This window comes from Hylobates moloch, unplaced genomic scaffold (genome assembly GCF_009828535.3).
Source record: "Hylobates moloch isolate HMO894 unplaced genomic scaffold, HMol_V3 SCAFFOLD_13, whole genome shotgun sequence".
NCBI lineage: Eukaryota > Metazoa > Chordata > Mammalia > Primates > Hylobatidae > Hylobates > Hylobates moloch.
The window spans coordinates 17,891,236-18,035,414 of NW_026652288.1; the positions used below are offsets into that span (position 1 = coordinate 17,891,236).

At 38.3% G+C, this 144,179-nt stretch overlaps 1 long non-coding RNA gene across 1 annotated transcript; it reads left to right on the forward strand.

Moving 5' to 3' along the window:
- Window positions 1-2,670: 2,670 nt before the first annotated feature.
- On the forward strand, window positions 2,671-63,862 carry LOC131381078 (uncharacterized). The gene is made up of 3 exons (XR_009209523.1): window positions 2,671-2,780; window positions 46,486-46,676; window positions 63,712-63,862. It is a non-coding gene; the product is annotated as an uncharacterized LOC131381078 (long non-coding RNA).
- Window positions 63,863-144,179: the final 80,317 nt, after the last annotated feature.

Here is a 144,179-nt window from a genome sequence, read left to right on the forward strand (position 1 = left end):
ATCTCAGCTCACTGCAACCTCTGCCTCCCAGGTTCAAGCGATTCTCCTGCCTCAGCCTCCCGAGTAGCTAGGATTACCGGCATGCACCACCACGCCTGGCTAATTTTTGTGTTCTTAGTAGAGATGGGGTTTCACCATGTTGGCCAGGCTGGTCTCGAACTCTTGACTTCGTGATCCACCTGCCTCAGCCTCCCAAAGTGCTGGGATTACAGACGTGAGCTACCACGCCCAGCCCTGGTGTCACTATTTTTGACCATATGCATAGTCTATATCTTTTATTTATCAATATCCATGGGAAGATTAGAAATATAGCATTAAGAAAAGAGATCTCAGAAGCATAGTGCAGTGGAAATATTCAGACTTTGGAATTAGACATGCATTCATTCCAGTCATTATCTATTCAACCATGAGCATGTTGCTTGATCCACCTAAGTCTCAAGTTCTTCATATATAAAATGGGAGAAGTGGTAAATGTCTTACATGACTATTATAAGAATTAGACAAGATAATAAACATAACATCACAGAATCTGACACATTGAGACATGCTTTAAGTAACAGACCTTATATTAGGACCATTACCTTCTTGTTATCAACATGGTAGCTTTAAATATATGTATAATGTGTACAGATAAATAGTATTCAAATACAATTCAAATTGTTCCTATTTCATACTAGGCTGTAAGCACCTGGACACAGAGTCAAAGCTGTGTTGTCTGCCACTGTATTCTCAGCCTTTAGCAAGTACCCAGCATATAATAGGTCCTGAGTAAATATTGGATGAATTGTGGATGAACAGTAATTTATGACACCTAGGTTCATGACTTAGGAATTTATTGGGCACTCATCAATTTCACAATGTATAAAATATAAACCTGGGGCTAGAAAATCTACAAGGTTCTTAACATATAAGATGGAACATTTGAAAGTTGTTCAAATGAAACTCATGAGGTATTGTGAGCATCAACTAAGTACATTAAAGCCAAACAAGAGACAGAACATCACATAAAACCAACTCACTTTCCTTTGATTATCCATTCAATGGCAAGAGAAAACATAATGACTTTTCAAGAGTGAATTTGAGGTCAACTGTATTAATTGAAAAAAAAAACCCGTCCATCTGATGGATGTGAAATGAAATGTAGATAATGTATGCTTCTGAAAGAAATGATCCAAGATGCTGAGAAGGGTATTCTGATTTATTAGCCACCTTTAATGAGATGTGGATAGGAAGAATGAGTTGGTCAGCATTACTGAACAGAGTGCAGACACACGTTTGCCCGATAGGTCTGAGCTGGAGTTTTGCTGACTCAAGAGCAAACAAAGATCTACAAAATATTCATAGTTATTGTCCTACTATTATGTTTATGGTCCAGAATTTTCTTATTGATTGTACTTTTTAGATATCCTATGTACACGTATCATCTTTACCTTATTATATATTATATTCTTTGAGATCGGGGATGACGTGAGCAGTTTTATGTATTCCTTACAGTTTTAGTGTAGTCACAATGACACTGAAAACTTTAAAGCAGGTATAATTACTTCCACCTTGTAGAATATTTCAGAGGTATGAATGACCCTGAAACGTAAACACTTACCTTGGTGCTCGGCAGTTCAGTGAATAAATTTACTGTTATTATTCTTGTTAGTATAATTATTGGTATGCCAACAACATATTGAAGGTTTGCCCCCTTCATTTAGTCATCCTTCTTAAAGATCTTTTAATAGAATAGCAGAAATTAGGGAGGCATAAGTGGAGGAGAACCATAAAACAAATATTTCCACTGATGATGTTCTCATATTTTCTGCACTCCCTAGTACTTTATGCCCTGGTGTATTATGTCAGCGTCAAATAAATTGGCTAATTAAAAGCCCTTAATTTGCTTCCTCCTAAAGAAGGATTGTTCCCCTCTCTGATTTGAGTCACTGACATATTTGGGCCTTGCTACTTCACTTCTTGATGAAGACGATGTTTTCTAGTGTATGAAGCTTCCCTTAAGCAGAAGTTTAAGTACTGCTCTCCCATCTTACCCTCAGCCCTCACTGGGAATGAGACTTTGCAATGTTCTATTTCTGACCAGGATATGTTCTCTGGAATCTATTACTGGATTTCTTTTCCTCTGTGTATTTGAAACTTAGGTGTATATCAAAATAACTTTGCCATGAAAAGCAGCATATTTAGTACTTGTAACTCACTTTAATTCAACTTTACCTCAACTCTTTTGGAGAATATGATAATGCAATTTCATGGATCTTATTGCTTTATTTTAGAGTGTACATATTTAAGTACTTAGAACTATTTAAAAGAGATGCACATAAAAAAGTGATAGATAAAAACATACCACACAATGACATTTTGTTGAAAAAATTATAAAAAATTAATTATGGGAAGAGAATCCTTTTTGATTTATTATTTTTTCTCCTCTTATTATAACTTGATGCTCAAATTGCACAAATAATTTTGACATATTTGTTTGACATGCAGGTGTTGTATCCATCACAAAATACTTATTCCTTTCTTTCACTAGTATTTTTGAAACCATGGCAACAGAGTATATTATTGCCTAGTCTAGACTGTCACAGGAGAATGCATTGCTCTTTTCATATAGTGAAATTCTGTTTAGGGAATGATCCAGTCTCAAGAAAACCAACCTATGTTTCACCCAGACAGCCTTTGTGTTACAGCAGAGCACTCAGCTGTTGAATACTGCCCACCCTACATATTTTCCCTGCATATGCCTGGGGAGCAAGGACATTTCCAACTAACTCTTCCCTGGGGTGAGTGTCTGTAAATGGGAAGGCAAAAGAGGTAAAGGACATGTTGAGTACTAAGGTTTCCCCTTACAGAACTTAGAGTAAGAAACGTGGTATATAAATGATTCAGCTGAAGTTAATAACCTAAGGCATTGGTGCCTTTTGGAGTTAGAGTCCGTTTGGAATAAGTCTGCTCCTGCCCTTCCACAATGTCACCCTCTGAATGATTTCAGTTTGTTCTTTTGGCACAGGCCCACGCTTAACGTGCATCCGGGAAAACTCCACTGAAAAGTGGAATTCGAAGTTCTATGGACATTCAGGATGTTTGGTGGTTTTGAATTACTCATGGGATAATATCCTCCAGACCCTGATTATTGAATTTTTTAAATGTCCATTTTCTGCTTTATAGAGAGTCTGGTATACATTTCCCAGGTTACGATCTGGTAGAATTTTTTATGAACATCAAGGACATCTCATTACATAGGAAAACTGAAGGCAGTATTTGGAAGGTTGTGGAAGCTCAAAAGTCACTTGCTTGGTTCTCTTTCCTGGCTGCTTTAAGACCCCCTACTTCATACCTGCACACTTAGCCCACAGAAGGCTCTGCTACTAATACTATTCCCTGTGATAGCTACTGGTGGATGGGGGCGGGCAGAGTTCCAGCTAACATTGAGGTGAAATCTTTATTAATGTCACTATGATTTGCTTTTCCTGTGCCCAGTGTTCCATCTCATCGCTGGGAATTCTAACCAAGTTTGTTTAGTTGTAAGAAAGAGTGATCTCCTTCAAACACCTCAAATTGTAAAAATAAAAGTGAATTATTCAAAACCAACAGTCATCAGAAACCACAGCAACTTCAGCAGCCAGCTATTCTTCTGTGCTCCCTCAGGGCCTTCTGCTTTCTGTTTATAATGGCATCTCTGCTGTCTGTGAACCTATTTCATTCTGTACTCACTGCTGACTAGTGAGTGTCCTCTAGTTATTCATATTTTTTGCTTCCTTATAATTCCTCCCTGCAAGGGAGGCTTGCCTTGGTCTTCGCTTTACTTCTGGGCATCCTTTCTGCTTCTGACGCTACCAATAGCTAAATACTTTTCAGCTATTTACTTCTTTACATTTCTCATAAAGGCCCTGTTACGTATTTGTGCAAGGCTGCAAGTTTCTATGTAGTTGCTAACTTTTCATCCTTGAATCAGGTGTCTATCCTTGATTCAATCATGGTTGGACGATGGAACAAAGGTCTTGTGGTACTAGCCATGGTGATTCCATCCATCTCTGTCACTTGGCAGGGATGTGGGTGGCCAGTTCCCTTAGAAAGACCAATATGTTGTCAGCAACAAGAAGCACACTGAGCCATGCCACACAGGTTCGAAATACCATTGTGAATTTGGCCTATTGAGTGCAATTTTCCTCATCTGTAAGTAGGCTAGTGACAGTATCTCAGGGCTTTTGTAAGGATTGCAAATGTAAGTGAGTAGCAGAACGTTTCCCATTTGCAATCAAGAACTCTATGATTAGTTGAAGTAGAAGTGTTATTAGTAATAATAGTTCTATAATTTTAGTACTAATATTTGTAGTGATAACAATAGTATTTCAGTAGTAATAGTTATAGCATTTGTAATAGAAAGTAGTAGGAATAGTGGGAATAGCTAAAAAGAATGAGTTTAGTGGAGCTCTGGCCAGGAGGAAAAGCTGTGTCTTTTTGCTCTTGCTATGTTTCTACCTCAAAGACCCGGCCAGAACTCCAGTTTTTCAGACCAGGTCAGCAAGTGACGAAAATAGAGCTCAAGCAAAATTAATAAGGGAGAGAGAACTGATGTCTTTACTTTTATAACTGAAGAGTCAAGGCATAGTCTGGCTTCAGGTGGTGGGTCTAGAGGATGAACGAATGTCGTAAGTATTCTGTGGAGACCTTTTATCTTTTGGCTAAACTTTCCTGTGGGTTGATTTTACTCTTAGGTAGACTTTCCAGACATAGCAGTAAAGATGGCCAGTGACATATATAATTTTATCTTTTTAGCTATTCATCCTAGAGGAATAGTGCATACCTTCTACTCACCAGGCAAGCACAACACCTATAGAAGACTTCATTCTGGCCGGATGCTCTGACCATTCATGAATCTGTTACTATGGCCATGATCAGTGGGAATTGGGTACTCTTGCCTGATATGGGTTTCTAGGTCTGAAAGTGGGTTGTGGGAAGACTTAGTCCCACTTAAATCACATGGAGTTAAAAATGGAATTAAAATGGCTAGAAGATCCTCAATAGCAAGTGAAAAATAAGAGCAGAAAAAGAGCAGGTATCTACCTCACATGACTTACAAGTTGCTGTAAGGTTTCCAGGAGATGATGCATACAAATTGCTGTATCAAGTAGCTGCCTTATAAGTAGATATGCGATTAACAGTTATCCTTACATTTTTCTTCCATCACATTTCTTATTGTTATGTCGCATTTGGCCTCAGCCCCACTTTTTAAAAAAAATCATATTCCTTGGTATAAATTAGATGACTACTTGGCATTGATTTTAAATATCAGATAACAGTGGGTTGAAGCCTTAAACGTTTCTTTTTTTCAACCCAAAAACTCTGACCTGAGGCCTTGTTAAAGGCTGAGACATTGATTCATGTTCTGAGTTACATAGCTCCAAGCCCCAAAGTCAACTCTAGCGTCTCTGTCTTGCCTGCTTCTGCTCCTCTGTCAAACAACTTCTTGAACATTTTCTTGTTTCTACCCCTACCCTATATATTTTATGCATTTCCTCCACCTGTTTCTATGGCTAATACCCAAATTCAAGCCTTCATTGCTGCTGCTGCTTCTTTTTTTTCATTGTTGTTGGTTTCTTTTTGAAAAAGGAGGTAAAATTTATATAACTTAATCTACTTAAAAGTATGCAATTCAGTGGCATTCAGTACATTCACAATGTTGTATAGTTATTGTCTCTATCTACTTAAAAACATGGTCATCATCCCAAAAGGAAGCTCCATACCTATTAAGCAGCCACTCCCCTTACCTTCTTTCCCGCAGCCTCAGGGACCAACTAACCCACCTTCTATCTCTGTGGGTTTATTTATTCCAGATATTTCATATAAATTGAATAATACAATCTGTGATTTGTGTGTTTGACTTCTTTCACTTAGCATGCTGTTTTCAAGGTTCATCCATATAGTAGCTTGCATCAGTACTTCTTTCCTTTTTATGGATGAATTGTATGGATATGGCACATTTATAAAAATTCATTCATCCATTGATTTTCCATTTTTTTAACCCTTACCTTGGCTATTGGTAGAGCCTCCTGTCAGGGCGTCTCTATTGCTTAACCACAAGGAACAATGTTCACTTTGTATTCTGTATGAATAGCATTTCCTGGGGAGATCCAACACAGGGACTCTATTCCTAACCAGAAGCTTTGTCACGTCTTATCTCAAATGCATGGCAACTATGCTGTCTTTCTACCTTCCTAAATCTCATTTTTGATCATATCACCCCTTACTCTAAATCTGTTGATGATTTTCTATTACTTGTTTGTCAGTTACAATAATAATAATAGCTATAATCTATTCAATGTTTGCACCAAACATTTTCCATACTGTTTACATGAATACACATTTCATTATCATATATATGTATATATATTTTTCTCATTCTGTAAGTGAGGAAACTGAATCACAGCATAATTAAGAACTTTTTCAAGGTCACACAGAAGGAAAGTGTTGGAGCCAAGATAGGAACTCTACCAGTAGCAAACAGATCCTAAAATGACTCCCAGTAATCTCTACCTCCTAGTGTTCATGCCTTTCCATAATCCTCTGTTCTTGAGTGCTGAATGTACCTATGATTTGTTTCTAACCAGTAGAAAATGACAGAGGAAATATTAGGATGGGATGGGATGTCACTCTTGTGATTGCGTTATGTTGTATGAGTCTGTATTTAGCAGGCTAGAGCTAGAGACTCCCCTTCCAATCTTGATGAAGTAATCGGTCATGTTGGAGAGGCACACATGGCAAAGAACTGTAGACAGCCTCTAGGACTTAAGGGTGGCCTCTACCCTCCAGTCAGCAAAAAGCCAGGACCCTTAGTCAGGGAGTTACAAGGAACTGAATTCTGCCAAACCCTTAAATGATTTGGGAAGCAGATACTTGCTCAGTCAAGCCTCTAGATGAGAATGCAGCCTGATGAATGTCTTGATTACAACTTTGTGCTGGGACCCAGTTAAGTCATGCCCAGAGTCCAGATGCATGGAACGTGTGTGATAATTAATGTATGTTTTAACCTATTCAGTTTATGGCAATATATTACACAGCAATAGCAAATGAATGTAGATTCTGGTAGCTGAAAGTGGAATACTGCTGTAACAAATACAAAAAAATAAGACATATTGAGGAATATGAAAAAGATTAAAGCGTTTTGAACAGACTGTTAGTAGAAATCTAGATTTGGAGGACACTGCTGATGAGGACTCAGAAAGAAATGAGGAACAAGTTATTGGAAACTGGAGAAAGAAGTATACTTGTTATGTACTGACAGAAGCATAGCAAAATTGACTCCTGCATTTAGACAGAAGCAGAGTTTGTAAATGATGAGTCTGGATCTATAGCTATGGGGGATTTCTCATTTATTTATTAGAGACAAGGTCTTTCTCTGTCACCCAGGCTGGAGTGCAGTGATGTAAACATGGCTCACTGTAACCTCAAACTGTTGTACTCAAGCAATCCTCCCACCTCAGCCTCCTGAGTAGTAGGGACTACAGGAGCATGCCACCACACCTGGCTAATTTTCAAATGTTTTGTAGAGACAAGGGTCTTGCTATGTTGCCTAGTCTGGTCTCGAACTTCTGACCTCAAGTGACCCTCCCACCTCAGGGTGCCAAAGTGCTAAGATTACAGGCGTGAGCCACCATGCCCAGCTGCTAGGGCCACAGCTCTTCTCCCCTCCTCTTTGCCTGCAATGTGGTGAGCAGGGGGCATGTTTCAGCCCTATTTGTGTTACAGTAGCTTTTTTAGTCTAGATTAACCTAGTGTGGCAATAAAGCTCCTCTTCATCTTGCCCACTCTTCACTTATTTGCATACCTTATTCTTCCTGGTCACAGGACAAGGACTCAGATGAAGAGAAGCTTTATTGAGCAATAGAACAGCTCAGAGAAGACCAGCAGTGGGCAGCTCCTCTCCATAGCCAGGGTGTCCCGATGAGTGTTCAGCTCCTAGCAGAGAGGGTAGTTCCTCTCTGCAGGCAGGTTCTCCCAACAAGTGTTCAGTTCTCAGCAGAAAGAGCTCCTCTCTCCAGCTAGTTGTCCTGTCATCTACAGCTCTCAGCAGAGAGGAGGCCCTAGAATGGTTGGCTCCTCTCTGCAGGCAGGTCATTCCATCATCTCTGCAGCTCTCAGCAGAGAGGAGGCCCTAGAGTGTTTGGCTCCTCTCTACAGCTGGTCATCCCATCATCTCTCCATCCTCTGCTCTGCTCTGGCAGAGCCCAGAACTTCTGTGGGCCTGAGAGGGGAGGAAGTGCATGCCAATTGGTCCATGGGTGGCCATGGGCAGGCCGGAAAAGGCACCACAAGTCCCCAATCTGGTCCATGGGGCAGGCAGCCCAGCTTCCATCCTTCAGGCCCTCCCTGGCTTGAACTGGGGCCTCAGAGGGGACCTGTCCCCTTCCACCTAGGAGCCTGTCTGCCTTCTGCCATCATTCATAGTGCCCAGGCTGCTCGCACCGAGGGACACCTTCAGGCCAGGGCCAAGCTGCCCTCACCCCCCCTCCTTGGCTTCCCTCACCCTCGCATTTGTTGGTGCCCAAAGTCTGGAGGGGGCTGTAGCGGCAGGACCCAAGCATGCACACACCCAGGCAGGCTGTGACAGCACCTGAGCTTGGCCCCAGCCCCACTCGGAGATGGGAGCAGATGCTGCAAGTTGGGAGAGGCCAGTCAGTGGGAGCAGGCACATCCTAGCCTGGGGGGGATCAGGGCTCCTGCCCATGCTACTGGCTGGTTTCCTGAAGTGGGTACAGCTCCTCGGAGCATGGCCCCAGCTCCAAGCCCTGGGTCTGGGCCCTGTGTTCTGTGTGCAAGTGCAGACCCACCTGGGGCCCAGCTCCACCTCAGGGCCCCTCTCTGCCCAACCACATTGCTGTCCTGCCGGGCTGCTCCCCTACCAGCAGGTGACCTGGCCTGTCCCCATTGCGGTGGCCCCAGGGGACTGTGTGCCTCCTCCTCAAGCCCTCCCTGCAGCAGCCAGTGCGATGGCAGCAGCCTCTTGAGGCAGTGCACAGCTGCTATCAGTACTGGTACAAAAACAGACACATAAATCAATGCAACAGAACAGAGAACCCAGAAACAGAGCCACACACCTACAATCATATGATCTTTGACAAAACTAACAAAAGCCAGCAATGGGGAAGGGATTCTCTTCAATAATTGGTGCTGGGATAACTGGCTAGCCATATGCAGAAGAATGAAACTGAGTCCCTTCCTTTCAACATACAAAAATTAACTCAAGATGGCTTAAAGACTTAAATGTAAGACCTCAAACTGTAAAAATCCTAGAAGAAAAGCTAGACAATACCCTTCTTGACATTGACCTTGGCAAAGAATTTTTCGCTAAATCTCCAAAAGCAATTGCAAGAAAAACAAAAATTGTTAAGTGGGACCTAATTAAACTCAAGAGCTTCTGTGTAGCAAAATAAACTATCAACAGAGTGAACAGACAGCCTACAGAATGGGGGAAAATCTTCACAAACTGTGCATCTGACAATGGTGAAATATTCAGAATCTATAAGGAATGTTTGTGCATTTTTAAAACTGGGTAAACTGTTTGCTTTATTATTAGTGAATTTTCAAAGTTCTTTTTTGAATAGAAGTCTTTCATCAGCTACACTCTTTGCAAATATTTTCTCCCAACCTGCGGCTTGTCTATAATATTCTTAACAGCCTCCTTTCAAGAGCAGAAGTTTTTCATTTTGATGAAGCCAAAAAAAATGCAGATTTCTGGATTTGTCTCTTTGTGAAGCTCTATTTGTCAGGTCCTGTGTCCTGCAATTCTAGTTGACTTGGTCTCCCCTGGATCTCAGCTTTTTTTTTTTTTTTTGAGACGGAGTCTTGCTCTGTCGCCCAGGCTGGAGTGCAGTGGCGCGATCTCGGCTCACTGCAACCTCCGCCTCCCGGGTTCACGCCATTCTCCTGCCTCAGCCTCTCCGAGTAGCTGGGACTACAGGCGCCCGCCACCACGCCCGGCTAATTTTTTGTATTTTTGGTAGAGACGGGGTTTCACCGTGGTCTCGATCTCCTGACCTCGTGATCCGCCCGCCTCGGCCTCCCAAAGTGCTGGGATTACAAGCGTGAGCCACCGCGCCCGGCCCTCAGCTTTATTCTCTCTACTCAAGGAGTCTAATGGACTCTGCTTTGTTCCTCACTCCCTGCAGTGTGGCCTGGAAACTATCCCAACACAGTGTTCTGAGGAAGTGCTAGGGATTACTTCCCCTATTTCCCAAAAAATCAGTGTCCTGCATTAGTTTATGACCAGTGTTCAGAAATCCATTGGTTCACATATGATTTTGGTCTTCAGATTGTTTCAAGCAAGAATGTGAATCCAGCCCATGTGGCTCCATCTTAATCAGAAGTAGTAGTTCTCAATCATAAAGTTCCTGAATGTAGGGAACAGGTCTTTCATTATCTATGTCCTCCACCACATGTAGTAAAATACCTTGCGTATGCTAAATATTTGTAGAGTAATTGAAATTTGCTTAAAAAGTGTAAACTAAAATAGTGTCACAGCTTCTTTGTGTATCCATAGCATCTTTCTCTTAAAAGTAGAGTACAATGAAATGAAAATTCAGGTTAGTTCAAATCCTAGACTACCAGGAATTTAGTTACTGATGCTTTGGCCATTCACCCTCAAGGCAGATCTTTATAGCTACAGAACATTTTACATTCTTTGTAATTAATGAATAAACATTATTATTTTACTGTACTAAAATCAATAACAAACTTAATAGCTTTTATACAAAATTGTTTTAATGATAAGCAAATGGCTCCTAGATAAGTTATTCTTTTCAACTTTCTTCTGTCAGTTTTCTTTATCTGATTTATTAACTCTTCAGCATGAGAAATACAAGAGTTTCAATGTTTTTTCCTTTTTAAAATTCATAAAGATTCAACCATACTGACCTATTTAATAAATTGAATGACACATAGTTAACATCCTAAAAGGCATATTCTTAACCAATGTTTTATTATTGGGATAAAAGGCAGAAAGTATAACCTGGGTTTTTCTTTTTGTCATTTTATTTGAAGGATGGGATGGGTATAAGGCAATATACTTAAACTACATGTTGTTTTTCAGGTAAGTTTGTTCAATAAATGGCATGTATTTCCATTACCTAACATAAGGTCTAGCATATAGTAGGTATACAAAATTGATAGTACTATTTATTATTACCAACATGATCATCATTATCAGTATTAGTGTTATTGGCTATACTGACGAGTTGTAGTGATTCTATTTAATTTTTAATACACATTTTGCATTCATTTTGTGCTGTGGCAGGGCTGGCTACCAGGGCTTTAACTCCTAGGACTGTTCACCTTGTCTCTCACCACACAGCTCTCACACAAGCTGTTTTCTCTGTCTGAAAAACCTGTCTCCCTCTTCTCCTGGTTACTCCTATTCCTCCTTCAGCTCTCAGACTAAGTGTTACTTCTAGAGGGTAACTTTTCAGAGCACCTAGTCTAAGTCATATTTCTTTACTTATACACTCAAGGAATTGTTTTGTTTAATCTTAATTTGGAACAATAGATTGATTCACGGGACTATCTGGTTAATAGCTGTCTTCTCGACTTAACTGCAGGCTCCATGAGAGTACAAGTCTGGGTTTTGTGCACCACAGTGCTTATCACATAGTAGGTCATCATTAAAGTATTTGCTGATATGCAAGAAATAAAGATGAAGGATAAAAAGATTTTTGATGTAATTCCACACCTCCCAAAAGCTACTCATGCACAAGAAGGCTTGTATTTGTCAGTTTTCTGTAGCTTCTGTAGAAGGACTTGCTGGGTAGGGCTTACTTTTCAGAGCAGCTTTGCAGTCAACCAGGGGGTGCATGTGCTGCCTCTCTTACATCTGGGTTCTTCTGTAAATCCTCCTTATTTGGGTTCTATGATATCTTTCATTTGTTTCCTTATACCTTCGCTGCCAGTAGTATCTCTTCTCTCTTTGATGCTTACTGGGTTTGGATATTTGTTTGGATCAATGGGATGTTGGATGTCCAGCAAAACTGGTTTGCCTCATTTGGGACAAGGAAGCTACAGAAAATAACAAATACAAACCTTCTTGTATTGCTCCCTGGCTGACACTGAGTGCGTCTTAGTCTCCCTGTTCACTGCCTCTCAGTTGCACTGCGCTGAGCACTAAAACAAACTCCCAGGCTCCCTTGCCTTTCATCTCTTCTAATTGAAGACCTTGGGTTTGTAATTAAAATTCCCTTCATGTGCTCATGTTTTGATTACATAGCATAGACTGATATCTTTTAAAATAATATTGTGCATAATAAAATAACATGCACATTTTGAAATCTGTTTTAACTCCATAGTATCGTCATGATGGCAGTATTTTGTCACAATAGCACTTAGACAGTAAGATTTTGCTCTTTTAAATCTGAGAAAATGTAGGTACTTTGAAATAGTTGCCCAATTTTTTACTAATCTCTTCCTTCTATTAGTTTATTTGTCATGTGGCTTATGTTGAAAACCCTGGAGAGCACATTCTAAACTCAATTCTTGCTTTTTATAAAAGGATTAGGGTAGGAGATCTTTACTCTGATTACATTTCATTTTTTATTATTTATTTTGGAGGAAATAGAGTGGAGCACGGGGTGAGACTGGAACAGCATTGGGTAAATACCAGAAGTTCACACAATGTTCCTCAAATTGAAACGTGTCAGGCAATAGAAGCTAGTGAATTACTTGTACTTTATTTTGCTTGTGCACTAACATTTGTTTGAAGGATATTACTTTAACTTACTCTGAGTCAAACATGGTAGTAGATGATTAGAGTTTAAAAAGTTAATTCTACCTTTTCTTTTTAAAGCTCACAGCCTAGTTTGGGTGTGGTTAACATGAATGTAAGGAGGTGTTTCAGAGTTATCAGTGAACTTTGTAAAGTGCTTTTGTATGCTTTTTAGGGGATGGGCTCTGAAGGGAAGAGAGAACAAGAGGAATTTGGCTTCTTTTATTACATATAAAAGAAATCTTCAACTCCTTCCTACCCTCCCTGCCAAGGATTAAGAACTGTTGGTCTAAGATAATACAGAAAATGCAAATAAAAAAACGAAGGCATCCTGTGATAAGTTCTTAAAAGGTGGTATGTACAAGATGTCCTTTGTGCAGAGAGGAAAGGGACCTCGAAACTTTCTGGGTGAGTCAGGGAAGACATCAGAAAGGAAGGGGAGCAAATCTATCTGTGCCATTTCATGGAGGGAGCAGTCACCTCTCCCATCCCTGTCCTCTCTTCAGTCTATGGAGAGGAGAACTTCACAGAGATGACAGTTCCATCAGGGAAGATCTGGGGACTAATACTTCACTCCTTTCCCGACTTACTGATGCTTCCTCATGGTAGAAGCCTCTTATTCTTACTGGTTACATGGTAAATGCCTGACACATACTGAAACATGCTTGCTTACAGGCAGGACAGCTTTGCTTCAAATGCAAAGGAAACAAGCTGAAACGTGCCTCTTGATGATTCATGGGTGATTGCAATAGGGCAGTGGGCTATCTTCTGTCTCCTGCCCCCATGCAGTGAGCACCCCTGGGCCAGAGCTCAGAGCCTGGAGTCAAAAGCAGAACAGAAGCCTGCTGTTCTCCTGTAGGTTCTGTTCTGGTGGCAACTGGGGTCAAGAAGCAGGCTTTCCATGTCCCAGGGAGATGACTGGGTAAGTGTTCTTAACAGTGGAGGACTGAGCAGTGCACATCCCATATTTCAGGTCCCACATGTGGGGATAGAGGGAGGAGGCCCAAAGCCTTCCCTTATTTAGTCATTACCATAGCTCCCTGGGTAAACCTGATAATTTACTTTAGTCCTCATTTAGTTGTGTCTGTTCAACTGGTTTTTGCCCAATGGGTAGAAGGTAGGGAGAGATGAGTGATTAGAATCCTAAGCATTGAATAGTTTTACTTTCTTACATAAAATTTATCACTTATTTTTCATTGTCCACAGTAAAAATTTATGACTTAAACTTAGTCCCTTGAGATCTGGGCCATGCTTTCCCCCTCATCAACTGCTCACATCCTCTATTGAGATTCTTTCATGCACCTAATGTTTGTGCTTTTATAATTTTGCTGACTTAGACCTCTCTGCTTGGAATATTTTCCATCCCTTATCCTTGCCCTACAAAATCCTTTCTAAGATATGTCTGTGGAAATCTTTACAAAAGAAATATTATGTTTATGATAATAACTATTGCTATCCAAAAGGCCTCTCTCCCATGAAGACTTTTTCTGGCTTTCTGTCCACCCCACCAAGTCCAATGACCACTCCAACTTTGGTGAATCCATTACTCCAAGAACAGACTTCCAATGCATCACTTGTACACTTTACTGTACTCACCAATTTACACATCTACCTTCTCCTCCTCCACTTTACATCTCTACTGTCCCACATAGTAATAGAACAAATAAATTATTGAGAGAAAACCGCAAGGCTGAGTATGAATTTGCCATAAGAAAAAGAGGACAGTTTGGGTAAAGTAGGAGTATGTATATGAGGGAGAATGATTTGTGTCCAGGAAATGGCAGTGATATGTAGAAAATGAAGCTAGAGGTACACAGTGGAAATGTGTTATTAAGGACAAGATAGGTCAGGCTAAGAGGCATGAAGCCTAATTTATCTTGTAGATGGTGAAGAGCAAATTATAGGGTGATCAGAATGAGAATCTTACATATTAAAAAAATATGATGATGATGATGACAACAATGATGATGGTGATGATAGCTAAGATTTAGTATTCACTTACTAGGTGCTAAACTCTGTACTAGAAGATTTACTTGCATATCTTCTGTAATCTATCACTATCCCTATGTCCATATAAAACTAGTTTTTATAATCATCCACATTTTGAAATGAAGAAAACAAGATTTCAGAATATTAAGTAATTTTTTTAAACCACATAGCCAGTTAATAGCAGAACCATGGCTTGAATGCAATGTTTCACAGGCCAATAACTGATTACTTTAACCACTTCACTTTAAAAAACAATGTGAGAAAAGATAACACATTTCATTTGCATTCGGATAATCTCAATAACTTGGAACTTCCAGACTGGCCATGTACATTAAATGTCTTGATTTTATTTTTATATTTTGTAAGAGAGTACAGACGAAAACGTCCATGAGATATGTGAAAAACTTCCACAAAATCAAGGAAAACAATTATGTAATAAATGTTTATGCAAAGTTAATAAAAAAATTTTTGATCATTCAGTGATTGCTTGAGATATCAGAACTGGTTATAAACAAATAAACAATACCAGATATTAGACTTTGTGTTTCCTTGCCTACTTGTGCAGCACAATTAGCTGTAATTTGTAAAAATTAAAATATGGGGTCAGCATTCATTGTAGTAATAAAATATCTGGAAACTATCCAAATGTTCACCTAAGTTATTTAAATAAGTTACAATATTACTGTTAAGCGGAATAATTTAAACCCATTAAAAGATTGCTATAAACCTATAAATGCTGACTTTTAAAAGTTGAGCATGTATTATTAAGTGAAAAAAGCAAGTCACGCAATGCATGAAAACATGTTTATACTTTGTTATTTTATACAAAGTGTGAGGACAGTGGCTGCCTCTAGTGACACTAGAGTTAGAGGCAGGAAATTACTTGGTTTATTTTATACCATCCTGTACCACTTGATTTTTAAAAATAACAAAGTGTATTCTTTTTGTAATAACAGTTTAAAACTTCAGTTTTCCTCTAAGAGAAAAACAAATTCCTTTGGCATTTTCTGCATTTTAAGACAAAGTATAGAAAGAGGCTGAGAGGTCTCTTTAACATCCTGTCCAAGTGTTTCCAGATATTACTGGAGACAAAAGTAATATAAATATTTACAAGCAAAACTCTTATCTTCATGGAGAAAAAGACTATTTTTTGTATGACTCATTTTGAATTACCCAAAGCATAAGATAAATGTGCAGGCCTTCCATATAACTCACAAAGACATTTTTAAAAGCCATGGGAATGTGTCTTTATTATGATTTTGGAAAAGTGGTATTATTGTGGGAAATCAGAATATTCTACAGTAGAAGTTTAATTTAGTTTTTTTGAAGTAGTAATAAAGTTCTCTGAGAAACTTGGTAGATGGTTTCAAGTTTAAATTTCATATTGAATTTACTGATATATTGAGGTAGACATAAGATTCATACAAAATGAGAGAAACACTTTTCTTACATTTTTATGGCAATTCATTCTTCTTGCAATTACTGAAGCAGAGTTTGTGAATATCCACTTTCTTCAATTAAAAAGAATTATCCTAAATTTGAACTTGGCTAATTAACTAAAACATTGGAAGCTGTTTAGGAGGAAAATTTGACTCAGTGCTTTCAATTTCTGACATAGCACCTCCCCTGATTCTCAATTTATGACAATGCTGAAGGGATTCAGTTTTCTCAGACTTCAAATGGAATGTATGGTGGTTCCTTTCAAGGATCAAATTAAAATTTCGTGGTCAACGATGACCCCAGAAAATGATGATGTTTAATTTTTGAATCACTTAATTTATTTTAAGAATATGAAAAAACATCACATTGCTTCTTGGCCACAATTGTTTAGCTTATTTCTTGAGATTCATCTGACTTTCTGATATGGAGGAAGCATAAATTGATTCTGCAGTTTACCCATAATCTCCTAATATTGTCAGATGGCAGATATTTCTGGAAGCTCAGAGAACAATGAAACAGTGAACATTTATTTAGTCTTCTTAAAAAACAATGCTAAGATTTTTTTATTTTCTCATTAAACTCGTGCAACAAATCTACCAAATGCTGTTATCCTCAATGCACATTGTTGTAGACTCTATTTCCTTCTCCAAAGTGTGGCCAATAATTGGAACTTAAGGCATATTTGTTGAATGAATGAGTGTATGAATCAATGAATGAATTTTTATTATAGCCTTTTGAGTAAAATAAAAGTATCATAACTTCTCTTATCTGATAGCAAGAAAAGAGCAAAAGTTAAACAATCTGCCCAGAGGGATGCAGTGGTGATGGAGATGGAACTTGAGATCAGATCTCTACATTCTAAGGTTGGGCTCTTTCTGTTGTAGCAATCATTCATTATTTATTCATTCTATCAATCACTTACTTATTTATATGCATTAATTGGGGGCCTTCTACCTGTCAAGAATTATTCTAGAAGGTAAAGATATACAAAGGTTATAATGACAAAAACATCCCCCCGTGATCTCAGCCACTCATGCTGTATTTATGACGGAGACACTTAGGCCTTGCAAATATTCCATATGCTCCCTACATTCTCAACTTCCTTCATAATTTGGTGAGTGGCTCATGACTAGTTATGGCCAGTAGGCTGAGAGTGGAGATGATGTGTGTCCAAGCCAAGGCAATTAAAAGCTTGTGCATGTTCTTCAACTGAGTTGTCTCCAACTCAGTCTTCACCTATGTAACAATGTCCATATTCAGGTATCGAGATAGCATGTCACAGGAATGGAAAAGCCTTTATCACTATCTTTGATGAAGGAGAGTCCTCACTGATGCACAGTGGACTTGCATGAGCAAGTTCTAAGTCAGTAATATTTAAGAATTCATTTGTTAGTATAGTATAACCTAGATTATCTAATTAAACACATATATTTAAAAGTTTTCTATGTTTTCTTCAAAAAGTTATTTTTCTTATTGTTGTACTTCTAAATAATGCTAGCAAAGGAATAACTCAGTAGACTTTTTGTTCTGTTCATTGGTTATTTTTAAAAGTATTGCTTTATTTATAGGTGTATGCCTAACTAGGAGGTACTAAAAGACAATTTAAGAAAATTAAAGAAATGGGGAAGTGAAGGGAAAACAGAGTAAATTGTACAGAATAAGATGGAATATATGTTACCACAATAAAGATAAATGGACTATACTTAACCAGTTAAAAGACAGTGATTGCCAATTAGTAATAAAAGAATTACCTATATGTTGTTTAAAAGAGACACATATAAAATATAAAAACAGAGAATGTAAAAAGAATGTTGTAAGAATGAATAAGCTAATAAAAATATATACTAGGACAATACTAACCCAACCAAACCCTACCCATACAATTTCACTATTAATGGCATATAATAGATGGAACAGGTAAAAGTTTTAATTAGGACTATACAGTCATGAAACCTATAATGACATTTCAGTCAGTGATAAACCACATATATAATGGTAGTTCATAAAATTAAAATGGAGCTGATGTGGAGGTAGAATACACTGAAATTGATTATTCTGACCCTGTGGAGGCTTAGGCCAATGTGTATGTTGATGTTCTAAATTTTCACAAAAAAGTTTATAAAAAATAAAAAATTTAAAGTATCAAAAAGCTTATATGATAAGAATATAAACAAAAGTATTTTTGCAGCTTTACAATGTGTGTTTTAAGCTAAGTGTTATTACAAGAGTCAAAAAGCTAAAAAAATTAAAAATTTATAAAGTAAAAATGTCACCATTAGCTAAAGTTAATTTATTAATGAAGAATTGTTTCTAAACAAATTTAGTGTAGCTTAAATAAGTGTGCAGTGTTTACAAAGTCTACAGTAGTGTACGGTAATGTCCTAGGTCTTCACGTTTACTCACTACTGACTCACTGACTTTACCCAGAGCTACTTCCAACCACCAGCCCTGCCCACTCCATTCATGGTAAGTGCCCTACAGATGTAGCAGTTTTATCTTTTATACCATATGTGTACTGTATCTTTTCTATGGTTAGATATATTTAGGCACACAAATATCATCATGTTACAATTGCCTACAGTATTCAGTACAGTAATATGCTGTATAAGTTTGTAACCTAGGAGCAATAGGCTATAGCATATAGTTTGGGTGTGTAGTGGGCTATACCACCTTGGCTTGTGTAAATGCACTCTATGATGTTCACACAATAAAATCTCCTAAGGACACACTTCTCAGAATGTATCCTCATTGTTAAGTAACACATGACTCTAGATGATCCCAGCTTAATGTTAAAAGGAACAATTCACAAAAAATTTAAAATTTAAACTTGCAAAGCACATCACTATATCTAAAGAAATTTGACAAATTAACTACCATCATGGGAGATTTTTAACACTTCTATCTAATAAAGCAGACAGAAAAATAGGAAGGATACAAACAAAATTTAAACCACAAGATTAATAAGCCATATTCAACAGAGAGTTATCAAAATCTGTATTCTACAATTTGTAGAACATACATTCTTCTCAAATCCACATGAGAATTAACAAAAATTGACCAGATTTTCATTCTCTAAGAAAAACGCAGCAAATTAATACAAATGAAGATCTATTACCATATTCTCTGAATGCGTCAGAGGCATGTGAACCAGAGCAACTCCATCTTAAATAGGAGCTAAATGAGAGGCTGAGACCTGCTGGGCTTCATTCTCAGACAGTGAAGGCATTCCAAGTCACAGGATGAGATAGGAGGTCAGCGTGAGATACAGGTCGCAAAGGCCTGGCTGATAAAACAGGTTGCAGTAAAGAAGCTGGTTAAAACCCGCCAAAACCAAGATGGCAATGAGAGTGACCTCTGGCTGTCCTCACTGCTATACTCCCATCAGCACCATGACAGTTTACAAATGCCATGACAATGTCAAGAACTTACCCTATATGGTCTAAAAAGGGGAGGCATGAAAAATCCACCCCTTGTTTACCACGTCGTCAAGAAATAACCATAAAAAAGGGCAACCAGCAGCCCTCGGCGCTGGTCTATGGAGTGGCCATTCTCTTATTCCTTTACTTTCTTAATAAACTTGCTTTCACTTTACTCTAGGGACTTGCCCTGAATTCTTTCTTACATAAGATCCAAGAATCCTCTCTTGGGGTCTGGGTTGGACTCCTTACTTGTAACAAATGCAATCACATTAAATTTTAAATATTCAACAATTATTAGTATTAAAAATTACATAAACATCAAAACAGACTCTGAAATTATATGTAGGTCAAATAAGAAATCATAATGGCAATTAGAAAATGCTTAAGACAATGAAAATGAAAATACTAAATAGCTTGTAGGATACAACTAAAGCAGTATTTAGATGAAAACTTATAGCTATAAATGCTGATGTAAGAAAAGAATAGCTGAAAAGTAATAAATATTCAATTTAAAATTTTGAATAATAAAAATAGAGAAAACCTAAAAACAAAAAAATAGAACATAGAGGTACAAAAATTAATAGAAAACAAAAAATGATGGGACAAACAAAAAAAACAAAAAATATGTTTTAAAAAGACAAATAATAGGCAAAATGCTGGCAAGATTGGTTATGAAACAGAAAGCACAAATGAACAGAATTAGAATTAAAAAGGAGAATATAACCTTGGATAGAACAAAGATTTACTTTTGAAAAATTAGAGATTATTATTAACAACTTAATGCCATTAAATTTCTTTTATAATTTCCAATTTTTTTATATTATTATTATACTTAAATTCTAGGGTACATGTGCTAAACATGCAGGTTTGTTACATATGTATACATGCACCATGTTGGTGTGCTGCACCCATTAACTCGTCATTTACATTAGGTATATCTCCTAATGCTATCCCTTTCCGCTCCCTCCACCCCATGACAGGCCCCGGTGTGTGATGTTCCCCTTCCTGTGTCCAAGTGTTCTCATTGTTCAATTCCCACCTATGAGTGAGAACATGTGGTGTTTGGTTTTTTGTCCTTGCAATAGTTTGCTGAGAATGATGGTTTCCAGCTTCATCCATGTCCCTAAAAAGGACATGAACTCATCTTTTTTCATGACTGCATAGTATTCCATGGTATATATGTGCCACATTTTCTTAATTTAATTTCCAACTTTTATTTTAAGTTCGAGGGCATATATGCAGGATGGGCAGATTTGTTACATAGGTAAACATGTAGTGCTATTAAAATTTCAAATCATAGGTGAAACAATTTTTTCAGAAAACTGTAACTTGAATTCAAAGCAAAATTGAAAATATGAATAAGCCTGTGTATATTAAGGTAAATCGAACTCACTATTAAAAATACACAAACATTTCTATATCCAGATAAGAGAATTATATCAAACATTCGAGGGACATAAAATACTTACCTTGCCTTGTACAATTGTAGAAAATAGGGATAGATGGAATAGCTTCTGTCTTACTTAAAATGACAGATATGATCTTGATTTTAAAACTAGAGAATGTATAAGGAAAGAAAATAATAGGCAATGTTGCTTAAAGAGTAGCAACATAAAAATTTGAAAAAGAAATTAACCAACATTCAACAGCACATTGAAATATATCTTATGATTTATTCATATTTATCCTATGAGTACTAGAAAACTTTACCATTAGACTCACTATTAATATAAATATAATTGACCAGTTTAATGAATTGAGAGATAAAACATAAATTATTTAAGAGATGTAAAAGTCTATTGCAATACAATATCTTCTTAGGACTAAGTACAGGGTACTATGGAAGCACAGAGAGAACATGATATATCTAGTCTCCTAAGATTTAGAAAATATTTTCTAGAACAAGTAGTATTAATTCTGAGACTTAAAGGATTTTAATAAGATTTAGCTGGGCTTTAGGTTCTCGGGTTGCACTAGAGGCAAAAAGATGGCTTAAGGAATAGAGATGGAGGGAGATGTGGGAAGCAAAGGGCACCAAGTTTAAGGACAAAGTCTGAAAGGCAGAAGAAATTTTGATACATTAAACAAGTAGGTAAATACCAGAAACGGTTCAGCATGGTCAGAGATAGGAACAAAATGAAGTAAGTAATGAAAGATGAGATTGGTAAATAATAGAGACCAGAACAGAAAGGATCTTCCAAGCTATGATAAGAAGTTTAGACTTCACTCTTCCAGAAAAGAATTAAGGAATTAAGTAGTGTGTGTATGATCAAATCATTACTCTGACAGTGTAGACAGTGGATTACAAGCAGAGAAAATTACAGATGAGAAGATAAAGGTAGCAGCTATCATCCAGGTGAGGGATTAGGATGACTTAAATATGGAAGTAATAGCAAGGATGGAGAGAATGAATATATTCCACTGATACTTGGAGGATGGTTGATGGCATAGACCATGAGTGTGCAGACTGTCATTTGAAAGTGCTCTTGGGATCAATATCTGAGGGGAAAGAGAAGGAAGCAGAACTATGGAGAGGGAGAAATGGGGCTGTAATGAAGGCATAAGGCATTCACTGGGAGCTCTGCAACTAGGACGGTCCCATTGGGCCTTTAAATTCTCCAAGAACTAGTCACTGGGCATGCTCTGCACTCTTGGATGAGGGAGTGCTCTAGGGTTGGGGAAATCCCGGAGAGGGCAGATGGCTGCAAGCTCTCAGCCGGCAGCATTCTTAACATTTGGAGAAATATGCACTGAAGTCCTAAAGGGCAATCTGGGCAGTACAGACAGCAGAGTGTTTGCTGTTATTCAATATTGAGAGGAAGGGAGTCAGAGCGGTGAAATGTAGCTTTAAGTTTCTTGCTGAGGCATTTGGTGGATGTTAATTCTATCCAGAGAGATAGGGGACATGGACGAAACTGTTAAGTTGGGTGGAGAGGGAACTGGCTCAGTTTAGGTCATGTGGAGTTTTATTCATACAGATGGAGATTCACACTGGCAGTTAAAATTGTAAAGCTTGTTATAAAGGTTTGCACTGTGCATATGTGTATGTGTGTGTGTGCATGCATGAATTTGTGTCATTTAGAAAAGGGCAGTTGCTCACATATGGAATAATTTTGTATAAATTAGAAAAAGCCATCCTCCAGGTAAATACTGGCCCTGGAGTACACATCCTGGCAAGCAAAACACAGACTGAATCTCTGCCAGCGCCCACTCTCTCGTGGTCTAGAACTTTCGGGCAGTGTACAGACTGCACATCCTTACTCAGAGGCCATGACTTAAATGACAAGTGAAGTCATAGGAATGAAACACATTGTCTAAAAAGAGTAGTGAGGTGAGAAGGGATGTCTTCTGAAAGATGCCTAAGGAAAATGAATATTTAAGAAGTAAAAAAAAAGCAGGTGTTGCCCACAAAAATATTTGGAAAGACCAGTTAGGGAGGTTGGGGAAAATGTGCTATTCATACTAAAATTGTAAAACCCTAATAGTCAAGAAAGAGTCTGAACACTGTCGAAAGCTGCAGAGAAGGCCAGTAAAATAAGACAGTGAGATGTTCCCATTGAATTTATCAATGTGATGCTAATAAAAACTGATTAAATACATTAGCACTAAAACTCTTTTGATCACCATTTATTACTTGTGGATTAAGAATCCCTTAGGGTCTTAACAGGCTAGCCTGTTAAGTCATCAATATGAATATCACTTGTCAGGCACTGGCCATGTTGAAATGCCAGTCAAATAAAGATATATTAACATAGACTATGCAATTATTGGATGACTGGGTCTGAATAGTGGCTATCATTTATCTGGCTTTCTTTGTATGTTAGACGCTCTACATAGCACCTTAATTAAACCTCAAAACCACCCTATGAGGTAGATATCATTATACTGATTTTACAGATGAGAAATTTGAGATTTCAGAGTTGTGAGTTACTTGTCAAAGATGCATAGTGATAAGTGGATGAATTAAGATTCTGCTCCACATCTGATTATTCCATGGCCCATGTCTCTTCCTCTGTCACTGTGCCTGCAGAATCGTAAGATTGTGTTTAAAGCACTCCTTACCCTATAATATTCAATTCCTGAATTCCTGAGTATCAAGAAGTACTAGCTAATAACTGCAGGGGCTTTTTAATTTAATTAAATTTTTAAATTTTTTAAATTATATGGCCTCCTGCCATGGAAGCCTGAAGTGACCCCTGGCAGATGAATGCCACATTCCCCATCAATCCAAATGCAATATAAACACAACTCAGGCTTGTTTTACAATGCAGACCCTGCCAGGCAGTCTAAGTAGTGGTGTTTATTTTCATAACTGCAGTGATTATTGTCCTTAAATCAAGAATGTGTTATTGGTCCATATATCTAAGGTTGAATTTTAAATTACTGATCTACCAAGTTAGAAATCAAGAAGAACAAACAGCACCTTAAAATTTTGTAAATTTTTCACTACAACCAAATTCTTCATGAACACTCGACCTTAACTTTTCTCTCCAACATTATCTGTACTAGGGACAGGTCCTAAATTTATTAATATGATGTATGGGGAGACTAAGTCCCCAGCTCCTGTTATCCTGGAGAAAGGTTCTAGCATTGACCTATCAGACAATTACATGAGTAGATAAGGGCCCTTTTATTCCTTAAACTAGTTCAAAACAGATACTTTTTTCGTTTTAAATGGGCATTCTTTTAAAAAATCAGTTATTCTTATGCCACTGACTATTGTATATTTCAATAGTATTTCATAATTTAGAATTATGCTTCCATATGCAATTATTTCTTTGAATATTTACCATAACCTTAACTATGTACTTTTCTTATATTTAAATTAAACATGGTTAATCGCAAAAAACAGAGAGTTCAATGAAGTAATATACCACAGTCACAGATTTCTTAAAGTTATTTAAATAAATCTTTTCCTAGGAAGACTGAATATTAAAAACTATCTTCTTGTATAGAAAAGGGTATACAAGATGCTATATTTTATATAAGAAATGATAAAATGTAAGTATAGTTATATATATTTGATTATTTTGCAAAAGAAACACTGGAAAAAATAAGCCAGAAACCAATAAAAACCATTACTTTTATGAGCAAAGTGGTGATGGTAGTGGTGGTATGGGGAAAAAAATGGATGGAGAGGTTAGGTTTGAATAAAGGACATCTCAATGTATGCACCTTTTTGTATAATTTTTAGTTTTGAGTCATGTAAATGTTTTAAAATAAACATTTAATGATATAAATATCCCTCTAAGAACTGCTTTAGCTGCATGCCACAAATTTTGATATGTTTTTAAATTTCATTCAAAATATTTTAAAATTTCCCTGTGAACTTCTTTTTAAACCTATGAATTATTTAGAATTGTCTTATTTAATTTCTAAATATTTTGGAATTTCCCAGCTATGTTTCTGTTTTTATTTCCAGTTTAATTGCATTGTGACTCAAGAAAATATATTGCCTCTACTCTTTTACGCTTGTTAAATTGTTTTATGATTCAGATTAAGTCTTTCTTGGAGAAGTTTCCATGCACATTTGAGAAGAATGTATATTCTACTATTGTTGGATTGGAGTATTCTATAAATATCAGTTAGGTCAAATTGATTGACAGTTTGTCTATAACCTTACTTTATTTCTACTTGTTCTATAAATTATTGAGAGAGCAAGTTTGAACTCTAATTTTAGAGATCTGTACTTCTTTTTAAAATCAGTTTTTGAAGTTCAGCTGTTAGAAGTATACACATTTAGGATTATGTCTTCTTGGAGAATTGACGCATTTGTGGTTATGTAATAAGTTTTTTTTTTGTTTGTTTTTTGTTTTTTTTTGAGACGGAGTCTCGCTCTGTCACCCAGGCTGGAGTGCGGTGGCGCGATCTCGGCTCACTGCAAGCTCCGCCTCCCGGGTTCACGCCATTCTCCTGCCTCAGCCTCTCCAAGTAGCTGGGACTACAGGCGCCCGCCACCACGCCCGGCTAATTTTTTGTATTTTTAGTAGAGACAGGGTTTCACCATGGTCTCGATCTCCTGACCTCGTGATCCGCCCGCCTCGGCCTCCCAAAGTGCTGGGATTACAAGCGTGAGCCACCACGCCCGGCCTAAGTTTTTTATCTCTAATATTTCTTATTCTGGATTGTATGTTTTCTGAAATTAATAGAATTATACCAGCTTTCTTTTGATTAATATTTTCATGGCATATCTTTCTTCATTTGCAAAAGTTGTAGAGATAGGTGATTTAAAAATTAACAAGTTAGGCTATTAAAATATAAATCACTCTTGTAACTCTGCAATCATTTGAAGTTTTCAGAATTAAACTGATTAGGAATGTTTTTAAGTATGTGAGCTTTTAAGAAGACTGCCATCTTCCTGGGTTTATATAATGTAAATGAACATGGGATGACAGATAACACTGATAAAATTGCCAGATTTGTTGGGACAGAGAAAGAGTGTCACAGAGAATGTGCAGATATCTCATAAGCCTTCATTCAGAGAATCACTGTTCAGTCAGTGATATTTGAAATCTACTTTATGCCAGGCACCATTCTAAATGATGCGGATACAGTAGTGAATAACACAAACACAAATTCCTTTCCTCACGGAACTAGCAGTACATTCAAACAGGCTAGCCTCAGAGTCATCAGTATAAATACCACTTGTCAGGCACTGACCATGTTGAAATGCAAAGTCTAATAAAGATGTATTAACAGAGACTATGCAATTATTGGATGATTGGGTCTGAATAGTAGCTATCATTTATCTGGTTTTCTCTGTATGTTAGACACTCTACATAGCACCATAATTAAATCTCAAAACCACCTGTGAGGTAGCTATCATTATGCTGATTTTACAGATGAAGAATTTGAGATTTCAGAATTGTTGAGTTACTTGTCAAAGATGATAAGTGGATGAATTAAAATTCTGCTCCAAATCTGAGCACACCAAACAGGACATTCAAACAGGAAGTCTAGCTAGGCCATGATGCAGGACTGGAGAGTTCACTCTTCTACTCTGTCTGGGTACCAGTCTTGATAGAGTCAGTGGGGCCCATTCATAGGTAAGTGGATCCAATTAGGTTATTTAAATGGATTATTTGACTTGGGACATTTGGATGCAACACAGGGTTTTTTAGAGTTCTGCTTTGGAAAAGAAGCTACAGTTCACAAAAATATAACTATATGCCATACAAACTGTTGGTATATGGTAGAACTCTGATGTTAATTTTCAATCCATCTTAGCTCAAGACCTTTATGCTGCTTGGGTGATGGGTGCACCAAAATCTCACAAATCATCACTAAAGAACCTACTCATGTCACTGAACACCATATGTGCCCCAATAACCTATGGAAAAATAATTTTTAATAAAAGAATCTTGCTGTGCATGACTCCTGTAATCCAGCTAAGGTTTATTTCTAGTGTCATCTGGTATCTGCTAATCTTCCTCATGCTGTTTTTGTTTTGCATCATTCTATATTAAGTTGTTTCCTGATTGCATGACGGGCATTATTACTGATTTTTAAAAACTTTAATCCTTCATCTGTAATAGCCCGAAGTTAATGTGTTAGATAAATGTTCCCTGTCAACTGTTTTTAAAGGAGGCTTTTATTCACTCCAATGTGCTCTGAAAAGATGTCTTCTGCTAGTTACTTCCATTTTATAAATATTAGCTTTGTCTTTTACTGACTGTTTTTCTTTTTCTTTTTAACTTTTCAGGGGTAAAAGTGTGGGTTTGTTACATAGGTAAACTTGTGTCTTGGGAATTCTACAGATTATTTCCTCACCCAGGTATTAAGCTTAGTACCCATTAGTTATTTTTCCTGATCCTCTCCCTCCTCCCAACATCCAGCCTCTGAAAGGCCCCTGTGTGTGGAGTTCCCCTCTATGGGTTCATGTGTTCTCATCATTTAGCTCCTATTTATAAGTGAGAACATGTGGTATTTGGTTTTCTGTTCCTGTGTTAGTTTGCTAAGGTTAGTGGCCTCCAGCTCCATCCATTTTCCTGCAAAGGACATGATTATGTTCTTTTTTATGGCTGCATAGTATTCTATGGTATAAATGTACCACATTTTCTTTATTCATTACTGACTGCTCTTCACCCTACTGTCTCTTCTTAGTCTTTATTGCATATGTTTTCCTGTTTCCTCCTGATGACCTGTAAAAGTACTTACATCACATATGTTTTCGGTCTCATTGCAAGATAAACTGGTTTTGGAATAGATTTGTGTATGCATATATGCATTAGTGTTTTTCCCCATGCTTTTCATTTGCTTGTAGTGGGCAAACATATTAATATTTATGGGAAACAAAAGAGAGAAAAAACTCATTACAACCCCAATCTCATAAAATTAAACTATTTTCACGTTTCCATGTCCTCTTTCAGTCAGTGTTCTTTCTCTATGTCTATATTATTCTGTCCTTCTGTTATTTTATTGAGCACTAGCTCTGTGCTGGGCACCAGGGTGCCACAGCTGAACGTACTTGATCTTGCCTTGATGAGCTCAAAGTCTATTATGAGAGACAAATAGTTAAACATGCAATTTAAATACATTATGTGTCAGGATACCTAAAACAGTCTTGATTGGCTAGGCATAGCTTTCAATATGATATAGTGTCTGTCTCAAGACCTGAAGGGGAAATAGACATTATTCCAGATGAAGGGGTGAGAGAGGAGAGACCTCTATGAGGCTTAAATGACTCAGAATAATTGGTTTTTAAAATATGTTTGTGGAGTCCAGATAAGGTGAAAGGAATGGTGCAGCACATAGTGAGAATGAAGCTCTCTAGGTAGGCCAGGTTTCTTGGGAGCATCTAAGCTTTCTTTCGCTAGTGTTTTGTTTTGTTTTTCACTGTTCAATAATTTTTTTAAAATTATACTTTAAGTTCTGGGATATAGGTACGGAATGTGCAGGTTTGTTACATAGGTATATATATGCCATGGTTGTTTGCTGCACCCATCAACCCGTCGTCTACATTAGGTATTTCTCCTGATGTGTTTTGCACATTATTCTTGAATCTATTTCTAAATATTTTAATTTTTGCAACCAACAGAAAAAACAGGGATATTTTCCGACATTTTCTGTTTTGCTGTTTATATAAAAGGCTGCCAATTCCTCTATATTAGTTTTGTATCTGGTCAATTACTGAATTATTTTGTTTGTAGTAGTTTTCAATTGATTCTCTCAGGGTTTTCAGGTACCTAATCATGATATCTGTAAATAAGAATAATTTTACCACCTCCTCTTCAATTTTTATATTTTTAATGTATTTCTCTTGTGTGATCATGTTGGGTAAAACCCCTAGGACAATGTTAAATAATAATGAACAAATTAAATAGTAGTAAACATCCTTTGTTTATGACTTTCTGCCTTCTCTCTTCCAGCCCAAAATTTGAGTATATTATCACCCCAGTGTTCACTTTTATACTATTAGCTATACTTAGACTCCGATTGCTTGATTCTTGGCTTATATTCCATTTTTATATTTTTTCCTATTCATCTATTAGTTAAATTAGGCAGTCATCTAGGATTTTCTCTGAGGACTAATGGAAATAATTCTCTGATGTGTTTCATGTTTATAAACAGTTGTATGGGGCAGGGCGCAGTGGCTCATGCCTGTAATCCCAGCAATTTGGGAGGCCGAAGCAGGTGAATCACTTGGGATCAGGAGTTTGAGATCAGCCTGGCCAACATGGTGAAACCCTGTCTCTACTAAAAATACAAAAATTAGCTGGGTGTGGTGGCACGCACCTTTAGTCCCAGCTACTTGGGAAGCTGAGGCAGGAGAATCGCTTGAACCCAGGAGGCGGAGGTTGCAGAGAGCCGAGATCGTGCCACTGCACTCCAGCCTAGGAGACACAGCGAAACTCTGTCTCAAAAAACAAAAACAACAACAAAAACATTTGTATTTTGCTTTTATGCTTGAATATAGTTTGGCTGGATATAACATTTTTATGTTGTACATCTTTTTCTTGAATATTTTAAATGCATTGCTTCTTCTAGTGATGAATGATGACTAATATTTTAAAGAGAAACTGATCTATATCACTGAAGAGAGAAAGATAAAAGAACAAAAGAGCCATAAAAAACAGGCAATAAGGCTTCAACATAGACCCTACATAGTTATACAGATTAGGACTTTACAATGCATAACTAGACATATTTCCCTACATGGCGATACAGGTTAGGACTTTACAATGCGTAACTAGAGCCTCTTAAGAAGAAAACTCAAATGAATAAGCAGAACAGGTTTTTAAAATTGCAGTTCAAAACATGTCAAAGTCTAGAGATTTAAAAGATGAGCAAGTCCAAGGAAAGACTGACTCAATAGTCAACACTAAGATATATATCATATATATATATACTTTAAATATGTATTTAAATTTATATTTAATTTTTCCTTCATTTATGTTTTTCACTCCTCCTTCTTGATGTGTGCAGCTCATGTTTTATCTCTTTTTGTTGTATTATTATCTATTCCCCAACGTGTACTTTGTTTTGTGCATTTTTAAAATAGCTTCATTAAATTTTCTCTTTTTTAAAATTTGTGAATATTGATCAGTGTCTTTAACTACAGAAAATAATTTATACTAGATGATTAAAGCAAAAGGGGTTTGTTAAAGAGTATTTGGTAACTCACAAATTCTCCTAAGGAGCTAGTGAACTAGCCTTGAATACTACACATTGCTGAGGCAGTGCAGCTGGGACAATGCCCAAATACACATCCCCAGTGTCCTAGCAGGAACTGTTTGTTGCTATCACCCATACTCAGCACCCAGGGCAATGAAGACTATGAACTAGAATCTCCACTCCGCCACCCCAGAACCAGTGCCCTCCATCCATGTGCTTGCCAGAAGACCAGTGCTCCATATGTGGATTCCACTGTTGCTTTCTTTTCCAAATCTCAGGTGGTGATTTTCCTCAGTGGATCTTCGTCATAGGCAAAACTTGAGCTACAAGTCTGAGAAATTATACTGTGTGGTTTCTCAGCCAGCTAGAAAAGCTAGAAGGGAATGAGAGTGAATATTGATTTAGCCAATTTATGATAACAGCCACATTCTAATAAAATGTTTGATCACAATTTTTATCTCTGTGGCTATATTTTTCTGCTGGATGTTTTCTATATATCATGTGCTGTCTCTGTTTCTTTCATCTTTTTGTCATTTTATTTCTCTATAGCACTTATTATGGTTCCATACGTATCTTAAGCAGTTGACTCTTGCCTGCATCAGCTATTTGGACGACCTGCTTATGGTGAAGAAACAGAGAAGGTTAACCAAAATTTTCTTAGGGTCCATTGTTTGTGAGTTCTTTTAGCTTTTATTTCTTTCCACTCATGAGAGACAGGCATCTGTAGAACTGTTCAAAATGTAAAGTTCCTCTTTTGCCTTGTGCCTCTTGTGTGATTTCTCATTTAGTTCTTCCACCTGTTTCTTGATGAAGCAGCACCAGCAGTATTCCCATTGCTGGATTTGCACCTGGGGACCAGGCTATGCATCCCAGCAAAGTGTCCTGTGATGGCTCTTTCCAAGATATGCTATCAAGGGTTTCACCTTTCTGCTTTCTCCCATAGCCCCGTTCAATACTCGATTGCTTTTGGCACAATTTTGCCTATTTTGTGGTTATAACTATCTGCTAGTTACATTAAATATGTACTTTATGGCTTTCTTTTCATTCTCCATTTTTGATTTTATGTGATGTATGGAAGGTAAGGGAAAAGGCTGATTTTACACCAACATTTTCCAAACCTACTCCCTTCCTAACACACTTTCTTCCCTCTCCTCCTTGTCTTCACTTGCTACTGGCTGCTGCTTCTCAGTCATTTTTGATAGATTTTATGTATTTTTCTAACCTTGAACTGCTGTGATAGTCCAGGATTCAGTCCTTGGAATTTTTCTTCATCTTTGTTCACATGGGGTTCTGGGGTTTGATATGTGCTGATAACTCCCAAATTTGCATCTGCTTTCTCAGCCTCTTCGTTGTGAGCCCCCGATTCACACACCCATCTGCCTAGTCAACATTGTCAATTATTTATCATGTCCAAAAGTAAGCTGAACCCTACCCAACTTAGAGCAATTTTACCTAGTTGCTCAGGCTCAATCTTAGAATCATCCTTGAATCCTCTATCTTTTTTTCCCCATTCCATGTCAATGCTATTAGCCAATTTTGTTAGTTCTAGCTTCAACATAGATCTGGAATTCTACCACTTTTCACTATTTCCACACATAACTGTAGTTTGTGTCAATATAACATAATTTCTCCTTTGGCCACTATAATAATCTCCTCTGTGAGTTCCTTTTTTCCATTCTGCTCTGCTGTGGTCTATTTTCCACACAGCAGGCAAAGCAATTCATTAACATACATCAAATTATATGATTGTTTTTTTGCTATAATGGCTTCCCATCACATGTAGAAAATAAATCCAAGCCACTGGCATCTAATGCCCTTCACAACCTGTCATCTCTTTCGTTGAGTCATATTCTGCTACTCTCTACAGCTCATGCTGGCCTCCTTGCTGTTGCTTAAAGAACCACACGTACTCCTGTCTCAGGTCTTTTGCACTTGCTGTTCCTTCAGCCTGGAGCACTTTTCTCCCAAGCATTAGCCTTGCTGTCTCCTTCACTTCCATCAATATTAAATTTATTATATTTATAGGGAACTTCTCTATTCATTCTATATAAATATGTACCCTGATCAAGCTCTATCCCCTTAAATTACCTTGTTTTTTTTTCTAGTGCCTGCCAAATAGTTGGGTTTCAGTACAATACTGAAACAATAAATGAATAAATATGCAGGCCTTGTGTTTCTTACCTAAGAAATCTGATGATAGAGTGTTGTGCAGATCTTGGATTCTTTTTATCTTTATTTTAAAGAGTTGGCCACCTGGACCAAAAGCCTTTTTTGAATGCTAAGATATTTGGCTAAAAGTGTAGAACATTGGCAGTTACCCTTTCTTTTGGTATCTGTGAACGGCTGCACCAGAATTAGAACCCAGTGATTTAGTGGTGCTTACATGTCTATCCACTGTTCCATCCTGACTGCATCCTTGAAGCATCAACATCTCTTGCTTGGACTGTTTTAGTAGCATACCTTAACACCTTATGTCCATCTGGCCTCCTGAATCTCATCCTACACCCTGAAATAGTGATCTTTCTAACATGCAAATCTTGTCATGTTCACCCTATTCCTTAAAACCCCAATTTAGAACTCATCCCATGAAAAAGAGAATCCAACCATAGCATAGAAAGCCTGAATTCCCGTGACCTGGGTTTCACAATCTACCTCTCCTGCCAATCCCACTACACCTTTGGGGTGTTGACAACCTTACTAAACTTGGTACATTTTGCCATGCATGCATACACTTTCCCTCTCATTCTTTCTTCTCAGGGGCCTCACATTTGATGTTCCTTCTGACTGTTTCTTTCCATTTGTATCCCACCCACTCCTCCACTTATTATCTAAATCCCACCCTGCCTCGAAGACTTGGCTTAGACACTATCCCTTCTAGGAAGCCTTCCCTGAGTGTGCTTCTACTCCCACACACAGCACATATTGAAAGAGAGAAAGGGAGAGAGAGAAAGAGAGGGAAAAAAACCACAAGAAACAAGAGAAAAAGAATGGTAAGAGAAGAAAAGAGAGGAGAGAAAACTAGAAAGTAAAATGAAAAGTTGGAAAAAGAAACAGAATGAAGGAAAAAAAGACAGGAAAAGCTAAACATGGCTAATGTGGTCTCAGAGACTGCCCCTGGATTTTGTACAGCTTAAGAAATGACTCCTCTCTGAGCAAGGAAGCTTTGTGCCTGTGACGTCCTCCTAGGCTGTGAGCTCCGTGGAGACTGTGCCTTCCTCATTGACAACTCTGTGGCAGCAGTGCTTGCGCACACTCAGCTATGTTAATATTTCCTGACTGAAAGGATAAGTAAACTACCGTCGGAGGGATCAGAGAGAGGAAAGCATGACTTCTTTTGGGGAAGAAGCAGGGGATGGTTGTGAAAGGGTTTTTAGAGGAAGGGGCATTTTAGCTGAGACTTGAAATATTCGCAGGAGTTTGCTAAGCGTGCATGAGGAACATTTTTGAATGGAAAGGAGGATGTAATTATGATAAATGTTAACATTTTATAGCACTACCATGGTGCAGGGTACTCTCCAAAGTACTTTTTGATGAATTCTCTGATTAAATCCTTACAATAAACCAGGAAGATATGCTTCATTACAGTTAGCATTTTGCAGATTAAGGAACAGAGGCAAGGGGAGGTTCCCTAATGTGCTCAAGGTCACAGAGCTAGGAAGTGGTGATAGAGACTTCTAACCCTGATGGCTGCCCCAGGGCTACACTTTATTTCATGTCTCTGTTCTGCCTTTTCTGAGAGTAAAGCACTTTATGCAGAGTGCTGACCCAAAGGTGTGGTAGTGAATGGAAAGTTTGGGGTCTATTGCTGAGGAAATCAGACTTCTAACCTTAAATTTATTTTTAGGCCAGTGTTATTTCTACTCCTCTATGCTGCCTCCAGCATAAAAATAATATTTGGAAATTAATCAAAGAAAAGACCCAAGCCAATAACGATTATATGAGCAATGTGATTGATATTATTTACTCTAGCGAGATTAAAATGTTCCCTAGGGAAAGAAATCTACAAAGACAATGTGAGCCATTATATAAAGATATGTGGAGCCATCCAGATAGTAAAATTGATGTTATAAATTATTTCTGCCTCTGTGGAGAGGATAAGTCTCCTTGTCACTTTAGCAAGCTTAGAAAACAATGGAATTACAGGGCTCATCATATCAGATAAAATTCACCTATTTCCAGAACTTCATTCCCCTCCCAACACCCTTCCTAAGTACTTTCCTTTCAGGGGCCACCAAACCAAGCCTAAATTGGAGAACTTCAGGGAAATGTGTGGGAAAGAGAAGTAAAGCTACTTTCTCTAACTCTTATAGAACCCTTGATGTTAAACAAAAACAAAAACAAAACAAAACAAAACCACAAAACACTGGAGGAATCTGACCTCAGTCACCAGCCTTTCCCTAGGGTCATAACTGTCAAGTTCTTGAGAGGCATGTGCACATTTATTTATCATTGTATAACCTGCTGCAACTGTCCCTGTATCCTTCATCCTAGTGGTCCATTTACCTTCATTTCCTTCATCAATTACCAACCCACCATATGCAAGCCTTTATTTTTTCCAGTGAGGCATAATCTCAATGATTTCCCCAGGCCTCAGAATGAATATCTTCCTTCTCTGCCTCCCACGAGACGTGTGTTTGGAGATGCAGCACCAAGGTATCTATTCATTCACTGGGGCAAGGAAAAGGGCAAGGTCTTTCCAGGTGACAGATAGACCTTGCTTCCAAGCCTGAATTTGCCCCAAACTTGTGTGGCCTTGGACAAGTTAACTCACTTCTCTGAGCCTCCGTTCTCCTATCTACAAAAAGGAGGTAGCAGTTTTTTCCACTTCTACACAATTATTATAAAGATTAGATGAGGCTTCCTTGATGCACCAACATGTGTAGACATGCAGTCTCTCTCTCTCTCTCTCTATATATATATATATATATTTTTGTGTGTGTGTGTGTGTGTGTGTGTGTGTGTGTGTGTGTGAGACAAAGTCTCACCCTGTGGCCCAGGCTGGAGTGCAGTGGCATGATCTTGGCTCACTGCAACCTTCGTCTCCTGGGTTCAAGCAATTATCCTCTCTCAGCCTCCCGAGTAGCTGAGACTACAGGTGCATGCCACCATGCTCAGCTAATTTTTGTATTTTTAGTAGAGACGGAATTTCACCATATTGGTCAGGCTGGTCCCAAACTCCTGACCTCAGCTAATCCACCTGCCTTGGCCTCCCAAAGTGCTGGGATTACAGGCATGAGCCATCGTGCCCAGCCAATATGCAGTCGGTATTAATTGTCTTCATTACTTTAAGATATGTGCATCCTGCATTCACCTAACACATCCCATAATTAGTGTTGTTTTACTGAGGAAAAAGATAAAATAGGATATGGTGAAATTTTGTGCAAACCTGAGAAATTACTGCTATAACCTGGGTTCTTGTCTTGAGATTTATTCAAAGTATCCAAAAAGAAGAAAATACATACATTGGGAGGAACTTTATTATCCATCAATAAGGCAAAAGAAGGCTTATACTCTTTGCCAGTAACTGCAACAATTATTCCCTAAGTCATTAAATTATATTGCTGAAAGTCACAGTGAAATGATCCTTAGCTCTGAAGCATAAAAATTCATAAAATTATCACAAAAACTAAAAGGAATCCTTCTTTTCTGGGAAAAAAAACTCATAACTACAAAGTGAGAATATTCCTGTCTGGAAGGTATGGTTGTCCTCGCTATGGGAAGAAAGTTTAATCAGTCTTGATTGGGTTGAAACCCTTCAAGGGCACTCCTAGGTGGGTGGGTGGGTGATGAGGTGAGGTTGAGAATACAATAGATAAATGGCATCTTGCCCCAAACTTCATCTCCTTTGTCTTCTCTGAGACAGGGCCAACCCAGGTTACTAGGTGGTTGGGACAATGTTCTACTCTGGAAAGTTTTTTTCCCAGATTCAATACTACCCGCAGAGAAATTCATACAAGAACTTGTGTGATGTTTGTATCCAGTGACGTTAGGACATTTCTGAAGTCCCAAGCATGGATCAGGGCCATGAAATCTATGTGGCTTGGCTTGTCATCGGTGTTCCTTAATTAGACAGATTTGCTAGAAGATTCTTCGGAGATGAGTTCTATTGCCCATGCAGTGGGTTGTCTAATTCCAAGTTTAAGTTGGACCATTAATCAGTCTATGGCTGGAGACTGTTGTCCATCTCTCTGTCTTGTAATTCTTTTTTCATTCCTCTTTCTGTACTCTGAGTTTTTCATACCTTAAAAGACAGCTTAGCAAGCAACCATCAAAATGATGAGTATGCAGTGGCTCTATTTAAGTTCACAAGCTATAATTGGAGATATAGGTGGCTATGGGGGAGGTTTTGGCCTTTAGGCTTAAATGCCTCAGAGGATGAGGGCAGTAGACTGACACCTCAGTAACAGGGAAACATATTGCTCTTGGGCAGATGTAAGCTGTAACCTCAGAATTCTGAGTTACTTCTCTATCCTTGTCATTAAGTACTTGGGAAACCTGAAGACCACAGAAGCAAAGGAAATTGCTGGAGATCCCAGAGTTGCTGGTCAATGTAGCCACTGTTTATTATGTGCCTGTCATATTCATTTTCTGTAATGATCACAAAAATCCTATAGCATGTGGGTAATGGGCCCATTTTTGATAGAGGAAAACTGAGAGACTGTGGGTAAAGAGTACAACCCCTATAGTCAAACTGCCTGGCTTTGAATCCCAGCTCTGCTTCTTACTGGCTCTTTGATTTCTGGCATAGTGATTAAGCTCTCAATGTCTCAGTTACTTTTTATGTTTAGTGTCTGTGTACCTACATGTGTCCCATAATGTCATGCTGTAATTCTCAAATATACACAATAAAATTCATTTGAAGAAAAATAAGTATAGTAAAAAAAATTAGCCCCCCACCTCCCTGCCTAGTGTTTTTAACACTGCAGGAGAGGATGAGAAATGATCAATAAGGTTGGCTGTTATCACTGCCCAGTGCCCACAGCCAGTTCGTTTGGGATTTGGGATTCACTTTCACTGGCCAACACCCATGCTCTTACCTTCCTGCCAGACTCCCTGAGATCCACCACGTGGCCTGCACTTCCCGCTGCCCAAACGCTGCACTCTCCTATCTTCCAAACCATCTCAGCTAATGAGTAGTATAGAAAGTGAAGCTGTTACTTGTTTTGTATTTTTCTCCATCCTCCCCCCTTTTTACGGGGGAGCGAGAGAGAATGTGGAGGTACTTGTGGAGTAAGTTTGAGGAAGGTTTACAATGGGATGTTTGGGAAGAGGAGTGACTTGAGAGTTCAGAAAACCAAAACTTTAAAAAGCAGTGTTACCTTTAGTGATTTCACCAGCACACATGATTGCATCCTCAGCCCTTCAAGTTCAGTACTCCCAGGGTTGAACTGGCTTGGAGAGACTGGCTCCCTAGCAGATCTTATAAGAGACTAATATACAAAAGCAAAAATGACCATTTAGTGACGTTTAAAAAAGTATGGTTGTTAGTTGTACAAGATTATTTTCTTTTTGGTTTATTTGTTTTGTTTTGCTTTTGGTCCTGGCAAGGTTAAATTGCCCCTAGTAATCAAGAGACATAAGAAATCAAATAAAAATCAGATGGTTGCATGGAATGTATGAAACTAATTTTCTTATTTAACAAATATTTATTGAGACTTCTTTTTGCCATGCACTGTACAGTATTCTAAAGTTATAGCAGGAAAAGAGGTGTAATAGTAATAATAACTATATGCAAAAGTATGACTTTATATTCTATGTATGTGATTTCTTATGTTATATATACATAAGCACTCAGATAGTTATTCTCTGTCAGAAACTAAGTATTTTGTAATCATTAGCTTTTTTGATTCTCATCACAGCTCTATGAACTCACTGCTGTCCTCATTCCTAGTTCTCAGATGGGGAACCTGGAGCATAGAGGGGGAAGCCACAGTTTCTTCATTTACAAGGATTACAGTCACCTTGCCAATGAGTCACAAAAGCAAGCAAGCAGTCCCATCTGATGTGCAAAAGGCAGACGTGAAGGCAGGTGCTGGAGCTGAGAGCACACAGAAGGGGCACTCAGCCCAGGAAAGCGATATTCACAGGAAGAATTGAGGATGGTGTAACAGATCACCTGAGAAGTGGGGAAGGTCGGTACACCATAAAGGAGGCAGGCCTTTGTGCAGTGTGGCAGGAGATTATATCTGGAGGGGAAAGCAGGTTGGAACAGATACTGCAGAGTGTGGCAGAGCCAGCCTATTAAGCCCTAGAACCATGTCAGGGTATTCAGATTGCATACTTAACATAATAGGAAATCTACCTGAAGGGACTTAGCAGGAAAGTAACAAGAAATTCATGATTTAGAATGATGTCTCTGGCTGTGGTGCATAGAATTATTGGAAGTGAGAGGGGGGCGGGGTGGGCCTGGAAGTACAGACAGAAGTGAGGAAGCTGATGCGGTGAGAAACACTGGTGACATGAAATATGGTGGGAGCAAAGGGGAAGATAGAAGTGGATACATTTGAGGAATGTACAAGCCAGAATTGATAAAAGATCAGATAAGTGAACTCATAGCATGGAAACTCAGGCAAATTATCAGGAAATGCAATAGCATCAAGCTCTGAAGTGGCCACCTCTGTGTTGGGGGTTTTCCTCCCTGGTGGAGTGGAGATGGCCACAACCATGTTAGCCATCTCAAGTCCCTTCTCCTAAGGGCAGTCCCTGGGTGACCTTACTTTTGTTATGCTTTGGAGGCTTACCAGCACCTTCTGATAAAATGTTGGTACCTTTGGAAGCTTTTACACCTAGGAGGTATTCTATTTTCTTAAGGTGGCCCTGCATGACTGTGCATGACTCATTGTATATTGGTTTTGCAGTGTAAGTCCCAGAAGTAATCATAATTTTCTCATTCCCAAGCTCTTGGGGTCCGCCACATGCCAGTGTCTATGGCACACACTCTGTACATTGTCTTAGTTTCATGGACATCTTGAGGAGCCACAGAATCATCACTGTTCCATGACTATTGCTTGAAATGTCCCTCTGCAAGTTACACCCCACCCATTTCCTTCACAATAACCCTGCAATAGGATAGATAAGTGTGGAAGCTGGACAGGGCGGGGGAAATCTAAAAAGTTAAATAATCCCGCTAATGATGTGAACAGTTAGTGGCAAGGGTCACATTTCAAAGCCCTTGCTCATTACATCACAGTGTATTATGTTGCTTGGCTGAAATCTTTGGGCTGGTCTTCCAACACATCATTTGGTTGAAAGCTATGCACTTACTAAGCTCACATTTATGCATGTAAACATATATGAGTGTACACACACATATGCACATGCTCATACTTGCTTATCTAAGTAAATTCTATGAGAGTGAAGAACATATTGGAATCTATCTCAACCATTGTTGCTCCCGAACGCTTAACACAAAGCCTGAAACTAATATTTTATAATGAATTATGATATGACACATGACATCATCCACCTTCCTTACAGAGTTCAAGGTCAATTTTACATGAACGATAGCCCCTATCCTAAAGGAAATCACATGACAAATGTATGAACAACGAGTGCCATGGCTGAGTCTAAGAGATGCTGATGCCACTTTTCTGGGACAATCAGCTCTTCATGGAAATGCACATGTCTTCCCATCTCATCCCCCTTATGATGCCCAGCATGTGGTGGGCCTAAAATTGCTGCCCTGTGCCTGCACCCATCTGTATTCATCTCCCTCTGCAAGTCCATAGACTCCTAGTCCTGACCTCCCTGCTCTGAATCACAATCTGATATGCTCCACACAACATTTTCATTTCTGTCTCCCTATTATGACGGGAAAAGGTTACAGGCCCTCAGCTGTCATTCATCCTATGGCAACGCACTGCCAGGCTCCTGCCTGTCAGTCACCTCCCACAGCCAGGGACATTTATCAGTCTGGATTCTTGAAAGGTTACGGAGACCAATAATAGGAAATGTCTGTTTGCTTTTTACCATAGTGAGAACTATGTCTGGTACAGTTACAATTTGCAGCCATGACACAGCTCAGCTCACAGAAATTCTAAGGAATCTCAAGAAGTACTTTGAACTAGAAGAAGCTGAATGAAAGGGGGTCATTCCTATGGGGCTGGGGCCTATTGGGAGAGTCCCTGGATGAGGTTCATAGTCCTGAGTTCATGGTCATGTGGTCCTGTAAATGTCAGGGAGCGCGGACATAGCATCAGCCCACAGATCAGGGATCAGTGGTTCTAGGCTGACATTCATTCACCTTCAGGTGCATTCGGCAAGGTCTCTAACCCTGTTATTCCTCTAATTCAATTTGTAAAATGAGGTGAAGAAGGGTGTGTTTGGAGGATGAGAGAGGCTGGTTAATAGTTACAAATATACAGTTAGATAGAAGGAATAAGACCTAATTTTCAGTAGCAGAGTTGGGTGACTATAGTTAACAACCATGTATTTTATATTTTAAAATAGCTCAAGAGAGGACTTAAAATGTTCCCAACACACGGAAATGATAAATGCACTCAGTGATAGATAGCCTAAATACCCTGCCTTGGTCACTACCCATTCTATGCATGTAACAAAATATTATATGTGGAACGGGAAACGTTCCCTTATCCCCCTCACAGGGCATGTGATGGGGGTGTGGCTCGCTTCTTTGGTGCCCCGTTGCTCAAACCTCTAAGGGGAGCATGCAGATGGGCAGGCTGTGAGGCATGTGGGCTCCGACCTCATGGCAGCATATAGAAGTGAATGTTTACAGCTCCCAGGGCATGTGCACTTTTAGTTTTGCTGTCTGTGGGCAGCTTTGTTAATCAGCTGTTTAGACCCTCTGCCTTATCACAAGGACAGAGGGCTGTCTGTATCCCTGTGTTGGGTTCTTGCCTTAGTGTACTGGAAAAATCAGATCACACGTGGGCTTGGAGAATGAGTTCAAGCTTTTATTGAGTGGTGGAAGTAGCTCTCAGCAGGTTGACGGGAGCCAGAGGTGGGGTGGTCTTCCCCTGGAGTCGGGATGCTCAGCAGTGGCTCTTCTCCGACTGTCTTCATCCGAACTTTGCATTGTCCCACCATAGGTGGCCTGCCGGCATCTGCTGGTGTCTGCCAGTGTCTCCTGGTGTTTGCCAGGGTGTTATTCTGCCCCTCTGCTTCTCTCGATATCCAGCCACTTATGTGTTCTTCCACTGGTCAGTTCCTCTTGATGTCCAGCTGCTCATGTCTGTGCCTGCTAGGGCCTCAGGATTTTTATAGGCACAGGATGGGGGTGTGGCAGGCCAGGGTGGTCTTAGAAAATGCAACATTTGGGCACAAAAACAGGAGTGCCTGTCCAAACTTAGGTCCATGGACACAGGCCCGGGGGTGGAGCCCTAGCCAGGGACGGCACCTTTCTCTACTTAGCACATCCCTGCCCCCCTTCCATATCACAGGTACCCCGTCAGTGTGTAGAAATATTATGTTGCAATAAAAAAAATAAGGGGTAACACTAGATCTCTAAAGCCCCAGCCAGGGCTAACATTCCACTTTTGATTTCAAAGAACTCACAGGCATGATAAAAAAGAAAGTAGTCCCCCTGTGGTGGGAGTATCAGACCCCGATGTGGTGAATGTGGGGAGGCCTAGAATACAGGTTTAGGTTCATATCAGGGCCTGCTTTAGGTACAAGCTCTGGATAAATGATTTAATCACACACAATTCTATACACTAGAGTATCTGGATAAAAGATTCTATTTCTCCACAGCCCAAATCTTGCAGGAGAATCAGATGAAAGCCATGTGTGATAGCCTGTCACCTAGAGAATGTGGAGGCAGCCATTGCCTTCAGTGCAAGCTGCCAGCAGGGCAGATGAATTGCTGCTCTCCTGTCTGTGGTTCTGGGGAAAGTCAATAACTCATGCTCCCAAAGTAAAGGCCAGAGCAGGAGGAGGACGTGTGAAGCATTCATGAGCAGATCTATTAGATGTGTGTTATGAACTGAATGTTGGTGCCCACTCAAAATCCCTTTGTTGAAATTTTAACCCCTAGTGTAATGGTGTTTGGAGGTGTGGCTTTTAGGAGAAGGTTAACTCATGAAGACAGAGCCCTCATGAATGGAATGAGTGCCCTTATATTATAACAAAAGACCCTGGAGAGCTCACTCATGCCTTCCACTATGTGAGGATGCAGTGAAAAGATGTCCAGCTATGAACCAGGAAGTAAGCCCTCATCAGACATCGAATTTGCCAACCCTTTGATCTAGGATTTCCCAGACTCTAGAACTGTGAGCAATAAATTTCTACTATTTTTAAGACATCCAGTCTCTGGTATTTTTATTATAGCAGAATGAATGGGCTAATGCACTATCTTTAACTTACAGCTACCTTCCAGTGGTAGTATACCACTTACCTTTTAGTATAAGACCTATGACTTCATGCCTCCATTTCTCCCTTCTTGCTTTTTTATGCTATTAGTGTCATATATTTTACTTACACGTAGATCAAGTAAGAATTCCAAATTACTGTTATTCCTTATGCTTTAAGTGGTCAATTATCTTTTGAATATATTTAAGTAATAAGAAAAATACTATTTATATTTATTCATGTAGTTATTTCTGGTACTTTTTACTCCTTTGTGCAGAATCAAATTTCCATTTGATATTATTTTCCTTCTGCTTGAAAGACTTAGTTTAATATTTATTATATTACATATATGCTGGTGATTAGTTCTTTCAGCCTTTGTGTTTTTGAAGGCTTTCTTTTGCCTCCATTTTTGAAAGTATTTTCATTGGGTAAAGGATTCTAGGTTTTTCTTTTTAGAATTTTAATGATGTTGTTCAAATGTCCTCTAATTTGCAATTTTTCCAATGAAATTGGAAATTGGAAGCTGTCCTCTAATTTCCAGCTTTTCCATGAAATCTGGTGTCATATTTATTTTGCTTCTGTGAGATGGTTTTCTTTAAGCATCATTACAGTTAGTTCCCTGGCTAGGGTTCTCACCTGGATTAGAGTTAGGACTAGGATCTCAGGGTAGAACTTGTTAATGATTATGCTAACCATGGGTTGAGAGGGCTGAAATCTAGCCATTCTACATCAGAAAGTAAAAGGTTTTAGTCTAGGTTCTCTATAGTTATGGTAGAAGAATTAGATTATTCAAAGAATTCCATTTGATTTTGTTAGAAATATCCACCTCGTGGTGGATATCTAGCAAAATATCCACCTTTTGCTAGATATTGGCTGCCTGTTTTCTGTGGACTGGAGGGGGTGTGGGTTGTGGAGGGGTGGGGCAGGAAAAGCCACATCACATTTTGTTCAACTGTCCAGTATACTGACCTTCAATTGCCCCTTCTGTCTTCTACTCAACTTTTAATTCCTGCCTCTGTCCTCCCCCAAGCAACACACATGCTGACTCTGAACGCAGTGCCTTTCTGAGGTCCTTTGGGTAGGTGGGCTTCTACTGCCCTGGCGGCTCTCATGGTGTATTATCTGCTGGACATTCTCCTTCCATTTTATTTGTCACCTCATTTTATATCCAATTTTCTTTAGAATTCTTACAACTATATATAAATAACATTTCTATCCTCCAGTTCTTTCTCTTCGTCACTATTGTTTTATTCCTTTTTGTTCTTTTATTTTACTTATTTTTTTTTTATTTCAGTGGGATCTCAGGAAAAAGGAGGCACACTCACATGCCTGGTCTTTGACCTTAAGTTATCTCTGTAGCCTCTTTAAAATTTTTTCTTCTTCAAATAAGTAAATATGTTTCAAAGGAATTACAAGACAAGTCTAAGAATTCATAGTTTGCTGTTGATGGAATTTGGGCCAGATCCTTTGGCCACATCATTGGTCATCAGTGTGCAGCATTATATAAGTTAGATCCATGCATTGCTCCTTCCATTACACTGCCCTGATCATTGAAGGTAGGGATAATTTCTGCTTCATCCCAATATCTCTGATTCTTGCAAGATGCCTGGCACAGGTTAACATCTTATTGATAAATTAATGAATCCTCATGGACTCAATGACCTCAGAGACTTGCTGCAGCAGTAAGAATCTGTGATCTGTCAATTCTACTTTAGAATTACATTAATTCTGTTATAGAGAATATTGTCTGCCTTCTCAATCTGCCTCTATGGCAAGCTGTTTCTGTGTTTGTTTAGCATGCCTGACTTAGAAAAATCTACTCCTAAAGCAGCATATTTCTCCAACTTTGGCTTTTTCCACAAATAATGGGCCTGTGCTTCTTAGTAGCTAACTTTCCATCTTTACAATGAGATTTAGGGAGGCCAAAATGCAGATAAATTAATTGATTCATTACATAGGCAGAAAAGGCTCCACAATAGTCTGAATTTATTTCTGGGCACTAGAAATATAAAACTGTATAAGATATATTTTCTGTCCCAAAGGAGTTGTTAGTTGAGATACATAAAATGATTCTTACTAATATAAGGTCCTAAAAAATTAAACTTCAATTTGAATCAGAAAATTTAGAAGGCAAACAATATAGATAAGTAGTTCTCACAGATGACCAGTTCCCCTGGAATCATCAAAACCAACAAGAAACCTCATGCATACCTAACATCTATAGCTTCAGAAATGAGTCAGATTTGGCACCTGTCTTCCCCAGCTGCTTTCTCAGAATGGATTTCCAGAGTGCAGGCCCACTGAAGAGAAGGAGCTGAAAGGCTCCAGAGGGGTTGATCAGTGACACTAGGTATTGCCGCCTTTGTTCAAGATCTGCCTAACTTTTAAACTAAGGTGAAATAAGCATACCCATTTCTAAATTATCTTTCTTTTTTTTCACAGATTAGATTTTAAATGATGATGGAAGAACACTCAGCATATTCTGGATATTAGGAATAAAGCTAAAGCTATCTCTCTGTATCTGTATCTGTATCTGTATCTGTATCTGTATCTCTATCTCTATCTCTATCTCTATCTCTATCTCTATCTCTATCTCTATGTATCTAAAGGCCCATAAATGCAATGCAGCAATGTGATAAGTAGGACCATAGGGTCCAAGGACCCCATGGAACTGCAGTTAGAGGAATCATATTTTACTATCCTATCCGTGTTGTTCAACAGGAAGGGAATAAATTTTCAGATCACTCAGGGAAATTTTTATCTTAGCTTTAATTTACCATAATGAATTTATAAGAAAGTATTTGTTAAGGAGGGCAGAAGAAAACTTTTGGAAGTGATAGATATGTTTACAGCATAGCTTGTGAAGATGGTTTCATGGTGTATACTTATCTCCAAACTCATCAAGTTGTATACTTAAATAGGTACTGCTTTTTGTATGTCAATCATACCTCAACAAATTGTTTTGTTTTAAGAACGCATCATAATTGACCACACTAAACTGATTTCATTTTACCCTCCATATCTAATCAGTAAGTTTCTATACTTGTGGAAAGAAAGAACCTATTCCTCTGGAATGTGCTCTTAATTACACTGGGCTGAGGGCATTGCTACTGGTTGTGTTAAATATTGCATTACATAGAAGTGTACTTTTTTTTTTTACAATGAATTTCACAAACATTTGCATTTTAATGTGCACAATGAATTTCAATTAAATCTCTCTTGAGTCTGCTTAAAGACCATTTTTTTCTCACATTTCAGTCTTTTTGGAAATATCAATGTTACAGCAGTGATAACCTTGAAAAGACTGCTGGTGGGTAATCATGTTGACTTAATTTCAGAAAAAGGCAAATTACCCCAAAGGAACTCAGAGCTATAGACTTGAGAGGGACAAGAAGTGTCCTGAGTCCCACTTTGCTACATTGATGGGAGAGGAAAATAAAGAAATTGAAGAATTTGATTTCTTTTTTAAAAGAATTTTGGAAGGCTTTACTTTTTGTAAAAAAGCAAAGTGTGACAAAGTGATCATACATTTACAAAAGATTCCACTGTCCAGCACATAGACATGAAATTGAAAGAAAACCTCAGCTATGCTGAAACTAGGAAAGGTCCCTAATCTCATACTACAAGTTCTGAAAAATATCTGTCAGTTGAGGTCTTACTTTATTTTTATCATCAAATTGAGACTGACCTGAAGCTAACAATGAACAACTCTCCTTAAACTCAAAATTGAAGTAAGTGTGAAGAAAAAATATTTCTGCAGGCTACTACTAATATCTCTATGCTCCTATGCTTAGAGATAACAAGCCTAGAGCTTAGGTAGACCACATAAAAGGCAGGGGAAAAAAACAAAAAAATAATAATATGGAGTGCATTTCAACTTCAGTAGATGAGCAGAGATGGTCAGTGAGAGAAGAGATTAAATGACCATTCTTTACTGTTGTTTTCTCTGGTCCAACTTCCAAACAGGACTGAGGAAATAAAGACATGAGTCAACTTCCCAGGAATGGGCCCATCCAGGGTAAACTAGACATCTATTCATTGGAGAGAAGAGGTGATGATGCATTGCTGCCCCCACTTCTCAACAAACTCGGCAACTGATTCATGGCTATGGGATAAAATCCAAAAACCTAGGGGATTCTCATTCTTTAAAGAATAAGGTATGTTCTGAAAACAGTAAAGATGTTATTTTATTTACAGGGAAACTCAGTAACAGAATTCCCTGGTTCAATATTTTCCATACACCAGTAATCTCCCCTCAGCTTAAATTAATGGCCTCAGAGAAATAAAAGAGTAGTGAATATCCAGCTTTTTACCCAGTGTCTAATGCAGGAGCCACTAATTACCTCTTGATTAAATAGGGAGGAATGTTAAGAGTATTCACCCTATTCTATTTTAGGGAAAATAACAGGCTGGGTGGTAACTGCTGCAGTCAAAGATAATTGAGCAAAAACACATCGGTATGTATTTAGAAAGGGACAATAATGCCATGCAGTAATGCACTAACTGGGAACAGATATACCTTCTGCCATAAACAACACATTTTGAAAACTGAGCTAGTCATTGACTTTTGATGGTTCCATTTATGATTATTTTTCAACTTTACGATAGTGCAAAAGTGATATGCAGTCAATGAAAACTGTATTTTTTGAATTTTGATCTTTTCTGGGCTAGATATATGCAATATGACAGCCTCTCATGATGTAGGGCAGTGGCAGGCAGCAACAACTCCCAGTCAGCCATGTGATCATGAGAGCAAATGACCCCTGCTCTGCAGTGTACTGTTTTTCCATCTGATTTTGCTCAACTGTAAGCTGATGTATGTTTTCTGAGCATGTTTTAGGAAGGCCAAGCTAAACTGTGATTATTTGTATCCACAGATGCAACCAACCACAGATTCAAAATATTAGGGAAAAAATGAAAAGAATAAAAACAACAGCAACAAAAAATAATACAAATAAAACAATATCTTATAACAACTATTTTAACAGACTTTATATTATATTAGGTATTGTAAGTCACTTAGGGATGAGTTGAAGTGTACAGGAGGATGAACATAGATTGTAGACAAATGCTGTCCCATTTTATATAAGGGACTTGGGTATTGGTGGATTTTGATATTTACAGGAAATCCCAGAACCAAATCTCTACAGATACTGAGGAATGACTATGTATTAAATGAATTTTCAATTTATAATATTTTCAACTTTTGATGGGCTTATCAGGACATAACCCCACTGTAAGCCAAAGAGCTTCTGTAGTCAAACTGCTAAAAACAGGTAGCGATAAGGAGAAAATATTAAAAGTTACTAGAAGAAAGACACATAAAGAGGAACAAAACTGAAAATAATCACAGTCCTCTCACCAGAAACTATAAAATCTAGAAGACAATAGAATGACATATTTCTGCTGAAAGAAAAAAAATATTTTCAACATAGAATTCAATACCTAGTGAATAATATTCTTCAAAAATAATGGTGAAAAATTATTTTCAGGAAAGGAAAACGTCAGCAAATTCAACTTTAGCAGATATACACTACAGAAATATATAAGAAAATTTTTAGGAAGAAGAAATATGATATCAAAGGGAACTCTAATTTATATAAAAGAATAAAGAGTGCTAGAGATATTGAGTAGGCTGATAAACATAAGAAATATTTTTCTCATTTAAAATTATTTAAAAGATAATTGCTTAAAGTAAAAATAATAACAGTGTATTACAGGGTTTAAAATATATGTAAAAGTAAACTAAATGACAATAATAGCACAGAAGATAAAGAAAGGGGAAAATGGAACTATATTGTGGTAATGCTCTTACATGGTAAGTGAAGTGGTAAAAAAATAAGCTAGCATGTGATAAATTTTATATCAATACTGTAATCCCTAGAGCAACCACTAAATAATAAACAATAAGATATAGTAAATAAACCAAGACAGAGATACAATTGATTACAAAAATAATGTATTCAAAAGAAGTCAGAAAAGGAGAAAAAGGAGCAAAGAAGACATGGTTTAAATTTTAAAAACTTATATATGATAGATTTAAACCCAACCACATTGATAAGCACATTAAATATAAATGGTCTGAACACTCCAATTAAATGACAGAGATTGTCAGATTGAATAGGAAAAGTATGACCTCTGATTTCAACTTTAGCATGTAAACAGTTTGGAAGTCATTACTCTAGTCATAACAAGAAGAACAAAAGCCAAGCAAACTAAAAATCCATGTCATTTCTGTGATCCGTCAGAGGATTAAGATCACAGGGCAAACTACTACCCTGACATTTGAAGAGACTGGCACATACGAAGAACCACAGCCAAGATCAGCCCAAGAGCAGAAGGAACTGCACTTAGTAACTGGTAGGACCACCTAAACAATAATTTTCATGAATTGCTAAAGGTAGAGAGTGTACTAGCTTGATACTTGAACGCTCCTAAAGAACCCAGTGTTAGGTGGTCCCCAACACCTAACAGGTGGTTGGGTGGTTGGTTTGCCACCAGAACACCCATCAGGTTCTCAAAGTAAGGATCAGAGAAATATCTCCTATGTTGCAGGCAGGAGGAGTGGGTAAAAATACATTCTGAAATACATCCAACAAAAAAGAAACCATTTTGAAATATTATCAGAGAATTCTGTAACAATAGCCTGTCCTCTAGGGCAATATACTACTTCGCACCTTGGGGAAAGGCAATTAGACATTTTCGGACCTCTCTAGCCTTCTTGTCTCATGCAAGGGAGGGAAAAAAAGCCCAAGAAATGCTTCTAAAGCTCACAGCCCAGAAACTCAGGCCCACTAAAAAACTGAGATTTAATCATAAGAATATACAATGCTTCTCTTTCTCAGCAGCTTACCACAACATAAACAGGACTCCAGTATAATAAAAATGAATTACATCAGAGAACAGCAAGCCATGGGCTGTATTTATGAAGAAATTCTTAGGGAAATGCAAACAACAGAGGAGAAAAAAACCAAAATATACAAGGAAGCTGGAGGATACCAAAATCTCTGGAGCCTGAAACTACAACAAATAAACACATTGCAGCTCCTTGCCAAATTAACATAAAACCTTACACTAAAAGCCTAATTAACCTCATTTCCTATTACCCAATATGTCATGCCCACTTTTAATTAAAAATTGCAAGGCATGCTGAAAGACAAGGAAAAACACAAGAAGAGGGAAAGCAAGCAGCAGACTTAGAGGTGAGACAGCTTTTGGAATCATTATACAGGGAAATTATGATAACTATGTTTAATATGAGGGGACATCAAAAAGCTCACAAAAAATGCATATTATGAGAAAACTATGCATGGATTCCAAAAATTGTCTGTACCAAAATAAACTTGTAATGGCTTTTTACAACATGTCAGAACAGGATCTAGCCTGAGGCACTCGAAGAAGGATAAGAATCAGTTTGAAAAGAGCCCCAATCAGAGCAACATTAATTCTACTAAAATTGAAGCAAGAATAAACATCAAATCTATGGTGAAGCTTTGGTGGAAGAAGGGTGAAGTCACTAGTGCTTTACAAAAAGTTTATGGGGACAATACTCCAAAGAAAACAGTTTACAAATGGACAACTCATTTTAAAAAGGGATGAGACAATGTTGAAGATGAAGCTCACAGCAGATCATCCACATCAATTTGAGAGGAAACAATTAATCTTATTCATACCCTAATTGAAGAGGACCGACAATTAACAGCAGAAACAATAGCTGACACCATAGACATCTCAATTGGTTCAGCTTACACAATTGGGATTGAAAAATTAAAGTTGAGCAAAGTTTCTATTTGATGGTTGCCAAAACCACTGCACCCAAATTAGCTGCAGATAAGAGCAGAGCATTCAATGGATTTTTTAAAATGAGATCAAGATCCTGAAGCATTTTTTGAGGAACTGCAACAGGAGAAGAAACATGGCTTTACCAGTATGATCTTGAAGACCAAGGACTATCAAAGCAATAGCTACCAAGAGGTGGAAATGGTCTAGTCAAAACAAAAGTGGGCCAGTCAAGAACAGAGGTCATGGCAACAATTTTTTGAGATACTAAAGGCATTTTGCTTGCTTACTTTCTGGAGGGCCAAATAATGACAACATCTACTTATTATGAGAATGTTTTGAGAAAGTTAGCCGAAGCTTTAAGCAAAAAAAAAAAAAAAAAAGTTTGGGAAAGCTTCACCACAGAGTCCTTCTCCACCATGACAATGCTACTGCTCATTCCTCTCATCAAACAATGGCAGTTTTGCAAGGGTTTTGATGGGAAATTTTTAGGTACCCACCTTATAGTTCTATTTGGCTCCTTCTGACATATTTTTGCTTCCTAATCTTAAAGTACCTATAAAGGGCACCCATTTCTCTTCAATTAAAAAAGTAAATAGACTACACTGGCATGGTTAAATTCCCAGGGCCCTTAGTTTTTTACTGATAGACTAAATGGCTGGTATCATTGCTTACAAAAGTGTCTGGACCTTGGTGGAGTTTATGTTAGAAAACAAAGTTTATATTTTTTATTTTTATTGTTGAATTCAAATTTTCCATAAATGTTTGAAGTCCCCTCATATGCTAAGGGCTTTAATGGAAAAGCAGACAATATGCAAGAACACATGGTTAATCTAAGATGCAAGATTGACACTTTAAGAAACAATTAGAAGGAAATGCTAGAAATAAACACTGTAACAGAAGACTTTTAAAAATTTATTTGATAGGCTCATCAGCAGGCTAGACATGGCTGAAGAAAGTCAGTGAGCTTGAAAATATGTCAAACTGAAATGCAAAGAGAAAAAAGAAATGAAAAATGGAACAGAATATCCAATAACTGTGGGATAATTACAAAAGATATCACATGAATATAATGGAAATACCAGAAAGAGAAAAAGAAGCAGAAGATATATTTGAGTTAATAATGCCCAAGAATTTTCCAAAATTAATGCCAGACGCCCAACCCCTAATCTAGAAAGTTCACAGACCACCAAGCAAGATAAATGCTGAAAGATCTATAGCTAGGTATACCATATACAAATTAGAGAAAACCAAAGACAGAGAAAACTGTGAAAGTGGCCATAAAATAAAAACACCTTATTTAAAAGAAACAAGAATACAAATTGCATAGGACTTCTATTCAAGAAGAATTCAAGGACGAAAAGTGTGGAGTTAATTTTTTTTTTTTTTTTTTTGAGACGGAGTCTTGCACTGTTGCCCAGGTTGGAGTGCGGTGGTGCGATCTTGGCTCACTGCAACCTCTGCCTCCTGGGTTCACGCCAATCTCCTGCCTCAGCCTCCGAAGTAGCTGGGACTACAGGTGCCCGCCACCATGCCCAGCTCATTTTTTTGTATTTTTTAGTAGAGACAGGGTTTCACTGTGTTAGCCAGGATGGTCTCGATCTCCTGATCTTCTGATCTGCCCACCTCAGCCTCCCAAAGTGCTGGGATTACAGGCGTGAGCCACCACGCCTGGCCTGGAGTGAGATATTTAAAGTGTGACAATAATCCACCAAGCTACAATTATTATCCATAGAAATTATCCTTCAAAAGTAAAGGAAAAATAAAGACTTTCTCAGACAAACAACAACTGAGAGAATTTGTTAGCAATAGACTTGCCTTGAAAGGAATGTTAAAAGAAGTTCTTCAGAAAGAAGGGAAATTATGGAAGTTAGAAACCTGGGTCCACATAAATAATAAAAAAAATCAGAGAAGGAATAAATGAAAGTAAAATAAAATATTTTATTTTCCTTATTCTTAATGTAACAGATAATTCTTTAGAGTATTAATAGCTAACAATGTGTTGCATCATTATAGCATATGAATACATGAGAGAAATGACAGCAAAGGTATTGGGGATGAAAGAGAGACACTGAGAATACTCTGTTACAAGGCACTGGCACTACCCAGGAAGTGCTATAGTGATGATTGTAATGACTAAGATTGGTTGTGAGTGTACCCTGGAAACTCTAGGGCAAACATGGAAGAAACAACTTAGGGCTCTACCCATCACAAAGCTACTGTACCAGTCCTGGAGTGTTTATGTGAAGGAGAAATTAATTTCTATTTTATTTAAGCCTTTTTTGATCATGACAAGAACATTTAACATGAGATTTACTCTATTAACAAATGTTTATGTGCACAATGCCGTGTTGTTAATTGTTGGCACAATATTGTGAGCAGAGCTCTAGAATTTATCTTATATAAGTGAAACTACATACATTGAAGAGCAGGGGCCTGTTTTTTAAAATTGTTTTGTTTTGTTATTTACAGCCAAATAAAACTAAAACTAGTAATAAATAATAAAAACTGGCTTATGAATATTTAGAAAAACTGAAGGGTTTTATAACTATTAAAAAATTAAATCGGTGCTTAAGGTCTTCCCACAAGGATCAAACAGGGTGCAAATGAATAAACAGGTGAATTCTACAAAACTGTGATAGAAGAAAGAATTTCAGTCCCACAGCAACAATTTTAGGATGTGTAACACAGAACACTCCCTAACTCTGTGAGATCAGGATAGTTTTGACAGAAACGTCTGAAACGGACAGTATAAGGAAAGAAAGTGCCAGGCCACTTCTAATGATAGAGGAAAATCCAAAACAAACTCTTGGCAAACTGAATTGGACAATGTATAACAAATTGATAATTAATACTTTATGATAAGCCGTCTTTATTCCAAGAATGTAAGATTGGTTCAAAATAGAAAATCTTTTCCTGTGACTTGCCATGTGTATTAGTTTTCCATTACTGATGTAATAAATCCTCAAAATTTATCATATTATAGTTCTGAAGCTCAGAAGTCAGATGCAGTCCTCACTGCACTAAAATGAGGGTGCCGACGACACTGAATTCTTTTCTGGAGGCTGCAGTGGACAATTTGTTTCCTTGGTCATTCGGATTGTTGGCAAAATCCAGTACCCTGTGGTTGTAGCACCGAGGTCTCTGTTCTCTTACTGGCCATAAACTGTGTGCTGATTCCGGCTTTGGGAGACCATGGCATTCCTTGGCTCATGGTTTCCTTTCTCCTTCTTCCCAGCCAACAATGGTGGGTGAGTCCAATACTGCATCTCTCTGACCCACTCTTTCCCCGCCTCTTCCATTTTTAAGGATCAAGTAATTAGACGGGGCTCACCTCTATCACCCAGGATGATATCCCCACCTCAACATCTTTAAACTTGATCCTTTCTGCAGAGTTCCTTTTGCCATGTGGGCTAACAAACTCACAAGTGCCAGGGATGAGATCATGGACGATGTGCCTACTGCATCATACTAAGAGACAGAGGGAGAAAAACTGTGGAATCATCACAATGAATTGTAAAGTAATATTTGAAGAAATTAAACATTTTATCATTATTAATATCTCTTACAAATGGATAAATGATGTATTTTAAAGAATTCCTTCAGAAAATATCATGCTCAATGATAAAATACTAAAAGTATTCCCCCAAAGATATGAAGAAAGACAAGGATACCAGCTATCCACTCTTATTTTAACCATTTGCTGGTTGTTCTAGCCAGCAATAAACTAGTATAAGACAAAGCAGGAGTACGAGGTTTGGAAAGGAGAAAGTAAACTATCATTAATTTCAAGTAATATAATTGTTTTCATAAAAAGCCAAAAACACCTATAAAAATTGTTTAAATTAATAATTTATATTATTTTTCTGATATTAATAAAAGACAACTGTATTTTATACACCAGCCATAGTTTTAAAACATGCAGTTTCAATAAAATACATAGTTTGCAAGTGAAGTGAGGAAATACAAGGTATTCAAATCTGTCCAAATCTGTGCAAAGCATGTATGGAAAAGTTATAAAATATTTTTCAAATACTTTTTTAAAAATGCTAAATAAATTGGGAGACATATGTTTATGAACAGGAACACTTTCCTTCTTTCCTGAGGTCATTTGGAGCCATGACTGTGATTTGTCACATTTGCTTCCTAGTGGCATTTGTCCAGTCAGTTGGGGAGGAGCACAAATGGACTGAACGGGAAGGGCATGGAAAGCTCATGGAGCCACGGCCTCACCTGAAATTCATTGCACTCCTGGGCTCAGAGATTTCAGATGAGGCCCTGAGGTTATCGGATATCTTGGGTTTGATTTACTCTTGTGCTTTCAGGTTTATTCCAGGAGTCAGTATACTTAATATATGCAAATTTTGTTTTTTACTAATTCTTTGTAATCTTCACTCCAGAGTGATAATTTAATTAACTTTAGTCTTCAATAACAAAGTTCTTTGAAATTATTTGCCCTGAGACTGAAAATCCCTGGCAAAGAAATCTCTGTTGTCAGAACATAGGCTTTGCTGCTCTCTGCTGTTGGATAGGGGTAACTCTTCACCAAAGAAGACTGGAGCCAGGAGACCCTCAAAGGAAGGCAAAGGCCAAGGATGAGGAGTCAGGAGAATGGCTCTTATTCTGGACACTGGCATAGGTGATACAGCCATGCACATCTCTTCCATGGAATTAGGAGGAATCTCTGCAAACTTTCAAGGACTTCATGGATGTTTGATAAGAAATTTTGCAAAAGAATATATTTCCAACTAGAAAGTGCAACATAATTTTAAAATATGTAATACCAGTAGGCTTATTGATAGTTGTGTTTTTTCTGTATCACAAACTACCAGGTGCTCCATCCATTTCTCTTTGGTCCACATATTAGATCCACCTCTGACATCAGCTGGATTGATTGGATTATCTGGAGATCGTTATGAAACAAAGAGTAGCATATAGATGGTTTATGGGTGATTACTCTCAGAAGATGCACCTATGAAGAAGTTACACAGGCAGAATTGTGCAGAAAGAGAAGCCAACCAACAACGAAGTTAGAACTGCTGCCTCAGCCAGTCTCATGGGGAGCTCTGGAGCTGAGATGGCCTTTTGGAATTGTCCCAGATTAAGGGAGACTGGGCCTTTGTGTCCCTGCATTGGCCAGTTGTTGGCCATGAGTGAACTCCTGTGAGGTGTATAACCTTGGACAAACCAGTTCCCTAAAGTCAAGTGCAATTTTCTGTCAGGGTCACATTATAAATTAGCAGCTGATATTTCCAGACGCTGAGACCAGGCTATGTTGGCCCTGAAGTGGGGATCTGGACTGTGTAACACAGTGTCTATTCAGTGAGTCTTGTTAGGAAACTATGGAATCTAAAAATTAATTAAATCTCTAGTTTGAGGGTGTCTACATTCCAGTGTTAGGTTTCATTTGGTGTTACTTGAGCTGAGCTCAGAGAAATGGAAGTCTTTGCACAAGAGGATGCATTAGAGAAGGTCAGGCATATGACATAAATGACACAAAGGGTTAGAGGAAGAACATTACAGAAGTCTCTGCAACAGCAATATTCTGAACAAACAGGTAACTATTGTGAAGAGGAACAGGAAGGTGTAAGGTTGGTAAGATTCAGCCAAATCAAAGATATAAAATAAGTTTTGGAGATTGATCATAGCTGACTAGAGACCACCGCCTCATCTCACCACAGTATGACTAGCTGTGTGGTATTAGGCAAGTTACTTAATCTCTGAGAGCTTCAGTTTGCTCATCAGTGTCAACAGGGAACAATAATAGTACCTTCCTCAGACAGTTTCAGTGAAAATTTGAGACTTACATAAAGCTGGAACCCCAAAGGCTACAACCTTAGTGTTAGGGATGAACAGCAAGTAAATCTTACTGTGTTTGTGTGTGTGTGTGTGTGTGTGTGTGTGTGTGTGTGTGTGTGTGTGTGTGTGTGTGTGTGTGTGTGTGTGTGTGTGTGTGTGTGTGTGTGTGTGCAGGCATGCACACACCTGTGCATGTTATATGTGCACATATTTACATATGCATATCTACATCTATGTAATGTCCATCTGTATCTATATATCAGTGGTTTTCAATTGGGAATGATTTTTCTTCCATGGAGATATTTGGCAATGTCTTGAGACATATTTGGTTGCCATGGAGTGGGAGTGTTGCTGGCATCTAGTGGGTGGAGACCACAGGGGATGCTGCTAAATACCCTATGGTCTTGACAGGACAGTCCCTGTCAAGAAAAAAATGACCTGACCAAAAATGTCAGTAGTGCTAGTGTTCAGAGATTCTGATCTATCTCTATATCATCTGTCTATATTTCACATCAGGGGTCTCTAACCCCCAGGTCATGGACCAGTACCAGTTCGTGGCCTGTTAGGAACCAGGCTGCACAGCAGGATGTAAGCTGCAGGCGAGGGAGGGAAGCATAATCTGTATTTACAGCCACTCCCCATTGTTCACATGACCGCCTGAGCTCCGCCTCCTGTCAGATCAGTGGAGGCATTAGTTTCTCATAGGAGTCGAACCCTATTGCAAACTGCACATGCGAGGGATCTAGGTTATGTGCTCCTTATGAGAATCTAACTAATAATGCTTAATGATCTGAGGTGGAACAGTTTCGTCCTGAAACCACTCACCCCCCAATCTGTGGAAAAACTGTCTTCCACAAAACCAGTCCCTGGTGCTGAAAAGGGTGGGGACCACTGTTTTACATCACAGCTCATTTGTCACTGTGTATAACCCAGAGTAAAAAAACAAAAAACAAAACAAACAAGCAAACAAAAAACCTGTAATTATTATTCTGATGATTCCAGGGAATAGAAGACACTTCCAGATCCCTACTGCAATATCTATTCCCTAATTCTTCCTTATTAACAGAGCCCATTTTTCATAATTCAACGTGTCTGGCTCATTTCTCAGTTTTCTTGCACCAAGGGTGGTCATGTTGCACAATTCTGGTGAACTGTCAGTTGAAGTCTTCTAGAAAAGCTAATATTTTCCTGACAAAAAGGAAGATACTAAAATAATACGTTTTTTTCTTTCCATTGTCATTTCCATGCCTTCCTGCCTGCAATGCCCAAAAGACTGTTAGAAGTATAGCAGCCACCTAAAAATCATGCAGGTAAAAGCCAAACATAGGACCAATAGAGCAGAAAGAGAAAAAGGAACCATGTGGGGCGGGCGGGAGGTGGGGGGTGGATTCTGTTTCCTGCAATATTATGCACTAGGTATCCCAAAGGCATCACCCCTGGAAAAAATAACTTTTAAAAATCCATGTAATATGTTGGAAACAAAGATCTCTTCCTTTAGCTCATTCTGCAAGAAAGTAACGATTCCTTAGAAACCCAAAAAGAAGTGAGATAAGTGAATGCTGATCCTAGCTTTTATTTCAGGGAATCCGTCAAGCCCTGTTGCCTTTAAACTTCCATTTTTATGGTTGCATGTGGTTCATAAAATAGGAAATAAACCCAAAGCCTGTTCAAGGTGGTGAGTCAACTAGGAATTGCCCACATGAAGTTGAGACCCCAAAGAAACACATTTTTTTTGTGGTAAACAAAAACAAACCTACAGCACCGAAGAAGATGGCAGGAAAACACACATATTTCAATGTTAGCATTGCAGGAAAAAAGGTTTAACCTAAGAATTTATAATCATAAACCATTTCTCACAAGCAGATAATTTGCATTAAAGTTAACCTTGATTGATAGTGTTACAGGAAACTGGAAGAAACAAACACAAATTCTCCCTGGAAAAATGCAACTTCAACCCAAGCCTTAAAGTATTCCCAAAGATGAAGTTATAAAGAATGTGAACTCATGGTGAAAATAAAATAATCTATCAGGAATAAGAGCCAGCAGCCACAGATAATAGTGTTAGATCCACAAGAATTCCAGAAGCCTGTTTACATTTGTTTAACAAAAATCTTTGGAACTAGGTATGGTTCAAAATTCAAATCTTTTTGGGATTACAGAAATGTAATAGAGTTTATTTATGGTAGGTTCCAGAAGAGCTTGCATGGGGTTTGTAGCAATACTACATAATGAAAAACATCAGAGCAGAATATACAAAGTGGTTAGAAACAGAGCCTCTAAACAGCCTACGGCAATGCAGCTAGAATTTTGCTCATGAGCAAATATTGTCTACCCTCCTGATGAGAATGAAATTGTATTTTCAAAACTTTTCAATGGAAGAATCTCACATAAGGGATTGTGAAACTGAATTGGAATATCCAATGCAGGATGCAAAGTAAGTGTATTTAATATGTTTTGGTAATAAAAAAGAGACTTGAAAATATGAGCAAGAAACAAGAGCATATTAAAGCAAATTTGTAAAATAACCAAATAGAACATCTAGAAAAAATATAAATGAAACTTATAATAGATTAATTAAACCAGAAGATTAGTCAAAGACTAGTCAAAGAAAAAACAAATAAACTGGTTTTACTCAGGAGGAAGTTCAGCTAATTAATTGTTTGTTAAGTATGCATATGAAATTATCTAAAAATAGCCACAAAAACATAACTACCAAATTAGCTTAGGGAGTAAAAGTATAATTAGAAAAAGCACAAATTAAATACAAAAGAAGGAAAAAAATTCCTTTCCAAACAAAACTGAAAACTTCAAAGAACAATATTAATTACCACAAATGTAAATGGATCTTACTTTCATTAAAAGAAAATGACTTTCAGCCTGTATTTTTAAAACCTCAACTATGTGCTGTTTAAGTAAAATACCCCTGAAATATAAGGACAGAGAAAGGTTTAAATTAAAAATTTAGAAAAATGAATATACTAAATAATATTAACCTAAGTAAAACTGGTGATCCTATATTAATATCTGGCAACTGGGAACTTCAGCTTTTGGCTATGAGGGAGTGCCTGGTTCCAGACTTTCCCTCCACTGCAAACAACCAGACAACTGAGCTTTTAAATATATAAAATAACTACATTCACACATTAGACAACTGGCAGAATAAAACTGGGACCCCATAGACAGGGGAAATCAGCAGAGTAAGCCCTGATGGCGCCGCCTTTCTGTACGGAGGCACTTTCTGGGCAGCAGCACAAGGTGAGAATGATTACAGGAGCACGGCGGACTCGCTGAGATGATGAGACAGGTATTTGAAATCTGGGAGGCTGAGTTGGTGGTAATTTCCAGGGCAGAAAACAGGACAGGAGGAAGCTATGCAGAGAAAGAGGTCCAGATATCTGCAAAGGGGCTTCCTTGAGTTTTTGCTAAACATTAAGCTATAAACACATAGGGTCACACTCCATGAGGCTAGGCAAAGAAGGAATACCAGGTTGTAAACTGAGTAAATTACTCTACACAGAACTACTGGGCAATGTTCAAGGTGCCACCTCTCAGTAACTGATAGAACAAGTAGACACAAAATTGATGAGGTTCTCAAACACCTGAAGATCAGTATCAAACACTGTCTTTATCAACATTCAGAGGGTGATAAACCAACAACAAGATACACGTTCTTTTTGAGAACATATAAAACAATTATGAGAAAGATCATATGCAAGTAACTATAAATTTTAAATGGTTAAAATCAAAGGGAGTATTTTCTATGACTTCAATGGAACCTAATTAGAAACCAGTAACAAGAAGATATCTAGAAAATCCCCAAATATTATTTTAAAAAACACAATATACTTTTAAACAATCTATGGGTCAAAATGAAAATTATAAGGGAAACTAGAAACTTTTGATTTGAATACTAATGAAAACACACATATCAAAATTTGTGGGATAGAAAAAATGGTGTCTAGAGGAAATTTGTACCATTAAATATTCACATTAGAAAAAAAGAAAGGTCTATAATCATTGATCTAAACTTCTACCTCAAGAAGCCAGTAACAGATGAGTAAATTAAACCCAAAATAATTAGAAAGAAATAAATGATACAGATTATAGAAAAATCAATGCAATCGAGTACAGAAATTTAATAGAGAAAAAAACAATGAAACCAAAACCTGGGCTGATCAGGAAAAAGGAGAGAAGATAGAAATTACCAATATTAGGAATAAAAGAGAGAGCATGACTACAGACCCTAAAGAGATTACTCAGATAACCAGACAATAGTATGAGCAAATATATTGTGTCACAAACAAATTTGCCAACTTAGATGAATTTGATGAATTCCTTAAATGATACACATTTTAGAAACTGGTATAAGGATAAATAGAAAATTTGATTCACTTTATACCTATTAAAAAACTTAATCTATAAATGTTCTCCTGCAGATAAATATTTTATTGTTTCAGTTTTTGCAATAAATATTCAATGAATCTTTTTTTGCAACATCTGTGCAGTTTGGCAAGTTATCGCTGAACATTCTAGAATTGTCAAGGTGATTAACATTGCACGTATTGATATATATTATCAAATGCTCCTCTAGAAGCTGTACCAACTTACACTCCCACCAACACCTATTGGAAGAGGCAATTTCCAATGTTTTAAATTTTTCCCAGCAGATGATAAATTATGTCTTTTGTGTTTAATTACATATCTTGGATTCATAGTGAGACTTAACTTTTTTATTATATGTATCATACATTCACTTTTTATCATAATTCTTTTTAGCATAGACTGAGTCATCTACTTTTCTATTGGGTGTTTGTTATTTTCTGAAAGGTCTTTGATTAGGGATATAACTCTTTTTTCATATATGCTGCAATTTTTTTTAAAAAAGTATTATTTAAATGTCAACCTCACAGGTGTGTGTGTGTATGTATGTGTGTATGCTACCATGCAAAAGTTTAAAAAATATGTAGACAAGTTTATCAGCCGTTTTATTTATGATTCTGGTTTTGCTAATTTTGAGTCACTTTTGAAAAATGCCAGATTCTTGGGCAAAAATCAGGCCTGTCTTCCATATGTGCCGATAGTGTTATAGTATTTATTTTTATGTGTCTACTTTCATCTGATAACTTTCAGTTATTTTTCAAATCAGTTTTATTTATTTAATCTCAGTCTGGTAGATAAAAGGCCCAATTTTTCTTGTTAACAACTTCTTTTTTGTGCTTACCTCTTCTTTGATACCTAGATAAACAAGAGAGAGAGAGAAAAAAAACTTAAAAACTGGGTCCTTGATCCCTCCCAAACTGGTTCTGTGGTCTTTTTAGGCAATATTTTTTGAGTACTGCTTATTATGTGTTAGTCCATATGCTAAGCATCATACTGGTGTAAGCATGAATGAGACATTTTCCCAAGCACATTACCTTATACTAGGAAGGTGTGTTGTGTTCTGTTCTGTTCTCTATGTGGGGAGCGAGGCTCCAGCTCCAATGTGTCACTTCCTGTAGGATGCCGAATCTAAGACTCTAATACCCACTGCTTGTGTTTATTACTCTATTATTTCTTAAGATAACCTTTTGCAATTGTCTGTATCCCCCCATGAGACTATAAGAGTATAGAAAGCTTGTGTAATTTGCAATTGTATCTCCTGTACCTCATGAGCTCCTTCCACACAATTGGCCTCAGTATGTGTTGAATGAATTAATGAATAAATAGGTGCAGAGCCTCCGGCTGATTCACAGATGGATGAAGGATCAGCTTCTCCACAAACACACAAACAACTGTGACGGTTGAATTACATCTGCCCCCACCAATTTCATCTGTGGAAGCCCTAACGCGGTACCTCAGAATGTGACTATATTTGTACATAGAGCCTTTAACAAGGTGATTCAGTGAAAATGAGGTCAGTAGAAGCCCTAATCCCATATGCCTGGTGTCCTTATAAGAGGACATTTGGACACACAGGGAAAGGACCAGGTGAGGACACAGCAAGCCGGCGGCCAGGCCTTAATCTTAAACCCTCAGACCCCAGAATTGTGAGAAAATCAACTTCTGTTTTTTAAGCCACCGAATCTGTGGTGTTGTGTTATGGTAACCCGAGCAAACTAACACCCAAACCCAGCTGAGATCAGCCCAGCCCCAGCCTTGTGTCCCATGAGTAAATAAAGGCGGATCATTGTAGTCCAGTGAAGTTCTGTGGCTGTTATTCCACATTGTTGTGGCCACAATTCGCTGATAGCTACTTTAGGAGCCTCAGCTTTCTTAACTATAAAGTGGGTCTTTTATGCGTGTTCTATTGGGTTTGGGGGAATATATTTAAGAAGCCATTAAATAAGCCATGTTTTGCTTAACACTTGGCACACAACAAGCATGAATATATTCTTATTATGGCAATGCTCTTTTTCCTAATATCATATTCTGCCCAGTGTTTTCCTGAGTTTTATGGTAGGGTTAGTCCCCACTCAGAAGTGTTGACTCCTTCATAGTCTTCCTATTTCCTCCAGCCAACCACTGGAAAGCCAGGAAGAGTAGACTTTGCTTGGGTTGGATAAAGAAAATGTGATACATATGCACCATGGAATACTATGCAGCCATAAAAAAGAATGAAATAATGTCCGTTGCAGCCACATGGATGCAGCTGGAGGCCACTATTGTAAGCAAATTAATGCAGGAACAGTAAAGCAAATACCACATGTTTTCACTTATAACTGGGAGCTAGCCATTGAGTACTCATGGACATAAAGATAGCAACAATAGAAACTGGAGGGAGTGGGAAGGAGGGGGCAAAGGTCAAAAAACTATTGGGTACTAAGTACCTGGGTGACAGGAATTCATACCTCAAATAGCATCATGCGATATACCCAGGTAACCTGCATGTGCACCCCTTGAACCTAAAATAAAATTTAAAAAGAAATAAGAATAAAGAGTAGAATTAGCCATAGCAACAATAGCAGCAGTGGTGGTAATAAAGTGACAATTGTTCTAAAGAAAGCCTCAGAACAAACAGGGAGATGGGAGGAGGGAAATATCTCAGGCTGAAGCCTTAGGGAATAATGACAGTTTTGTGGATCAGGAAGCATTTTAGTTGAACTTTGATGAATGACTAAAAGTTTGGGAAATTAAGAGGGTTCAAGTAGACAGGGTGGTGGGTGTCAGTGAGGTGGGAAGCAGTGATTGGCTCCTTTGGGCTGAAGTTCTTGGAGTACGTGCTGATAGTTTTGGGAAGATTTATCTGGAAGTGTAGCCCAGGGTCATACCACAGAGGCGATGAGTTTCAGAGAAACACAATTCTCCTCTTCTATTTCCTGTAGGATCCCAGGGTACGGCTGCAAAAGGAGTCTGAGAAGATGACTTACTGAAATCAAGTTACTTTCTTAGTCATTGTGATAGTTAATTGTAGGTGTCAGCTTGATGGATTCAGGGACACCTAGCTAGCTGGTAGAGCTTTATTTCTGAGTGTGTCTCCGAGGATGTTTCTGGGAGAGACTGGCATTTGCATCAATGAACTGAATAAGGGACAGCCATCCTCACCTAATGTGGGGGCACATTCAGTCCACTGAGGGCTCCAATAGAAAAAAAAAAAAAAGGCAAAGTAACGGTGAATTTGTTCTCTCTCTCTTCCAGAGCTTGGATATCCTTCTCCTTCTGCCTTTGAATGTCAGAATTCCAGTTTCTCTGGCTTTTGGACTGTAGGACTCGTACTAGCATTCCCTGTCCCCCCCACCTCCACCATCCACCGGCTTTCAGGCCTTTGGCCTCAGAGTGAGAGTTACACCATCGGCTTTCTTGGTTCTGAGACCTTCATATCCGGACTGAGCCATGCAACTGCCTTTCCTGGTTCTCCAGCTTGCAGTCAGTCTGTCGTGACACCTCTCAGCCTTCCTTACAAAGTGAGTCAATTCCCTAAATAAATCATTTCTCCTCTCTCTCCGTCTCTTTCTAGCTTATTGGTTCTATCTCTCTGAAAAACCTTGACTGATTCAGTCGTCTTCCTAAAAGAGTTCAGCATTTAAGCTACTCGGGAGGCTGAGGCAGGAGAATGGCGCGAACCCGGGAAGCACAGCTTGCCGTGAGCCGAGATAGCGCCACTGCACTCTGGCCTGGGTGAAAGAGCAAGACTCCCTCTCAAAAAAAAAAAGAAAAGAAAAGAAAATCCCTCTAACCCACAGGCCTAGTCCTCTAGGCTGGTTGCGTTAACGATAGAAAGTCTGGAGAAGACTTTCCAATCCCCAATCCGGTTTTGGGGCGAGTCAGTTGCATGCGTGAAACTGAAGTGAGCAGGAGAGGGCGCTGTACCCAAAGCTTCAGGGTCTACAGATTCTCAGAAAGAGCTGTCAGCCTGGTCCAGGCACAGGAGAGAAGAACCAGTGTCCTGGGTGAGGGGACCCGGAAGTCTGGAAAGCAGCCATTATACCTTGGGAAGGATGGGCAGGAGGCGCAAAGGCAGTCCAGCAAGCACAGAGGGACTGTTGAGGATTAACAGGGTGGGGCAGTTACTGGGGGTAGGAGGTGAGGGATAATTGTTTGTGACCCACATTGCACAGTCACCTTAGAGTTTTCCAGAAGTGAGTCCTGAGAGGAGGTACATGCAATGACCAGCCATAGCCACTAGGGGGAAGCATTTGCTTGTGAAACCAACGACCTGACCGACCAGAAGCAGACTCAGATTCCTGTCACCATACCCTTGAACTATCCCAAGAAGTGGGGATTGAAATTTTCTAATGAATTATAAACTAAGAGACGCTACTGCTAACTCTCCCCAGGCTAGGATTTTAGTTTAGCCGCAGGATGACCACAACAGACAACCCTCGCATGCTATTTGCCCGTGAGTGGTCACACCCTGGTGATTTGAGGTGCATCCCGGTCACGGTCTCAGAGGTCAAAGTCTCCAAGCCGTTTTCTTTACTTATTGGCTAAGGGACTGTTTTCCTCCTTTTCATCCCTTGGGGCAGCAACATCCAGTTGCTGTTTGAGAAATCTGAAATGAGACAGACACAGGCCCAACTACTGTTGGGACAGCTGTTTTTTGTTTGTTTGTTTTTGTTTGTTTTTTTCTGTGTGTTTTGTTTGTTTGTTTGCTTGTTTTGGATAGCTGTTTAATGAATCTCAATGACAAACTTCAACTCTTCGATTTAGTCCATATCTTGGCTCTTAGGGAGTAGGGTTCCCATTTCAGCTTTGCTATTTACTAGCTACATGAACTTGGATCCATCTCTTAACTCTCAGGCCTTTGGTGTACTCATTTAAAATATAGCCACGGAGCTGCTGTGAAGATTAAATTAGAACCATATAAGTAAAGCATCAGCCCATAAAAAGAGCTCCAATGTGAGTACCCTTCATTCTTTGAATGATTTTCTTAACCAATCACCCTTCCTTTAACGGGCCCAGCCTGGTGCTGTTGCTTCCAATTATCGAAAGGATTATTAGGTGCTTGTGAACGTTTCTAGTTTCCTTGTGGATGAAGACCCCATAATTTTCATTAGGGTATCACCTCTCAAACTTCAGACATTTCGATACCAACTTTATAATTGTTGCTATGTCTGCTATCCATTTGCACTATTATTTGTTAAATATTTTTTAAAATCAACTCTTTTTTAAAAAACTTAATTTTAAAAGGAAACTTTGTATCATTTTTATAACTGGAAAACTAGTATCACATGCAATAAATAAAAAAGGTTAGCATAAAAATAACCATTAAAAGAAACCAAGTGATTAAATAGTGCATTACATAAATAACATATACATCAATCAATATATTAAAATATTCCTGAGGATCTGCAGTAAGCTGTACCAGCCCTAGGTAATTTTAATAAGTCATTTAATACATAGATACAATCATTAGTGCATTTCAATAATCATAACAAACCACAAACATAGAGTTGTAATTAAATAAATAAATTCAAATAAAATATATATCTACTGTTCTTTGATAACTGATTTCATCTTTTGTGTATGCCCCTCTCTGGTCAATTCTGTTCATTTGCATAATTAAAGCTGCCTCTTCAAATAACTCTCTTTCTGGTCAATAATCCAAATAAACTCTCAGCTTTTGGGTGTTTTCTTTCTTCCTCTGTTTTTCTCCACACTGGTAGCTGAGTTTATGGCAGAGGGCTGTGTCTTTGTGATTTTGTGTTGATGGCTATGGGAGCAGGATATCTGTGAGGTGTGATATTAACCCTCTGCTCTTCCTGATTGTAAAGTAGTTGCTTAGCTGGAGTCTGGGTCCACGCTGCTTGGCTCAAGCCTCAAAGGCCTGACCCTGGCCTTTGCTCTGATCCCATACCTTTGCTGGTACACCAGTCCTTTCTCGATATGTCTATGTTCCTTCTTCAGAACATCCAGTGCTTGATCACTTTGCTCTCCTTTCTCCCTTTTTTGCCCAGTAATCGCCACAAAGGGCAGGTTCTCACCTCTTCTTCTTCTAGGCCAATCAGTCTTCCTTATGTAAAACCCTACATTGGTTGCATGCAGTGGCTCACACCTATAATCCCAGCACTTTGGGAGGCCGAGGTAGTCAGATCACTTGAGGATCAGGCGTTCGAGACTAGCGTGGCCAACACAGCGAAACCCTGTCTCTACTAAAAATACAAAACTAACCAGACATGGTTGCATGCACCTGTAGTCCCAGCTGCACTAGAGGCTGAGGCAGGAGAATCGCTTGAACCCAGAGGCGGAGGTTGCAATGAGCCAAGATTGGGCCACTGCACTACTGCATGGGTGACAAAGTGAGACCCTGTCTTTAAAAACAAACAAACAAACAAACAAAATTCTATATTCAAGTCACCCAGGCCATGTTATATAGGGGGTTTGCCATTAAATTGTAGTTTTGACATAGAATCAGAAGTTACCTTTCCCTTTCACTTCACGTTTTTGCTATAATGGTTATAAATATCTTTGAGGCAAATGGATATCCTTTTCAGATTGAAGGTTGATCAGTTCAAGAAACTGTTACCCAAGTGAGATTGGAGAAAAGACCACTTTTATTAATTATACATCAAGAGCTGTCCAACTTTTAAGGAGCATATCTCAAAGATCCAAATAGAAGAATATACTAAATTATATGCACATGAAGACTTACGTGTGTTGCTGGGTTTCTTTTGTTGTTGTTGTTGTTTTACTTGTCTTGTGTGTTTGGGGTGATTCAGAACGCTGGATGTTCATCAACACATTAAAAGACGTAGAACCTTTTCTGCTTATCCTGTGACACACAACTGTAAAAGATCTTTGCAAAGAGTTTTGAAAATGAATAAATGAAGAAACAAACCTATGATCATGGGAGAAGAACCAGAAGATTTCAATACTCAGCTACCAATCAGCAGAACTGTACAGAAGCAGGGGAGCTTCTCTCTGGAGACCCCACTTCATGTCAGTCAGACTTGTAGGAAGGGACTTTATTTCATGTAGTTATATGGGAAAGATTTGGTTTTCAATCCATCTTAATTTCATCAAAAAAGGGCCTTTTAGGAAAAGCCATAACTCAGTTTGTGCTAAAACCAACTAATAGTTGAATCTGAGTAGAAAATAGAAGCCATATAGGATGTATTACTCTAAATCAAAATTCATTCTTCATCTGAAGCCTGCAGGTTGTAAATCAGGAATTAAACTCATGTCAGTAAATCCAAGCAAATGCACACAAACCTGAGAGTTAGCACATCTGAAACAGAAGCTTGAAAGGCAAAACTGCATAAATCAAATCTCTAAATCAAAGCGGGAAACAATGATTTTTCTTGTCCTACAGAGCAGGAGAAACAAACTCTCTAAACCCCTGTATGCAGATAAAAGTTCTGGTTTGTATATAGCTTGATGTATTTATGTATGGAGGAAGTACAGCCTGAAATTAAGCAAGAAGAATGAAATATTGTAATGACCACTCCAGAGCAGCAGCCCAGCAAGTAATTCCACAGTTGAGTCATTAACAAGCACTTTGAGAAAATATGCCTTTAGCATTCAGCTGCTCTTTGCCAAAAGATGGCAGGGGGTGAAATGTTCTCAGAATCCCTAAAAGGTGTTTGTCAAAGAAGCTGCCCAGTGGTCAAGAAGGGAAAGGGCTCCTGCAGATTTGGCATGAAGCTACTATTCCTGACAGGTTTGACCGTCCACATCTTAAGAATGACCTAAGTATTTGCTGTGCTCTGTATAGGTAGGGACCTAGCTCAGGGACTCTGCAGTCTCAAGGAGGTTCTGGTGCCTTGGAATGTTAATGTCATATTTATAATGTAATTTTCTCTCATTTTAGAAATTTTCTTAAATCTAATTTACTGCCCAGGGTTTCCACAATCCCCTTATTAAGGGAGCCAGATGCTCAGCTCACTCTAGTTTATTGATTAGATGTTAAAAAAAACTATGTGCACAGAGAACTCTGTTTTGGTAAAAGGGCAGTGGAATAAGCCAATAGCATTGCATAATTTATTTGCTTTAATTAAATTGACATTAAAGAAAAGTCTTAGTATTTTCATGTAATACATGTTTGGAAGCTGGGTCCCCACCAGTGCTTCCCATGTTGCATTTAATTTCTGATTTTGAGCTGATCTATGCACACAAGTGTTTCTAACTTAAAATAAGAAACCATGTATAACAGAGTATGAGTGAACACATAAACCACAGAGAGCATCTCTATGGACACAGGTTGCTTATAAAACTATGAAAAGGAGAGAGTTGAACATGGGCCTCTTGCTTACCCATCACAGACAAAAATCCTTTGCAGTACAGGAAAACCAACTGCAGCTTGTTAATGATTCTTCTTTGTGAAGTGGCTTGTTTTGAAGCAAAGTATTCATCAAATGCTGCAGGAACCTGCCCCAATTGCCTGCACTTAACACCCCTCCTAGAGACCTCTAAGTTACCTAGAGTATATGAAGAAAATGTTTAATTCATTAATTTAGTCAAAAAATATTTAATGAATACCTTCTGGTGACAGCCGCTTTTCCAGGAGCTGGAGATACACCAATGGGAAAAAACCAGACAAGTTTAACACCAGATTAACTTGATTTCATGACTGAATCATTTTGGGCTAAATATCTTCTTACTATGCAGATCAATAAACGTGATTCATCACATAACAGAACTAAAGACAAAATCCACATGATCATCTCAATAGATACAAAAAAGGATTTCGATAAAATTCAATCTCTTCATGTTAAAAACTCCACAAACTAGTGCTGAAGGAACAAACCTCAAAATAATAAGAACTATTTATGACAAATCCACAGCTAACACCATACAGAATGGGCAAAAGCTGGAAACATTCCCCGTGAAAATCAGCACAAGACAAGGATGCCGTCTCTTACCACTCCTATTCCACATAGTATTGGAAATCCTGGCCAGATCAATCAGGATAGGGAAAGAAAGAAATTCATCCAAATAGGAACAGAGGAAGTCAAACTTTCTCTGTTTGCAGATAACATGATTCTGTATCTAGAAAATACTATAGCCTCAGCCCCAAAGCTCCTTAAGCTGATAAGCAACTTCAGCAAGGTTTCAGGATACAAAATCAACATACGAAAGTCACCACCATTCCTATATACCAACAACTGCCAAGCTGAGAGCCAAATTAGGAACACAAACCCATTCACAATTGCCACAAAAAGAATAAAATACCTAGGAATACAGCTAACTAGGGAAGTGAAAGATCTCTACAACGAGAATTACAAACCACTGCTCAAAGAAATCAGAGATGACACAAACACAAATGGAAAAACATTCCATGCTTATAGATAGGACGAATCATTATCGTTAAAATGGCCATACTGCCCAAGGCAACTTATAAATTCAGTGCTATTCCTATCAAACTACCAATGATATTCTTCACAGAATTAGAAAAAATCTACTTCAAAATTCATATGAAACAAAAAAAAGAGTCCACATAACCCAGGCAATCCTAAGCAAAACGAACAAAGCAGGAGGCATTATGCTACCCAATTTCAAACTGTACTACAGGGCTACAGTAACCAAAGCAGCATGGTACTAGTACAAAAACAAACACATAAACCAATGGAACAGAATAGAGATCCCAAAAATAAAGCCACACAACTACAACAATCTGATCTTAGATGAAACTGACAAAAACAAGCAATGGGGAAAGGACTCCCTATTGAATAAATGGTGCTGGGTTAACTGGCTAGCCAAGTGCAGAAGATTGAAACTAGACCTCTTCCTCACACCATATACAACATCAACTCAAGAAGGATTAAAGACTTAAATGTAAAACCAAAAGCTATAAAAACCCTGGAAGACTAGGCAATATCATTCTGGACATAGGACCTAGCAAAGATTTCATGGCGAAGATGCCAAAAGCAATCGCAACAAAAGCAAAAATTGACAAATGGAGATCTAATTAAACTAAAGAGTTTCTGCACAGCAAAAGAAGCTAACAAAAGAGTAAACAGAAAACCTACAGAATGGGAGAAAATTTTCACAAACTATGCATCTGGCAAAGGTCTAGTATCCAGCATCTATAAGGAAATTAAACAAATTTACAAGGGAAATAACAACCCCATCAAAAAGTGGGCAAAGGACATGAAAAGACACTTCTCAAAATAAGACATATATGTGGCCAAAAATCATATGAATAAAAGCTCAACATCACTGATCATTAGAGAAATACAAATCAAAACCACAATGAGATATCTCACATCAGTCAGAATGATTATTATTAAAAAGTCAAAAAAATAACAAGCTGGAGAGGTTGTGGAGAAAACAGAACACTTGTACACTGTTGGTGGAATTGTAAATTAGTTCAACCATTCTGGAAAGCAGTGTTTTGATTCCTTAAAGAGCTAAAAACAGAACTACCATTCAACTCAGCATTCTCATTACTGGGTATATACCCAGAGGAATATAAAACATTCTACTATAAAGATGCATGCACGCATATGTTCATTGCAGCACTACTCACAATAGCAAAGATATGGGATCAACCTAAATGCCCATTAATGACAGATTGGATAAAGTAAGCATGGTTCATGTACACTATGGAATACAATGCAGTCATAAAAAAGAATGAGATAATGTCCTTTGCAGAAATGTGGATGGAGCTAGAGGCCGTTATTCTTAGCAAACTAATGCAGGAACAGAAAACCAAATACTGCATATTCTCATAAGTGGGAGCTAAATGATGAGGACACATGGACACATAGAGGGGAACAACAGACACTGGTGCCTACCAGCAGATGAAGGGTGGGAGGAGAGAAGGGAGCAGAAAAAAAAATAACTATTAGATACTAGGCTTAGTGTTTGGGTGACAAAATAATCTGTGCATCAAATCTCCATTACACAAGTTTACCTATATAACAAAACCTGCACATGTACCCCTCCCTCAACCTAAAAGTTAAAAAAAAATCTTAATAATGCTCCACCTTGTAGAATAGTTAAGTAATTCTTATTATGCCTCTTAGAACATCTTATCCTCAAACTCCAACAGGTCCTTTTATTTGGTGACAGGGGATAGACTCTTTGTAATTCAGAAAAATAATTAAAATGCACAAATCTCATATACTAGGATAATAACTATGGAAAATAACATGCAGACAAATGCTTGGGAAAAAATTTTGAAGTAAAATTGTTAGGATAGGGCAGTGATTTTCAAAGTGTAAGCAGCAGCATCCTCATTGCCTGGAGACTCATTAGAAATACAAATTATCAGGCCCCATCTCAGAAATACTGAGTCCAAAACTGGAGTGGCGAGTGCACACCAGTGCTTTAACAAGTCTCCAGGTGATTCAGATTCACCCTGGAGTTTGAAAGCCACTGTTGTGAAGAAATGCTGAAAATTCTTTAACTTTTTAAAATTATATACTTATAAGTACAGTTTTTTAAACAATGCTTGCAGAGTTACAGACATAAAAAAAGACACATTTATAATTTAAGGGAGATCTATACAGGCAAAATAGAATTGGTGGCAAAGCCAGTAATTTGTGATGTTTTTGGTTTAGAAAGTTGCTCTTTCTGCATCAGAAATGCCTGACTCAGGGAGTCATTGATCAGCATTGAACTAGGAGTTCAGACACAGGTGTTCCTATATCACGTTCTTGGGGCTGGTAAAACATAGTCTCATCTTAGGCTGATCAAGGCTTAAACTATGAAACCTGGTCCTCTGCCAGCTTGCTGATGGAATTAGAGAGAACCACTGAAAGAATCAATCAGCTAATGAGATTTTATACAACAACTTCCATGTGCTGGGCACCCGGCCTGGTACGGTTGGCCGGGAGGGGATGGATAGGATACGGTTCCTCTGACCCAGAAGTCACAGACAATTTAAGACTTTCATCTATGAAAAAAAGCAGTCTGCACCCCAGGCTTTGTGCAGCTGGTGCAGGGTGACCCCTCAAAGGACACATCACAGTGGCCTGGGGTGGTCAGAGATAGCTTCCCAGAGAAGGTCTCATAGTTGGGCAAGGGGTTGGTAGGAATAAACCATTTGAATATGGCGTGAACGTAGAAAAATCCATGGCATGTTTGGGAGATAGAGTTCTGCCTGCACAGTTTAGTAGTGGGAGAGAAGGCTGGAATTGTCTAAGCCAAATGGAAGTGAATATTAGATCATATCCCAAGCACAAGAAAGAATCACTGTAGATTTTTTCACAGGGGCATGGTAAGATGAAGATGGAGGTTTAAGATGTCAAGTTAAAAATAATTGTCTTCATTTTCCTCCTGTGCCACACTAGGTTAATCTAGACTTCCTAAAGCAGTCATGAGTCACTATGGCTGTGAAATGGGTCCATTTGTCAGGAAAGAGGGAAGGTGACAACAGCTAAGAAAACATAGAACTGCAGGCATCCCAGCCAGAACCTGGCCCCAGAGTGAAAATGCACACGTGTGCTGCTTGAGGATGAAAAATGCTTTCCTTGGCCCATCAATCATCATCATCAGCCTCGGAGACAGTTCCCCCATCCAGGAAACATTTCTTTTGAAGGGAGAGGCTGGGCCCTGGGGAGGCTGTGGTGCCCAGCCCTAGCCTCTGGGTGATGGATGGTCCTGGGCTTCCCTAGGATGAGTGTGCAGAATGGCTGGAGGAGCGGAGGGCAGGGAGTCTTCGCTTCTCAGCCAGCAGCAGAGAAATGCAGGCACAGCCTCCAAGTCACAATGAACATGTTTGTCTCATTCCACTGGGAGCTTCTGGAAGGTGGAATTAGCTTCCTAACCTTGTTAACGGTACTGTCTACAAGCCCAGCACACATTTGGCTCTCAGTTAATGTTTGTTGGATGAATGTATGAGTCTAATAATTGGAACACAGAATGATCCCCCCTCTCCACCCCTGGGCTTAAACCGGAAACTTTAAGAGCCAGAAGTGTCCTCAGACATCATCTAGTCCAAACATTTATGCGAAGATGGGGAAACTATCAGAGAATGCATACAGTCCCCAGCAAACTAATGAAATTGCAAATTAGTATTATATAAGTAATACCTTGTTTTCTATAATACCTGGACTTCTAAAAGACTTTTGCTTTTAAACTGAGGCTCCAATAAGAATTGCCTCTTCCAGATCTCTGTGTAATTATCACCTTACCAGTGAGGCCTTCTATGACTGTGCTATTTAAATAACACAGCCCTCTTATACTCCTAACTCCTGCCTCTCAACATGGCATTTCTTAGTTCCCTTCCTGATCTGCCCTCCTCCATTTTTCTCCATAGCACTTATCACTTTCTTATACTCTGAATATTTTATGTGTTCACCTTTCTATTGTCTGCTCCAGACTCCAAGAATGTGAGCTCCATGAGGGCAGAGGTTTTGGCCATTTTTATCACTGTTCTGTCTCACTTATAACATGCCCGGTATATAGCTGGCACTCCATACACATTTACTGAGTGAATGAAGAAAGTAAATTAATTTTCCAGAATGCAAACCATCCCCTGAGAATCATGGTTAATGATGATTTATTTATTTAGTGTGGTGATTATACCATTACATTGATTCCTAGAGGCTCTTGCTAAGATCCCTACCCTGCAGGGTGTTCTCATGATAATGAGAGAGTTCTCATGAGACCTGGTTGTTTAAAAGTGTGTAACACCTTCCTCTTCACCCTCTTCCTCCTTCTCCAGCCATGTAGGATGTGTCTGCTTCCTCTTCACCTTCTGCCGTGATTTTAAGTTTCCTGAGGCCCCCCAGCCATGCTTCCAGTACAGCCTGTGTAACTGTGAGTCAATTAAACCTCTTTTCTTTATAAATTATGCAGTCTCAGGTAGTTCCTTATAGCAATGTGAGAATGGACTAATACAGTCTTGTATATTCTTCTGAATTATGATTCTAATGAGTGCTGAGTATCGCACTTTAAAAATATATCACATTTATTTAATCATGTCATTGCACGTTGTTAGGTGTATATGTTGATTTCAGGGTTTTTTTTGCTAATAAAAACAAGAGTGTAATAAATGCCCTTTTATGTACTCTTTGTGCACACCTCTGGTTCACTATTCGGGCTTAAATAATACAAGTGTAGCAAAGGATATGAATGTTATTAAGCTTTCAAAAATTCACAACATCCTCTCCAACTTTCCTTGAAGAAATTATAAAACAAGATTTTCATGGAGAGCCTTTAATTGCTGGTTCCTGTGTTTATTGGCTCTTTAAGGTCCTCACAGGAACCCCTCTTACTACTGTCCCTTCAGGATTTGCAGATGCTCTTTCTCCTATGCCTGGGTTGGACAGATGAGAGGATAAGTTAGGATGCAGACAAGGAACACAAACTTTCAAGAAAAAGTTATTAGAAAATCTGAAACTACAGGGATTTAAATAAAAGAGAAGGATGTTTCCTTTTCAGGTAAAAATCTGAAAATAAAAAGGAGGCATTGCCATTCTGTAAATGTGGCTTCTAAGATTGCCCTAACTGCTACAAAATTGTAGATAGTAGAAAGGGCTAGAGAACCCAGGATAGAAATCCTTGAGAAGATGATTTGAAAGTTGTACACGTTGTTTCTGCTTTCTTTTCACTGGCCTGAAATTAATTCATGGATGCATCTGGAAACAAGGAAAAATTATCAAGTCCTATTAATCAGATGTACTGAGTATGGTTATACCTCAAATCTGTCCACTTACCTCTATTTGTAATGCCATGTCTCCCTTCACTCCCTCTTCTCTCTTGCTTAGATCAGTATAACTACTTTCTGGTTGTCCCCCTCATTGTCAATCTTATCTTCCTCCAATCCATCCTCCACAAATATAGGCAGAGTAATCCTTTTGAAATATAGACCTGGTCACATCTCTTCTGCTTTAAATTTTAAATGGCAGACTGCTGACTTCACAGAAAAGAAATTCAAAATGCCAAACACCTTCTATTGACATTCAAGGCTTTTCTTTTTGACCCTAACTCTCCAGCCTTATATTGCTCAAATGTCTGGGATGCAGCCAGGGTGCACATGTTTGGTCTTTTAAGGTGGAAGAAATGGAAACTAAAAGCTAAGTCTTAGCCAACTTCCCTGGGACATGAAGCAAGACAACACATGTGTTTTCGATCACTCCGACAAAGTTCAGCATTTGTCCTCTCTTGACATAAATGTGGAATCCACCCATTTTGAGACCTGTGGTTGCCCAGGGCTTCCAGAAGCCTAGCTTTTTGTTGTTTAGGCCTTTTTGGAATTTTAGAGATTACCTATTAGGAGACATGCCTCCCATCAGGGTTCATTGCTGAGACCAGGATGTAGACCTGACCTGTCCCATGAGGCCCTTTCACAGAAAATGGAATAGGGTTTGTGTGTATTGTTGTTTTACATGCAGGGCTCTGGTATTATTTCACATATAGAGGATTCTAATGGCATCAACTGGAAAGATTCCTTCATACTGCCAACAAGTGATTCTGAGTAAACAACTATTCCTCTTTAGGCCTCAGTTTCCTCATCTGTAAAATGAGGTTATGGGGCTGAGTTGATCTCAGAGGTACATTCTAGCACAATAAGAAGGTCAGTTGGCTCATTTAATACTTATTTCTGAGTCCCCACTATGTGCTCAGAACTGTTCTATGTGTTGAAGATTCATAGTTGTAAAAAGATGGACAAAAAACCTAGGCGAGAGTTGGGTGGTCAGATAAACATAAATACAGGCAAATAACATGAGGCTGCCATGTGGGGAACTATTAGAGGATGATGTGGTCAACACAATGGGCTGTCTTTGAGTGACATTTGGCTAAGAGGTAGCCCTGTCAAGGTCCAGGCATGCAGAAAAGCCACGAGGAACACTGAGCTTTGTGTGTTTCGTGAAATGAAAGAGACTTAGAGTATGAGGTAAGGTTACAAGTAGTCCTAAAGGAGGAAAGAAGTTGGTCCAGGGCCAGATGAAGTAGGATATTTACACCAGGGTACGAGATTGATCCTAAGTGCTGTTGAATGTCTCTAAAGAACTTTACGGTTGGGACAGACATAGCTTATTTAAGTTTTGAAAATATCACTCTTGGAATTGTATAGAGTATGGATTATGAGGAAGTAGAAGTAGATGGGGATGCTATTTAGGAGGTTATTACAGCAGTGCAGGAGAGAGATGGATGGACATGAATTAGAATGGCATCTTTGGATGGAGAAAAAAATGAACAAATATGGAACCTGCTCATGGAATGTTTGCACAGATGAGTAAAAGAATGGTCAAGGATACCAACTAGATATGGAGGAGTCATTTACTGAGATAATAAGGACTGGGTTTAAGAAAATGAATAAAGAGTTCTTTCTTTTTTAACATGCAAATTTTGAGATACCCATTACACCTCTAAGTACAAAAGTCAAGTAGGCAATAGAGAGATATCATTGCTGGAGAGGTAAGTGTAGAAGCCATCAGCAAAGGGATAGTTTTGCAAACTGTTGACTGAATGAGATTACCTAGAATTTAATACAACTATAGGCTCTATATAATCACCAAAACTGAAATAGAGAAGAGAAGCAGTCAGTTAGTATTGGTTATTCTTTCATTTAAAGATTTGGTAGAGGAGAATAATTCAGCAAATGTCACTGACAAGGAGCAAGGTATGGGGTGGGGGCAAAATCAGCAAAGAGTGGCTTTACGAAAGTAAGAACAGAAAAAAGAGTTTCAAAAATTTATTTATTCTGAATGCTTCTGAGAGGTCAAGGCAAAAACTAAAGAAGCTGTTGGATTTGACAGCTCAGAGGGCATTGGTGATTGAAAAATGCAGCTTCAGTGGTATGGCAAGACAGGATCCCAGTTAGAAGAGACGAAGGACGGAAAGTGAGGAGAGAAGGAATGAGGAGAAAGAAGTTAAGAAAATCTTTCAAGAATGACAGCAGATATGAAATGTTAGCCCCATGGGGATTTGAAGACCAAAGACAGTTTTGTTTTGTTTTTGAAGATGGAGATATTATAGTATGATTGTAGGATGATGGAAATGATGCTGTAGAGAAAGAAAAGTTGATGGTGCAGGAAAAAGATTAATTACAGGACTCTCAAGTAGTCAATGGAGATGAGATCCAGTGCACAAGTCAGGGTGTTGCCCTCAGGCAAAGACAAGCACACTTCATCCCAGGTGACAGGATGAAGACAGGGAGTATGGGCACTGATATAAGAGGTTGGGTGGTTTGGGTTGTGGGAAGATAAATGAGTTCTGCTGTAATAACTTTCATATTTTAGTAAATCAGGAAACAAGTCATTAGCTGTGGAGAAGTAGATGGGAAAGCAGGGCTACTAGAGGAAGAGAGTTGAGGAGAGCCCATTTCAGAAACTGGGAGATTAAAGGGATTGATCATCTCTTCTCGTTGTTTATTTACAAATAAAATCAACAACAACGTATTCAGGATCTAAAACCCTGCCTTGTCGTTTTCATATATTACATCTAATTATCCAGTCACAATCCAAAAAGGAAGATGTTACCTTCACTTCAGCAGGGTCAAATAACAGCCAGATCTTGTCTCTTTTCAAGGTCCCTGCTTTTCTGAAGCCTCATTATCAGGTGAGAATGCTGGTGAGAGTTATCAATTCACTTCAGCAGGCATTTCCAAACACCTATTATGTGCACAGCCTACCCCTATTCCTCCGGTGACTTCTGCTTCTCCTATTGCTAATTACTCTTGAAGACTCTAAGCTCCAGAAACAAAGCAGCCACTACAACACAGTTCCTCCTTTCAAATAGCTCAACTTAAATGAACAGATGTGTGTGCTATAATCATAATGAGCTCCAGGAATGGTGGACAGAGCCTTCAGGGAGAGTCAGTGGGAGTGACCAGAGGAAAATACTGCCAAACTCTAAGTCCTATGGATGCTTGGGCCTCACTAACTTTCTGCTAAATTTGTAGCCCATGTGTAGAGGCTTAGCACCAACCTTCCCTGGTCTTCCCCACTGATGTTCTTACCCCACCCTTTAGGGAGAGACTTTCCTGAAAGCTAATTCAATCAACATACTCCCCTGCCAAAGGCCTTCCAATACAATTTCAAACCCAAATTCTTTAACTGAGTATGACATTCAAGGCCCTTAATGGGATTTCACCCCTTCCCATCTGTCTCTTCTATTTACTTTATCTTCACACCTCTTCTCTCATCTACTGCACCCACCATCACCCCTTCCCACATACTCCAACCTCCAACCAGGACTACTTGTAATTTTTGCATTCCACCAATTTTCTCTAGCTTTGGGTCATATCCTCATATTGATCCTCTGCCTGGAAGACCCTTTCCTCCCAATTTCCACATAGCTACATTTTCTTTGTTCTTCAGGACACAGTTCAGGTGCTACATTTTCCTGGGAAGTCTTTTCTTGCTGATACCACCCCTTTCCCCTTCTCCTTTCTCTTTTCTCCACCACTGAGTAAAGGACTAATTCTTTTCTCCATCTAAATCTTAACCCACTATATTCAAATTATTTGTATGTCCATCTCTTCCACTGTATTAACAATTGCTTGATGCCAGTTATGTATTGTATCAATTACCTGGTGTGGTACCCAGCATGTACTAGGAGCTCAATATATGCATGAAGAATGAAGAATAAGTGAACAAATAAATAAATTAATTAATGCTTATAGTTCTTCCAAAATAGCTCTGTGTTCAGAGCCTCCATGTCTTTGAATATGCTAGTCCATCTAATAAATTGCTCTTTTCCCTTCTCCACCTTTTTCCAAGTTCACCTGGCAAACTCCTGTACTTCCTGAGACCCAAAAAATTTGTGATACACCAAAACAAAGCCTGCTCAAAAAAAAAAAAAAAAACAGGTCTCTTAAAAAATATTGCCTTATTATAAACTAATTATCCCTGGATCATTTGGTTTGGGATCCTTGGAGAAACCTGGCTTTATTAAAAGTGGTTTTTGAACACTGAGTTTGAGTCCTTTTGGGCTACTGTTGCAGAAGTTTAGATGTGCATTCCAGAAGGTCAAGGATCTTTTAAGTGTCAGTACATACTTCCCTCCCCCAAACCAATCACTCCCTTGAGAATATTCTATTTTACAAAGCATTTTTTTAAAGCAAACCTACACTTCTGGACCAATTCATCTGCAATTTGCTATACTTCATAGGGCTCAAAGCCCCCGCATGCCTAAACTACTAGGAAAGATTTCTGGACACGTCAATAAAAGTATCCTAATGAACAACAGCTGCAAAGAACATGTCTTTAAATAAATTGATTCCAAATTTTCCTGCATGTTTCTGTGATTTTGCTTCTTAAATGGGCATCACTGACTTTAAACTTGGCTATCTAAAAAAGCTGAAGGAAAATAATTATCCATTGTTGCAAAAAAAAAATTCATTGTCTTGCATTTCTTCACCATTCTTTGAGGAAGCCAATGTACATTCGCACCAATTACTTCACCTCTGCTTGTAATGGCTCTTTGGAGCAAACTTAATATATCTTTCCTATTTTGCATTTGGGGAATTGCATGGGGTACAGAAAGTTACAGACTCATCCAGATTTATGATTGGAATTAGAACTCAGGCCTCCTAATTTTGAGGATTACATTTAGAGTGTGGGCTCTCTTCTCTTTGAAAACAAAACCAAAAGTCTCTTTCACCAGCAGAGAACATTTATAAAGAGAATGTCTGTGTTATACCCCATTTAGTCTCCATCAACTTTGTGTTTAAGATATATTAATAGTATTTGGGTCAAAGTTTGTGTTCAATTACAAAATGAAATGAGATCTGTATTTCTTTCTCTAAGAAGTACAAACTCACCAACTTATTTGAATACATCACAATTTATATAAGTTACTTACCATTTGAAATCAAATTGAAATTTTCAATGACATGTAAAGTTTATAAGGAATAAACTTGTTTTACTAGTCATCAGAAAATAAGGAAGTAGCACTTGGAAGAGGATTGTGAGAGATGCTCCCATATTGGGTTTTAATAGCCTCACAGATGGTCGTTTTTTTTACTTACACAGGAGGCTGGAAATCAAAATTTGGCTCTACAGGCCCATGATATTCCCTCTCTGATCTACTTCTCTGGACATCTGGGTTTCCTGTGGATTGTGTTCAATCAGCAATGTTGAGGTAATAAATATTTCACCTTCCAGTTCCCCTTTTTTATTCTTAGTATATAAAAGGAGAGAGAGCATGGTAGATTCCTGTCTCCAAAATCTTCCTCCTGTCACCTCACACATATTGTCCTTGCTGTTAGAAGAAGCAGCTTGTGACATTGTTTTGCTAGTACAAATTCATGGTAGTGGGAGGTAGGATGGAGGGAGGGAAGGGTTGAATTAGGACCCAGAAATTGTTGAACAGAACAAAATGAAAAGCTGTTCTCAATTTGAAAAGTGAGCTGACGTCTGCTACTTTGGTATGCAGTAAAACATGTTTCCCATCTAAGACATAATAAAAGCTGCAAGCATTTTACACTGCACATTAAGAGCAACATCTTTAAGGGAACATCTTTTCATATAGAGCACGTACAGAGTTCTCTATCTGATGATACTTTTGAACATTTTATCATTACAGTAGAAGAAATACACCACAATCATGGCAAGTCCCGAATGAACTGACAAAGCACCTTTGTAGAAATGACTGTTAGGGGTATATTGACATTTCATTTTTCAACTGTTTCCATAAATATAGCATTTCTGTACAAACTGTATGCAGAACTGGGCTGCATCATCGGGAAAGCATTAATAGAGTAGTTGGCTTCCATGATGTGCAGAGGACCTAAAGAAACCTCTTTAAAGTGGATGAAGAGGTTGAGGTGATAGTAGGAGGGAAGTGGGAGCAGAAAGCTTGTTCTTAATGTCTGTAAATTAAGACAAATGCTTGTTCATGAGCATGAAGTCGAATGGTAAAGGGGTTGGGGGAAACGTACCATCATAAAGCTGCCAACTCCCTGAAGGGGTCATTTACATTGCATCCTATGTAAATGGTACCCCCTAGAGGTGTACAAATGTAGTGTCCCTGTTGAGAAGAATGCAAACCATTTTAAACATCCATTGAGTGGAATAAGAAAGATGAATGTCGAGGAAGACATCTTTTTCCTGCTTCTGCCACTATTTGTTTTTAAAGTTCCTACTTAATTTCTTCCTCTGACAATTCTTTCTTTACCTGTTCCTTAAATATTGGTGTTCTCTTGGGTGCCTTACCAGACTCACTTTTCTTTGGTCCTTCATACTCGTTCTGCACAATCTCATCCACCTGTACGGTTTTAACTGCTAACTATATATTGATGACTTCAAACCTTTATTTCAGGCTTGCCACTCCAAAGAAGTTCAGCTCTACAAGCATCAAGACCATCTAGGTCTATGTGGATATTCCTTGGGTCCTATCCTCAGTATTTCCTAAATTAAACTAATGGTCAATCCCATTAGCCCTGCTTTTTACCTGTACTTCATCATCAGTTTAGTTTAGTCTAGAGACTCAGACTATAAACTTGGGGGTTTTCCTAAGCTGTTTTCTGCCCTGTACTCTGACTATCTGATCAGTCATTAGGCCTAGGAAATTCTTCACGTTTATGCTTTCTTCTCTACCCTCCTGCACACTGCCTTAGTTCAGGCCTGCATTGTGTTTTGCCTAGCTTGTATAACTGCCTGGAATTCTCCAATCCTCTTATGACTTATACATAGCAGCATCTATGCTTAATGGCTGGCACATCACTGGAATTCAATTATTATTATGAACCAGTGACTAAATTAATGCTGTATGCATTGACTGTTGTGCCCTTGATGATTTCATAACCCAGAATATTCACCAATAATTAGATAATATTCATTCAACATTTGTTTATTGAGCACCTGAGTAAATACAATCCCTCTTGGCACCCCCGTGTTATATGCTTCCTTGTAGAAGATGTAGAACATTTCATACAGTGTCCAGTCCTGCACACATTTAAATATACAATCCATGTCAAGAATACAAAATGGAAAAAATTAGAATAATGACTAATATAAGGAATAATTTGAATGATAAATTAAATTTTGGGTAAAATAAAACCAAGGCAGTCCAGAGATAAGAGTTTCTTGTAGTTTAATGTATTCAAGGAAGGTTCTGTGGAGGAGGCAGGATGTAAAGGAAAGATGGGCCTTGGTGAAGAGTGGTAGAAACAGGGGGTGCTTTGAGAAGATTGGCTTCAGCCAGAGTATGAAGACAGAGGGTTTATTGCTGGCACCATTAGTAAAATGGGGCAGTGGAAATATGTATGTTGAGTGTTGGAATAGAAAGATCAAGGGAAGAAGAGGCAAGAAGGCAGATCTACAGTTGAGACAGGTTTATTGACAGTAAATCTGAGAAGGGCTTCTGGCTGGCAGAGTCAGGAGCAAATTTTCTTACAGCCTGAGGCTTTTTTAAAGGGCCAGGTGGAGAAGTGTGCTTTGAAGCAAGATTCTGTTAGGGTGGGGCTGGGAAAGTGCTGGCTGTTCTGTTACAGTTAGGGCCCTTATGTTCTGTTGAAGCTATGGTCAGGGTTGACATTTGCAGTTTGGCCAAGTGCCAACAGACAGTTCTGAGAAATGGAAACTTGATACTTTAAGACGGTGCAGTCTCGTTAAGATGGTGATACTCTTGTTCTGTCATTGAGAATATTATAAAAATAATGATGATGCTGTTGTGTTTGGGAAATACACTATGGTAAAGCTAAAGGGCTCTGGTATTGGATTAATTTGGCTTCTAATCCAAGCTCAGTACTTATTAACTGTGTGATTGAAAAACCTCTCTAAACTCTGAATTTTCATTTTCTTATCTGTTTTTACAATTGATCATAAATGGCATTTAAAATTGCCTATTAGTTTGCACTTTTCAAGTTAATAAATTGATTTTATGCACAAGGATGCATATGTAAAGGGTGTTCATTAAAACTTCACTAATTAAAGTTGTGCCAACAATAGTGTTTTCAACACACTAACGGATTTGGTTATTTAAAGAAAACCTGAGTATGCTATAAAGCTAAGAAACTGTTTTAAAATTAAATAATTTGATCAGAATTTTGGTGTTTTTTTTAAATTTAAATGTTTTGTTGTTTCTCTAAATTACCTATTAAGGAAAAACTCTTTGCATATTAAAGTATACTTCCATCTACACTATACTTTACATGGAAATAAATAACTTATTTTTCTCACAATTTGCTTGGTCAAAGGAAATTTTGCATCTCTTTTCTTTGGAATTCATTTTTTAACTGAGATTTTTTAGCTTTAAAGAATGTAAGAGTGGTATGGTATAAAGAGAATGGGCCTTACATCTAACAAAATTGCATTGAAATCCCTGCTCAATACTTTTAAGTTCTGCGACCGTGGGATGTATTATTTTTTTCTCATCTCAGTCTTTCATTTATAAGATAGTAATAATACTATCATTCGCATAAGACGGTTATGAGAAATGATTGAGGCTGCACATGGGGTGGTGCCTGCTGCAGGCACTCCTTTAAGTGCTCATCCTCTCCTCTTCTAAACACTTGTGGACCCTGTGGACACCCAGATGCAGAGAAGAACCTCAGTGCGGCTCATCCCAAAACAGTCTGGATGTTCACTTAACATTCACACACCCCTTCTGGAGAACCCACTGACAGCCTGTGTGAATAATGTGATGTTGGTGGAAAAGAGAGTAGATCTCTTTAATACGCTATGTTTGTAAGTTTGTTTATTTTCTTAAATACAAGGCAAATCACAAACTTTACTGGATGACAAGCGATTTTTATTGAACGACTATACAACAAAAATTATGCAGTTTTCTCTTTAGGATTGTCTTTGGCGCCCCAAAAAATAAAATTAAGTTCACCAATGCAGGTCATTTCCAGCATAAAAGTACAAATAGATGAGAGTGTTCTGTTTAACATAACAATACCAGCATTTGAACATTTTGAAAACTATATTTTATAAAAAAATAAATTAATTCAAACAGATCATTTCCTATGTTAAACCTATGAAAAGATAAATTTGTAAGGAGATCTACTACCTGACCAGGGCCTGTGCACAAACAGAGAGGATGTAATGCCTTATGGATGACGCTTATTTATCCTTGATCAATTTTTAATTCCAGAAGGAAGGGTAAACAAAAGAAGAAATTCTAAAGGCTAATCCAGAAGGACAGCAAAGTGTAGGCTAATTGTTTCCTTGTTGTCTTAAGACTTTAGAGTCTTCATTTATTTGATTTGCCTTGTTAGGTAATTTTTGGCATATTTTCAGGAGAAATACACATGAGAAATATATATGAGAAAACTACCTTCCACGTGTTCTGAGGAGCCAGAATATATTGGTCAGAATTTGTATTCTTTCTTTCACTTTCTTTTATGCTATTAGTACTTATATGGAAAAACAAGCAAACAAACATAAAACAACAGCAACAGGCCGAAGTAGGAATTCAGGTTACAAGACAAAGACTTCAATTTATGGTCAGTAAGTACAAAAATCCCTATATTCCATCAGTTATTACTGGCTTAAGATTTATTTTAAAGTTTAACTTACATAACAACTCTGCAACAAGCATTGCTATTTATTGAGTGCAATGTTAGTCAGGAAATGATTACTTTGAGTGTGGTGTCCTGGAGCTGGCACTCACCAGCTCATGAGGACTAATTATGCACATCTTTTTGCAACTCCACATTCAGTAATGTCACATTGGTAACTTGAAATTGGCCATGGTGGGAGTATTTACACCATGGAAATTGGCAAACACTACAAATCAGACATCATTTTTCAGAGTGCTGATTCTTAAACGTTTTCCAGAATGTCATTGATTATTGCTCTAAGAAAGAAGCCCAAAACCTAAGTAGCTTAATACAGTAGAGTTCTATGTACTCACTCAAATGATTTTCAATGTGGGGATTTGGCAGTCAGCCTTCATGCAGTGCTTCAGAACCCAGCATCTTTCCATCTGTGTATCTACCAATCCCAGGGCCTTGGAGTCCTCTGCTGGATGTCTACATCCAGCTAGCAGATGGAGGAAGAGAATGGAAAATCACATAAGAGGTTTTCACAAGTCAGTGCTGGATGTGCTATATGTTACTTCTGTCCATTTTAAATTTTCAGTCCTTGGCCACACATAAAGGAAGTTTGGAATGGTAGTTTAGATTTATATTCCAGAGGAGAAAAATAGTTTGTAAAATAACTAGCTGGCCTCTATCACGAGTACTTTACAGTGGTCTAGGCACAATTGCAAATATCTGTGAACGTAAATAGTTTATAAATCTTTGTCCACAAAACCCTTTAAGGTAGTTACTATTATTATTCATATATTATAAACAAATGAGCCTCAGAGTGATTAAGTAACCCCTTTGGCTAGATACTCGCTAAGTGGCAGAGATAGGACACATCTCTATGAGTTGATATACTGAAACTAGAGCTTCAATAGTAACAAGATTTACTGGAACCAGCCATTTTGAAAGCTGATCATATTGACCTTACAGGATAATTTCTGCCAAAGGCAGATCTGAGAATTATGCTTAACCTTCCTGCCAATAATAAACTTTCAAACTAGAAACCTCAACTTATTTGTTGCATAGGATAAGAAAGAAAGAAGACAAATATGGCCAAAGGTTTGAACTGTCCCATCGTTACTGGAAAGACAGTGGGCTTCTCGGAACATCTTTTATTTACTATAGGTTCTAATCTCACTGTTCCTGGATCCAAGATAAGATCATAAGCTTGGCTCTTACCAGGCATGAGACCCACAGCCTAATGAGAGCCTGAGAGCTGGTTTAAAGATGGAGAGCATGTATTGAAAATGAGAGGAGAGAATAGGGGTATATTAGAATACAAACTTCATTGACATGAAAATTTCTTATGATGTCTATTTCTGAAATGCTTATCCTAGTAGAGTTAATGCAGTTTTCTCATAATATCCATCCACTGAGTCCTTTATATGCTTCAGACCTCTAGAATTAGAGCTACACTCTGTAGAAACTGATTGTGTGAAAAAGGAAAAAATGGTTAGCAGTAATGCATGAGAAAAGGATCATGAGCTTCAGAGGTCTATAGATCTGGGCCTGAATAGTATTGCAACTTATATCACTGCCACCACTAATACTATACTTCCTTGTGTTTTTTGAGCTCATATAATATGCAATGCATAGTTTTGAGGACTTTGGACCATTACCTAATTTAATCCTTGTAACAATTGTATGAGGTCAGTATTACCCTTATCTCTACTATACAAACAAGGAAACTGAGGCATCAAAGGCTTGAGTAACTTTCCAAAATTTACATAGTTTATAAGTGGATAATTAAATTCACATAAAACATTAAGCATATAGTTAATAGCTGATTAATCTGAACCATGTTAATGAACCTCTATTAAATGGGGTTGAAATACCTACATTCTTTAAAGATTGAAACAAGACAGACAAGCACCTTTGAGAGTGCCTGACACATAATAGGCGCATGATACATGTACACTGTTTCTCACTTGATTGAAATAAATCCAGACAGAATAGAGTTTGTTTGTTTGTTTGTTTTTTTACGGTGGCAGACATTGAACACATTATTCCTGATAGAGGTTCGAGCATTTTGTAAAAGGAGGAAAGGAGAAGCATAGGAACATAATAACTCAGTGGCACATGGGGAAGAGGGCAGTCACAGAGCATCAACTACTGAGGCTTCATCCAGGATATAGAAAGGGTCTCACATAGTGACAGTGACCTGGCTCTCAGCATAACATTAGAAGGTGCTTTGTCTCTGAGGTTCTTTGTCAGTTATCAATTTATTACCTGTCAGCTTCAAATTTACCCTTTGTTATTCTGCTTTGCAAAAATATAAATAGGCCTTTTAAATAATTATTCCCTCTGCTGTCTGGCATGATGTTAAGTTTTGTCAGTAGGAGACATTGAAAAGTCCTTCTAGGAGGAAGCAATAGTCCTTTCTAGTTCTAGTGTGCTCTCTCAGCAGACTCCTGCAGCATGCCTAGGTCATGCAGTACACACAGCTTCCTTAGTGCCTGGCTTCTGCAGTGCATGGATTCTCCAGCAACAGGCTCCTGAGTATGCACAGTTTCCCCAGCACCAGGCTCCTGCAATGCATAGCGTCCCCAGCACCAGGCTCCTTGAGTATGACAACTTCCCCAGCACTTGCACAGCTATCCTCAGTACCCAGCAGCAAGTGATTTTGTAGCACAGTGTCTCAGGGAAATCACCTTTTCCCAGCACCCTAGAGGATAGATGAGTATGCGTGGCAGAACTTCTCTGCCATCCATAACCATGCCCTCCACCAAGGTCTGAATCTCAGCCCTGGGGCAGTGTGTGAGAAGCTCTTGGTAGGGTTCTCTATTTCAGCCGTGAGGATAGTGGTTGCTGCTTAGCTCTTCTACACCTGTGTTCTGTAGCGCACCCTTTACCTCTTGTTAGCCAATCCCTTACTACTTTAATGCTCTGTTATAGCTAGTAATTTTTATATTAAAGTTTCTCTGTTCAAATTTCCACATAGTTCCTGTCTTGTGATTGGACCCTGACTGATGCAGGTGCTCACTGTTGTCCTTACCCAGGTGGTGGCTAAAGGGGCTCAGGATTGATTCCTAGGCCAGTAGCAAAGACTTTAGGCTCAAAGCAAAGCCACAAATCAAGTTAATCCATGACATCACTGGAAGCTTCTATAACTTCCTGAGTTCAAACACTGACATTTTATCTTCCCCAGGAGAAGGGGTGAATTTAGTTCTATTTCTCAGGGTGATTGGAATGTTCTTTGTCTAATGTATGTTTCAATACTAACTTAGATTCATCTATTTCTTTGTTAGAAGGAAGGTCCTGAGAAAGCTAGCTTTGTAGATGAGGAAACTTTCTAAACAAAATTTCTGTGGCCGAATGGTATTAAAGTGTCCTCTATGGGCTCTATAATTCCAGCTGGCCATGTCTTTTGGCCACTGAGAAAATCTGGCTTTGTATTTCAGTAAAATGTTGAAATTAAGTTACTTTTAACTAAGCTTGAAGTTGGAAAATATGATCATACTGAGTAAGTAAATCACTCTAAATAATGCTCTAAATACCTTCTAGTTTTTCATTTCTATGGCACTGAGATAATCCATATAGGATTTCTTGGCTTTTGCAGTAGTGAATATGCCAATGTACTCTGATTAAATCATTGGAAAATGTAGAGAAAACTTCTCCTTTTGGAAATAATTGTATTAGGTCAGATTCTCATCATAAGAAATTTCTTGCTAAGAAATTTAGAAAAGCAAAACAGAAAAATCAAAAAGTTTTTTTGCTCTGTCTTTGAACTCTAAGTACATCATTCTATGTAATGTTAAGGAATGGTTACATAGAAAACGTGAGAAAATATTTTTCAGATAGAAACTTGATAGGGCTAAATAGAATAAGAACATGGTGTATTGTTTATAAACATGCACATTAATGTAAAATATTGCCACTGTTGGAGGAATATTTATGGTAACTGAATTAGAGAAATTACCATTTGCTTATAATCTTTCTCTTGAAATATTGGAGTGTAATTTAAACTTTGGAAACTTTAAATTCTAGCTGTTCTGTTATTACATACAGAACAGCTTTCCCCCACAATATTTTCAATTGGAACATTTTTTAACTTCATCATATAGTAATATCTAGGCTTTTTCCTATGCCCATTTCATTCTCTCAGTGAAAGATTGTCTGCTTTAGGAATAAAAATAGCTCTTTCAGGTCTCATTACTACTAATAACAATTTTTTAAAATACTGTTAAACAAACACAATGCTACATGTCAATGTAATGTTACTTAGTGCAAGGGCAACGCCTTGCAAACCTCAGAAAAGCCTAGAAAATAGCAGAATCTACAATTCTAAGTTAGAAAATACTAGATTATAATGAATGAGATTATTCTAGTGAAGGGACAAACATATATAAAGCAATTTTAGAAAGATTTATATTTGAAATAATGATTTTTTTAAAGTTTGAACCTATAACACAACTCATTCCCTAATGGCTTTCTGATACCTGAGATTTTTCCAATTAACTTAAAACATGACATTTTTAACTATCAGCATAAGTCAAAATAGTTACTGTTTGTTGTGTATTTGCTTTAAAATAAGTTCTTTATACATATTATCTCACTAAATATAATTTCTAGTTTCTTGGTTTGGAAGTTGAGGCAGAGAGGTTTAAAAATTTCCCCAAAACACATAGTTGGTAAGTGGTAGAAATGGAATTTGACATAGAAATATATGAAAATATGCACATTTTCACTATCCTACATTGCTTTTTCCTGATTCTATGGTTAATATGAGTCATCATGGAACATAGTGAGTAATTTGGTACTATAAAGGAATTTGCTTTTTTTAAAAAAAAAAAAGGTATTTACATTTCAAAGCAACCAAATTAGAATAGAAAGAATTTTTAAGCTTCTTTTTTAAAGGAGAATTTTCAGTTCATTATTTAAGAAACTTAATGCATGTTTTCATTTTAAGTCAAAAAATATTCCGATTTAAAGATGTATCGCCTTGTCTAATGTAGCTATGAGCCCTTCTCAAAACAGTCAGTCTGGAAGCCTGAAGAAATTGTAATGCAACTTCCAAAAGTCTCTAACCCTACTAGGGAGTAGCTTTGGCAGTAGGAGAATTTGGCTCTGCAGATTTCAGCCAAGTCCCAGCCCAAGAAGTCAATTAGCTAGGAAAGATTAAACATCTGAAAATGTAAATTATTAGTTCAGTTGCAACCCTATGTGTTACATGTGTAGAAATGCAAAAACACATTTGTTCAAAGGATTTATCATTAACTGCCACATTGGACAGTACGAATACTTAGATATGCTTGCATAAACACATGAGTCACCTTTTATAAAATACAATTTTCCATGTAAGCAAACTATTGATGAATGTGGAGTCTAAGACATTTTCTCTTTGGCTGTTGTAAAATTTTCTATGAACGATAAGAAAGAACATCTTTGAATGCAATAAGTTCAAGAGGATAGCTTGTCACTGAGGGGAAGGGAAGCCAAGGGATCCCAACATCTCTCACTCCCATGTTCTAATGCAAGCGTGCTTGCCAGGAAGCTTTCACTGTCTGAGATGAGTCATGGGTCTTGTGAGTTTCCTCCAGTTTAGGAAAAGAGAGACACAGCTTCCTCCTGATGTCTTCTGAAGTTGACACTGTTTAAATGTGGCTTATCGTAGAATTTTGAGGTCTTTCTTTCTTTCTTTCTTTCTTTTCTTTTCTTTTCTTTCTCTAAATTAGAACAGAGAACGAAATGCAAAGGGGCATTGAGGGTATGTCCACTCTGTAGATCCTTTTCCAGGTGACTCATGTTTCTGTATCTCTTTCAAAATAAGTGCTTAGCTGTATTCGTGGAATTAAGAAAGATGAGAAAATTCTGCTGTTTTTCAAACTCTTTTTTTATTTTGAGGTCTAGTTCTGGAAATAATGACTGTCTAGCAAATACCACCCAAACACTGATATCAATTGCGGCTTTAACAAAAAGCAGCTTCCAGTCCCACCCTAAATTCAGCCCCCTGAAAGTAATTATTTAATAGCTCTTCTTCTCCCCTCAAAATTTCCCTGCACTCTCTTTGTTGCCTCTCTAGTTAAGATATATTTGTGTTTGATCATACTAGGTGGTAATCATTTTTCAATTTGTCTGTCCCTCTCCTCTGAGCTATGAAACTCCTAAAGACGTAAGCTATTTTATAAATATTTTTAAAAAACTAATCCTTAGTACTACTGGAACTGCCATAGAGATAGTACTTAATATTGGAGCAACATTAAAAATTTGAATTTATTAACCAGACACTTATTAATAAAGATAGGATAATTTATTATATTAGTTTGATTCTAGACTTCTAGTGTTAAATTCTAAATTTTGTTAGCATAGAAAATTTCTTATAAACATTATCTTTGGGTTAAGTGCTATTTACCTTTTAGAATACTATCATTTTTCTATTCTAATAAAATATGACTTGTTATAAATGCTATGGAAACATATAATAAGATTTTTTAAATAGAGAAAACACACATAATTCAACATCTTAATGGCATTTCTACCACTTTTCTTGAGGGGTATTTTCCTGCAATTTTTGTAAAACTATTTATATTGAATTACTACAGACACAAACAATTGTAACCATAGTTAAACTAATGGTGAGAAAATTGCTTAGCAGTAATTTATAACATTGCAAAAAACATTCTGTACCACATGGAAAGCAATAGTGAAACGTCCAACTTAACTTGTGTGTGTGCACACATGATACATATTATTTAGATCTTCTTAAAGTATTAAATTTTTTAATTACAAAAGAAATTCATTATTAAAAATGTGAAATATGAAAAACTAGTTTAAAAAAAACAAAAACAAAACCCAAATAGAAATGAATAAGCATATAGACATAGAGAAAATTACTATTATTATTGAATATATTTTCTTCCATACTTTGTTTTACATGTTAAATTAAAATTAGTGTTATATTGCATATAAAACTCTATCCTGGGCCGTGCGCAGTGGCTCACGCTTGTAATCCCAGCACTTTGGGAGGCCCAGGCGGGCGGATCACGAGGTCAGGAGTTCGAGACCAGCCTGGCCAACATGGCAAATCCCCGTCTCTACTGAAGACACAAAAAATTAGTTGGGCGTGGTGACATGAGCCTGTAATCCCAGCAACTTGGGATGCTGAAGCAGGAGAATCTGGCAGGTGGAGGTTGCAGTTAGCTGGGATCACGCCGTTGCACTCCAGCCTGGGTGACAGGGCGAGACTCTGTCTCAAAAAAAACAAAACAAAACAAAACAAAACAAAACAAAAAAAAAACACAAAAACCTCCATGCTGGATATTTTATCAGTTAGTATTAAATACTGAATATTTTACCATGTCCTTAAAGGGTCTTAGAAAAAGCTATAATTTCATACTGTGTTATTATTTAGAGATAGCATTGGTAGTTTAACCACCTTCTTAGTTTAAACTTTTTGGTCAAATCTGACTTTTATTATATATAAATAGCTTTAAAATATATATTTCATTTGACATAATATTTGTATGAATTTCTGACTATTTCCATTAATTAGATACTTAGGAACACTGTTAATGTTCTCACTACATATCACAAATTGAACTTCAGGGAAGTGGATAGAAGTCTTTATATCCACCAGCAGAGAGAGCACCTCTACCAACATTAAATATTGTAATATATGACTTATTAAAACATTTTTTAAGCTTAAAGGTAGGAAAATATACAATACTTTCTTGTAATTAGAAGAAAACCTTCATAACTATGGTTATAGACTTTTGGTTCCCATGTTGTTTATTTGTATTTTTTCTATTTTTTCTCAAAAATTAGTTTAGTTAAAATGCAAAATATAGCATCAAACAAAATTTATGCACACTAGAAAATGTATAAATAAAAAGAAAATATCTCCCTTTTATCATTTCCTCGTCACTATTTCTTCATCCCCATAGTAATCACTGTTAACAGTTTCTTAAATATCCTTCAGAAAAAAAAGAACATGTCTGCATATATATATGGAGATCCCTTTTCAAAATTTATACAAGTATGTTCTTATGATACAAACTTCTCTGTACTTCGCTCAGTTCATGTAATATCTTGGGCATATTATATCATTATATAAGTCTTCCCCACTGTTTTTAATAACCACTAGGAATGTTATAGCTTTCAAAAATGTATTAGCTTAATAGACAAAGTAGTATTTCATTGTTTAAAATTTATATTACTTATAATACTGGTATCACTTTTTTTAGTATTTTTTAGATATTTATTTCTCCTTTGTATTTTATTACTTCATGGTCTTTATTCATTATACCTGGTTTAAATGACTTTAAAAGCCATTTTAGACAAATTATTATATTTCAGAGATTCTGGAAGGATGCCTTGCCTCTATTCTAATCCCAAATCCAGCCCAATCTTTTCTTCTTTACTAAATCGATCTTCAAGTGGTAACCAGGAAGATAAACAGCTCTAGCAATGTTTCTGTGTGGTCCACAGGTTAAAGCACTCCGATAACATCCATGAGCACTTCTTTTGGAGTTAAAACTCAATGTACACATCCACCTGTATCCTAGTGAATGAAAATAAACAAATACACAAATGCCTTGTATTCAGCATGGAAGGAGACAAACCAAAGCTACCAAGGAAAGTATTAAAATTTTCAAATACAAAAATGAAATAACTATGTATAAAATATTAACAAGTGATGGAATCATAAAAATAGTAGCTATCAAAAGACTGACAAAATATTAGATATATCTGGAAATGAACTAATTAGAATTTGAAAATATACTTATGAATATACATTACAGGATATATATGGCTATATATGTAATATAATAAATACATGCAATGAATATCTACCTCTACCTATTTATCTATGATTAAAGTTAAAAACTTGGTGAGTTAACCAAAGTAAAGATGAGAAATAAAGAAATAATTAGTGAAATGCAGACAATCTGATAATATTAATCTGATGTAGTTAGATTAGGAATTGAAAAATATAAACAGGATATTTTTAAAAATCTAAAATGTACCCACTGTGAGTCCCAGAAAGACAGATTAGAGATATCAAAAATAGGTAATATTTGAATGTTTAAAAGCCAAGAATTATCCATAAGTGATTAAGTATATGAGTCCATAGATGTAGGAAATATTATATGGCAAGCAACATAAGTTTTAAAATTTACATAAGACACATTTTGGTAAAACTTCAAAACCTAAAAGACAAGGAGAAGATCTTGAAACCAGTGAGAAAGATAAAACAAATCAATTACAACTCTCAGCAATGAGAACATCATACTCAGTGCTGAAAAATTGAAAGCTTTACTCTAAGATCAGAAACAAGGCACATAGGCCCGCTTTCACTACCTCTGTTCAACATAGCACTGGAAGTCCTAGCCAGAGCAATTAGGCCATAAAAAGAAATAAAATATATCTAGCTTGGAAAAAAAGCAATAAAATTATTTTCCTTTACAGATAATATAATCTTGTATGTGAAAAATCCTAAAGTTCACACGTACACCCATATGCATACACATGCATACACAATAATGTTAAGACTAACAAGTGAATTCAGCAATGTGCAGTATACAAAGCTAACAGACAAAAATTAATTTCTTTCTATACAATAATACTGAAAAATCCAAAAAGGAAATTAGGAAAGTAATTCCATTTACAAAAGCATCAAAAGCATAAAATACTTAGTAATTAAATTAACCAAGGAAGTGAGTAACTTTTACGATGAAGACGACAAAACATTTTGGAAAGAAATTAGAGTAAACATAAGTAAATGGAAAGAAAGCCCATGGTCATGGATTGAAAGACATAATTAGTATTGGCAAGATGTCAATACTACCTAAAGTAATCTACAGGTTTAGTGCAATTTCTATCAAAATTCCAATGTGGTTTTTTTTTTTGGAAATAGAGTAACCCATTTTAAATGGAATGAAATAGTATCTCATTATAGTTTTGATTTGCAGTTCTCTGATGACTACTGATGTTAAGCATTTTTTCATATACCTTGTGGTCTTTGTATGTCTTCTTTTAAGAAATATTTGTTCAGATCATTTACCCATTTTTAAATTAGATTATTTTTTCCTATCAAATTGTTTAAATTCCTTATATATCCTGGTTATTATTCCCTTGTCAGAAGGGTAGTTTGCAAATCTTTTCTCCCATTCTGTGGTTTGTCTCTTCATTTTGTTGATTGTTTCCTTTGCTGTGCAGAAGCTTTTTAGCTTGATGTGATCCCATTTGTCCATATGTGCTTTGGTTGTTGTGAGGTCTTAGTAAAAAAAATTGTTGCCCATACAAGTCTCCTGGAGAGTTTTGCCAACGTTTTCTCCTAGTGGTTTTATATCTAGTTTTATAGTTTCTGGTTTTAGATTTAAGTCTTTAATCCATTTTGATTTTATTTGTTTGTATATGGTGAGAGATAGGGGTCTAGTTATATTCTGCATATGAATATCCAGTTTCTCCAGCAGCATTTATTAAAGAGATTGCCTTTTCCTCCATGTATGTTATTGGTGCCTTTGTCAAAAATGAGATGACTGTAAATGAATGAGTTTATTTCTGGATTATCTATTCTGTTCCCTTGGTCTGTGTGTGTGTGTGTGTGTGTTTGTGTGTGTGTGTGTGTGTGTGTGTTTGTTTTTGCCAGTACATGCTGTTTTGGTTACTCCAGCTTTGTAATATAATACCTACAGCTTTGTTCAGTTTTCTCAGGATTGTTTGTTCAGCCATTATGAAGAATAGTATAGGGGTTCCTCAAAAGCTAAAAATATAACTACTGTATGATCCAGCCATCCCACTGCTGGGCATGTATTCAAAAGAAAGGAAATCTATATTGAAGAGACATCTGCACTCCCATGTTTATTGCAGCACTATTCACAATAGCCAAAATATGGAATCAATCTTAAGAGTCCATCATAAAGAAAATGTGGTACATATACACAGGAATATTATTCAACTTGAAAAAGAATGAAATCCTGTCATTTTCAACAACATATATGGAACCGAAGGACATTATGTTAAGTGAAATAAGCCAGGCACAGGAAGACAAATATTGCATGTTCTCACCCATATGCGACAGCTAAATAAAGAACACATGGAAATAGAGAGTAAAATAATGTTTACCAACAGTTGGGAAGAGTAGTGGGGGGCAGGATGTAGAATGGATGGTTAATTGGTACAAAAAAACAGTTAGATAGAAGGAATAAGATCTAGTGCTTGGTAGCATGATAGGGCAACTATGGTTAACAATAATTTATTGTATATTTCAAAATAACTAAAAGGTGGAACTGGAATGATCCTAACACAAAGAAATTATAAATGCTTGAGGTGATGGATATCCCAATTACCCTGATTTGATCATTACACATTATATGCTTGTATCAAAATATCACATGTAATGCGAGTATATACAGCTATCGTGTATTCATGATAATTAAAAAATTTTAAATATTTCAAAATAGCTAATAGTAAATTTAATGTTATATATATTTTACCACAATAAAAAATAGAAATGAAATAAATGAAATGCCCAGCATGGATATGATACCATTTATATAAAATGTAAGTATAACTATAAAACTTTAGAAAAAAGTCACGGTTTCCTGATACAAATTTATGGGAATATCTATGATATATTTCCAAGTATAAAAAGTAATTTGTAGGCTAATATGTATGGCATTATATTTTAATAAAAAGCAACTGGGAATATTCAATATAACTGTTAATATAAAGGTGGTAGAAGGGATAATTTATGTTGAATATGCTTATATATTATAGCAATTGTTTCAACAACCATACATTACTATCGGAATTTTAAAAATTAAATACAGAAAATATAAAAGAAATCATTTTGGTAAGGTTACATTATATGGTAAGCTTTGTAAACCATTGTCTTTCACATTTGGTGAATGTATATTCCAAGTTTGAAGTACGCCTTTTACTTGTGTAACGGTATATAAGGTATTCTCTGTCATCTATTTATTCAACCCTGTTTACAGAAATTTTGCCATGGTACATCAAGAGTATAAATATGGCAGACAAGCTTTGCATAATCAGGATCAGCAGCTTTGAGTAAGAAATTATATATTTATATTTATATATATTTACATATATTTATTTATATATTTATATATATTCTCTATATATTTCTATATATGGCACAAACTAATATAATCTATGATATTCAGGGTTGGGGCTTTTTTGGTTTTCTAAAAAGAATCAAGAAATTAAAGACACTTGTTGAGTCACCCAAGTGAAGAACTACTTGATTGTCCTTTTTTGGTGGGCAGATTGTAGTTATTACTCAAATTGTTCTCATTTCTCAATATTCACGCCTTTTGGTAGTCCTCTCTCATACTGATAACAGGCCTATATCATATGATTTTCTTTGGTTAATGGTGCAATTAGCTGCAAACATCAGATTGATAGGCTTGAAATGCACTAGTGGATTAGGGCTTGCATCCTTGCTATTCTTAGAACTCTGAAACCTCTCATGCAGAAACTTGGGCTAACCTGTGGAGGATAAAAGATCATGTGGGGAGAGACCATATGATCTCAGCCAAGCCACTAGCTTATTGTAGACATATTAGCAAGCCCACCCACCTAAGATCAGCCAAACCTGACCCAGAAAGAATTGCTGCTTAGCACAACCCAAATTATTGATTTGCAGAATAATCAAGAAAATAAATTGCTATTGTTTTAAGCCATAACTATTTTTGTCGGTTAGTTACTCAGCAAAAGAGAACTGATACATCTTCCCTGCCTCCACAGTCTTTTATATTTGTATTGCTCCTACTCCATTTAACTGAAATTTATTTTTAGTAGCTTGCCTTTATCTAGTTTTCATTTAAACAACAATTCTTTTTCATTCATATTTTATCACTTAGATAACTTTCAATCTTACTGTATAAATATAATGGCAAAACTATCATAAGCAGGTTTGAGAATAAAAACAACTGATTCCAGGTAATCTTAGAACTCATTAATGGAGAACAGAAGTGCATGGGTGACCTACAGAGTGACCTACAATCATGAGCATTTATCATGTTGTTGACATCAGTAAGAGAATGTAGCATGGGCTACGACAACACTTTAGGAGCTCTATTACACTAAGATCGCATTTCCTGTCTGACTTTACTATACTACTAACAGTTAAAAAATCCTAACATCCCTGCATCTCCTGTTCCAGCCAGTAAATGAGTTTTCTTAATAATTTTAAAATAATCAGGATCCTGTGCATACTTAATCTAAAATTACATATGCATTTATAAACATAAAAATATTTAAAATATTAAATTTTTGAGAGTACATAATTTTATTATATTCCAAGACATTTATTATGTTACTATCACTCATGATAGGAAGACACTTGCATTGGAACTTCCAACTGATTTTTAATACAGACTGAAATAAAAACATATATAATTCCTGACATTAAATTGAATGAACCTAAGCAATTCTGTTAAGGCCATTGTATTAGTAAAAACAAGTATCACAAAACTGACATAACAAATAATACCAAAATATCAGAGGCTTAAAATAATTTGCTTTCTTGCTTGATGTGTCATAGTCCAAGGCTTGTAGGCTGTAATTTCTGTTCCCTCAAATTGGGACCCAGACCTATTCTATCTGACAGAACTAACATCATTGTCACTTGGCCTCTATGATCCCCATAGAAAAAGAAGTAAGAGAGAGAATATTGTGAAGCTCTTGTATTAGTTGAGAAGTGACACCTGACAGTTCTAATCATATTATTTACTCCAAAACTATCATATGACCTAATTATCTTTAGACTACAGCTAGAAAATCTGATCTAGCTGTGTGCCCAGAAAAGGGAAAGAGGATTGGCAACCACCTATCTAGTCTCTGCCACTGCCATTAAACCTACTTTTTCACACCACAAACCTGAGTACATCAAAATTGTATCTAAATATAAAAGGGGTTTAAATGAACAACAATTGAAGTTAGTAGCAACTAAGTAATTGTCATAGAAGTTAAAGTGGCCGAGTGATATGGATACAGTCAAGAAGTCAGTCATGTGGTTTTGTGTTCATGGTGTTTTAAGATATGTGAACATAATGATGTCCTTCTCTAGAGTTCAGATTCCTTTTTTATACTAGAAATAAGGAATTAATCAATTTCCAATTTTAAAGAGAGATTGGCAAATTGTTCTAGGAACATTCTGAGATGATGCTGGTGACTAGGAAAGGGCTGAGACAGGCTCCCTGACCTTCCAGATCACTTCCTCACTCCACATCTACTGACACTCTGGGCAAAAATTCAATATTGTGGTTTATTAAGAACAGATTTTTCCTTTCTGTACATATTTCTTTCTGACTTCAAAGCCTAAAAGGAAGAGACTTATAAACATGCCATATATGTGTGTGTGTGTGTGTGTGTGTGTGTGTGTGTGTACGTACATAAAACATCTTCATTCATTCAACATTCATGCAGTGTTTTCAGTGACTTCATTTAATTTATTTTGCTTTTATTGAGAACTTACTATGTGACAGGTTTTATGTTGGGAAATGGGAGTACAAAGACAAATAAGCTATAAATATGCCTTTGAGGAACTTAGAGCCCAATCCAGGAAAACCCATTTAGTCATTCAACAAAGATTCAATGAGCTGCTGCATAGGAGTCAGGCACTGCTCTTATGAAACTGTTCAGGGTAGACAGTAAAGCAAATAAACCCATCAATCACATTGGCAGGTGACAAGTGCTAGGAAGAAAGTCAAGCATAAAACAGTGGTGGGAGGGTGGGTGACTGAGGATGGGCGGTAACACCCTCCAGTACTTGAGTTAAAAGAGAAAGACACCCATGCCAAGCTGTGTAGCCAGAGTGACCATCCAGTGAAAAGACAGGCAGAAGTGGATTAAGTTCAAGAAAAGAATGTAGGCCAGGAAGGCAGGACATTCATGGCTGAGGGAAGGGCTGTGTCAGGGAGGGTTCTCGTCCTCATCATTGCTCCCCACCCATTTAGAGCAGGTCTCCATGGAGATCTGAGTGCTCCTGATAGAAGCTGAGTTAACAGTTTTTAACACTATTAGTTTGCAAGGGCTGCCATAAAAAAATACCACAGATGAGGTGGCTTAAACAATAGAAGTTTATTTTCTCACAGTTCTGGAGACTAGAAGAAGTTCAACATGGAAGTGTCAGCAGGGTTGGTTTCTTCTGAGGCCTCTTTCCTTGGTTTGCAGATGGCTCCCTTCTCCCTGTGTCATCACACAGCCATTCCTCTGTCTATGTTTTCTGTATCCTCATTTCCTCTTCTTATAAGAAAACCAGCCATATTGGACTAGGGAATACCAACATGGTGTCTTAATTTATTTGCTTTAATTAATTAATTGTCTAATTAATTTGCCTTAATTACCCCATTAAAAGCCTTATGTCCAAATAGTGTCACATGCTAAAGTATTGAGGGTTAGGACTTCAACATGGATTTTAAGGAGGCACAATTCAGCCCATAACACATCCCTTCAGTTAAATGTGCAGGCTGAGAGCAGGAGGATTGTTTACTATTATAATATGATACATTTAGCCAAGGGCTGAGTCATAAGGACATGATAGGCTATGAGAAAATATACATTTTAAGAGAAATGGGAAACTCTTGGGTTTTTGTCATGATATGTTTCTTCAAAGATCAGTTTGGTTGCTGTGTGGAGAATGAATTCTCTGAATAATCAAGAAATATAGGTGATTTGAATTAGGGTGTTAGAGAAGATGGCAAGAATTGCTCAGATGCAGGATCTATTTTGAGGTAGAGTCAGCAGAATTAGCTGATGAAGTAGATGTAGAGATTAGTAGGAAGACAGGAATTAAGAAGGACACAAGTGGTTTTAGCTACTGAGTGTAGTCAGTGGATTCCAGCATTGACTCTTTCTAGCTATGATCTCCAGCAAGTAACTAAATCTCTCTGAGTCCTGTTTTCTCACATGTAAGATGGAGCTAATAATATTTTCTTCCCAAGTTAGTTGTAAGGATCAACTAAAATAAAGCCTGTAAAATGCCTTGCAGAGTGCTTGGCAAAATAAGTTGTCAGTGGACGTATTAAGTGCCAGTCATATCTAGTTAAAGATATGTTCATGAAGCAGCTAGGTAGTATCTGATGAACTATTCAAATGAGAGGTGCCCACCTCGTGTTAGAAAGAAGGGGAAGCAACATGGACCAGGAGGAGAAACTCCTTCAGTGGGATAAATGTTGGAGTGATTGTGGAATACTATAATAGGACTTCATTTCGTTGAAGAACAAGAAGCCCTGAAGTTTCAACTGACTTATTCAAGTTAGAAAGTAGTTTGTCCTAAATTAAAAAATCCCAACTCTGCTACCCCCAGCAGAGCATGGACTTGTGAAGTAACCACTCTCAGCTACAGTTTCTTCTAAGTAAAATCGATCTGTAACCTGGAGCTGTATCTTCAATTTATTTTTAAAATCTTAGAGAAATTCAATCTTACTTCATAAGGTTAAAAAATATAGATTAATGATCCTAAGTGAAATCACACTTTTAAAATATATATTTATTTCTTAGGACATTATTATTCATTTACATTTTAAAAAAATATTAAACATGATCTAGAGAAAGACTGCCATATTAATACCCCCCAAATATCATATCATTGTATCTGATGGACTTTGTAATTTTAGCTCTTGTATAATTATCTACTCACCTGGAAACCACTGTTGGGAAACGGTATAATATTGATCACAAATATCTAAAAAAATGAAATCATTGAATGACGATCCAGAATTACTAAAGTTGAAAAATTTACCTATTGCACATATCAGTCAGCCAGCTCTTTTGTTATTTTGTCCTTTTGAAAAATAATATAATTCTAGCTTCTCCAATGCTGGCAAAGATGAGGATCTGTGAGTGCTGATCTACTGCCTCCAAGGACTAATCCTGACCAGGTCCCCCGGTCCTTGCTGGCCCATGATCTGGTGATAATATCAACCTCTAGAGGGAGAACTGCAGATTTCTAAATTCCAAGTCCACAGAGGAACTGCCCCTCCACTCAGTTCCCCTTGGCTCCAGGCCAAGTGTGAGCTGAAACTTCTGGGCACCAGGGTGAGGCAGAAACAAGCACTATGAGCAAGACTGGAGGTCAAGTATTGTTTTCCTTTGACTACGTGCTTGCTGCTCCTCTGGAAACTGCTGCAGGGAGTGTTCTCTCCCTCACCTAATCATTGCCCTCCACCTCCTTAGCCCATATCCCCATGGAGACCTGAATGCTCTTGGCTGAAGCTGGGAAAGCATTTTTCACACCTTAAATAAAATGTGCAGATTGAGGGTAGAAAGATTATTTTCCATTACAATATGAAACATCCTGGCCCTTTTCCCAGAGCTTATAATAACCCCTGGAAAAGCTTTTTCCCCTGAAGTATAGTGCTAGAAACCAGCTAGAAATAAACTGGGAAGCCTGGACCACAAATTTGCTAGTGAGGGAGAGCCCATGCTGTTGGAAAGGTTGGGGCACTGGCCTTACTACTTGCCTGGATCAAGATGATAAATAGCTAAGTCCCTCCATACCTTTGTCCCCACTCTCAGAGTCATACAGAAGTAAGTAAGTTAACTGAGGTTTAACTGTAGGATACTGGGAATCTAAAAGATAGCTAAACACAATGAAAAGTCTTTACCCATTGATCTCATCCCTTTAATTATCTTTGATACTAGTTGAAATTAACTGGTATCCCCTACTGAATAACTGCTGTAGGAAACAACTCAAATCCCAGTGGATTAATGCTGTAAATGTTTATTTCTTGCTCCTACTATAGTGAGATGATTATATGATGGGCATGCTTCCACAAAGAGGTTTAGGAACCCAGGGTCCTTCCATTTCCAGGGCCTTAAAGTCTTCTACCACGTCCTCTACATTTGGTGTGAAAGACCTTGTATGAGAGTTGAGGAGCCAGGCACAAACATAGTGCATCTTACTATACCAAAATAATATTGTCTGGAACTCAATCACATGGCACCACCCAACTTAAGAAAGTCCACAAAATTTACTATACTGAATGCCAAAGGATAGGGAACTCATGGAGGTTGATGAGCACATTTTCTGCTGTATCTCACAAAGAATAAAAGATAAGTTTGAGTCATTAGTCATGGCCTGTCAGTGGGAATGAAGAATTTAAGAGAAAGTTGAGATAACAAGAAAGGAGACTTCAGGGGCTGGAGAGAGAAGAAGGAAGTACTGGTAGAAAACTTTCTCACATCATCTTTCCTGTCCACTGTCACAAACTTTTATACAAAACTTATAGAATTTATTACTGTGCATTGTAACTTTATAATGTTTACCTATTTATCTCTTCTGCCCCTAACTTGAGGGTAAAGGAAATCTGCTACTGATTTTTGAATCTCCAGCACCCACCCCAGGACCTGATTTATAATAGATATTATGTTATTTTTCTATGCTGAGTTAACAAGCTACCATACACATAGCATCTTAGAACAATGCCCATTCACTCTCTCAACAATTTCTGTGGGTCAAGTCAAGACACAGCTTAACTGGGTTCTCTGCTACAGGCTTAATTTAATATGTAGGTCAGGCTGTGTTGCCATGTGAAGGCTCAACTGGAGAAGAATCTGCTTTTCAGCTCACTCAGGTTGTTAGCAGCATTCATCTTGTATGGTTCTGGGAGTATGGTCTTGGCCTTTTGCTGGCTGTCACCCAGGGACCACTCGCAGCCCTAAGAAGCCACCTGCAGTTTCTTGTCTTATGGCCTTCTTCACAGACCCTCTACAACATGACAGTTTACATCTTTAAAGTCAGTAAGGGAGAAAGTTTCTAGAGCCAGTCTTCTAGCAAGACAGCCATACAATGTGACATAATCACATCACATGATCGAGTGATATCCCATCACTTTGACCATATTCTACCGTTTACAAGCAAGTCACAGATCCCACCCATACTCAGTGAAGGGAACTATACAAGGAGTGAATATCAGAGGGCAGGAATCATAAAGTTTGTCTTCTACAGAAGATGTTTTAATTTAATGAATAGATGAACAGATGAGGAAAAGACCACATATAAGGGGCTGGAAATGAAGTAAGATAATACTTTGCAAACTTTCCAAACCTAGAATCTTATTATTGAATATCACCTATAACATGACAATAATTATACTCACTTCGCAAGACTATCAGGAGATTTAAATAGAAAAATGCAGATAACATATCGAATAAAATGCTAGCAAAAGGAGGTGTGCAACAAGTTTTCCTTTTCTCTGATTTTCTGATGACCTTGACAGGTCTTTTCTTCATGCTGGGGCTGAGCTGGCTTATCTGTAAATGAGTGTGTTAGCTCCAGAAGATATCCTGTTGCCCACTACCAACTTGAAAACTCACATCACTGGACAGCAGTGACTTAACCCAACAGTGACTTGTACACAGTCTCCTCACGAAAAAAAAAAGAACTTGAAAAAATAAACTGAAGACAAAAGATAAGGGTCTTCCCTCCTGCCACATAACCATGGACTTAAGGGCAAAAAAATGTAATTCTCCTTGGTCAGCCAGTTGGAGACATTTTGAAAGTTGGATGTGAAAAGATCAGCCATTTAAAACTTTGTATGGAACACTTAGAGATTAGATCATCTGGCTCATTTTATATACTGCTGTCTTCCTAACTGGTTGGAATCTTCAGGGAGAGAAGTTTAGCTTTCTTTTTCCTTTGAGTAGCTGTTTACAAAACATAACTTTGATTTAAATAACAACTCTAGCTCCATTACAACTGAGAGAGAGGAATTTCTAACATTTTAAAATCTAGAAATAGAAACTTACATTTCTGGTTAATTGGCTTAAAATGGGAGTCAGTTACTCTATGTCATCAAGGAGCAGATAGGGGAGAAAAACCAAGGAAGATCAAGTCACCACTTGGACTGATAACCACGCTGGCTGAGGATGCTCTTAACTTCCTGGGCTCAATCTATGATTTTTCTCTCTATGCAACTCTTTTCTGGGTTTCTATTTGTCACATTCAGAAATCCCTGCTTTCTCTCCAACTCTCTTCCTTGCCATGTATGTCTGGCACACCCAGAAGAATTAGGGGGTAATAGTAACAGAATTATTATTCAGGCTGAGACTGTTTCCTTTTTCTTCTTCTCAAATTGAGGTGTCTGAGTATTTGAAAAATTTGGCCAACTGTTTGGATAGACACTCTTGCAGTTTATTGTCCCTCATGAGGCCACCATGAACATTTCTGGGGCGTTCTGAGGTACTCTGACTGCAATCAGAATGTCTTACATCTATCAGCTTGAAAATAGACCTGTAGATGTAACTTGAACTTAGAATTCAAGACAAAGTTACACCTACAGGCGTATTTTCTTTGTCTTGATTTCTTAAAGCCTGCATAGATAATCATGGCTACTGCAGGAGCAGGAGACATGCCTGTGCTTGAGTGCCTCCTGAGATGTTTCACCCCAGGTGCCTCACCCATTTAGCCCCCGTTCTCTTCCTGCTAAATAGGGCAGGAAGCTCCTCGCTGAGATCTAAAATGAGCTGGGCATGAAGATTGTATATGAGCTTCCTAGGGCTGCCATAACAAATTCCTACAAACCTGGAGGCTTCAACAACAGAAATTTGTCGTCCAATTGTTCTGAAGGCTAGAAGTTCAAAACCAAGGTGTTGGCAGGGCCATGCTTCCTCAAAAGACTCTAGGACAGAATTTTTCCTTGCCCATTTCAGCATCTGGTAGTCCCAAGTGTTCTTTGGTCTGTGGCAATGTAAGTCCAACATCTGCCTCAGACTTCAAATGACCTTCTCTGTCTGTGTCTTCTCCTCTTCTCATAAAGACAACATTGTATTAGATTGGTACAAAATAATTGCGGTTTTTGCCATTGCTTTCAATGGCAAAGACCACAATAACTTTTGCACCAACACAATATTTAGGGCCCACGCAGGTAATCCACGATGATCTCATCTCAAGATCTTTAATTTAATTACATCTGCAAGGCTCTTTTTACAAAGCAGGTCACACAGACTTCAGGTGAACACAGCTTTTGGGGACTCACCGTTCACCTCAAGACAGATTGGAATCAAGAGATTGAAATCCAGAACTTCAGACCATGAGATGATGATCTGTGCAGGATTATTTATTCAACATGTCTTTGCTCAGTGCTAGCTCTGTCCCCAATACTATGGTCTTGTTAGAGTAGGTAGCTAGACAGATATGAACAGAGCAGGAGAGGGCTCCCCTTGTCCCCACCGCCACACACACCAGGAATATCAGGTGACCATCAGGTGATTGTCAGGCGGTTGTTAACTGCCTCTCTAAAATAATAATTTGTTGCAGTTGGCACCAGGGAAAGGCAATGTCTTAACAGATAGGAAAAACCTGAAACTGGCAATCAGTAGCTTCCCAATAAGATCTCAGGAGCTGGGTGAGTGGGCTCACACATGTGTGCTAAGAGGCAAAATGACAGAGTTTAACTGGTATATCACCTCCTAGAAACATTTGACTTGTCAGGAAAGGACGGAAAGAATGCCTCAATGGAGCATGTGTACAACTCCAATAAGCACACTGACTGAGCGTGCTCCCCTCACAAGTGCTAGCAGGCCACTGTGCATGCAGACAGCCCACCCCAACAAAAGAACCCGGAAGTATGCCAGCGTATAAAACCCCAAGTCAAAGGTCAAATAGAGCACTTGATCTCTCAAGTTGCCCGCTTGGCCTTCTTCCAAGCATACTTTACTTCCTTTCCTTCCTGATCTAAAGCTTTTTCATAAACTTTCATTCCTGCTCTGAAACTTGCCTCACACTCTCTTTCTGCCTTATCCCCCTCTGTCCAATTCTTTCTTCTGAGGAGGCAAGAACTCAGATTCCTGCAGGCCCCTATGGATCCACTGCCAGTAACAGCCTCCAAGTGAGACAAGGTTGAAGATGGCAGTAATGAAACTGACATGATTTTGTCTCACGTCTCCTTAAAACAATAGCAAAACAAAAATATTTTAGCTACACTATCTCAAGAAACTTAAAATCTGTTGGGAGGGAAAGACAAAGACAAGTCAACAGAACGTTTGATTCAGGGTGGTGAGTGCTAAAAATGAAGGCACACAGCATTGGTTTTAAGAATAGGATGGCTGATGGCATTTAACTCGGTGCAGTGTTCAAGGAGCTCCAGCCCAATCAGTGCCTTGGTATGATGTGTATTTAAAAATATATATTATTTAAGAACAAAAAGAAGAGGCTTCAATTTTTAAAAATATGTTAAGTAAAAGTACATTTGATGTGGCCAAATAAATCACTAATGACTGAAGTTGGTGAAGTAATGAAGCAATGAATTTTAGTCACTCTAAAATCAATCTCAGCAACACATCGCTAAGTATTCAAATTCTACCCATTCTGACAGGTCAAACTCAGGTTTACCTTTTAGAAACTCTTCCAAACAACAAGAACCGGTAAGAGTCACACAATTCTGATTTCATAAGACTCCCAAAACTATGTTGGCATTTCTAAGCCAGTTCCTGCCTGGGCCTCTTGTCTCAGTATAAGGCACCACTATTCAATTCCATAGCAAGTTCTGCAGGCCCGACTGCCAAACATATCTGGATTCTCTCCACATCACTAGTAGCACCTTGTCCAAAACAACATGATTTATTGCTTGAAGAATTGTGATGTCTCTTAACTAGTCCCCCTCCTATCCCATTCCTTCCACCATCTATTTTCGGCAGAGCAGTAATTATGATCTCTTGCAAACATGATTTTAAGCAGAAACTCTCCAATGTCTTCCCATTGCACTTGAAATGAAATTGAGGCACCTTACCTTGACCTAAAAGGCTTTATATGACCAGGTTCCTATAGACCTCTGAAAATTTCTTCCATCCTTCTCCTCCTTGCAATATAAGCCCCAGCCACAGTGGCTTTCTTTGTGTTTTCTGAACAAATAAAGTTGTTTTAAGCCTTAGGGCTCTTGTATATGGTTTTCCTGCCTGTAAACACTCTTATTTATCTTAACAGGTCTATCTTTGTAGTCTTAGCTCAAGCATCACTTTCTCAGTGAGAATTCCTCCAATCCTTTACTCTAAATTACTCCATCCTCACTCATCCTCTATCATTCACCCACAGTCATGCCACTCTGCTCCATTTTCTTTATTGCTCTTAACAACTAAAATCATCTTCATTTATTGTTACTTGTTTATTATGTATCTCTTCCCCACACAGACACTAGAATATAAATGTCATGAGAACTGGGACCTTGTCCGTGTTTTCACCATTGTGTACCAGTGTCTAGATCAATATGAAGCACACAATAGATGCTTAACAAATATTTGTTCAATGACTGAATAACAAATGCAGTGTTGTCTCTCTCTCTCTCTCTCTCTCTCTCTCTCTCTTTTTGGAAACAGCATCTCACTCTCTGTCACCCAGTCTAGAGTGTAGTGATGTGATCATAACTCACTACAGCTTTTTTGAACACCTGGATTCAAGTGATCCTCTAGCCTCAGCCTCTTGAGTAGCTAGGACTACAGGCACATGCCACCATGCCTGACTAATTTTCATATGTATGTATAGGTATATATGTATGTATATATTTCTAGAGACAGGGTCTCAATTTCTTTCCCAGCTTGGCCTCAAACTTCAGCTTCAAGCGGTCTTCCTGCCTTGGTCTCCTAAAGTGCTGGGATTACAGGTGTGAGCCACCATGCCCAGATGCAGTGTTGTCTCTTGTTATCAATTGCTTAAATATATTAATTGTGGTCTTTTAACTCCATAAGCTCCATGAAAGAAGACATCATTTTACTGTTCTCCACACATGTAGTTGCCTTCAGCAAATACACATTTAGCTGTTTTGGGAAGGGGAACAAGGAATGGTGTTCTAGGATTTCTGCTGAATACCTTTGGGTCCCTCTTGTGTTTTAGAGGCTCTGTCCTTGGTCAGCTTTCCTTTGTTGTTTATTTGAAGAGATTAAGGCCATTTCTTGTGAGTGGTTTCTATTTCTCCTTTGGTAAACTCATATTGGGCCATCTAATACATCTAGTATGAGCAGGTCTCCCCCTTCTTTTGGCTCTCTGGTCCTGTGGCTCTATCTCCACTTCTAAGTGTCTTACATACCACAGGAAACTCCATCCCACAACAGCTTCCAAGCTCTTATCTATAGAAGTAAGAAACTAACAAGTAAAAAAAAAATGTAGCAGCAATGACTAGCATCTGCAAGAGTATACTGTGCTTTACCAAAACTTCAACTTTGAACTTCTAGAAATACTTGCCAACTTTCCTTAATAGCCATCATCATTGCATTTACGGCACTTTGGTCCTGTCTCCTTATGGCCAAAGGAAGTTCTCTCTGTATCTCTTTTACTGTCAGTGTAACCCTGAAACCAGCAAGATTTGTGAATGATGTGCCTCAGGAGATTGTGTTAGGGTGCCTGGGTCAGACAGACTCTGCTCTCTGTGTGAAGTAATCCTATCTGTGTGTGCTCTGGTTTTAAAGTTGACCCTCATTAATCATGGCCTTGGTTCCCTTAGACGTTCCAGAGCTGATCTATTCTCATTTTCCCGTGAGCAACAATCTATATAGACCCCCAAATACGTTATTTATTCCTGAAATGACTTGGTCTGGCATCACCCAGCCCTTCTATAACCTCCTGTGTATGAAAGAGAAATGAATGACTTGGGCAACATCAAAGTGTTGTTTTACTTTCCATATAGTCATTAACTTTAAATGTTCCCAAACTAATAGTCCAAGACATTGTAAAGAGGTAATAAGTTCAAAGGAATATGAAACATAAAGCAGAACTCCAGAGTCATTTGAAAGTATTTTCTCTAAATATGTGCAAGCTTTCAAGGCTGCTCAGCAAAGGAGCCTGGGTCGGCATGTTGGCTAGTGCTGAAAAGAATTTTCCCCAAGTGGAGTGTGTAAGTGAGTTGCCAGGCCAACCTCCTTGAAAGTGGAGCCACGTCCTTAGAGGATCTGCTGTTCCAGAGAATGCGGCACTGAGCTGGCTCATTCCTCCTTCTATTAAAGGCTAATTTGTCTCTTTCTTTAAATCTCTTTCCTTGTTTGGATCTGGATGCCCTGGGTCACTTAGGGAGGGTTTGTCCATTGCTATCCAAAATAGGGTGTCTCTGTATAAGAGAAAATTACAAAGGGATTAAGTTATATAAACTGAAGATCCAAGTTCCTGCTATAAAATCTCTAGTCATTGAATCAATTCGGGTGTAGAATAAAGGTTAGAGCCCTATATATTGTTCTGTGACATCAGAGTTAAAAAGTAGTTTGTTTGAGCAGACAAATCTCATCCTTTGAAAAACCCACCAGAGAATGGAATTTTTCCTTGAGCAGACTTGTTTAGGAAGCTGTCGTGGACACAAAGTGTTTCTGCTGTTGCTCGAATCTTCATATTCTCATGATTTTTCATAGCACTGGGCAACTGTGGATTTTCATTCTAGCCACTCATTTGAGGCAGGGATTTAGAACCTAAAAAGAGCATAGCTGACTTTCATTTCAAGAAAAAAAAATGAAATTCAAGACAATTTTGATTGTTATGTCTTCTCTTTACATATTTTCATCTCCTCTTTCTTTGCATGCAGACTTATTTTTATGTACTCATAATCAGAGGAAACCTACTGCATTTTGTTCTACTTATTTTCACTTAACATTATGCCATGGGCATATACCATCCTGCTATGTCATTTCCATAGGAGTTACTTTAATTAGTACTTCAGTTTCCATTGGATCTACTTAACCATTTACCTATTACTGGATATTTAGATTGTTTCCAAATTTTTCATTATTAATGATAACTCAGCAGTAAGTATTTCTGAGCATGGATATTTGTCTTCTTTCAAGGTAATTTTGTCAGAATGGAATCCCCTTATAATGGAATTATCAGGTGCAAACACGTAACTATTTTTCTGGCTCTTTATACAAGCGTGTATGTTGCTTTGCAGAAGGCTTTGTTCAGTTTCAGGGTTTACTTGCTATTGTTCAGGTACCATTTCACCACACCCATACCCACGTTGGATGTGGTGAAGAAGGAAATATTAGGTATCCCAGAGACTTTGAGCTGTGGTAGGCACTGACCAAAACCAAAAATCATGACAAGTGGAATTCAGTCAAATTGAATATTATATACAGATACCACTTAATAGACATCTTGCTTTTATTGGGTTTTTATTATCATTGTCTTTCTTAAAACTAGTATGATTAGGCCAGGCGCTGTGGCTCACGCCTGTAATCCCAGCACTTTGGGAGGCCGAGGCGGGCGGATCACGAGGTCAGGAGATCAAGACCATCCTGGATAACACGGTGAAACCCCGTCTCTACTAAAAATACAAAAAAATAGCCGGGTGTGGTGGCGGGCGCCTGTAGTCCCAGCTACTCGGGAGGCTGAGGCAGGAGAATGGCGTGAACCTGGGAGGCGGAGTTTGCAGTGAGCCGAGATCGCACCACTGCACTCCAGCCTGGGTGACAGAGCGAGACTCCGTCTCAAAAAAAAAACCTAGTATGATTATAAAAGAAATATATGATTTGTTATAATACATTTTAAAATTTAAGAAAGAATAAAACAAAAATAATTTATACTGCTGCCACCTGAATAAGACAGCACTGATCTTGTGTAGTAATTCTGATTATCATTCTATGCACACATTTTAAAGACAAAAATAGAATCAGACAGAAGACATTGGATTTTAATCTGTTTTTCATTTAATAGCATAATATGAACAATAGACATGTAATAGACACTTTTTCCGTAATAACAGTTTTAATGACTATTTAAATTTATTATATGAATATATTAAATCTCCTATGGTTAGCCGTGCAACTTATTTCAACGTTTTCTCGATAATAATTAATGTTGCAGTGATAATTACCATTCCAGTAGATATTTCCTAGTATAAAACTGTGATAATATCCTAAAGTAAAGTTTTAAAATAGAATTGCAGGATTATAATGTAAGGACAATTCTCAGCTTGTGCTGAATATTTGCGAATTGCCCTCCAGCAATGCTGCCTTGCAAAAGTCGATGAGGTTGCCTGTTTCCTGGGCCCTTACCAACATGGCATCACCATCAGTGTGGAAAGAATCTTTACAAGTTTGATGGACAAACATAATATTGCTTGACTTTACCATGCATTTTTGATCATCTGTGAATTTAGCCATCTGTTTTCTTATATTTATTTTTATTATGTATGTTTTGTGTGTGTATTTATGTCCTTTAATCTGTTTTATCTATGGCTAACTTTGCTTCTATTTAAACTTCTAAATAGCCACAGAGAAGAGCTGTCTTCAGGTTGTTGTGAGCACTGAGTGACCTACATAATGTAGGTATGGGGACATCCCATACCTGCTAGCCATTTTCGAACTGAGACTCTGGCCCCGAATCCCCTAAACTGCTTTGTGTTTCTCTCTGGCTTACTGCATTGAATTAATGCTAGGTTTGAACATTAGAATGCAGACAATTCTGAATTTATTCTGGCGAGTGGCACAGATTACCCATGTAGAGTGTCAGTAGATGAGACCTGAACATAAACTTGTGCTAGATTGTAAAAGGCCTTGAATGCTAAAGATTTTAGACTCTTCTGTCAACAGTAGGGAGCCATTGAGGAATTCTGAGTGGGAGAAAAATATGAAGAAAATATGTGTTTTGGACAGTATCCAGAAGGTGGCGCCATTGTAACATATCTTCTGCCTAGAGTTTCAAGAATTTGAAGTTTGTAGGTAAAGCCCATGTGTGAAAACGTATCTATTTAGAAGTATTCACTGTGGACTGGACTGGGATGTTTCCTCCTGAAAGCTAAAAGAACTCTAACACAGCAGCTCTGTCCTTTGTTATATTATTCACTTCTCCCCGTAGCCTGTTTTTTATTTATGTATATCTCTTGTGCCGCCTTGAAGACCTGGCATTTAGAGGGGAAGTTTGCACAAATGCTCACACCAGGGCTGAAATCTATAGATCCTGGAATAAGAACAAGTTTTCTGAGTTCCAGTTTAGTGCCTTCATATATGTTAGGCTATTTCTACTTATATTAAAAACTGTTTCTAGCAAATTATTTTGGGCCTATTTAATGAAGACTAGAGTAGTAACTTTCAACTCTGCAAAGTTGTGAAACTGTCAGTGCAGGAGGAGAACTGGGTAGTGCACAACACACTACAGTATGGTTGACTTCTTCCTTATTACCATAAGTAATAGTGATAAGTTCAAACGATTAATCATTTTCTTAACAATTAACGTCTTCTGACCAATTAAATGATGACAGAATATTAACTGTTAGGTATCTTAGGATATATGAGCAAATTCAAGAATCCCTGCTTTGTTCTAAAAGGTACTTAAAATTTTTATTATGTTTTATAGTTTGACTTAATTTGTTTGAAACTTCTCCATTGACATAAAAATGAAGATTCAGGACAAAATAGGAGTTCAAAATGTTTTTCACCGAAACCCTTGATAGATCCACTCTGAAAGACAGAGAGGCACATGTTAGTAGTTGGGAATCTGGCAGGAAGGAGCTTGAGTTTTGATGGTCAAGATGTTTTGGTTCAGAAGTTAGAAAATAAATAATTCCTGAGAGGAAGGATTCTTCAGCTCTGGGCAGCTGATACGGCAGTAAAATAAATAGGCAGTAAAGCACACTTCCTGTTTTGAGAGTTCACATTTCATATTGGCAAAGAGCATCTTTAAATTCAATCTCATGCTTCCATAAATAAACCTGGCACCTTTTTAAACGCTTTTCCATCTGCTTCAGAATGAGGAGTGCATTATTGAATACACCTCAGGGAGTCCGAGAAATGGGAAAAGACTACTTGTGAGGAACACACCATTGCAGTTGGCCTTGGCCCAGAGAAGCCATCGTGAGATTGCGTGAGTTCAAACCATTGTAACAAGACCCTGATGGTGTTTCCCCACCCCCCTTTTATTCTACTTGAAGTTGTCATAGTTGGAGCTTTGCACCAGGAGCCAGGAATGATCTTGGGTTGAGTCAGAGTTAGGCATCTTTGCAGATTCTTTGCTATGTTACCTGGGTAGTTCTCATCCAGCTTCTGAGATTTTGCTCCAGTATATTAATCCAGTTTCCTAGGCTGGATAGAAAAGTCTATCATCCACACATAGTAGAGCCCAGAGGAAGAGGTCTGCTATACTGACTATAGAATAATTCCTGGAGTTTTCAGGGCATGCAGTAATCAACTTGTGCTCATCTAGTTGATAGTGAAAAGCGTGAATTTGGCGTCATGAAGAAACAATTCAAGATCGAGTGTTCCTATTAACTGTGTGATCTTAGACAGGTAAGCAGATAATTGAATCCTAAGAGGTTTGTGAAGAGAAAGTGAAATAAAGCTCATAAAGTCAATTGGCACACTGTCTGGCAACAAATAAGCAATTGTGAATAGTTGCTATTTTTATTATTCTACTTTCCCAGGTAATCCTTGTGAGCCAAGAACTGGGGACAATCCTGCCTGGGTCAGGTGGCCAAGAGGGGGAGTTATTTAATATCTACATTTGCCATTTGAGGCAATTCTTATATATCCGACACTTTTCTAAGTTTTTAAAAATGTTATCTAATTTAACCTTTGCAGTAAACTTCTGAGCAGGTTTCTATATGTCCATCTAAACAAAATATCATAAATACCAATAATGTTGCCAAACCTAAACTGCCATTTGTTGTGTTAATAGAAAAAATTTAGCAAATGAAATTCATTTATGTTCCTTTGAGACAGAGTTTTACTCTATCGCCCTGGATGGAATTTGGTGCCATGATGATGGCTCACTGCAGCTTCGACCCCTCGGGCTCAAGCAATCCTCCCCACGTGTCACTACACCTGGCTAATTCTTATATTTTTTTGTAGAGATGGGGTCTCCCTATGTTGCCCAGGCTGCTTGCAAACTCCTTGCCTCAAGTAATCCTCTTGCCTCAGCCTCCCAAAGTGTTAGGATTACAGGTGTGAACCACTGAACTCAGCTAGCAAATTAAGTTTAGCAGTCTTTTATTTGAGCAAAGAATGATTTATGAATTGTGCAGCGCTCAGAACTAGAAGAGGTTGAGAGACCTCTGCCCAGCAATGTGAACAGGGAGCTTGGTAGGGTATGCAGAGAAGCCAAGTAGAGAAATCACTTGATTGGCTACTACTAGGTATCTGCCTTATTTGGGCATAGAGTGATGAGCTGGCTGCCTATGATTGGCTGAAACTGAGCTGTTTGTTTTACTCCTAAGTAACATTGCAGTTTGTTATGTAGGGACCAAGTTATGGAGGCAGCCTCAGGCTAAACTTAAATGGATTTAACAGTTGTAAAGCATGTGCTATGGACTGAATGTTTGTTTTCCCCAAATATTCGTATGTTGAAATTCCAATCCCAATCTGACGGGAGGTGGGAATCTCCAGCAGGTAATTAGGTCAAAAGAGTGTAGCCCTGATGAATGGGATTAGTGCCCTTATAAGAAGAGGCTGGAGAGCTAGCTAGTGCTCTTTCTATCATGTGAGGATACAAGCAGAAGTCAGCTGCGTGCAATCTGGAGTAGAGCCCTCACCAGAACCCAGCCGTGTGGACACCCTGATCTCAGATTTCCAGCCTTCAGAACTGTGAAAAGTAAATTCCTATTGTTTATAAGCCTTTCAGTTTATGACATTTTGTTATAGTAACTTGAGTTGACTAAGATGGTACTGCCACCTAAGGAAATAAAAAAAACCCTGCCAATTATAACTGTAAGATGCTACTGTTAATAAGGCATATCAGAATTTCCAAGATTTTAAAATATAGGGAAAAGAATGTGCCTTTAAAGTCAATAAAATAGAGTAAGGAGTTTCCTTGACCTCATATGGAGTTAGTGGCAGAACCAGAATTTTAATTCAGGGAACTCTGTTTCAAAGTCAATGCACATTAGTTATATCAGCCTCTGTCAAACACCAAGTTCCAGTCTCTGGAGCAGCTCTGACCTCCTCTGAAAGTCCTGCTGTGCTACCTGAGGCACCCCTTATAGTCTTCTAATTTGTATCATAGCCCACCCCACTCCCATCACCTCCAGCTCTGAGCTCCTAGAATACGGAAAGCCAGACAGATTCAAGCCTAGCTCACCAGCACTGGTGCCCAGCACTAGGTCTTGCACCTCGTCTCTGGTCATTTCAGAGGATAATAGAAGGCAGAGGCTGCTGAGTGTTAGAGCTGACTGGCGTCCTCGAGGAATGGTAAGTATTCAACAAATGCCATCATGATAACATTGGTGGTATCATCAGGTCACATGCCCACAGTTAGATTGGATTTTGATTTACATTGGTTTTCAGCATGATAAGATCCCCTTTCCTCTCACAGACATAGGCCTGTCTTTCACTTTTTTCCTTGAGTATCTGGAGTTTTCAGTACTCTCAAATTCAACTTGACTCTCAGTCGTCTGTCTCAGACAGTGGTTTTCTTTCTTGACTTTTGTTCTTGTATGAAATAAGTTGCTCAACTCTATCTTTGCTTTTGATAAAATGACAAAAAGACAGTTAGAACTTGGGTTGCAAGTTCCAAAATAGGACGTCTGAAGGTAAAAAATATATAGATTTTCTTACCCCAACATGATGTGCTTACAGTAGCAGAACAAGTTGCACAGTTGCATTTCATCTAACATGTGCAAATTTTACTGAAGTTGAAAAGTAAGTATAAAATTATACTGCCTCTCAGAGAAAATAAAACTAGATTATATCTAACTTCCCATTTTACCACTGGCCAGCACCAGGATCTTGGTAAGCTTGTTCTCCTTGCTGAGCCTCAATTTGTAATCAAGAGAGTTGAATTGGCTATTCTTCCTAATCTTTCTTGGCCAGACATTCTGATTCTCAGACATTTTTAACCTTACTGGTGTGGATATAGTTGTTACTTATTGTACATATTTTAACCATGAGGTTTACCTAGCACTCTTGTCTCCAGGTTTCTATGAGTCCGTGTAGTGACCACTCTAGAATTCATTAGCCTTTGTGGTATTTATGTTGCTATTCAGTATTTAAGTATCGACATCATTTCCTGGGGAGGAATTATGACTCTCTTTGAGAAGCTGCAGCAATGGTTCCTTTATTTGTACCCCATGGATTCCCTTTTATTGCCCTTCAATGTGCTTCTGAAATGAAGCTCCAGTTATCCTAGTATCTCTCTCAGCCCTCTGAACTTGCCTTTGCTTAATTTTCATTTTAAATTTTTTCTTAGGATAAGGAAACACCTCACTTTTTAGTTATGTTCTTTAGAAGACTTTTCTTGATGAACTTGGTTATTTCAGTATTTGAGTCATCTTGGGAATTTCACCAGCTATCCATGTTGCAAGTCCCTTTGATTTATTATGAGGCTTCATCAGGCACATTTTCACTTGCTCTCTACCTCAGTAGATTAATCCAAACTTATCTGCAAGGCTTGTTCGAGAGGCCAAATCATTCCCGCTTTTTGCTCCTCTTCAGGGCTGTAGAGATAAAGCACTGGTAGCGTGCCAGCCACGTCTAACAGGGTCAATCAGCCTATTTTAGCCTTTCTCAAAAGTTCACCCTGCCAGATGTGAGATTTGGGAGGGGTGGAAAAAGTGAGTCTCCTGGAGAGCATTCGTCTTCTCCTAGGACCTGAGTTCGGGCAAGTCTGTGGGGGTCAGAGGCACATCTCAGGCCATTGGATGCAACACATATATTAGGAAAGCATCTGCCCCATATTTGAAGCAACCTCTGCCTGCAGCCTGTAACACGCAGAGAACATCAGTCCTTTTGATCCAAGAACTGCACCAAATCATTTTGACCCTTTGAGAAGAGATGTAACCTGGGCCGAGTGGAGCCAGATGACTTTTTTTTATTACCACAGCATAAAGTAACATTAAGTGATTTCATGAGTTGTAGCCAGAACATCTGTTATTAAACATCAGAAATCTGATTTATTCAATTTATTCAGAAACTGGCACTCAGCCCTCTCTAAAGTAATGCCTCGCCTTTGGGGCAAGAAGGTGTTACTGACCAGTTTTCCTTTGAGCTTACAATCCTTTCCACGTGTCATGTGACTATGCTTCTGCTCTTTGAGAGATGTTCTCCTTATAGCAGACAAGGAAGGACTTCCCTGGACAGAGAGCTGGCTGGAATGTGCCACATACTCTGCTGTCTCCAGGGCAGTCCATCGACCCAGAGCCACATTCCTCTGGAAAGGTAGCTGGAGTGTCATGAGTGGGGAGCAGGACATCAAGGAGGAAAGGTTTATATGTAGACCTCAGAGCAGGTGGGTCCATATTTTAATGATCAGCTCCCCACAATTGGCCTGTTTTATCCTTAAGCTACCACTTCTGCAGCTGTATGTGGCATGTGTTCTATCCCATATGCAACTTTAAGAAAGAATTTCCCTTTTCAGATCCTTTATTTATCATAGATGACACAGCATTTCTTTCAGAAAAGTAGGCTGTTGATCCTTGCGACATCAACATTTTGCAAAAATTAAAGTAATAAATGGAAACTATGACATTCTACTGGTGGGACTTCAGGCTTTGGTCTCCTTCTGGGTGTGTGTTGGTGGCATTGGAATAAGCAACAGAGATAAAAGGATAAAATCTTTTGGGAAATGGAGGCTTCCCCAAAGAATCAAGTTACTTACCCACTCATTTTATTCTTTTGTTCCATCATTTTTTAATTTACACATTTATTCACTAATTATTTTTCAAATATTTACCTGTGTCAGTCATTGTTCTAAGCATTGAGAAATGGGAGATAAAAACATAAAGAAGCGGCAATCCATTAACTCAAGAAGTTGACAGTTTGATAAGGAAAGTAAGACACTGGCACCAACTATAAAGTGGAAAGTTATGAGTCATAAGACAGTCACAGAGAAAGGTCTGTGGAAAGTTAAAGGGGAAAAGGAATAAAATGTTCACTGGAAGTTTCCAGGAAGGGTGTAATGAAGGATGTAGAATTAGGGCTGTGCCTTAAAGGGTAGGATGTTGGAAGAAAGAAAGGAGAGGCAGTGGTGATTGTAAAAGGAAGCAGTGGCTGGAAACAAGGCATGGCTATAGAACAGCATGGGGCATGCTTGAGTGTGGGCAAATCTTCAGCTTCCCTAAAAGGCACAGTTCATGTAGAGGAATAATGGGAGAAGGTGAAAGACATGCTGAAGCCACATCCTGAATATTCCCAGTGCAAGGCAAGACCCTCAGATTCAGGAGGCTGAAGGATTCTGAGTAGGCGAACATAACTATAGTTTAGGAAGATTAGTCTGAGACCATGAGTAGGATAAACTGACAGTGGAGAATCCCGAAAAAAAAAAAAGTGCAGCTGAGCAATGATAAAACTTCAACTGGAGCAGTTGGTTTGCAGAAGAAGGGGTGCATAGAGTAGATGTACAACAGAGGAATTGATCGGGCTTCAGACGTTATGTGTTGTTATAAGAGGAGTATGACTTTTGGCATCAGAGAGAGTCTAAAATGAGCTTTATTTTTTTCCTCACCCTTAGAACTACCGGGAGTAACTCACAATTTCTCCAGACCTCCCTCTCAACCTCGTTCCCAAGGTTTGTGTGCGTGTGATATTGAAAGCATGGTAGGAGGGGAGGGTTGTGATACTATATGTGAAAACACTTCATAAACTCTGAAAAATCCTAGGAAGTTCATTGCGGTTAAGTTGCTATCTGGATCTGTGAGACAAATGGAAGGGAAGGATCTCAGATGGACCTTAGGTTTTGAGCCAGCATGACTCTGAAGGTGGAGAATCACAGTGCCGGAAAATGAAAGGAAGGAAAAAAGGAAAAAAGAGTCAGCACTCACCCATTGCCTCAGATTAAACTCGAAACGGATCAAAGACTTAACCATAAACTTGAAACCATAGAAACACTGAAGATATTTTATAATGTAGCAGTGGAGAAATTATAAGAATTCCAAGAAAGTTAGAAGCCAAAAAGGGAAATATTGATCAATTTGGCTGCATTAGAAGTTACAATTTTTATATAAAAAATGATAGTAAGTTTGAAAGAAAAATGACAGAGAGGGGAATGTTTGCCGGTCATGTGATTGCCATAGTTAATTTCTGAGTACATTAAGACTTTCACATGACAATTAAAAATACAAACGGTCTAATAGAAAAATAATGTGAATTAGTAATTTATAAAATAAGAAATAGAAATGATCAATATACAAAATAAAACATATTAAAACTTAACTAAGAAATTCAAATAAAATGAGGTGTTTTTCAACCAACTATATTTGGTAACTTAATTAAGAAGATTGAAATGCTATTTTTATGAAGGGTTGGGAAATGATTACTTGGATGAACTATTGAAGTGGACATGAAATACAAAATATAATAGTCTTTCTGGTGTTCAATTTTAGGATACATATCAGTATATAAAAGGAATATACCCTTTGACCTGTCAAATTCACTTTTGGGAATTTACTCTAAGAAGATAAATATACACATGTGAAAATATAAATGAATGAATATGTTTATTGCATTATTGCTTAAATTAATAAAAAATAACAATAAAATATAGAATAATTTAGGTAAGTACATTTTGATACACCTAAAATCTTTAGCTTCTAAAACTAGTGAAGTAGGCCTTAATTTACTGAAATGTAAAGCTATGAACCACATGTTTTTGAGAGATGTGTGGCATTATCCCATTTATTAGAAATATATACATATATACATACATATATACAGTGTATATATATTTCTATACAAAAGAGAGGTCTAGAGGGATGTTCACCAGAATATTATCAGTGTATTTCTCTGGAGCATAAATCTTCTGGTTCATTTAAAAATATTATTCTATTTTCCATATTATTTCAATTTTGAAATAAAATTTTAGAAGTTTTTTTTTTGTCAAAGCAATCATATTTTCAAATGAAATATATACAATAAATTAAGAGAAAGAACCAAAGAGGGTGAGAGAAAAGAAGAGAGAGAAGGAGAAAGAGAGGGAGACAAGAGGGAGGGAGGTGTGTTAAGATGCACCCACAAGGCTTTAGCCTATGGAGAAGACTGAGTGATGACACACAGAGGTCATTGCTACTGAAAGAAAAGTTTGTTACTTAATGGTTTTCAAGAGAAGGAAGCAGGTCACACCATATAGGGCCACGGTTCCCACACCAGGTTTGGTCAGGAAGCAAAGGCAGGACCGTCCGGGAAAGCTTGGCTCAGTGCTTTTATTGTGTTTTCTGTGGGAATGGCGAGCAGGGCAGGGAAACAGCTTAGGACTGGCTCTTGCATAATGTCGGCAGGCTCTGCGCTATAGGATGGTTGGTTTCTGGGTTGATTTAGTGCAGGGGAAATATTGGTTTGGTATGGGAAAGCTAGATAAAGAAGGAGGTTAAGGGCCTGGCCTCTCAGGACTGGTTGGTTTGCATGGGAGAGGTGTGTTGGCAGGCAAGTTGCTTATTGTCTCTGGGGATTAGCTATCCCTGGAGGGGCAGTCTCTCCCTGTCCAGTTAGGCCCCCCAAAATGTCAAAGCAGCATAAATATGTTTAGAAATTTGGATTAATACCGGATAGAGGAAAAAGGAGAAAGGGGGGGAATAGTTGTTGGGATAAGGCCCCTGAGAAAGTGGAAATGATGGGATTCTGAGGATAAGTGAGGTTGTGTCACCATGGTCTGGAGAGGCAGTACTTTCTCTAAGGTTGAAGTGAAGGTGCGAGACGGCAGAAAAACTTCTTCTCTTCTGCTATGTGGAGAGAAAAGGACCTCACCCTCAGATGGCCTCAATCTTAGCAAAGAAGGCAATCTAAAATACTTCTGGGAAGTGATCAAGACAGAGTTTGGTAAAGGATTTGGAAAGAATGGAGACACTTTTAAATAGCTGTTGGGGAAAATTCAGTGAGTAATTTTCTAGGTGTGAGTAAAAAACAGCTATTAGGGTCCAGCTGAGGTTATATTCAGACACAAAGATAGGAATAAATTTGACTCAGGGTTAGGCTTGAATAGTTGTTAATGATGGACATAGTCCTTTAGAGTTTTGCAGCCTTGTTCTTAAACTTCAAGTCCTTGGACAAACAAGTCTGTGCACCAAGAATTGCCAAAATGATACAACAATTGATGTTGGCTGCCATTCAGATCCCCATTGCGCTTGGCTCTTGACTTACGTGGGAAGCATCCTGGGATGCTCTTTCCTCCTCTTTTGTTAGCTAGAAGACCTACCCGTCTACCCGCCAACCCCTCCTCCTTACATGTTCACATTAGAAGATGGTTAACAACAACTCCCCTCCCAATCCCTGCCATGACATGAGAAAGGGGTAAAAGAAAAATTCTATCATCATTTTTCCCAATATGTGATATCCTGAACATTTTCACAGATCTGCTTAAGTCCTTGTCTTTAATGAAATTAGGAACAACCTCTGCAACGAGCCCCCAGATGAGGCTCACACTGACAGGAAATGAATTTGCTAATGAATTCATTAATTATTCCATTATTTATTTTAATAGAGCCTTACCATGTGTACTGCACTATAGAGGATGACCTAATTAGCATTGCTTTCTTCATGCTTGGTTTAGTAACTGATGTCTCCAAATGCTTGAGTCAGGGCAGATGAAGAAGAGAAACATGAAACAGCCCCCAGATGTCAACTGATTCCACATGACAAAGCCTGGCTGTGTGAGGCAATAAATGTGTTCTGCTGACATCGGGCTGAGCAGTGCCAATATGGACATCTTCAGAAAAATAACGAGCCAACGTGGCCATTTCTCTGAGCCTTGTCTTCTCTCCTTCCAACTGAGCTGCATTTTTTACTCCCGATTTGGAAGCTATTTACAGTACATCTCAATGAGCCAGCCCGTGGTGCTGGCTCCACTTTCTTTTGGAAATATTAGAATTTGTCCCCTGGGGGAGTCAGAACAATTGTTTGTTAGTTTAAAATAAATCATACATTTGATCATGATTGTGCAAGACTCTCTCCTTCTCCCTGAAGTCTCCATCTCAGGGCTGGTGGAAAGGGAGATGTCCACTGGGAGGCTAAAAGCAGCACCATTGTCTATGGGGACATACTGTCTCTTATCTGGAGATAAAAACAGCCAAGAAAAGAAGTAAAATAACACTACAGGGATTGCCTAAAGTGTAACTGACGGCTTTTACCAAGAAATGAAATCAAAGGGGGAAATAATTAACCATCAGTGGGAGGGGCTGGGAGAGTAATACCCAAGCCAAGTTTTCCCACAGCTCTCTCCAGTGGATCCTGTGAAGTAACTAAGGGCAGGCAAAGCAGGCAGGAGTTGTGCAAAACCCACAGACACCCCAAACAGAGATTTCAACAGCTCCAGCCCAGCTCAGTGACTGTTGCATTGTGTCCCTTTGTCTGGGCATCAGCCTGGACCTTTTCTCTGATCATATGAAAACCATTTCTTGTCTGAATCACACAAATAATTCCTATTTCTTCACCAGTCACACATTCTCTCTGGACAATCTCATTCATCTTTGAAGCCCGATACCACATGCAGGAGGATGAACCCTAATTTGTACATTGTAGACTCAGCCTCCTTTCTGGGCACTAATTATTTCTGTAAAGCCATGCCTGATTATCTCAAAGATACCTTAGAACACAATGGATTCCAAACCAACTCCATCATTTCACCCAAAGCCTGTATCTCCTCCTTCCTGATATCTTGGTCAATGGTCACCATATGCACAGTCTTTCAAACTCAAAATATGTCCATGTTACTACATAATTATTGTTCTAAAGCCTTGATCATAGCAGGCCTCTTTGAAAAAGGACAAAATACACATCTCAGCCTAGAATGATCAGCTTCCTGAAGTCTCAGAGCTGTGCAGATTGTCTTTATTGTCTTATTTGCGCTCTCTGAGGCATTCAATGCCTTTGACCACTACCCCCTTCTTGGAACGTCTTCCTTAATTCTTGTAACCTTCTATTTCTTTATCTATTCTCTTTGCAAGTTTCTTGCTTTGGCTCTTTCTCCTCATTCTCTTTAGTAATATTATTCCCCAATAAAGATATCATCTAATCTCCCTTGTCACTCTACATTAGCATGCCTAACAAACATGCTGGGAGCTTCTTATTTAGTAGATCTGAGATTTGCATTTTTACCAAGCTCTGACATTCTAATTCAAGTAGTGTGCAATACTATTTTATATACAATTTGTGAGATAAACAATTGCAAGTTTGTACTATATTTATAAACAGTATGCAGACGATAATATGCCTGCAACCTATATTTCTCCTAACAGAGCTGAGTGATAGAGACTGTCTAGATGTTCACCAAACCTACTTCCCATTCTTCTAAGATATGCAGCTCCTGTATAGTCCCTGTGGCCATATGACTGAGTTCTAGCCTGTGAGTGGAAGTAATATACCGATAAAAACCTTACATATATGTGTCTCCAGGCTCTTTTTCTCTTCTAGCTGCCTGGAATGGAGTCTATATCCACGGAAAACTGGGAAGTAATATGTTGAAAATGACAGAAGCTGTGTCATCTTGAATCATTAAAATACTGCATGGAGAAGGATTTCCCTGCTGCCCTGTTCACTTTTCCCAGCATTATTCTATGACCAAGAAACAAACATATTGTTCTAAACCATTGAAATTTTGGTGTTATTTGTTATTGCTACTGATATTTTGCTAATACAGTTAGATGAAATGTAACAGTAAATCTGCCATTCCTTATGTGTATCTCAAGAATATCTGACTACTTTCTGATCTTCCATACTATGATGGTTAATACTAAGTGTCAACTTGATTGGATTGAAGGATGCAAAGTATTGTTTCTGGGTGTGTTTGTGAGGGTGTTGCCAAAGGAGATTAACATTTGAGTCAGCAGACTAGGAAACACAGACCCACCGTGAAGCTGGGTGGGCACTATCTAATCAGCTGCCAGCACAGCTAGGATAAAAGCAGGCAGAGGAACATGGAAGGACTGGACTTGCTAAGTCTTCTAGCCTCCATCTTTCTCCCATGCTCTCAGGATGCTTCTGCCCTCAAACATTGGACTCCAAGTTCTTCAGCTTTTGGACTTTTGGGCCTACACCAGTGGTTTTCCAGGGGTTCTCGGGCCTTTGGCCAGAGACTGAAGGCTGCACTGTTGACTTCCCTACTTTTGAGGTTGTGGGACTCAGACTGGCTTCCTGGCTCCTCAGCTTGCAGATGGCCTATTGTGGGACTTCACCTTGTGATAATGTGAATCAATTCCCCTAATAAACTCCCTTTCATATATACATCTATCCTATTAGTTCTGTCCCTTTAGAGAATGTTGACTAACACACATGCCTCCCGGATTTTTAGTCACTATAAACTTGCTTTGCCTAAGTGTTATTAATTTATCTTGTCTCACAGATACCTCTGGAAGCTTGGTTAAGTCTAGGCATAGCTTAGAAAAGAAAATGTTTTTTAAATACTTAAAATAGACCATATAAGATTACAAAAAAACTAATTTGATTGAGTTATCACAATCTTTAAAAATAAAATGTATGAATAGCTATTAACATATTAAGTAGAAAAACAACACATTCAAAGTGTAAGCAAGTTAGAAAGGGATCTTATTTTTTACAGACATTTCAATATGAAGCCTGGCTAGTGTTGCTTGCATTGAATAAGAATATTGAACTATGAGATGGTCTTTGTCAAGGCAACACACATGTCATGTTGGGCATTTAGTCAATGTTGATTTTTGTTTGTTTGTTTTGATGGCTGCAAGTGCAGAAATCCCAATTCACAAAGATATATTGAGGCATGTGGAACAAAAGCTTCTATAGATGGTATTGTAAGACCAGGAGAGGCTCCTCTCAAGAAATGCCAGAATTCTCCAAGGATTTTTGAGTTAGACTCCAATGTAGTAAGATTTTAGTTTTAAGATCGACGAGCTCATATTTGGCCAGATTAACATATTTCAGATACAGTTTGTATCAGAAACTGTTCAGCAACACATAATGAAAATGAATCATTTCCTTCCACATATTGATCAGCAAACGATTGTAGAGAGAGAATGTATTGCAGATGTCTGGGTAGCCCATAGTTGATAACTAAACAACATCTGGCCTTGGATTGCTTGGACATTGGCTGGCAACATTGTGCAACGAGACTATGATCAACTGTTAGGTCTAATAGCTACCATAGTTCAAACGAATTCTGAGATCTATCTTCTTAACATATTTTCTTTTGAGGCAGGGTCTCACTCCCATGCTGGAGTGCAGTGGTGCAATTATGGCTCACTTCAGCCTCGACTTTCTGGGCTCAAGTGATCCTCCCACCTCAGCTTTTTGAGTAGCTGGGACTACAGGTGCGTGCTGCTATGCCCGGCTAATTTTTTTATACTTTTAGTAGAGATGAGGTTTTACCATGTTTCCCAGGCTGGTCTAGAATTACTAGCCTTAAGCAATTCACTCACCTCGGCCTCCAAAAGTGCTGGGTTACAGATGTAAGCCACTGCACTCAGCCTTCTTAACATATTTTAAAGTGCATAATACTATACTTTTAACTATAGGTACTATGGTGTACAGCAGATCTCTAGAACTTACTCACTTGTGTAACTAAAACTTTATTCTTATTGAGCAACAATTCCTCATTTCCCCCTACTCCTAGTTTCTGTAAACCACTATTCTATTTTCTGCTTCTATGAGTTTGACAATTTAATTAATTGATTTTTTCCCCATAAGTTACTGGGGTACAGGTGGCATTTGGTTACATGAGTAAGTTCTTTAGTGGTGATTTGTGAGATTTTGGTGGACCCATCACCCATGTATACACTGCACCATATTTGTAGTCTTTTATCCCTTGTTCCCCTCCCATTCTTTCCCCCAAGTCCCCAAAGTTCATTGTATCATTCTTATGCCTTTGCCTCCTCATAGCTTAGCTCCCACATATCAGTGAGAACATACGATGTTTGGTTTTCCATTCCTGAGTTGCATCACTCAGAATAATATTCTCCAGTCTCGTCCAAGTCACTGCAAATGCTGTTAATTCATTCCTTTTTATGGCTGCATAGCATTCTATCGTGTATATATATATGTATATATATATGTGTATATATATGTATATATATGTATATATATGTGTGTATATATATACGTGTGTGTATATATATGTGTATATATATACGTGTGTGTATATATATGTGTATATATATACGTGTGTGTATATATATACGTGTATATATATATGTGTGTGTATATATATACGTGTATATATATACGTGTGTGTATGTGTATATATATATACGTGTATATATATGTGTGTGTGTGTGTATATATATATATATACACCACAGTTTCTTTATCCACTCATTGATTGATTGGCATTTAGGTTGGTTCCACGATTTTGCAATTGTGAATTGTGCTGCTATAAACATGCGTGTGCAAGTATCTTTTTTGAGTAATGACTTCTTTCCTCTGGATAGCTACCCAGCAGTGGGATTGCTGAATCAAATGGTAGTTCTTCTTTTAGTTCTTTAAGGCATTTTTACACTGTTTTCCATAGTAGCTGTACTAGTTTACATTCCCACCAGCAGTATAGAAGTGTTCCCTGTTCACTGCATCCAGGCCAACATCTACTGATTTTTTTAATTTTTTGATTATGACCATTCTCACAGGAGTAAGGTGGTATCACATTGTGGTTTTGATTTGCATTTCCCTGATCATTAGTGATGTTGAGCATTTTTTCATATGTTTGTTGGTCATTTGTATATCTTCTTTTGAGAATTGTCTATTCATGTCCTTAGCCCACCTTTTGATGGGACTGTTTTTTCTAACTGATTTGTTTGAGTTCGTTGTAGATTCTGGATATTAATCTTTTGTCAGTTGTATAGACTGTGAAGATATTCTGCACTCTGTGGGTTGTCTGTTTACTCAGTGATTGTTCCTTTTGCGATGCAAAAGCTCTTCAGCTTATTTATTTCTTTATTACTTAAACCTCTTCATTTTTTCCCTTTATCAACTTTTATTTTAGGTTCAGGGGGTCCATGTGTATGTTTGTTACATGGGTAAATTGCGTGTAATGGAGGTTCATGTGCAAATGATTTCATCACCCAGGTAGTTAGCATAGTACCCAATAGGTAGTTTTTTGACTCTCATTCTCCTCCCACCTTCCACCCTCAAGTAGGTCACAATGTCTATCTATTGTTCCCCTCTTTGTGTCCCTGTGTACTCAATGTTCAGCTCCCACTTATAAGTGAGTACATGCAGTGTTTGGTTTTCTGTTTTTGCATTAATTTGCTTAGGATAATGGCCTCCAGCTACATCCATGTTGCTGCAAAGGACACGATTTCATTTCTTTTTTTTGGCTGCATGTTATTCCACAATGTATATGTACCACATTTTCTTCATCCACTCCACCATTCATGATTAACACCTAGGTTAATTCTGTGTCTTTGCTACTGTGAGTAGTGTTGTGACAAACATACACATGCATGTATTTTTTTGGTAGAATGATTTATATTCCTTTGGATATATACTCAGTAATGGAATTGCTGGGTCGAATGGTAGTTCCGTTTTAAGTTCTTTGAGAAATCTCCACTACTGGATTTCAAGTTATACCACAAGGCTACAGTAAGCAAAATGGCACGATACTGGTACAAAAACAGACATACAGAAAAATAGAACAAGTTAGAGAACCCAGATATAAAGTTGCACACCTACGGCCATCTGATCTGTGACAAAGTCAATAATAACAAGCAAGAGAAAAGAACTCTCTATTCAATAAATGGTGTTGGGATAACTGGCTAGCCACAGACAGAAGAATGAAACTAGATCTCTACATTTCACCATACACAAAAATCAACTCAAGATAGATTAAAGACTTAGATGTAAGACCTAAAACTCTAAAAATCCTAAAAGACCTAGGACATACCATTCCAGATATAGGCCTTGGCACAGATTTCATGAGGAAGTCTCCAAAAGCAATTGCAACAAAAACAAAATAGACAAGTGGGACCAAATCAAGTGAAGAGCTTCTGCAGAGCAAAAGAAACTATCAACAGAGTAAACAGACAACCTATAGGATGAGAGAAAATATTTGCAAGCTATGCATCCTACAAGAGTCTAATATCCGGAATCTATCAGGAACTTAAACAAATCAACAAGCAAAAAATCAAGCAGCCCCATTAAAAAATGGGCAAAGGACATGGACAATTCTAAAAAGAAGACATATGCATGACTATCAATACGAAAAAATGCTTAACATTACTAATCATTAGAGAAATGCAAATCAAAACCACAATGAGATACCATCTCATACAAGTCAGAATAGCTATTATTAAAATGTCAGAAAATAATAGATGCAGGCAAGGCTGTAGAGAAAAGGGAATGCTTATATATGGTTTGCGGTAATACAAATTAGTTCAGCCACTGTGGAAAGCAGTTTAGAGATTTTGCAAAGAGTTTGACAATTTTAGATATCTCATATAACTGGAGTCATGCAATATTTATCTTTCTGTGACTGGCTTATTTCATGTCACATAATGTCCTCTGGGTTCATATGTGTGTCCCAAGTAGTAGGGTTTTCTTATTTTTTGAAGCTGGAGAATATTAAATTTTGTTTATATACCACATTTTCTTTGTTCATTCATCTTTCTATGGGTAGTTTGGTTGTTTTCTTTTCTTGACTAGTGTGAATAATGCTGCAATGAACATGGGAATGCAAAGGTATCTTTGAGATCCTGATTCTAATGCTTTTGGGTATATACCTACAAGTGGGATTGGAGGATAGATCCCATATTGTGTTCTCACCACAAGCCACAAACAACACAAGGAAACTTTTGGAAATGATGGATATGTTTAATACCTGGATTGTGGTTATGGCATCACAGGTGTGAAAATATGCCTAAACTCATCAAAATATATAAATAAAATATGTGCAATTTTTGTATATCAATTGTATCTCAGTAAAGCTAAAATATTTTGAAATATCTGCAACAATTGTAATGCAATAGGGTAATATCTCCTATTGGTGAGAAGTCACAAGTTCTGCTAATACTCCCGTGGTTTATTGTCCACATTTATAAGGAGAGGAAATGCTAAATTTTAGTTAAAACTATGGAAAATAAAGGTATTGTTTCTCTCCCAAGTCCAAGAACCCACTGAATTTTATTCATGGATCCCTTGGGCAGAAGTATGGGCTCATGGTAGAAACCTTTGCTCTAGCCCTTGAAATAGCATTGTGCTGAGATGGAAAGCTCTTCTTGCCCATGCCGCAGGCTGTGCATGAGATGTGGCTTTTATCTGCCAGGCATGTGTCCTGAAATGCAGAAACAATTCACTCTTCCTCTTCTTCTAGCTCAAATGGCCTCTTCTACTTTTTTCCCTGATGTTTACTCTATGGCAGAAGCCCCTACCAAAGGAATAAACTGCTAGGACCCAGGCTCCAGGCCAGGCCACATACACTCCAGTCTTGCCAGTGTCAGGCTTTCTCTTTCTCACTGTCTGCTCAGTGGTGGGACTGGAGACCCCCTTCAAGTTGCTTGCTATCCCATTTCTTCCTTGAAAGTCTTTTTTTTTCTTAAATTTTGTTTGAATGCTATAGAAAATAAACAGTGCTATATAAAACGAAGTGGGATTAACTTATACAGACACAAAAATGCAAACAAGTACAATTGTTTACCCTGTGTGTCCTTCCTTAGAAAAAATAGTTAACCTAAGAATTCGTTTTAGTGCACACACACACACACTCTCTTAGGCAGAAAAACTTGGCATTATCAGTAAATCAGATTTCTCACGTGAGATATTCACAAGATCATGAGCTACAAGAAGAGTAGAATTGAGTCTTACATGTGTCTGGATCCCTGGTACCAGGCTCAATGATTGACATGAAGCATGTACTCAGTAAATATTGTTAAAGTGAACTACAGCCTGTTATGTTAGGAATGATTTCAAAATATCTTGGTCTGACAAATATCTAAAATAACTGGCACAATTAATTTGTAACTGAAGTAAGATTAGTTGAATATAATAGTCTTTCAGTAATCCTGTAGCCTTGGAAAATTAGTTAAGCCATCTGTGCCTCACTTACCCCATTGGTAAAATGGGGATGATAATGCCTGACCCTTAGATTGTGAGGATTAAATGAGGTAGCACATGGAATGTTCAGAGAGTGATACTTGTCGCATAGAAGGCACTCTGCAAACTTTAGCTATCGTAATTATCACTAGAAGTAGTGGTTTTCATAGTAGATATTTCATGGTATTCATTTCATCACTATAAGAAGTGCCAAAGAGTAATAAAATGCTCAGGACTCTTTGTTCTACAATAAATTCTATTTATTGTAGATAAATCTAAATAAGTTTATTGTTCTATAATAAATAGATCTGAGTGCTTCTTAAACTCTTGTGTATGAGTTTGAGTTCACCTTGTCTTCCACCATCTTTGCCTGCCAGCCAGCTATCACTGAGTACTCTAAGATGTCCTGTTCCTAAAGGTCCCCTTTAAATGGAAATTTCTAATTTGACCATGAACTTGGAATCAACACAATGCAAAAGGGCCAGACATGGTGGTTCATGCCTATAATCCCAACACTTCGGGAGGCAAGGAGGGAGGATCACTTGAGACCAGGATTTCAAGATAAGCCTGGGCAGCATTTGTAGAGCCCATCTCTACAAATAAAAAATAAAACTAAGAAAAACTATCCACGTGTGGTGGTGTGCACCTGTAGTACAGCTGCACGAGAGGCTGAGGCAGGAGGATCACTTGGGCCCAGCATCCAGGGTTACAGTGAGCTGTGATTGTGCCACAGCACGCCAGCCTGAGCAACAGAGTGACAACCTGTTTTTTTTTGTTGTTGTTGTTGTTGTTTTTTAAAAAGCATCTATTTTCTGGACATCTGGGTATCTGGAAATAATTGTTTTCTGGATCAATAATGAATATCCCTGTAATATTTGTGTTATAGCTGTATGTTTGTACGTGTACTAGCATCACTTTCCTTTTACTCTCTTTATCATGATAGCGCTTCCCATCCTCACCCTTGGTCATCAGGCAACAAACTCGCTCAGAGCACCACAAGGCCATGGTTGGAAAACAGAGAACTGAAGTGATTTCAGGGATCAGGAGCTACCTCAGTAGTCTATGATTTATGTACATGAACAATTCAGGATCTCGGGTATATTTAGAGATGAGGGACACTGGCCAGACACTAGGGTGGCATTTCTTCTATACTTTGAATTCCAACTCATGTAACAGAGAATGATGTTTTTCCTTGTCAGTGCATTGCCATGCTCAATGTGACAGCTGGCTCCTGCTAGTGGGCAGAGGCAGGGCTATGGCTCAGCCCCACTGGTGGGGCTGGTTCAGTGAAGGGGAAATACCAGGATATTTAGCTCTGCAGGTGCTTGTGTCATTCTTCATGTATTTCCTGCTGTCTAACCAGTTGGTAATTTAAAGTTTATAAATCTAACTCCAAGGTGGAGACAAGTTGGATGGAAGATTGTGTGTTTAGGAAGAATATGCCTAAGGGACTTTTAGACAGAGCAGAATTGAGTTGTTTGTGTCACTGTTTTATGGCTCTGGATAGTCTGTTCTAGCTGGACAAGATTTCAGGATTTATGGTGACATCCAGCTAAAGAATGGTATATTTTTAACATGCTCACATGTCACTTTCCAGCTAAGGGAGGCTTCTCATGGTTCCTGCTGCTTTGGCTGGACCAGTTTCCCTTCTGGCCTCCTGAACAGGGCTGTATCTTGAGAATGTGAACCTTCCTAGGATGAGACTTGCTCTTTTTCCTGCATATAAGCAGCATGGCGAGACAAAAAGAAGATCCCGTGGAAACAGGAGCATCTGCTTTGGGGAAGTACGGCACAGTGGAAAGTTTGTGAGATTAGAAACTATAAATTCTGGCTTCAGGACTCAGCTCCATCACCGAGCTAACCATGTGATGTGCCTTAAGCATATGCCTGGACCTCTTTGGGGATCAGTGTGGTAACCACGGAAGCATGCCACTCAGATCTTCCTTAAGGAGGAAATTTGTGGTGAGAATTGATAAGCTGGTATCTCCAAGCTGCCACACCCCCATGCTCACCATGGCCTGCTTGCCAAGGCCACGTCCTTTCTGAGATGCTCCCAATGACTGAACACAGCAGGGCTAAAGAGCCAAGCCCAGCAGTCCTACCTGACGCACGGCTTCTCTAATGAGTAGAATGTGCTCTCGGGCTCCCTGTCATCTGCCTGGCACTCCAGCACTGCACTGGAGTCTGCAATTCTTCCTATACCACCCTTCCTCCTCCTCCCTAACTCTCCCTTTTCAGGTATCAGATTTGCATCCCACTCCGCAGACTCCCCCTGCCTGTTCCTGCTCCTTTTCCCTTTTTTCTTCACAAGAGTTTTTGCCAATAAATCATATGCACACAAAGCTCCATTTTGGTATCTGCTTCTCAGAGCACCTGAACTGACACAAAGAGTGACTGTACGTTATTTTTTGCCTACCTCGTACATTTTTCCCCTTCTTATTCAATGCTCTTAGAGATCCAACCACCTTACTGCTCTTCTCCATCTGCAAACATGAGCTAATGGTAAGACCATCACATATACATACTTCCACCTCATTCTGTTGCTATACGGATGGGCATGGGCAGAGGGTCAGACTAATTACTGTGCTCATCTTCCTGGTCAAAGTGGCTCAGGTGGGCGTGGGACTGAAAGCAGTCCATCAGAGTCCTTCCGTGGGGCATGGCACACTGACATTTAGAGACACAGTTCTCTCCTTCCTGTTGAAGGTGGGCTCAGGGTGTGAACTGAGAACTGCTGGAAACCAGGCTTCTTACCACAGAGAAGAGACTGAGACAAGGAAGCCAATGGTCAGAGAAGAGGAGAAGAAATGGCTGGGGTCCAGAGTCCCGGCCAGGGGCTCACTGAGCTTCCCAGATTCCAGTAGTTTTTCCTTTGAGTCTAAAATCTGCTCCAGAATTCTTCCACTATATCCCCTGCCTTTAATTTTTTTTTTAACGAGTTGGTTGAATTAGGTTTCTGTTGCTTCCACCTGAAATAATTTTCAGTAATAGAATCTGTTTCTAATAGACTGATTCTATAAATTAGTTCTGTATACTGAGGTTGATTTTAACTTACACATGGAATGAAATGTAGGGTGATATGAAACAATAACAAACCCAGGCATGAAACAGGCAGTCAGTCAATACTTTTTAAATGAAACTGTAGAAACAAAGTAAGAGAGCCCAGGTCCAGAAATAATGGTATAGTTTTCAAAGAGGCATAATAGTGCTGGAACATTATAAAAATGCAGTAAATAATTTGTTGACCACAACCAAGAATATAAAAATCACTAGTTTCACTACAAGCTTGTTTCACCAGATTACCTGTGCTTCTTAATGACAGGTCAAGGTGGCTGAGAATGGCAACCCTTCTGAAACTGGGAGCCACCATCTGCTTTCAAGTCAGAATCCACCAGCTGGAGAAGAAGAGAGGGGAGAAAGGCAGCAAGGGGAGGGGTCTGGAGGCAGTCAGAGGAAGTGAGAAGAGGCAAGAGAAATAACTGGATGGGGGGTAGAGAACAGGGCATCCAGGAGCAGTCGGCCACTCGTGGCCTTTTGGATCCTTTCAATCAAAGAGCCTCAATCCAGGGCCAGATCGAGATGCAAGGGTGCTCCAGACAAACCAATAGGTTGGCTCCCCATCAAACCAATATCTTTTCCATGTTTGTTCAACACTTATTGCGGGCGTGGCCTGGGTGAGTTGGTGTCAGTGGGGAATGTTTTTGCTATTGATGACTTTCATGCCAGACCACTGCTTGGTTTGACAAACAGAGTTGATTTACTCATGATCTGCATGTCAGGGGTCCCATGGGGAGGGCAGGGTAAATTGGCAGCACGTTGTGACTTGGTTGGTGTCAGCCTATCTTCTAGGTAGGAAATATGAGAATAATCTGTGGGTTATTCTCACCAAGGAGGAATACCAAGCGGGAATAATTGGCGAGGAGACTTGGAAGAAACTTTCCTCTGATTACCTGCTAGGAGACAGCCCAGGGCAGCAGACCGGATGGTTTGGAGGGGGCATGGCCAGGAAGACTAGCTTCTTCATACGTATTATCCAGCTGCCTGTGTTTCTATCTCTGCCCATCACTTATCCTTCAGTCTCTCATGCACTTTACATTGAAATAGTCATAGTGAACTGCCCTGATTTCTAATGGAGGAGTAAACAGGTGCCATATAAAACTTAGTCCTGGACTCTATGCATTTTTTTAAGTTTATGGAAGGATGTAATTAAAATCTTTGGGTGGTCAACTTACCATCATAAATCATAACCAGGTATGAATGACAGCAGGGCACCACAAGAAGGTGTGCATATGCAGAGAGATAAAGCAGAGTATGCTGATCTAGAAAAGCACGTGCGTGAAGGGCCCTGTGTGCCAGGTGCAGTCGGGGAAGGCTCCACTTCACAGGCAGTAGGGAGCATCCACTGGTGACAGCCCAGGGCGGCAACAGTGTGCTGAACACATCAAATGAGCTCTGATTAATACCATTTGGACACAGCAGTGATAGAAACATGGACCCCAGAGAGTGCTCTCCAAAGAAGCTCACATTCTAATGGAGTTAGACAGAGGTACACAAAACAAGTAAAAAGCAGAAGGAGGGAAGGAAAAGGGTCAGATAGTTGTAACAAGGAAAATGAAGGAAACTGTCATAGAAGAGGTGGCATTGAGTGAGACAATGAATGATAGGTGAGGATTCAATACAGAGGATGGGGGAAAGGCAATTCATGCTTAGGTACTAGCATGTCCAGAACCAGGAGACATGAAATTAAAGCAAAGAAACTGATATCAACAGGCTGTGGCTTCAGAAATATGAGTTGTACTAGCAAACTTCTCACTTACGCTACTCTATTTTCCCATGGTCTCTGAAGGTTGTATGTCTACTTAGAACTCTTCTCCTCATTTGCCCCGTGGAGAAAGAAGTTGGTGTCCTTCTCTACAACCTGGAGCAGAGATGGGCCCTTAGCTGGTGCTCAGTAAGGCCTGATCTGTGGGTGGATATTCAGAGTCTGCAGAAGAAAAAGTAGAAATGACTTCAGCCAGCCTGGGACTGCTCTAAGCAAGATGTTTTCCTAGGATGGTATGCCAGTCTGAAAAGGGATGGGCCACAATGTGGTACAAAACTCTAGGGAACAGCATCACAGCTGCCCCGTGTCTATTATAATATTAGTCCATTGACGTTGATGCAGCAAGCCTCTACTTTTCAGTTTACTTTGGGTCTTGGACATGGAAGCAGAGCTTGAAGTCACCACACTTTCACACGGACTTTTGCCAGTTGGATGGTTACTGAGTAAAGCAAGTCCAGACCTTTGCTAATATATTTACAATGCAAGCATTGAACCCCATTCTTTTGTTCTTTTTCCCTTTAATAGATTCTTGAAGTCACCTTCAGAACGTTTGGGCTGTGTGAGCTGTGAGCTTGGAAGGGAACTGTCTCATTTCTTTTCCCTAGAGAAATTTGCCATTCTTTGAATAAATAATCAAACAGATCTTTGCAGACAATTCTGTCCTCTGGTGGAAAATGGACTGTGATTCAGTCTGAAAACATCCTTACAACTTTACATCATATTTTCCTGTCCACTGATATCGCTAACGATGACACATAACAGGTAATAAATACATGCCCATTAAGTGATTGCTCAACTGATGGGCTGATGGAGTTGTCCCAGAGTTTGTTTTCCTTTATTTTCAAAATCACTTCTTCATTCTAAGTGCCCCAGTCACCCACCTTGGTGACAGGGCCACCTCACTGCACTCTGAGGCCCCCTGCCTGCCATCCATGTCACCTTTATTGCCAGGGAGCAGATATGTGGTATTTGTTGTCCACTCTGATTAGAGTGGTATTTACTTTGTTCCTGCCAAAGAATTATGTTTCATTCAGCCCAGTTTTCTCAGTTTTGGCAAATCCTGGTTGATAGATCTCAATTACAACCTAATGAGTCATACTGCAGCATCTCTTGATTTAAAATTAGCACAACAGATTGGATTTGTTAAATTGAAGAGAGCTGGGAAAGTAAAGCCAATCCTTCATGCTCAGTGGCAGTCTCTGTAATCTGTGGTGCCACAAGCAAATCTGAAAGGCAGAGGGACCTAGAAGAAAAGAGTTTAATCTATTAGGAGTTTTGATAGCTTAGCCTGAGTTGGGTGAGTAATTACACTTTGTAAGATTCTGTGGAGTGGTCATTGTGCTTATGAAAATCATCTTAAATTGTGCAGTAGTAACAAATTAATCCCAGAAGTCTCAGGAATTAATATGTTTATCTGCTTACACATTATGTCCAACACAAGTCAGAGATGGATTCTAACCAGCCCAAGGACCCAAGCAGAACGAGGCTCGCTTCTTTGTTCTTTGTGGCGGCAAAGGAGAGAGATTAAATAATTTCTTAAGGGCTTTTCACTGTTTCAGCCAAGAAATGACACTTGTTATTTCTGCTCATACTTCTTTGGTCAGAACCAGTCCCATGGCCCTGCTCAGTTGTGAGAGTATAAATGCAATTCCCCGTGCACTTGAAAGGAAAAAAAAATGGTGAATACTAGCATTGTCAACAACATCTGCCCTTTTGGTCATTGAATGATTGCTTCACTTTTTTTCCCCACACATTAAACACCTATTGCTCACAATAGAAATCACAATAGAAAATGCAAAGTTTCCTCCATTCATCACAAGTAGGTCAACATCCAGGATATTGGGGGCATGAATGGTAGCCCATATATTAGGTTTGGGATTTTTTTCCTCTCATTCCAAAGATTCATATCCTAAAAAGGAAACATGCAAGAATGAAACGGGGGCATATACTATAATGAAATAAGATCATCATAATAAATACACCATGCAGGTGAAGGGAAAATGAGACCACTCATCAGTAACTGAACGGACAATTCTGAAATCTGGGAGATACTCTGGGTTCCCCTAACCCGAGTAAGGAGACCGTTCCTTTATTAGACCTGATTTTGCTCTCTGGGAGCAGCTTCCTAATATATTCTTTTAGGCCCATGGATCTGCCCTCTGGCTAGTTCTTTTTTTTCCCATTATTATCCTTCTTAGCTACTTCTGATATAAGCATGGGGTGGCATACCCTCTTTGGGAGCTGAGGGTCTTTCTCAGACTTTTTTTCCCATTATTCTTTCATTTCAATCAGCCAATTATTTCCTGAGCTCATCTCTTTATTAAAATACTTTGCTAGATGCCACAACTATCAGCACACTATTAACATCCTCACTTCTCACCCCATCTGCTAGAGTCATAACTTCATTAAATTTCTGATCTCCCTCCCACACCACTATTGGCAATTATTTTACCAAACATTTTTGCACTGCATGCCGTGAATCTCCATTTTCCTCCACCTTGAATATTATCCTCAGGAGCCTCTGCCTACCATCTGACATGTAAGCCAATGCTACATAATTTACTTTTTTTTGGCTGATCCTCACTCTTGGTAGCAATTTTGTGCTAACAATATCAGATTAAGTTATGCTGCAATGACAAATTAACCCTATAATCTTAGTAGCTTGTTACACCAAATGCTTGTTTATCTGATCATGATAAATACTATTAACTAACTGCTAATTAAACATTGTGTAGACCATATAATCCAAGGCACATGGATCAGTGTTCCTAGATTTAAGTGAGAATGAGGAAAAACAAAGCTAACATTAACAAAGCACCTGGTATGCTCCAGAAATTGGTTAATGTTACTTTATATTAAAGAGGTTCAGTAACTTACTTAAAGCCACTGAGCCAGGATTTGAACCTAGTTCTTCCCAATTCCAAATCTCAAGCCTTTTATGTTTCCTTTCATTCTTTTGAATCTCTACATTTGCAGTTTTGTAGTATTTGACACAGGAGAGAGGGTGCTGGAAAGAAGTGGTTGTAGAATTTTCATGTGCGTATACATCATCCAGGGATCTTATTAAAATGCAGATTTTGATTTCTGGAGATAAGCCTGGGATTCTATATTTCTAACAAGACATCAAATGATGCTGATGCTCCTGGTCTTTAAGTCATTTTTTGAGTAGCAACTTTCTAGAGCATTTTTATTACAATCAAAAACAATCTTGTGCAAAAGTTTGCAGATGTAAAGTTATCTAAAGCAATGTCTTTACTGATCTAGAAAGAAATTGTTTTAAATAACACATTGAATAAAAAAATTAAAAAATTAGACTCACAATTACCACTGTGAGATTAAATATGTATTAGTTCTCAATGTTAAGTGCACTTTGCATTAAAAATAACTAGATAGAAGAACATTAATGAGCCTGTTTTTAGGATTCATTCAATAAGGATATGCTTTGAATTGAAGAAAACAGAGGGTCTTGACTAAAGTGTGCTGAGCTTTTGATAATTCACTGGACCAAAACACATGTTATTGTAAGATACCTCTTAATTTTTGTTTCATGTAAAATTAGAAAATATGAGAGGAATATACTTCTTAAAAATACACTTCTCAGATCATATTGTTTATAAAATTTTAAAATTTTTATATTTTACTGTAAGTTCTGGGATACATGTGCAGAACGTGCAGGTTTGTTACATAGGTATATATGTGCCATGGTGGTTTGCTGCACCCATCAACCCGTCATCTACATTAGGTATTTCTCCTAATGCTATCCCTCCCCTAGCCCCCTACCCATGACAGGCCCCAGTGTGTGATGTTCCCCTCCCTGTGTCCATGTGTTCTCATTCTTCGACTCCCACTTATGAGTTAGAAGATGTAGTGTTTGGTTTTCTGTTCTTGTGTTAGTTCGCTGAGAATGATGGTTTCCAGCTTCATCCATGTCCCTGCAAAAGACATGAACTCATCCTTTTTTGTGGCTGCATAGTACTCCATGGTGTATATGTGCCACATTTTCTTTATCCGGTCTATCATTGATGGGCATTTGGGTTGGTTCCAAGTCTTTGCTATTGTGAACAGTGACACAATAAACATATGTGTGCATGTGTCTTTATAGTAGAATGATTTATAATCCTTTGGGTATATACTCAGAAATGGGATTGCTGGGTCAAATGGCATTTCTAGTTCTAGATCCTTGAGGAATTGCCACACTATCTTCCACAATGGTTGAACTAATTTATACTCCCACCAACAATGTAAAAGTATTCCTATTTCTCCACATCCTCTCCAGCATCTGTTGTTTCCTGACTTTTTAATGATCGCCTTTCTAACTGGCATGAGATGATATCTCATTGTGGTTTTGATTTGCATTTCTCTAATGACTCTGTAATCCAATCTAGTGATGATGAGCTTTTTTTCATATGTTTGTTGGCTGCATGAATGTCTGCTTTTGAGAAGTGTCTGTTCATATCCTTCCCCCACTTTTTGATGGGGTTGTTTGTTTTTTTCTTGTTACTTTGCTTAAGTTCTTTGTAGATTCTGGATATTAGCCCTTTGTCAGATGGATAGATTACAAAAATTTTCTCCCATTCTGTAGGTTGCCTGTTCACTCTGATGATAGTCTCTTTTGCTGTGCAGAAGCTCTTTAGTTTAATTAGCTCCCATTTGTCAATTTTGGGTTTTGTTGCCATTGCTTTTGGTTTTAGTCATGAAGTCTTTGCCCATGCCTATGTCCTGAATGGTATTGCCTGGGTTTTCTTCTAGAGTTTTAGGTCTTACGTTTCAGTCTTTAATCCATCTTGAGTTAATTTTTGTATAAGGTGTAAGGAAGGGGTCCAGTTTCAGTTTTCCGAATATGGCTAGCCAGTTTTCCCAACACCATTTATTAAATAGGGGATCCTTTCCCCATTGCTTGTTTTTGTCAGTTTTGTCAAAGATCAGATGGTTGTAGATATGTGGTGTTATTTCTGAGGCCTCTGTTCTGTTCCATTGGTCTATATATCTGTTTTGGTACCAGTACCATGCTGTTTTTGTTACTGTAGCCTTGTAGTATAGTTTGAAGTCTGGTAGCATGATGCCTCCAGCTTTGTTCTTTTTGCTTAGGATTGTCTTGGCTATGCAGGCTCTTTGTTTGGTTCCATAAAGTAGTTTTTTCTAATTCTGTGAAGAAAGTCAATGATAGCTTCATGGGGATAGCATTGAATCTATAAATTATTTTGGGCAGTATGGCCATTTTCACGATATTGATTCTTCCTATTCATGAGCATGGAATGTTCTTCCATTTGTTTGTGTCCTCTCTTATTTCCTTGAGCAGTGGTTTGTAGTTCTGCTTGAAGAGGTCCTTCACAATCCCTGTAAGTTGTATACCCAGGTATTTAATTCTCTTTGTGGCAATTGTGAATGGGAGTTCACTTATTATTTGACTCTCTGTTTGTCTATTACTGGGGTAGAGGAATGCTTGTGATTTTTGCACATTGATTTTGTATCCTGAGGCTTTGCTGAAGTTGCTTATCAGCTTAAGGAGATTTTGGGCTGAGACAGTGGGGTTTTCTAAATATACAATGATGTCATCTGCAAACAGAGACAATTTGACTTCCTATTTTCCTATTTGAATACCCTTTATTTCTTTCTCCTGCCTGATTGCTCTGGCCAGAACTTCCAGCACTATATTGAATAGGAGTGGTGAGAGAGGGCATCCTTGTTTTGTGCCAGCTTTCAAAGGGAATGCTTCCAGCTTTTGCCCATTCAGTATGATATTGGCTGTGGGTTTGTCATAAATAGCCCTTGTTATTTTGAGATACATTCGATCAATACTTAGTTGATTGAGAGTTTTTAGTATGAAGGGATGTTGAATTTTGTTGAAGGATTTTCTGCATCTATTGAGAAAATCATTGTTTTTTGTCATTGGTTCTGTTTATGTGATGGATTACATTGATTGATTTGCATATATTGAACCAGCCTTCCATCCCAGGGATGAAGCTGACTTGATTGTGGTGGATAAGCTTTTTAATGTGCTGCTGGATTCGGTTTGCCAGTATTTTATTGAGGATTTTTGCATCAATGTTCATCAGGGATATTGGCCTGAAATTTTCTTTTTTTTGTTGAGTCTCTGCCAGGTTTTGGTATCAGGATGGTGCTAGCCTCATAAAATGAGTTAGGGAGGATTCCCTCTTTTTCTATTATTTGGAATAGTTTCAGAAGGAATGGTACCAGCTCCTCTTTGTACCTCTGGTAGAATTTGGCTGTGAATCCATCTGGTCCTGGACTTTTTTTTGGTTGGTAGGCTATTAATTACTGCCTCAATTTGAGAACTTGTTGCTGGTCTATTTAAGGATTCCACTTCTCCCTGTTTTAGACTTGGGAAGGCGTAGTCTTCCTTTCCTATGGGTTGTGAAGACCATGGGAAATCTCCTTTCCTGTGGGTTGTGAAGACCATGAGAAAAGCATAGTATCTGGGCCGGAATGCACTGTTCCTCACGGCACAGTCCCTTATGACTTCCCTTGACTAGGGGAGGAAGTTTCCTGACCCCTTGCACTTCCCAGGTGGGGTGATGCCCCACCCTGCTTCTGCTTGCCCTCTGTGGGTTGCACCTACTGTCTGAGCAGTCCGAATGAGATGAGCCGGGTACCTCAGTTAGAAATGCAGGAATCACCTGCCTTCAGCATTGATCTCACTGGGAGCTCCAGACTGGAGCTGCTCCTATTTGGCCACCTTGCCAGCCACCCTTGCATATTGTTTATAAATTTAAGGACAATAATGAAATCCATGCCCAGATAAAAAGGGCATTTTAGCCTATGAGGCAGAGCTGTGAAATGCTTCCAATTATTTGGCCTTCAAAAATGTTCTGGGCCAAGTGCAATGGCTCACACACCTGTAATACCAGAGCTTTGGGAGGTCAAGGCTGGAGGATTTCTTGAGGCCAGGAGCTCAAGACTGGCCTGGGAAACATAGTGAGACCCGATCTTTACAAAAACTTGTTAAAAATTAGCCTGTTGTGGTGGCACACACCTGCAATCCCAGCTACTCAGGAAGCTGAGGCAGAAGGATGGCTTCAGCCCAGGAGTTCCAGGCTGCTGTGAGCTATGATCACACCACTACTGCACTCCAGCATGGGGAAACAGAGTGAAAGCCTGTCTCTAAAACAAAACAAAGAATTTTCAGATGTGTGATTGTCTAGTCAAGGAGGCTGTACTTCTACATTTACATAAAAGAGAGGAAAAATTTTAGATAAATAAATGTCATCCTTAATATGTGAACAAAAGGACGTTAATCAGAAGTAAATGTAAAATATTTGCTCCAGAAAGCTTGAAGATCAATTGAGTCTGTGGAAGTAAATTACTCAATGATCTCTTGAAGATACAAGAATGGAAAGAGAAGATTATTTAATTACAAAAAAGTCTCTGTGGAGAACATGCCATTCACAATCCATCAATATGAATTCAAAACATCGGCCAAGCTTTCTGTTCTAACCTGATGACACCGAAGCCTGGATATCTCCCAGACATTCTAGGAAAGATTACTTAGGGATGTTCATTGTTCTCTAGAGTCCTTAGCTGGTCTGAGGTCATAATATAGACACTAATTTTTGTTCTGTTAAATCAGCAATCTACCTTCCATGTATTTGCTTAAAGTATCTTTTACCAAGACCACTATATTTCCTTTAATAATTCAATAATAACACAGTCATACTACTGAAAACTGTGATGTGAATTAGATCACATTATACAAAACCCTCTTGCTATCATAAGGGAGTGGTCTGTTAGGAAAGAGTGGCTTATACTGCTAGGAGTCAGTGTGCAAGGTCTTCTTCCTATAAGAACAATGTTCCTATAGGGAATATTCAAACATTTTCTAAGGTATTCTCTAAATAACTTGCTGCTTTCAAGGGAGAAGCATGGTCATACCACTTGGAAACTGCCATTTTCCTAAATGGCTTGAAAGTTAAATACGACTTTTTCTCTAAGCACTTCTATGATTATTGTCTTTAGTAATATAAAAGAAGCATTGCTGGATAAACTAAATATAAACATATATATAAGTGTCTTAGTCCATTTTCACGTTGCTGATAAAGACATACCAGAGACTGGGTAATTTGTAAAGACAGAGAGGTTTAATGGACTCAGTTTCACGTGGCTGAGCAGGCCTCACAATCATGGCAGGAGGCAAGAGGCACATCTTACATCACAGTAGACAAGACAGAATGAGAGCCAAGTGAAAGGGGTTTCCCCTTATAAAACCATCAGATCTCGTGAGACTTATTCAATACCATGAGAATAGTATTGGGGAAATCGCCCCCATGGTTCAATTATCTCCCACTGGGTCCCTCCCACAACATGTGAGAATTATGAGAGCTACAACTCAAGATGAGATTTGGGTGGGGACACAGCTGAACCATAGCAATAACTATAAAATTATTTATAATTTAATAAAAAAGTTATTAAAACAGATTTTAATAACTTGGTTAAAGCCTCCGGATCCAGTGGTGCCTTCAGCCCCATCTCTGAATTTTCCATTTATGGGGTGAGTTAGAGTTTTGGCATTTGCTGAAAGAAGGGTCATGACTCACATACCCTTCTTTACTTTCTAATAGCATGGCTGATATTCAAGATTTAAACAAGACTTTGCTAAGGGTACGGGATAACAGTAGAACAATTAAAAAGGGGCAACATCCAATTTGCCTGGTTTATATGTTATAATTC